The 144,179-nt window shown below is 41.9% G+C and overlaps 1 protein-coding gene across 1 annotated transcript; it reads left to right on the top strand.

The window, feature by feature from the left end:
• Positions 1–1,340: 1,340 nt before the first annotated feature.
• On the top strand, positions 1,341–108,799 carry LOC115465213 (orexin receptor type 2-like). Its single transcript, XM_030195611.1, has 7 exons — positions 1,341–1,948; positions 43,897–44,075; positions 46,283–46,526; positions 69,836–69,951; positions 82,578–82,801; positions 100,042–100,163; positions 108,573–108,799. The coding sequence occupies exons 1-7, from the start codon at positions 1,726–1,728 to the stop codon at positions 108,797–108,799; spliced, it is 1,335 nt and encodes a 444-aa protein (XP_030051471.1). The 5' UTR covers positions 1,341–1,725.
• The last annotated feature ends 35,380 nt before the right edge of the window (positions 108,800–144,179 follow it).

Here is a 144,179-nt window from a genome sequence, read left to right on the forward strand (position 1 = left end):
GACCAGATGACCACTGGAGTGAATAAAGCATAACCCCCCTTACTCTCCAGTAGTTACTGACCCCCTCCCACCCACCCACCCCCCCCCCCCCCCCCAAATGTGAAACAGTACATACCAGCATCTATGACTGCAACAGATGTTATGGCCAGTCCTATTAAAGAAACAAGCAGGTCCCTGGAGCAGTGTAGAGGTCAGTGCATTGTAGAGAAAGGAACCCAGGCCCATATCCTACTCTAACTGTTGCACTTGTGGTGGAAAGTGTGAGTCCTCCCAAACCCACCAAAAATCTACTTGTACCCACATATAGGTGACATCTTCAGGCATAAGGGCTATTAAAGTGGCGTATAGTTGGGTACAGTAGGTTTTTGGTGGGTTTTGGAGAGCTCCTCATACAATATAAGGGGGTACCAATGAGATGTGTATCTGGGACCTTTTTATGAAGTCCACTGCAGCTCTCATTAGGGTGCCCCATTGCTCTGCTGGGATGTCTGGCCAGTCTGCTAAGAATGCTACTCCCCCCCCCCCCCCACACCACACACACATACATGCCAATGGTTGTTTTTGTACGTTTTTCCCTTGGACTTTTTTTTTCTTCTTCTTCAAAAATGGTCACAAAAGAAAAATTGCACTGAGCACAAAATGTCCAGGAAATGACCACTTTTGAAACAAAAAGACATTTTTCTGTTTTATAAATGAACATGTTCGCCATTTGATTTTTGGACATTTTAACCTGATTTAGACGTCATATCAAAAATGCCCCTACTGGGTGAATAACCTGAAGAAAAAAATACATTTTCACAGAACACTATTAGCTTAAGTGAAGGCTTTCAGGAAGGAGTGATTTCTCTCTGTGTTTAATCTTACAATCACTATTAGTGAAGTTTCTTCCGATGTCAGTTAACATTAATGCAATTTTTTTTTGTAAACTGAGACTGCAGCTAAAGGGCAGATTATCCACATAGGTATGATTTAAGATTAATTATTCACAGAGCTTTAAAACCAAATCCTCCAGTGAGCTTCAAAGGGAATTCTTTATTCAGAATAGCTTTGTACTGTCAATAGATAGCTGTTGTGTAAACTGCACAGCCAGATTTCCAGTGTGAGCCACTGCCCAAGGAATCCACAGCGTAGAAAGACACTGAATTCGGAGTGATGCAATAGCAAAGTGATAGGGAAGGATTCTTATATTTTTATTTTTTTCATTTTCTGCAAGAACTATTTAGATCAAGGGTTGAGAAAAGAGTCCAGGAAACTCCCATGCACTGAAGAAGAATCACAGCACTGAGGTACGGGGAACAAGGAGGAGGGACCGGCAGGAACAAAGACAGCTGAAACAGACAGACTACAGCAAACTAAAACGAAAGAGTTAAGGCTGGGGGAAGCTTTTAAATAAGGCGATTCTCTCTACAAGCTCTGTTTGTTCGTGGATACAGCACACCTCTAGAGTTATCAGATCGGTCAATCAGCAGATCTCTTCTTCCGTGAAGGGAACTACAGAAGCAGTTCAGTCAGAAGTCTATCAGTATCACTCGTTGCTGAGTCTTCTGAGAAACCTACGCTGGGGCAGTTAAGTGGTTCTTCCTAAAACTCTCCAGGACTGGTGATCTGACATTTCATCTCAGTTTCTACTGATTGTTCCAAGAGCTGCTCCTTTCTGGTAAATGGATGTGGCTTGACAGACGTCAGAAGCCCTGAAGGATATCAGGACCTGGTCATCAAACAGGAATGCCCACGACCAGAGTTGACGGGTCCCCCCTTTTCAGGAACTGGTCATCAGTCCCAGAGTTAAATGTAACTCATGACCCTTTTCTGTACCCCTCTTCTGACTATGAGGACGAGTTTCTCCAGTATCTTTGGAGGGAATATTTACACCCTAAAGAATATGAATGGGTCTTAATTGCTGGCTATATTATTGTGTTTGTTGTGGCTCTGATTGGGAACATACTGGGTAAGTGTTGAAATGCCAGAGCTGGCTGACCCTTTATTTTTGCTATTCTTTTAAGGACGCTGAAAATGGATTACCTTTTTTTTTTTAACTATGTTGCATGTATAAAAGTGTATCCGAAACTTATTTTCTTGTATTTACTTTTATTCAGGACCATAAGATTTAGTCTTCATCTTGTTGTTGTTATTATATGTGCTTATTTGTGTTGATATAGACATTTGCTTGATTCATAAGGTAGTTAACAGAACATGTGTTCGTGATTTCTGCAGCTGCAGAGAGTAAGGCTGGGGCGGTAGTTTTCATATAATGACTTTCATACAGTATTAGACAAGTATGGCTTTGATGTGAAATAAAGCGGTTGCATTCTTTCCAGAAGTCCGGAACTAGATTCAGTTCTATACTTGTGGTATCTTGAAAGAAAAGAACCAAAAATCAGGGTTGCAAGAGAGGTAACCTCCTCGCACTCTGCATTTTAATTGATTCGGTCCGTTGAAATCATTGTAGCATCCACCTGTCTGCAGATCCGAATTCAAGCTTGGTCATCTGCGTCTTTTTGGAGGATACGTCATTAAAAAGTGGTGCTGAAAAGTTGCCATGCGGTGCTTTAAAAGATTAAAACGTGTAGTGTGGTCGGAATAACATCTCGACTGTTGTTTTGAACTCTCAGTTTGTGTAGAGTTTCGTAGACATGTACGTGTCCTGCATTCTGCATATTCAGTGCATTGGTGGTGAGGTTTCTGTCCTATAAAGATGGGCAATCCCTTCACAAACTGTGGATCGATGTTTATAACCAGTTGTGTGACTGGTACAGTGGAATTGAATCTTTCTCAGGGTCATTCACTGATATGAAACTTTTCTCTCGTTAGGGGCGTCTGACTGTTCCGAGATAAATTTACAAAAATCTATATCAAACCTGGATTATTTGTAACCCATTTCGACACAATGGCATAGAAGTGCCATTGTAGTTCTGTATTTCACAGAGGAAAACAATGCTTGTTGAAAAGCAGTTTTTCATGGTGTTCTAAAATTCTTATCAGCAAAATATTCTAACCAACACCAATCTGCACATAACCAAAGGACCCTTTTACAAAGTTGCACTAAAACACATGGGTTTCCTGCACGCTGAGGCCACCTTTTAATGCATGGATAAAATGGCCACTTTTTGTATATCAGTAATAATGGCCATGCACTCATTTTTCCATTAGTGTGTGAGCCCTTAAATGCACCAATTTTCAAGGTGGGAAGGGCTCATGCACTAAACACATGCTAATAGGTTAGTGCACGCTAATGCCCAAGGGCTAATGCATTAGTGCTGAACACGCACACTCTCCACCCTCCAAACATGCCTCCAGTGCTAAAAAATATTAGCACATGGGAAGCGCATGTACATGTCAAAACTATTGCAGGACTCATCAGCACAACCCGTGGTACTACTACTTATCATTTCTATAGCGCTACAAGGCATACGCAGCGCTGCACACCATACACAAAAAGACAGGCCCTCCTGAAAGAGCTTACAATCTAGACATTTAACTTCCAGTAAGCATGCATTAGTGCTTACAGAAGATTTGTAAAAGGGTCCCTAAGATAGGTGACAGGTAACCCTCCAGTACCCAAAGTCTCTGTTCTTGAGGTCTGTAGATGGAATCTGGAATTTGATCCTTTGAGTTTTTAGTGGTTTTCTGACATCGTTGCAATTCTTATATCTAAGACAAACATATGTATTTTATTTTAATTAATATAACAAAAGAGAGGGAACGAAGTACAAACTAAAGTCCAAACAAAAAGCCAGCACCACGGGCCTTTAAAAATAGAACACAGTTCTTTAATGAATCAGCCTTGACAAAAAGACCCAAGGCTCATTCATTAAAGAACTGTGTTCCATTTTTAAAGGCCCGTGGTGCTGTTTTATTTTAATTAATTCATTAATTAAGTTGGATTTATTTACCACCTTTGTGAAGAAACCCAGATATAGGCAATAAACAATCGCAACAGTACAGTATTGAAATAACGATACACACAATAGCATAATATACTACTTACAATGTCAGCACAATACACATACATTTATGTCCAGTTGGTATTTTGATGTTTCATACCTATGCAATTGTTTGTTTTGACCACAATGTTTAATGCAGTGGTTCCCAAACCTGGTCCTGGAGGCACCCCAGCCAATCAGGTTTCAGGATATCTACAAAGAATATTCATGAAGGGATTTACATGCAGCGGAGGCAGTACATGCACATGTCGTCTCAAACAATCCCCCCCCCCCTTCAATAATCTTTTCTCTGAATATCAATATATATAAATGGCGAGTGTCGTACTCACTCGCAAATGCGCAGTAGAGACCCTCCCTGCCCCGCCCCCGCGTCAATACGTGATGACGAGGGCGGAACAGAGAGGGTCTCTACTGCGCATTTGCGAGGGACACCGCCGTCGCTAACGCTCCCCCCACCCGGAGTCACCACCGCCACCCATCTTCCACCCGGTTGGGCCCTCGCTCTGCTATTGAAACAGCGAGGGCACGCAGCACACAGCTCTGCTGAGCTGCCGTCGGCCTTCCTTCTTCTCTGCCTGTGTCCCGCCCTCGACGACATTATGTCACACGAGGGCGGGACACAGAGAAGAAGGAAGGCCACGGCAGCTCAGCAAGAGCTGTGTGCTGCGTGCCCTCGCCATTTCAATAGCGGAGCGAGGGCCCGACCGGGTGGAAGGTGGGTCGGCGACGGCTCCGGGGGGGGGGACAAACTTGGAGGGGGAGCGGCAGCGGCGAACTCGGCGGCGGGGTGGGGGGGCCTTTCAACCCCCCCTCCTATACTAGCCCGTTTTTACGGGCTGAACGGCTAGTCCTTCTATAAACCACAAAGGTAAGACCCTGCTACCACGTCTTGCTGCAGAATCTTAACTTCTATAGATCAAAACGTGTGGATACTTCCTCTAGTCAACTGTTCAAATCCACTTCTGTTTGATTAGAACTTCCACTAAATCAAATTCTGACACACCTCCCAGTAGGAAGTGTCTGTATATCATTATACCTTCTCTCCACTTTGGAGAAAGGGTATAATTAGTAAGGGGAAAAGAATGCAAGAACCTTGCTACTGAAAGGAAAGCACTCTATTAATACACAAACTTCAACATTCAAGGGTTTTGTTTTGTTTTTTAACAATTTGACAATGTCATGGCAGAGAGTTCATTTAAGGTGTGTTTCCTCATTTTTAAAGCTTTGGAGAATGGTGGTCCTAGTTATCTGAAGGAGACATTGGTTATATAATCACTGTGGCCTGCACTGCACTCTATTGGGGAGGGTCTGTTAAGAGTGTCACCAGTGCAGGCTGCTAGATTGAGTTTAACTTCTTAGTCTGCCTTTTCTGTTCTGGCCCCTACAATTTAGAATGTTATACCAGGCATGTTAAGGGGAGCAATGCTATGTAATGTTTCATAAGTAGCTCAGAGGGGTAGTCAATGAACAGTGTTAGGGCTTAAAGTCATGTTAGTTGCTCCTAAATGTGTCTTAAATGGCTCTAATGCTGCCTGACCAAAATTACCATGGCAATATGTAAGCCACCGTGGGTTAAGCAGTAATGAGATATGGAAATAATACTACTTACAAGGTGACTTACAAGCAGCATAATATTGGTACTTGTATTGCATCCATTCCTGACACACACATGAACAAAGAATATTATGAAAACCTTATACATTGGTTAATAAAGCTGTGGCCAAAATTATTTTTCCAATCAAAAATTCATAACCTACACAAATAAAAATGTTATTATCAATATTTCAATGCAACCTTCACTTTTCTTATTACCTTTTATAAAGCTAGTCGGTGCTGACCTAGCTGCACATATTCATTCCATCAAATGTATTAATACTCCATGAACCACCTTGTAAAGCGAGACCTGCGGTGACGTGAAGGCCTCACTTCTGTTTCTGGCGGTTTTGCGCACAAGCACATTACACTATAAAATCCATATAGCCAGTAAATTCATTGTCCTTAAATTTATTTATTTATTAGGATTTATTTACCGCCTTTTTGAAGGAATTCACTCAAGGTGGTGTACAGTAAGAATAGATCAAACATGAGCAATAGGCAATTACAGCAGTAAAAATATTCAAGTAACAATACAAAATATGGCATGGTATACTACTTGCAATGACTACACAATACGTAATAGAACATTATAATTGGTAGTGAGTGGTAAAAGTTGTAACATATAGATGAGCCTTAAATGATGGCTGCTTGAAAATTATCATTTAAATTACTGCAGCTGTGACTTAAACTACCCTTTTTAACATCCTGAAACATCGCTATCCCAACTACAAAATTACCCAAGATCCCAATCCCAATTCTCACTCTTCTAAATTTTAGGAGGGATTGGGTGGGATGAAATTTCTTGCTTCAGTTCCCTCAACTAGCTTTCCTCCTTGCTGCCCATCAATTCTCCTCAGCCCGCCAATTTTCCTGACGTTCTCATGCTCTTTTGCTCCGCCCCAACCTTAAAAAAAACCCAAACAAACCAAAATTTACATACCTTTGAAGTCACCATTCTTTCTGTTCTAATTTGAATGCCTTACTAAACCTCATCATCTCTTCCAAGTAATCCCTTATTTTGCTTACCCCTTTTTGCTAATTTGTTAATTAGAATGCATCACTTTCAAAATCTGCACGACTGTTCACAAAATTATTTACGGCGAGGCACCAGGATACATGACAGACCTCATCGACCTGCCAACCAAAAACGCCACAAAATCTGCACGATCATATCTAAACCTCCACTACCCAAGCAGCAAAGGACTCAAATACAAATCCACCTATGCAACCAGCTTTTTCCTACCTAAGCGCACAACTATGGAACGCATTGCCAAAAACAGTAAAAACTACACTCGACCACCCTTCGGAAAGCACTAAAGACAGACCTGTTCAGAAGAGCATACCCCACTGACCCACCATAAAAATACTGGTCACTTGCGACACAACATAACCAAAGACTGCAACGAACATTACCTGACTCTTCTTCCCCCCTTCCCTCTCTAAGTTTCCCCCAACTGTTTCCTACCACACATATACCTCATTATACCACAATATCACTTTGTATTCATTCATACTATGTATTTGTTCAAACCGTAATCTGCTAACACCCTTAACGGTTATATGTAAGCCATATTGAGCCTGCAAAAGGTGGGAAAATGTGGGATACAAATTTAACAAATAATAATAATAATAATAATAAATAATAATAATTAATTACATCAAAATTTCATTAATTTTAATTCCTTAAGTCTTTATAAGACTTCCATTGAAACATAATTAAATTATCTTCTTATCGAGTGTATATCTCCCCTGCCACCACCCATTTTTCTTTTATCCCTTCACCATAACAAAATATATATAGGTACTACTGCAGCAATGCCAATATTATCCACCAATAATTGATCTTATGGGTTTTCTTTATTCTCTCAACCCAGTCCCACAGGATTCTGAATCTGACGGCACATCAAGGTGAAGTAAAAAGCAATCTTTTACCATATCTTGATGAATTCCTCCCTTATATCCTTGTTTACAAAGCCACGCGGCAATGCCAACACTGCCCATTCAGAGCGAATGGGCTGTGTCGGCATTAGTGCACTAGCAGCCGCTAGCATGGTTTGTAAACAGGGGAATTAAGACTTTTTATAGCCTGGTATTTGGATGGATTGGGTTGGAGGCGGGGTTGAGGAAAGATTATTTGTAAGTCTATTCTTTTCTTTGCTGATTTTTTTTTATTATGTTTGTTTTTATTTTTTAGTTCTCGGTGTTTTAATTTTGGACATACTGTTGTTCACTACATTGATTAGTTGACCAAAAATGGGGTTTATAAGCCCCATTATCTAAATATAAATATTTGTGGGGATTTAGAATGATAGCTAACAGTCTTCAAAGCAATTTCAAAAAAAAAAAAAAAAAAAAAAAAAATATATATATATATATATATATATATATATATATATATTGCATGCAGAGATAATACTCTGCCAATACTGTATGTAATGTAGCTGAAGATGAAGCATAAAACAGAATATCTTTACAAAAGGTCATATCACATTAATACACTGTATACATACTGTATATATATAATTTTATGCAATGACCAGAAAGTAAAATGGTCCAGATAAATGTTACACAATTTAGCATTCTGAAGATAGGATGCTTTTGGGGAGAGGGGCGGAGAGGAGGATAGAGGATCAAAGGTTTCTAGAATGATGAAATAAAGTGACAACTGAGGCCTCAAAGGGGGATAGGGTAAAGTGGATATGTAAAGCACATCTCATACTCTCCTTTCTTGTTCTCTTTAAGGATGTGCATTTGTTAGGGTGAGTTCAGTGCATTAATTTTATGCATGCAAAGAAAGTTATGCAAAATTGATTTAACCTACAAAATTAGCATAAGTAACAACATCTGTGGTTAAAAAGTTGTATGGATGTTAAAATATATTAAATTGAAAACAATTTGAAATGAACAAAAAAAAATGTTCAAATATCATCCTAAATACTTTAAAACCAAACCTTATTTCAACTGTGGATATCCCTTTTTATTCTTTATTGCTTGACTCCAACAGTGGTTGGTTTCAAAACTTGTTACCAAAACCAGAAATAAGAACATAAGATAGCCATAATGGGACAGACCGATGGTCCATCTAGTCCAGTATCCTGTTTCCAACAGTGGTCAATCCAGGTCACAAGTATCTAGCAGAATCCAAAACAGTAGCAAGATTCCATGCTACTAATCGAAGGGCAGCGGTGGCTTTCCCCATTTCTATCTCAATAGCAGACTATGGACTTTTCCTCCAGGAACTTGTTCAAACCTTTTTTAAACCCAGATACGTTAACCACTGTTACCACATCTTCTGGAAATGAGTTCTGGATCTTAACTATTAGTTATGTGGAAAAACATTTTCCTCCTATTCATTTTAAAAATATTACCATGTAACTTCATTGAGTGTCCCCTAATCTTAGTAATTTTTGAAAGAACAAACGATCAATTTACGTTTACTCATTCTATACCACTCAGAATTTTGTAGACCTTATCATATTCCCCCTTAGCTGTCACTTTTCCAAGTAGAAGAGCCTTAACCTCTTAAGCCCTTCCTCATATGAGAGGCGTTCCATCCCCTTTATCATTTTGGTTGTCCTTCATTGAACCTTTTCTAATTTTGCAATATCTTTTTTGAGATACGCCAACCAGAATTGCACACAATATTCAAGGTTAGGTCACACCATGGAGCGATACAGAGGCAGTACAGTATTCTTTGTCTTATTTTCTATCCCTTTCCTAATAATTCCTAGCATTCTGTTTGCTTTTTTTGGCTGCTGCAGCACACTGGGTAGAAGATTTTAGTGTATTGTCCACAATGACACCTAGATCATCACCTAGATCTGTTTCTTGGGTGCTGACCCCCAAAATAGAATCTAACATCAGGTAACTATGATTTGGATTATTTTCCCAATGTGCATCACTGCATTCAACTACAGTAAATTTCATCTGCCATTTGTATGCCCAGTCTTTCAATTTCCTATGGTCTTCCTGCAATTGTTCACAGTCTGCATGTGTTTTAACAACTTTGAGTAGTTTTGTGTGATCTGCAAATTTAATCACCTTGTCATTCCCATTTCTAGATTGTTTGTAAATATGTTAAATAGCACTGATCCCAGTACAGATCCCTGTGGCACTCCACTATCCACCCTCCATTAACAGAAATGGCCATTTAACCCTATCCTGTTTTCTATCCATTAACCAGTTCCTAATCTACAACAGAACATTGCCTCATATCCCATGACTTGAATTTTCTCAAGAATCTCTCATAAGGGGCTTTATCAAAAGCTTTCTGTAAATCTAGATATACTACATCAGCTGGTTCACATTTACACACGTTTATTCATGCCTTCAAAGAAATGAAGGAAATTGGTGATGCAGGACTTTGTCCCTTTAAACCATGTTTGCCTATGTGTTCAGTAATTTTATTCTTTATAATTTCCACTATTTTGCCCAGCACTGAAGTCAGGTTTACTGGTCTGTAATTACCCAGACTACCCCTGGAACTTTTGTAAAATTAGCAGTACATTGGCCACCTTTCAATCTTTAGGTACTATGGATGATTTTAATGACAGGTTACAGATCGCTAACAAAAAAAATCAGCAATTTCATGTTTGAGTTCTTTCAGTACTCTGGGGTGTATACAATTCAGTCCAGATGATTTACTACTCTTTCATTTGTTGATTTGGTTCAGTACATTTTTCAATGTTCACCGAGATGTCTTTCAGTTCCTCTGCATCGTCACCTTTCAAAACCATTTCTGGTAGAGGTAGATCTCTTACATCTTCTTTGGTAAAGACTGACACAAAGAATTCATTCAGTATTTTGTAAATGTGTTGCTGTTAGCTGTTAAAATGATATTTGTAGGCTTTTGAATAAGGAAGATTATCAATGTTTTATTCTTTTGTTTGCACCTGTGGGCAGATGTGCATTTTCAAAAAGCTCAGTTATTTTATTTCTCCTGGCCACTACCAGAAAACTCCTTATTTCTGCTCAGTTTAAAGATCACCTGGAATGTGGATAATAGCTTGCTTCATACATTTCTTATTTTATGTTTAAACGGTTTTTATTTCAACATGGTACACCATATCAGTACTGTCACTTAAGCAAATCATACTGTATACATCCAACTCCAAACGAGACAACTGTCAAACTTTCTTAACATTTTCTCCCCTATCCCTTAACCTCCCCCCTATCCCTTTTTCCCCTTTGATCCCCCCCCTTATTACATATCACATTTATTGATGTCAGTACAGGGCCTACCTTTTTGCAAATAATGCAGCTATAGAAACTTTCACTTTCAAACCCTTACTTCACAAAACCTTTACCGCTCTGTCATTAAGCTTTTGTCACCCCCTTCCCCCCTTCCCCTCCCTATTAGGTAACTATATCTGAAATCACAAGGTGTTGACAATAAGGCTTCTTCCCCTAGGACTTAGGCTGGACAGGTAGGGATTCCATATTGCCATAAAAACCTTTCTCCTCTTGGGGGATCCTTTAAATTTCCTATTTTTCCTGAGAAACAAATGGATTTTCCAGCTGTACAGGAAGGCTTGCAGCTAAAATTTTGTTACCATATAATCCCAACTTTTACCCTAAATCCAATGTTCTAGTGTGACTGATTCATGATTGGAACTGGGAACTTCAGGCACCATGCTGCTCGGTTAAGTAAAAGATTTCCTCAGGTTTTTTGCATAATTGATATACAATGTGCAGAGCTTAATTTCTGAGGGAATGGCCTGGAACATAGCTCTATCACATCTTTTCAGCCTCTACAGCAGAAGATGGAGGGCCCTTTTCTAGCCCCTCTGATCCAGATAGCCTACAGGAAAGAGGAGGGGAGGAGGAGAACTGGAGCAAAGCACAGAACGTTTTTCCCTAATCCAGCCCTTCTTCTCCTGTCACTCCTGTCCCTGGCCTGCCCACCCCTCCCCTCCCCTGTTCTACAGTTATACTTCCTTTTGTCAACAAATTAAGCCCTGGCAGTAAGGGAAGAATGTGGGTGATGATGCAGGCAGTGGCGTTCCGACCCTAGCTGACACCCGGGGCGGATTGCCGATGCGCCCCACCCCGGGTGCAGTGCGCCCCCCCCCCCAGCGAAATGACACCTCTTCCCCCCCCCGGCAAAATGACACCCCCCCAGGTGCATGCCGCTGGGGGGGGGTGCCGCGGCGCGCGCCTGTTGCCCTGTCTCCGAGAAAGTTCGCAATTCGCATGTGTTCACTGCTCCCTCTGAGTCTGCCCCGGAACAGGAAGTAAACCTGTTCTGGGGCAGACTCAGAGGGAGCAGTGAACACATGCGAATTGCGAACTTTCTCGGACTGAGACAGGGCAACAGGCGTACGCCGCGGCACCCCCCCCCCAGTGGCGTGCACCCAGGGCGGATCGGTCCGCCCCCCCCCCGGTACGCCACTGGATGCAGGTCATTAACTGTGTGTTTTACAGCATTATATAAGAACATAAGAATAGCCCTACTGGGTCAAACCAATGATCCATCTAGCCCAGTATCCTGCTCCCAACAGTGGCCAATCCAAGTCACAGCAGAAACCCAATTAGTAGCAACATTCCATGCTACCAATCCCAGGGAAAGCAGTGGTTTACCCCATATCCATCTCATTCAGCATTCAGACAAGCCTTGTGAAATCTTTAATAGTACCTCCATCTGTTTTCAACTGTCTGACTTAAAGAAGATTGTTACCAGATTTAGGTTTTAGTTGCAATTCATTAAAAGAACAAATTAAGGGTTTGTTCTATTTAGTATTACTGGTACAGAAGTTTCCACAAAGTTATTTCAGGCTCAGAAAGACCCGGGACTATGTATTACAGTCAATAGTTATGCCCTGTTCCTCTTCAAAAATTTAACCATGCATCTGTAAATGCAACATCCAAGACCATGTAAAGTAGAGATTACATGTTTATCCCATGCACGTTTGAATTCCATTACCGTTTTCATCTCCACACCTCCTGCGAGAGGGCATTCCACATATCCACCACCCTCTCCATGAAAAGATACTTCCTGACATTACTCCTGAGTCTGCCCCCCCCCCCTTCAACCTCAAGTCATGTCCCCTAGTTCTACCACCTTCCTGTCTCCAGAAAAGGTTTGTTTGTGGATTAAATAATCATTTCAATTCTTACTTTGACCTGTATTTAAACTAAGGAAGGGGGAGGCACAAACTGATGCACCTCACAAGCAAGAAGTACTGAGATACACCAAGTATTCCCTGAAGGGATAAAAGTCCAAAATAAATCAGGGAATAAAATCAATTAAATAAAGGAAACAGTCAGACGGGAAGAGAGAGCTGCTGAAACAGAAACAAACTGAGCACGAAGGAAGTGGCTCATCATCTTGGAGAGTCCTATGTACAAATACTTATGGACTTGTTGACAGAGAGGAATGTCCTAGTGGTTAGAGCACTGGCTGGGAACCAGGGAACTGATAACTGGAAATGTGATGATGGTATGATAATGACAATGATAAACTGGTCTTATACATTGTTAGTACCTCAGAGTACACAATCACAAGATACCCGAAATAATGAATAAAGGAAACACAGACTTATGTACTTAGGTACGAACTGCTGTGAAATAAACCTTTTTTCATGTAAAAATATATAGATATTTTTTACACAGAAAAAAAGAATATAAGAATAGCGATACTGGGTCAGAGCAATGGTCCATCTAGGGACAGAAAAAAGTATCTGCACATAATATGTACAACGCTACCTATGTCTAGTAGTGCTATAGAAATGATCAGTAGTAGTAGTAGTATCTAGCCCAGTACCCTGTTTCCAACAGTGGCCAATCCAGTTCATAAGTACCTGGCAGAAACCCAAATAGTTACCAATCCCATGACAAGCAATGACTTCCCTGTGTCTGTCTCAATAGCAGTTTATGGCGTTTTCCTCCAGGAACTTGTTCAATCCTTTTTTAAACCCAGATATGCTAACCACTGTTACCACATCCTACAGCAATGAGTTCCAGAGCTTAACTATTAGTTGAGTGAAAAAATATTTCTTCCTATTTGTTTTAAAGTATTTCTATGTAACTTCCTTGAGTGTCTCCTAGTCTTTGTACTTTTTGAAAGAGTGAAAAATCGATTCACTTCTACTAGTTCTACACCACTCAGGATTTTGAAGACCTCAATCATATCTCCCCTCAGCCGTCTCTTTTCCAAGCTAAACATCCCTAACCTCTTTAGCCTTTCCTCACATGAGAGGAGTTCCATACCCTTTATCATTTGGATCACTCTTTCTTGTACCTTTTCTAATTCCCCTATATCTTTTTTGAGATATGGTGGGCAGAACTGAAAGCAGTACTCTAGGTGAGGTCACACCATGGAGTGATACAGAGGCATTATAGTATTCTCAGTCTTATTTGCCATCCCTTTCTTAATAACTCCTAGCATCCTGTTTGCTTTTTTGGCCACTGCCACACACTGGGAAGAAGATCTCAGTGTATTGACTATAACAACATCTAGATCTTTTTCATGGGCGCTGACCCTCAAGGTGGAGCCTAGCATCAGGTAACTATGATTCGGATTATTCTTCCCAATGTGCATCACTTTGTATTTGTAAACGTTAAGGGCCCTGTTTACTAAGGTGTGCTAGCGATTTTAGCATGCGCTAAAATTAGTGCGCACTAAAGCTAAAGACACCCATATATTTTTATGTATGGGTGTCTCTAGCATGTCTTCTAGCATTAGGGCGTGTTAATTTTTAGTGTGTGCTAAAAATGCTAGCGCAACTATAGCGTGGCTTAATAAATAGGGCCCTACATTTCATCTGCCATTTGGATGCCCAGTCTTCAAATTTCCTAAGGACTTCCTGCAATTTTTCACAGTCCACATGTGTTTTAACAACCTTCAATAGTTTTGTGTCATCTACAAACTTAATCATCCTTCTTCCTCTGGCTTCAGGAGCTGAGCCCCCCCCTGTCTCAGAAGAAAGCAATGCAGTCTTATGTGGCCTACCTCTTATAGATTCAGGAACTGAGCTGAAGGAAATTTTTTAAAAATCTACTCTTGCTCATGCTGGCAGCAGCAGCAAGATGGAGGGTGCAAGATTGATGAAGGGGGAAACAAGACTAAAGGGAAGTGGGGAACGCAAGTTTGAGAGTTCACCTAAGATGCAAGATATCCTGGACTGGCCCTGAATAAAGGCAGAACAGGGAAAATATGAATTTCTCTGGGTTACCCTGGAAAATCCTATGATAATTTCTTTGTATATATGACAGTATTATATGGATCAGCAGAGGCGGTAGATTTAGACACTATGATGTAATGCCTAAGCGCTACCCCTAGAACTCACCTGGGGCTAACCCTGTGACTACCTAGAGGGTCTGTCCCAGCACTGCCCAGGTCTGCTCACATGCTCCTACACTGGCATACTCTCCACCCACCACACTAGGTCCCGCTTGCCTCTAGGCAAATCTCCCATCTGCAAGTTCTAAAGACTCTGCGGCCACAATCCCAAAAATACTATAATGCCTCTGTATTGCTTCATGGTGCTACCTCACCTTGAGTATTGCACTCAATTCTGGTCACCGAATTTCAAAAAATATATAGCAGAATTAGAAAAGGTTCAAAGAAGAATGACCAAAATGATAAAGGAGATGGAACTCCTCTCGTATGAGGAGAGGCTAATAAGGTTAGAGCTCTTCAGCTTGGAAAAGAGATGGCTGAAGGAGATATGATTGATGTCTATAAAATCCTGAGTGGTGTAGAATGGGTAGAAGTGAATTGATTTTTCACTAACAAAAAGTACAAAGACCAGGGGACACTCAATGAAATTACATGGAAATACTTTTAAAACAAATAGAAGGAAATATTTTTTCACTGAAAGAATAGTTAAGCTCTGGAACTTGCTGCCAGAGGATGTGGTAACAGTGGTTAGCATATCTGGGTTTAAAAAAGGTTTGGACAAGTTCCAGGAGGAAATGTTCATAGTCTATTATTCAGACAGATGTGGAGAAGTCACTGCTTGCCCTGGGATTGGTAGCATGTAAACGCAGGGGGTGAGCTCAAGCCATAACGCCCAATCTGTTTTCTCCCAAAGACTCAAACCTCATCTTCCTTATGGCTCAAACCATGACCCCCTGAAGAACACAAATGCTGCCCCCCAGATTCTAAACCCCAACTCCCCAAAAACAAATAACCCTTTTCCTAAACCTTGACCCTCTGAAGACAAAAAGATCACCCTCAAAGTCCAAACCCTACCCTGTAGAGTTGTATCTTCCCCCACCCTTGACCCCCAGGAGTTCCACTAGGGGGAGAGTGGTCATTTTGGATTCTGGCTGAGGGTCATGTAAGAGCATAGGAAGACCACTGTTACTTGATCTACCGAAGATGACCCCCAAGTAGGTCCTTGAGGGATGGGGTGAACTTTGTACTCTGGAGCGCAACCTTTCTTCCTTAAGGGGAGTTGGACTTTGGAATTTGGGTAGTAGGCTTTGGGTTTTTTTTTCAGGAGGAAGGGTTTGGACTCTGGGGGTGGCTTTTGTGTCTTTAGGGTTTGGACTCTGGGGGGACAGACTTTGTTTTGGGGTTGTTGTAATTTGAATCATCAAGGGCTTGGGGTCTCAGGGGGGGGTCAAAGTTGGTGTCTTCAGAGGATTGGGGTTGAGCTGAGAGGGTGTTGGAAGGGAGGATTGGAGATTGGGGGATCACCAGCATACCTCCACTGAGGAGCCGATGTGGAGAGGCTCACAGTACACCTGCACCTGGATGTCTGATCATATAGTTTCTACCACGAGCATAGCATCATGCCATGCAAAGAGATGATGGCATGCAAATTTTATGCACAGAAAGTTCATGGCTAATGGAGGTAAAGAATTCCGGACATATGCTCATGAAAGTTTTGCAATAAGTGCAGCTTCTTGTGTGCATGTACAAACAAAAATTGGAAGTTTGAGCACACTGGCACCTGTTCTTCCATGCCTAAATATAATTCTCACACATAAAATTTATGCAAGGCTCATATTTAGGTGCACAAGAACAGGTACCAATGTGTTCTTTCACTTTTGGTTTTGTTCAGACACATGCGCATGTCTGTTACCTTCCATCTGCATTTGAATCCTGCAAGGGCTTCCTTCTGGTTGCAAAAGGAGACAAAATGGGAAATTAAATCTCAAAACTTGGCATGAAATCCTCTCCATGAACCCTTGTACGTTGCCCTGACCTGGTGAAACATTTGTGCGGTAACCACGTGTCAAAAACCCCTGTATCTCTCTGCATTACTTCTCAATGGCCTCATTAGCATTGATTTTAATGCAATGTGCGGCCATGCATTCCGTGTGAGTTAACACCTGTACTCTATCCCTCTCTGCATTGCTTGGCGCATAGAACTCGTGTTCAACCCACGGTAACCGTGCAGTTAGGCCCACAACGTCTTTCTACATTGAGCCCTATCAGTAGCTTTGCTACCAGACTGCTAATAGTATGGCTGCATTTATTGCCCCCTCTTGAGGTGACAATAAGTGCAGACGTGCTATCAGCAGTCATGACAGCTAGCACACAATACCGACCCATGAGCTCGCATTTACAACCAGTCACTCCTCCAGCCCACTTCAGTAACATCAAATGCAGCAATAAAGCATTAGACATTAGCATGGATATTTGCTAATGTCTACCACATGGTACTACTTGTGCTAGCTGTTTAATGCAGCTTAGTAAAAGGGCCCTGTAAAATAGTGACCACTGCCACTATCTGGATAATGGTGTCCCCTATCCAGTTAGCCATCCAGATCTACATTTTAGTCTGAATCAGAGTAAGGTAGATATGGGATTGAGTACAGAGGATGGAAATGTGGATTAGGAAGTGCACTAAACACAAAGGAAGAATAGGCTGGCAAAGGAAAGCAAGAAAAATAGGAATAATGGGAGCAATGGGAAGAGTGAAAAATGTGGGAGATGGAAAGCTGATGAGTACATAGGCGCCGACTCCGTGGGTGCTGTGGGTGCTCGAGTACCCCCAATATTTGACCCGCCGGAACAGGAAGTTCCCAGCTAGGAGCCAGCCCGACCTGCGTTGCCCGCCCTTTCTCCCTCAGTCCTCCGCCTGCCCCTCGCCTTCCTGCGTGCCATCCAGAATTTAAAAGTCATCTTACCTCGGGGTCTCGGCGGCAGCAGTGAAAGGCAAGCAGACTTGGCGCTTCAGCCTGCCTTCCCTTCTCTCTCAGCTCTGCCTCTGGTCCCACCCTTGCAGAAACAGGAAATGAGGGCAGAACCAGAGGCAGAGCTGAGAGAGAAGGGGAGGCAGGCTGAAGTGCCAAGCCTGCTTGCCTTTCACTGCTGCCGCCGAGACCCTGAGGTAAGATGACTTTTAAATTCTGGACGGCACGCAGGAAGGCGAGGGGCAGGCGGAGGACTGTTGTTGGAGAAGAGGTTGGGCTGGGGTCGGACTGGCACTCGGAGGAGGGAGGGGGAGGGAGGGGGAGGGAAGGGGAATGCACCACCTGCAAAAAAAAAAAAAAAATTAGCACCCTCATTCATTTTGAAAAGTTGGCTCCTATGGGTGAGTAGGTGAGAGATGGACAGAGGGAGACTAAGGTCTGGAGGGTGAAATAAAGGGAAGAAACAGAAATGGAGAAAAAAGATGAAAGGGAAGATCGGTGTTAGATGTAGAGAAGAAAGAAAAGGAGACAGGGGAAGAGAAGAAAGAAAAGGAGACAGGGGAAGAGAAAATAAATGGAAAGGAGATGCTGAAAAAAATAATGTTAGTGAAGAATCAAACAAGAAAAGTGGAAGAGAGAAACTGGAACCAAACTGGTTAGAAAAATAAAATGCCAGGATAACAGAGACAGAAAAGAAAACATTATTTTTAATTTTTAGGAACTGGAATGTGTCATCTGTGGGGAAAGTTCATCTTTTCTATTTTTGTATTTTATAGTATACATAAGGAAATATATTTCTGTTTCTCATTTACTGGTACTGTACTGCTTACAAAGTCTAGCTTTCTTAGAGGGTTTTATTTCAGTTTATATCTAGCTGTTCATTTCTATTTTGTGGCCCCTTATTCTTTATTGGGTGAGGTGAAGGATTTTGCAAGTTCCTGCATAGGTATCAATCCTGCTTATTCTAGTTTCCCCAATTGTAACTGAATTAGTGATTTAGTACCTGATGTAATATTTACAGTGTTCTCCTATTTCCTAAGACAAGGAAAGTGACTGATAACAAAAGAAGATTTGTGAGAGGAGGTGACAGGAAGAGTAGTGGGAATGGTAATCTGCAGTTCTCATCCATCTCTGTTGTCAACAGTATGAATAAGGTATTTTTCTGGAATCACCATGGGATAGAGGTGGGACAGGGAGTGAAGCTAGGAGGAGTGAGTGGGACATGTACTAAAAATCTCTGTCAAAAATGTCTCCCCCTTTGGCATCTCTGTCCATATTAAAGATTAGTGGCTTTATGGGCTGAATTATATCTCTTCCCATCAGGTATCTGAATCTGAAGGAAAGATGTCATGTGTCAAAGAAGCCTGGGGTAGCCATTACACCTAGCAAGGAAAGCAGAAGAGTCCTAAGAAAGTCAGCCAAACAGAACAGGTAAGGATATACCAGAACTTATGTTTAACTAGGAGAAAGTCTTGTGCATGTTCCCTTCTGTACATAAAGCCATAGAGTGGCACAGTTATCAATGTGGGTTACTGTTAAGATGTGTTATTTTACCACAGGTCTCATTTTATGCAAAGAGACCTAGTTACTAATAACTCAGGTTAACAGTAAGGTAACAAGTCTTCATGGTAGCCCACATCGATAACTTCCTCCTTAGATGGTTATTTCTTAATATATGGCCATTGTTTCAGGGATCAGAAAAATAAATTACCATATTCATAGCCAGGACCAGCTTTTTATAAACCCAAAATTGTATCACTTCCCCCTGTGTTTTTTTTTTTTAAGTTTGTTCTAGTTTTCAAGGTGCGGGGTTGTGTGGAGCTGTGGTGCCAGTTCTCCACAGATTATGCTGGGGCCAGATGATCTGTCAGACAAGCAGGGACAGGGGAGGTCAGCAGGCCAGTGGTGTCTTTGGACAGAAGTATTTAGAGTGGCACTAGGGAGGCAAATCAAAGTGACATTTTCACCCTTTATACCCATCACTATATCACAGTCCCTCCCTGCCTTTAAAAGACACTGCAAGAAAAAGTCCCAAGGGATATTGACGCATACAGAGAGCCCTCTGTCAGAATTAGCCACTCGGGAACACTATCATTATAATCCAGAAACATCATTCACTTAACTTTATATGGGAGTTAATTCTGGATTGTATATAGAATCTCAATATAAAACTTGCACGTCCGGTTCTATAACATACACTACACATTCTTCAAGAATGGAACTAGGATGTTTCTCCTTATAATGCAAGAAGCAGAAGAAGAAGAAATTCACCTGAGGAGCTCTAACACTCTCCTTCTACTACTAGATACAAAACTCTGCAAAACGATACTCAGAGCAAACTTGGCATACCATAACAGCCCTAACTCCCAGGATTCAAGCTGCAATAATGCTGCCTATAAAATGGCCACCAACAGAAAACGAATCCACAATATCAGTATCTCTGGCAACATTCAATGACATATACACACAAACCAGAACTTGTAGCCACCAACTCAAAGAGAGTGCTTGAAACAGTTCACACCAGTATAATATAATAGAAATTTTTATGTATGTAGAGTACCCTCAGATATTTACCACTATTACTGCGGTTTCAGGGGAAGGCAATTGATGAATGTTTCAGCGAGGCAAGATAGTTCTGCCAGGGAGGCAAGAATTTGTCAAGATAAGTGCACAGTTTTCACCTAGTATATACATTTTTAAAAGTGATAAGCGATTTTATAGCACTGAGGTGATTGGGAAGCATGAAAAAATGAGCATATGTTGCTCCTCCCCAAAAATTTGTTAGAGTTACCCGATGAAAGAAGTGCTATGCCACCTTGTAGCAGCATTATTGACTGCAGTAATAGTGGTAAATATCTGAGGGTACTCTACATACATAAAAATTTATATTATATTATACTGGTGTGAACTGTTTCAAGCACTCTCTTTGAGTTGGTGGCTACAAGTCCTGGTTTGTGTGTATATGCCTATAAAATGGCAACACTGTAAATATTACATTGGGCCTTAGGACACTGGAGCTCATTTTTAAAAGAGAAAAACGTCCAAAAAGTGGCATACATTTGCATTTGGACATTTTTCTCACAAAAATTTGATAATTGGTATTTTCAAATCCAATTTTTAGATGTTTTTCTATTAAGTCTGTCTGAAGTGCATTCAGATCACAAGGGGATGTGTCAGGGTGTGTTAAAAGTGGAAACTGGGCATTCCTAACATTTGCACGTTTTTCAGCCATAATGGAACAAAACAAAACCGTCCAGGACTAAAACTAAGACGTTTTGAGCTAGACCTGTTTTTATAACGAATAAGTCACAAAAGGGTGCCCTAAATGATCAGACGACCACTAGAGGGAATCAGGGGTGACCCCCCAATACCCTCCCAGTGGCCACTGACCCCTTCCCACCCTCCACAAATGTGAATACAAATATGATTTAGCAACCTCTAAGACAGCCTCAGATGTCAGAGACAGGTCTATTAGAGCAGTATGCAGGTCCCTGGAGTAGTGTAGTGGGCAGTGTAGTGTACCATGGCATGGGGGACTCGGGTATCTCCCTCTGACACATTTGTGGTGGAAACTGTGAGCCCTCAAAAACTCACCAGAAACTCACTGTGCCCACATATAGGTGCCCCCTTCACCCATAAGGGCTATTGTTTACAGCAGTGAGCAGTGGGTTTTAGGGGGGGTTTGGAGGGCTCAGCAGACAAGGTAATTTATTTTATTTTATTTTATTTTTTTTTTGTTACATTTGTACCCCGCGCTTTCCCACTCATGGCATGCTCAATGCGGCTTGCATATTGTATACAGGTACTTATTTGTACCTGGGGCAATGGAGGAACGGTGAGATGTGTACCTAGGAGCATGTTTTTGAAGTTCACTAGGGTGACCCATTTATCTTCTGGGATGTCTGGGAGACCAGTCTACTAAAAATACGTGCCCCTCCTATATCAAATGGCTTGATTTTCTCTGTTTTTCACTTAAGTTTTATTTTTTTTTAAATGGACCAAAAAAACAAAACATCCAAAACACAAAACCTTGTTAGAAACAGTATTTTTGAAAAGAAAAAAGATAGATGTTTTTCTTTTTGGAAAATAAACTTCTTTCTTATTCAGATTTTGGATGTTTTTTTGCAAAACATCTAAAGTCGGACTTAGACGTCATATCGAAAATGCCCCTCTATGCCTACAACTGGAAAGATAGAAAAAGCACACACACACACACACACACACAAACACACAATATGAGACCTCAAATTAGAAACTAACATGTACATAAAAAAAAAAAAAACAGGATTACAAAACTCCCAAAAAGCTAGACCCTATGAGCAGTGCGATAGTGAAAACAAGAGAAAAAGAAATGCATTTCCTCCTATTGGTGGTAAATTTATAAAGGTTTTTACACATATAAAGCCTGTTTTACATGCAGAAAAGAGGTTTTAGGAAATTGTACAGTTATATACATGCATAGATTGTATGCAACTCCTTTTCCAAGAGCTGTTTGTAACTGTTTCTGAAGGTGTGTTTTAAGTGGAGCAGAGGTAGGGTTACCATATGTCCGGATTTACCCGGACATGTCCTCTTTTTGAGGACATGTCCGGACAACCGGGCAGGCTGATGGGCGGGCCGCCCACCAGCCTGCCCGTTTGTCCAAAAATCCGGACAAACGGGCAGATTCCCTGGCAGGGCACTGCCCTGGTGGTCTAGTGACCTCTTCCGCCTTTGGGGCAGGAAAGAGCCCCCTCTTTCCTGCCTGGAGCGCTGCCCTGCATGCATCCTTCCTGTTCCTCATCTCAGCGCCGATTCAAAATGGCCACCGAGAGTTGAAGTGACCTCGCGAGACTTCAACTCTCGGTGGCCATTTTGAATTGGCGCCGAGATGAGGAACAGGAAGGATGCATGCAGGGCAGCGCTCTGAGCAGGAAAGAGGGGGCTCTTTCCTGCCCCGAAGAGGTCACTAGACCACCAGGGCAGTAGTAAGGTAAGGGGAGGGGGTGACGGGGAGGTGGAGTGATGGGGTGTGTGACAGGGGCGGAGTGAGGGCGTGAAAGGGGACGGGGCGGGGCATGTGTCCTCCTTTTTGGGGGACAAAATATGGTAACCCTAAGCAGAGGTGAACTTGCAGATGTATGTGCATATTTTATAAAATACCAAAACCAACTAAGGCACCTTGACTTTAAATGCTGGATACGTACAACAGCAATATAGGATGTCTACTATACTTTATAGACCTCCTTATACTCCAGAAAAATACAACACCGTTGAAGGGTTGGCCAATGAACTTCAGCAATAACACACTGTGTTTGATCTCCTTGTACACAAAAACTACATAAGCAACAGGATGAAAAACCAGAGCCTCTATTCCAAATGGTGAAGGACAGGTACAAGCAGAGGGCCTGGACCCCACACAGGCCATATTTCAGCAGTTAGGCCTTCCTCAGGGGTGCAGGTTTTAACTTCTCATACCCATTGTTCTCTTTAACCAGACCCTGCCTTAATTAACTACTTCAAACCCTACCCACCACCACTTCCCAAAGCTGCTTCTTCAAATTTTCAACCCTCTGACTCTTCTCTGGCATCTAGCAGGGATCTCCATGGTGATAAGTAGGGGAGAGGGTGGGGGTGGGGTAGACACGATCCCTGGTCATTCTTGCCCATCAGTAGCTAGGTTCAAAATGGCATCCAAATCCCCCTAGCAGTAATCTCATGGTACCACTATTAGAGGTCAAGCTGACTATTAAGCGTGTGCTTCCCTCATTTGGCAACTTGATCCCTAGTGGAAAAACTATAAGTCTACCACTAGGGAGATTTGGGCACCATTTAAAACCCTGGCACTGTTGAAGTAGGACCAACCTGAAGTTTTACCTGCCTCCCTACTAGGCAACACAGAGTGCCAAGAGGGTTCAGTGGGATGAGGAGATAAAGAAGGGGCATTGGGGAGACTGAAGGTCTGATCAGGAGTATCGAGGTGTAGGAGGGTATGGGGTTTCATCTTGCAATGTTCTTTATTAAGATAGCGGATCTGATTCGGATTACTATGTTTACTTTGGTGCAGCTAGGAATGCAAAATGTTCTCAGCTACAGCAATGGAAAATGAAATTTACTATTATCCTGTAGTAAAGAGGTACCAAAGCTTTTGTGAATCGTGTGGTAAATTGGGCTGTGCTAAAAGTGCAAATTTTAACACAGTTCAGTAAATAGACTTGGCTTTTATTGATTTCTGCCAGTCTCCTAAATAGATAGTATTTTTGTTTATTTTATTTTTGTTACATTGGTACCCCACGCTTTCCCACTCATGGCAGGCTCAATGCGGCTTACACGGGGCAATGGAGGGTTAAGTGACTTGCCCAGAGTCACAAGGAGCTGCCTGTGCCTGAAGTGGAAATTAAACTCAGTTCCCCAGTTCCCCAGGACCAGAGTCCACCACCCTAACCACTAGGCCACTTATCATGGGTTAACAGTAAAAATCAATGTGCCTTAAGTGCAAAGGCCCTGTGGGTAGCACTGGGGGGCATGTCCAGAATTCTCTCTGCAGTTTCTGCACAGACATATACCCTAATGCACTTTGGGCCCCTTTTACTAAGCCCCTTAAGCATCTAAGTGCGCCCAACACACGCCAAAATGAACTGCCCAACTATCGTGTGCCTGTTACAGTAATTTCATTTTTGGCATGCGTCCGCTATGTGCGTCTGAAAAATTATTTTCGGACACGCGTAGTGGATGCACGCCAAGTGGCAGCTGACACTCGTAGGTCATTACTGTGCAGATTCTTTACAGATAGGTCTATGGCTGGCGGTAAGGTCAGACACCCAAAATGGAAATGCGGCACACAGCAATCCACAAGGTCGGATCATTATACTTTATTGTAATCCCTTTGTGTCAACTGTTCCTCCAAAGGTAGTTCCCACCACAGCATTTCTCAAGAAGTATCGCAGTTCAACAGCATAGTATTCAAAACAAAACAAACCCCAAAAAGGTTCCAAAATTTCAGCAGTTCATATAAAACAGTTATGCAAAGCAATTCTTCAAACAAAGCAGCTCAAAAAAGGTTCAAACTCCCAGCAGTTCATGTATAGCAGTTAAGCCCAAAACCATCACTCCTCCTCTCTCCCCCTTTCAAAAGAAATCAACCTAGGGAGAGTGGCAAGGTTCTCTCCCCAACCAGGCCAGCATTATACCCTGACCACCACCTGCATGACCCTTCCGTGGTAAACCTGTTCTCTCAGCTCCCCTCATGGGATAGCTACCTTTTCCCTTCTTCTACCAGGCTCTCTTCCTGAGCAGCCCTCTCCTGTTTCACCTCCTTTCCTTCCAGTTTAGTCAGAGCAGCAATCTCCATCGGCTCCTCTTGCTCTAGTTCCTCCCTCTTTTCTTCCCCTTGCCAGTCCATAGGTTCCTCCCCACACCCATTGCTCAGCTGCTCTCCATTTGCTTGATTGGGCAGGTTCAGAACTCCTTCCCTCATCCTGGCTCTCTGGGACAGGTTTTTCCAACTCCCTTCTTTTGCCCTTCTCCTGACTTCCTCTGGGGGCTGTTGGGGATTGAAGTCCCTGTTTCTACCATGGGACCTACTTAGGGGCTGCTGGGAATTGTAGTCTTTTCCTTTTCTCCAATCCCCCAGAGGAAAAGACTCCTTCCTTTCTCTACCCAGTCTCCCTCCCTCTCGAGCCTCCTCGTTCCTCCATGTGCCTTCACTCTCCCTCTCACCCTCATATTCCTCACAATGGAAACACTTTTAAAACAAATAGGAGGAAATATTTTTTCACTCAAAGAATAGTTAAACTGTGGAACTCATTGCCGGAGTATGTGGTAACAATGGTTAGTGTATCTGGGTTTAAAAAAAGGTTTAGACAAATTTCTGGAGAAAAGGTTCATAGTCTGCTATTTAGATAGACATGAGGGAAGCCACTGCTTGCCCTCGGATTGGTAGCATGGAATGTTGCTACTAATTGGGTTTCTGCCAGGTACTTGAGACCTGGTTAGCCACTGTTAGAAACAGTATACTGGGCTATAGATAGACCATTGGTCAGACCTAGTATGGCTATTCTTATGTTCTTAATATGTCATTAACTATCAATAATTGACTGTCAACAATCAATTATTCACATTAATAGGCTCTAGGTTGGATTTACATGGAGATCTGGCTGTGTATGACTCCATAAACATCCACACTCAAATCCATGCTTATTTCTAGGATAAGCAGTATAAAATTGCCAGGTACTTGTGTCCTGGATTGGTCACTGTTTGGAAACAGGATACTGGGCTTGATGGAACTTCAGTCTGCCTCAGTATGGCAACACTAATGTTCTTATCCTCTCAAGCGCAACCCAAAAGGGGATGTGACTATGGGAGGGATATGGATGGGTCAGGGGTGTTCCAGAGAATTGCATGCAGTGTTACATTATTTTGGGGGCTGCAAGCCCAAATTGCACAGCACAATTTATACCAAGTTTCAGATGGTGTAAGTCCTTGCACCCAAAGTTGGGCGCAGAAATATGGTCTAAGCACCATTCTATAAAGAGCACTCAGTCCAGAGCACCCTCTATAGAAGAATGCTGTGAATTTTCCCCAGCTCCTAACTTTAGGTGTCATTTACTGAATCTGGCCCTATAAGCATGGATGCAACTAAAGCCACCTATTGAAGTGGCATTGAATAAACCCACTTTACCTGCACATTTGATTGTGCACACTGCCTACCACACACAATGACTGTAATGTGCAGTCCCCGCTCAACCTCTGCCCATATCCTAGCAAGCCTCACTTCACCCTGCACTAAGTAGTTAATGCTCGACTTTTATTGCATAGGCTGTTTTAATGTGAATTATCATTAGTGCAAGCTAGTGGTTATAGTTAGCGTGTGCTAAAACCTGCACTAATTGCTAAGTGCCCATTAGTTTCCTAGGATTTTATTATTAGCTATTTTTGCTATGGTTATGACCTATTATGTGAATTGATATTGCCTTTATTTAGTAAATATGCTGTTAGGTCAGCAATGTCATTTTATATTTTTTTGAGAAGCTCTGAGAGAAGAGGATATTTCTCTGGATATGTGAACATTTTTTGTTCTCTGTGCTTTAGTGATTTAAAGGTTGGGGTTTAAAAGAGGTAAGATAGACAGTTAGAATTTTAAAAAAGCAAACTTTATTAACTAATCTACCTACCACGAATGATTTTAATGACAGGTTATGAATAACTATTATTACATCGGCCATTTTATTTTGACACAGGCTTTCTGTGAAGTTCATTCATAAGTGAACAGGTTGGCTCAATACTCTTATGACTGATGTCTTTGAGAAAAGGGATCACGGACACAGATGGAGGAGATGGGAGATATCAGTGGCATTTCCCATGTTGCTTTTTTAAAATATATGGTCGGCATGTTTGGTTTGGCGCTAAAACTTGGGAGTTGATCCTTGATACAGCCACTTGCTGGCGTAACATGATTAATGTCAGATCACATAAACCCTCCGTTGCTAAGTGTTAACTTTAATATGATATATAAGCCTTTCTAATTTGAACTGATTTGGAAAGAAGGAAGAATCTTTATTATGAAACTTGTGAATATATAAAGCAAAGTTGTTAAAAAAAAATCTTGGACCAGTGACGATATTGGCGATATTTATTCAGAACGGTAAAAAGAGTAGTTATGTCTGTCTAAATTCTCCACTGAGGTTCCCCCCCCCCCACCCCAAAAAAAATGATCACTATATGCATTTCACTTAAGAACTTTATATACAGGCTTTTTTTCATTTAATTAGATTTGACTATTACATTTGAGCTTGTTTATAGATTGGCTCAAAAAGTCAAGCATGAGCATTTCATTCTGAAATCTCCGTGCCTGGTTTCCACGGCTTTAGCCCTCATCCTTTGTACTTATAAAATAGGCCAGTTAAAGACTCTCTCTTGCACATGGGTATAAAGTGTCAGCATGAACTGCAGGAAATCTGACAATTTAATCTTCAGTCTGGAATCTTCCTAGCACTGTTTCTTAATCTGTAACTAAATTGTCTATAGTTTGTCACTAATGGGTTATACGTATGTTACATCTTTCTCTTTTTCTGAACAGTACTTACAAAACTGCTTAATTTGCATCATATAACATTTGTGCTGAGGATTCAGTCTTTTCATAATAACCAAAGAGCTGTATGTTGTTTCAGATTTCATGAATTCTCGAATGTAGATGTGGTGCAGTAAGCTTATGCTGAAGCACCATCTTCTGGCTTTCGCTGTGTATAGCATTTAACAAAATAATGAATCCTTTGGATGCATGAGCTTAGGCTTCTGTCATCACTGTGTATGGTATTAGTCCAGCTAAGTAGATGACACACATCATTGGCATTCTGAAGTTTGCATACTGGCAGAGGGATTCATAGTAACCACCATTGTACGAAATTGAATAAGATACATCAAAGAGAATTGATATAGGAATTTCTTCTTCAGGGATTATAATAGCATAGCAGGTGGCACCAATAACTAGTTGAAACTGGAAATTATACTGAAAAGTATCTGGTAGCACAGTTTACAGGGATAATGGTCAAGGGGCATGGTATGTAGCTGCATGGCCAGATGCATAGAAGTCAGGACAACTCATGCCATCAATTTCAAACCAGTTGTGATTGCATTGACCATCTGCAGCTTCAGGATAGGAAGGTAATGTTGTGATCAAAGCTATAAATAGATATTGGCCAGATGTGAGTAGGTGACAGAATTGGTTAAGAAATTCATGTTGCTTCACAATATTTTACTAAGACCATTAAGAGGGTGTATAATGTGGTAGATAAATTGGGGGGGGGGGGGGGTTATCAAGCTGTCTTAGAGCCTTAAGTCATGGTAATTGCCCCTTAACATACTAAAGGGCTCTAACGTAGCTTGTCATGTCCCAATATTTAGCACACTGCGGGTTACATAAGAATAGGATGCAAAACATGCAGATGCTCATTACTATGTAAAAAAAAAAAAAAAACACAACATGACTTGAAGTGTGCAATGGGAGCATACCCCAAGTCACAGAATGGTCAACATGGGTTTTATGGCTATAATGGAGTTATTTTACCATGCTGGGAGCATCAGACCTCAAAGCTGGAGCCTGAAGCTCCTGGGGTTGACCTTAAAGGGGGAACAAGGCCAAACTTCACCCCCCCCCCCCATCACACTTCTCCACCTCCAGTTCAACACCCCTCCAACCTCTGATCACACCCCCCCCCCCCACCCTAGGAAACATGAACCCAATGGTAGCAGCATGAGACTACTACTAAGGGTACCATTTTGGAGGTGGTTCAGCAGAGGAGTGACTGGGAATCACTTCTTTCCTTGGAACACCGAACACCAGGTGCAGAGCCCTTAATAATGGAGGGAAGCCAAAGGGGGGTGGGGGTATTGCTCTGCTGGTGGTGGGGTGGTAAGTGTGATTGGGAAGTGTGGAGGGGCTGTGATCAGGAGCTGGGTGAGGAGTTTTGATGAGGCCCACAGCTCCTTGAAGATCAGGTCCAGGAGCATGGCTTTGAGGCCTGATACTCTCAAGATGATGGAATAATGCTGCTTGCAAGGTGACTCACAAGCAGACTTACTCATTTACCATGGGAGTCAGCAACTTGCAGTACTGAGATACCTTGATAACGTTCCCACTCTATATCCATTCCAAATGTGCTCTTTTCAAGAAAAATAGTCCTTCAAACAGATACAGTAGGAGCTTTATGTCACCCGCCTGTCCTGCGAACAACACACAGTTCAATTATCCCTCTGATATGTAGTCGTGTGAGCCAAGGTTTACTGTGTGCAGCTCACAAAAAGGCAAAGTGAACATAAACAAACATCATCCTGAGAAAGATGTTACCGGATGAATGCATTAAAGATAAGTATTAATTTTTGTAAAAAGAATCATTTTGATTTACATCAATTTGAAACCACACACTTTAGTAAAGAATAAATATATTATTTATTTTAGTGCAAATTAAGGATTATATGGCACTTGTTAATTTATAACCATTAGTAAAAGTTAAATAGTATAAATGTTATCAATGTTTCAGTATCCTACTGGATCCAGTTATCACAATCTAAACTATTTTTCTTTTCAGTAAGAATAAACAGAATTATTTCTAATCACAAATAAGTATTACCCAACTACTGACACATTTTGCATGCATTTTCCTAATATACAGTGGTGGAAATAAGTATTTGATCCCTTGCTGATTTTGTAAGTTTGCCCACTGACAAAGACATGAGCAGCCCATAATTGAAGGGTAGGTTATTGGTAACAGTGAGAGATAGCACATCACAAATTAAATCCGGAAAATCACATTGTGGAAAGTATATGAATTTATTTGCATTCTGCAGAGGGAAATAAGTATTTAATCCCTCTGGCAAACAAGACCTAATACTTGGTGGCAAAACCCTTGTTGGCAAGCACAGCGGTCAGACGTCTTCTGTAGTTGATGATGAGGTTTGCACACATGTCAGGAGGAATTTTGGTCCACTCCTCTTTGCAGATCATCTCTAAATCATTAAGAGTTCTGGGCTGTCGCTTGGCAACTCGCAGCTTCAGCTCCCTCCATAAGTTTTCAATGGGATTAAGGTCTGGTGACTGGCTAGGCCACTCCATGACCCTCATGTGCTTCTTCCTGAGCCACTCCTTTGTTGCCTTGGCTGTATGTTTTGGGTCATTGTCGTGCTGGAAGACCCAGCCACGACCCATTTTAAGGCCCTGGCGGAGGGAAGGAGGTTGTCACTCAGAATTGTACGGTACATGGCCCCATCCATTCTCCCATTCATGCGGTGAAGTAGTCCTGTGCCCTTAGCAGAGAAACACCCCCAAAACATAACATTTCCACCTCCATGCTTGACAGTGGGGACGGTGTTCTTTGGGTCATAGGCAGTATTTCTCTTCCTCCAAACACGGCGAGTTGAGTTCATGCCAAAGAGCTCAATTTTTGTCTCATCTGACCACAGCACCTTCTCCCAATCACTCTCGGCATCATCCAGGTGTTCACTGGCAAACTTCAGACGGGCCGTCACATGTGCCTTCCGGAGCAGGGGGACCTTGCGGGCACTGCAGGATTGCAATCCGTTATGTCGTAATGTGTTACCAATGGTTTTCGTGGTGACAGTGGTCCCAGCTGCCTTGAGATCATTGACAAGTTCCCCCCTTGTAGTTGTAGGCTGATTTCTAACCTTCCTCATGATCAAGGATACCCCACGAGGTGAGATTTTGCGTGGAGCCCCAGATCTTTGTCGATTGACAGTCATTTTGTACTTCTTCCATTTTCTTACTATGGCACCAACAGTTGTCTCCTTCTCGCCCAGCGTCTTACTGATGGTTTTGTAGCCCATTCCAGCCTTGTGCAGGTGTATGATCTTGTCCCTGACATCCTTAGACAGCTCCTTGCTCTTGGCCATTTTGTAGAGGTTAGAGTCTGACTGATTCACTGAGTCTGTGGACAGGTGTCTTTCATACAGGTGACCATTGCCGACAGCTGTCTGTCATGCAGGTAACGAGTTGATTTGGAGCATCTACCTGGTCTGTAGGGGCCAGATCTCTTACTGGTTGGTGGGGGATCAAATACTTATTTCCCTCTGCAGAATGCAAATAAATTCATATACTTTCCACAATGTGATTTTCCGGATTTAATTTGTGATGTGCTATCTCTCACTGTTACCAATAACCTACCCTTCAATTATGGGCTGCTCATGTCTTTGTCAGTGGGCAAACTTACAAAATCAGCAAGGGATCAAATACTTATTTCCACCACTGTAACTATTTTAGATTTTTTCTTTCCTCAGATTCTCAGTCCCTTAAGATAAGTATGTAAATGCCGTGCCAATGCAAAGTGTCTGTCTCTGTCCAGAGTCCAGTTATCCTTATTTTTCCTGTAGTACTTAGCTGGATTACTGCTTTCTTGACCTTGGGATCAATTCTTTCTTGGTTGACTTTACTTTGGTCTTCTTCCTAAACCTAAACCTTAAGAAATAAAAGGAGAGATTCTGCCTCCCTGCAGTGTATGTACTCTAATATTAGCCTGCCTGCAACAGGAACCTAAACTGTATTCTAAAATAAGCAAAATAAATTAAAATAAAGTCTCTAAGTCTGATTTCCTAACTTGACATAATACACATTTATTTCTTTTCCCTGACTAGGAAAGAGCAGTTGCTGAAATTGCAGTTCATCACTGACCATGTCATTCACACACACACACACACACACACACACACACACACACACACACACACACGCACACAAACTCAAACTCAAACTCAAACTGAATTCACTCAGCTCTAAGAGGTTCTATTTCAGTTAAGCCTTTACTTTTACCCTTCTACATCCAATGTCTTTCTACTTGGCAGAATAAAATATCTTTAAATAGGATTCCAACTATCTTTCAACTTAAATAATGCCAATATCCCAATTAAAGCCTATGAAGCAGCAGCTTTCCTTTTTAAAGAACTAAATCAAAACTGCTTAACTCACAGTACAAACCTCTTATACCTTTAGTACTCCCAATCAGTATATTCCCAGTCAGTCTTTTATTATTACTCTCAATGTTTGTCAGCTATTCCTTCCTCACAGTCCTCTCACACACAGACACACTTAAGCAGGTCTTCTCTCATGGAAATTTTCTGTTGCTCTCTTTAACTGTCACCAAGCAAAAACCCTAACAAGAGCAGTGTAGCCATTCAGGAATTTCTATTTGAGACTAGATTACCATACAGAGGTTCTACTAGGCATTTTAGGATAAAAACAAAACATAAAACCTTCGTTTTGGATCCAAACTTCATAGTTTAGGTCATAGCCATGCCCTAATGTTTACCCTATAAAAATTTCCATGAAAATTAACCCTCACATACCCAAACTGGAACACTCCAAAAATGGACTCATTTGCATGAATTCCAAGCTTCAAAAACCTTACAGCTAATAAGTAAAAGTTTACAGCATCTGAACTCTAATCTTGAAATGCACACAATCCCCTTTTAAAATATATTTTCAGTATTTTTAAACTTGCCAGTGTCAGTGCAGATCTCCATTGACACTACTGCGCATGCATCCCAGAGCCTCCCTCAGCTCCCAGATGCCAGGTACTAAATAAATAAATAAAAAATTCTTCCACTGGTTACATTAAGTACTAGATCATTTCAGATATTTTGGAAATGCTACATTGAGTTGTGGTCCTAATAGCTTGGGCAGCATAAAACATGAATATCACAGAATGGAATTTTCTTTATACAATAAAAATGGGCTTTGTGGTTCCTAATATGGCTTAAGGGTCCCTGCTATCTTTAGAGGCACCCATGGGGGGACAGAGAGGTCATAGAGTGGGGGGGGGGGCTGTGAAGAGGACATTGTGCCCACACATTTTGGCAGTAGCAGGAATCTGGATATGCGTCCAATGCAACGTGCCCCCTAGAGCTCCTATCCCACCCATTAAGTCACAGCCAGGCAGCAAAGGCAATAGATAGGACACAATTTTGGAGCCCCCACCTTCCTTGCGCCCTGTGTGACCACACTTCCCACTCATGGCTTGCTACGGCCCCTCCCCCCCCCCCCCCCCCCCCCCACACACACACAAATTTGAGTACTGGCTACATCAATACTTTCAATACATGCTTAATTCAGCTGGCATTTACATCAGCTTTCCTTGGAGTTCTACATTAAAGTAGAGGTCAGTAATTGGAGCTAAGGGTAAGGAAAATGTATGTGGATTCCTAGATGACTGGGAGGGAAAAAGACTCCTTGTTAGTGTGAAATAACTCTGAAACTACCTGAGACTATAAATAGAGAATGCTGTGCCCTAATCCCCCACTCCCATACCCAAGTAAACATCAAGACCTCTATAGTCTGAAGTCACCCCCATTTCAGTGATGACGCACAGTACCTACCCACCTTTAAGTTAAGAATAAGGGTCTTAACCATCTTGATGTACCACCAAATGAAGAGTATGGGCCCCTTTTGTCCCAAAAGCTATTCTCAACCCAACAGATAAAAAATAAGGCTCTTCCATGGCTCAACTGACTACATCTAGCTCTCTTCCTTCCTAGTCAAGGCCTGACAAGACCTATCTCTATTAAAAAACATGCTGCCTCTAGTTCTACAAGCCATTATGCTCCAGAAACCATGCTTTCCTCTGTATTCAAAGTGTTTCCATTGCAATCCATTTTATTACAAAAAAAACATGTTATTCTTTGTTTCCAAAGTGCTTCCATTAATTTACTACCACAGAAGTCAGATTAATGTACCTGTAGTTCCCAACCTTCTTTTTACTTTCACTTTCATGAAAAAGGATCACATTTCATATTGTCTAGTCATCCAGGACCACTACTGATTCTAAAGATGCATTGAAAAGGTCAGAGAACAGAGCTGCCAGAATTCCCCCAAGTTCTTTGAATAACTTCAGTATCCCATCTGGTCCCATTGTTTTGTCTATCTTTAGTTTAGCTAGCTTTCAAGAATTTACTGTTCTGAAAATCATTTCAGGTCTACCTCACATCCTTTCCTACTTTGTGTTTGTTTTTGGAGGTTCTATTCCCAGCCCTTCATTTGAGAACTCAAAATAGAAATATTTGTTAAACAGTCTTGCTATTTTCCTCTTTAGCCTTTACCAATTTTTCCCTTTTCCCTTTTAAGTCTCGCAGTGTCGCTTTTGCACTTCTTCCAATCACTAACTTCTGGGTCCTGTAAATGGCAAAAACCAGATCAGGATCAAGGCTGGAGTGTGCTTTGATGACAGCTCTAGTAGTTGGGAAGTAGGACTAGTTCCTTGCAGACTTCTACAATTTGTGTCCCAAAATTAGCAGGTAGAGACAGATTGAGTATACAGGTATCCAAACATGAAGAAGTGGTGGATTCAATTCCGGCCACCTTGTTGGGCAGAGTGGATAGAATGTGCAGGTCTTTATCTGCCAACATTTGCTATGTTACTATGGAGCTCATTTTTGAAAGAGAAAGACATTTAAAAAGAGTCATAAAGCAGCATTTGAATGAAAATCTTTTCAAAACGTCCAAATCGGTATTTACAAAACCTGTTTTGTAAACATCTATCGATGCAATTTATCTGCAGTGCATCCAAATCACAAGGGGGAGTGTTGGGGGTGTTTCAAAGGTGGGATTAGGGTGGACTTAGGACATGCCTAACACTTGGATGTTTTACAGCCATAATGGAACAAAACAAAAATGTCCAGAGCGAAAATCTAAATTTTTTGATCTTCACCTGTTTTTAGAATGAATAAGGCACAAAAAGGTGCCCTAAATGACCAGATGTCCACTGGACGGAATCAGGAATGACTCCCCTTACTCCCCCAGTGGTCACTGACCCCCTTTCACCCCCCCCCCCCCCCAAAGTTGTGAAAGAAACAGTACATTCTAGCCTCTATGATAGTGTCAGTATTCATGGCCATTCCTATTAGATCAGCGAGCAGATCCCTGGAGTAGTCTAGTGGTTGGTGCAGTATACTGTAGACAGGTGAACCCAGGCCCATGCCTCCCCCTACCTGTTATACTTTTAATGGAAACTATGAGCCCTCCAAAGCTCACAAGAAACCCAGTATACCCACATATAGGTGCCCCCTTCACCCATAAGGTCTATAATAGTGCTATACAGTTGGGGGTAGAGGGTTTTGGGTGGGTTTTGGAGGACATAGCAGACAAGATAAGGGAGCAATGATGAGATGTATACCTTGCAGCATTTATATGAAGTCCATATCAGTGGCCCCTAGGATGCCCCATTGCTCTCTTGGGATGTCTGGGAGACCAGTCTACTAAAAATGTTAGCCCCTCCTATATTCCAATGTTTTATTTTTCTATGTTTTTCACTTGTATGTCCCCCCCCCCCCCCCCTCCAAAACAAAATGACCTGAACAGATAAATGCACAGAGCTTAGGCAAATGATTCCATGCTAGTGGGCCTGCAATAGAAAAAGCACAATCGTTTAGTTCCTCAAAATGTGTCTTTCTCAAATCAGATATATCTAAAAGTCGTGAGCTTTCTGATCTTAATATTCAAGGTGGCACATAAATTTTCAACACTGATTTGACCATCATTTCTAAATTGCCACTCAAAGGCTCTTATTCTGTGCAGTTCAGAGTACAGTGCTGCACAGGAATGGTACCCCAAGTCATTGTTTTAAACTGGTGTAATTGATTGAAAATGAGAACAGTCTGATAAAAGCCTAGCCACAGCATTTTGTATAATTTGAAACGCTTTTAATTTTGTAGTTGGCATCCCCATGTAAATGGCATTACAGCTATCTAGACCACTACTAATAGCAAGAGCTTGAGCAACTGATCTTAATTCTTCAGCTGGAATACTACCATTCAACTTACTCAACAATTGTAGTTTGAAAAAAAGAATGTTTTTAGTACATTATGAACTTGATGTTTAAATCCCAACATAGAGCCTCTTCTAAAATACAGGAGAAATCAACATTTATGCACCAGCTACATGTGGCATAAACATCCATTTTAGAAAAATAAACATTGAAAGTTTCAATGGGTTGAAAACCAGCACATAAATGTATACATGCCGGCACATACATGCTTTTCTTTACCCTTTTAGAAGTTCAAATCTGTTTTATCCTGACACTGTCAAAGACACCAGTATCCCTTGCCAGTTTGGATTTTTAGAGTGGAAGGACAAAATCCACTGGGGGATTAAGGGTGCAACCTCACCTAATCCCTCCAGTGCAGTGCTGCTTAATCAAAGCAGTTTACAAAAACCTAGACATGCTTGGTAGCAAGTAAGAATCCTAAGGTTAGGGCATCGGCCTTTATTCCCCTTTTGAAATGGGGGGATACAAGTATATCTTCTAGGCACTGCCTCATACCACCCAAAACACACCCAGATCACGTGCCCTTGCTATTTGCATGCACTTGGGTTTTTGACATGCATATACAGTGGTGGAAATAAGTATTTGATCCCTTGCTGATTTTGTAAGTTTGCCCACTGACAAAGACATGAGCAGCCCATAATTGAAGGGTAGGTTATTGGTAACAGTGAGAGATAGCACATCACAAATTAAATCCGGAAAATCACATTGTGGAAAGTATATGAATTTATTTGCATTCTGCAGAGGGAAATAAGTATTTGATCCCCCACCAACCAGTAAGAGATCTGGCCCCTACAGACCAGGTAGATGCTCCAAATCAACTCGTTACCTGCATGACAGACAGCTGTCGGCAATGGTCACCTGTATGAAAGACACCTGTCCACAGACTCAGTGAATCAGTCAGACTCTAACCTCTACAAAATGGCCAAGAGCAAGGAGCAAGGATGTCAGGGACAAGATCATACACCTGCACAAGGCTGGAATGGGCTACAAAACCATCAGTAAGATGCTGGGCGAGAAGGAGACAACTGTTGGTGCCATAGTAAGAAAATGGAAGAAGTACAAAATGACTGTCAATCGACAAAGATCTGGGGCTCCACGCAAAATCTCACCTCGTGGGGTATCCTTGATCATGAGGAAGGTTAGAAATCAGCCTACAACTACAAGGGGGGAACTTGTCAATGATCTCAAGGCAGCTGGGACCACTGTCACCACGAAAACCATTGGTAACACATTACGACATAACGGATTGCAATCCTGCAGTGCCCGCAAGGTCCCCCTGCTCCGGAAGGCACATGTGACGGCCCGTCTGAAGTTTGCCAGTGAACACCTGGATGATGCCGAGAGTGATTGGGAGAAGGTGCTGTGGTCAGATGAGACAAAAATTGAGCTCTTTGGCATGAACTCAACTCGCCGTGTTTGGAGGAAGAGAAATGCTGCCTATGACCCAAAGAACACCGTCCCCACTGTCAAGCATGGAGGTGGAAATGTTATGTTTTGGGGGTGTTTCTCTGCTAAGGGCACAGGACTACTTCACCGCATCAATGGGAGAATGGATGGGGCCATGTACCGTACAATTCTGAGTGACAACCTCCTTCCCTCCGCCAGGGCCTTAAAAATGGGTCGTGGCTGGGTCTTCCAGCACGACAATGACCCAAAACATACAGCCAAGGCAACAAAGGAGTGGCTCAGGAAGAAGCACATTAGGGTCATGGAGTGGCCTAGCCAGTCACCAGACCTTAATCCCATTGAAAACTTATGGAGGGAGCTGAAGCTGCGAGTTGCCAAGCGACAGCCCAGAACTCTTAATGATTTAGAGATGATCTGCAAAGAGGAGTGGACCAAAATTCCTCCTGACATGTGTGCAAACCTCATCATCAACTACAGAAGACGTCTGACCGCTGTGCTTGCCAACAAGGGTTTTGCCACCAAGTATTAGGTCTTGTTTGCCAGAGGGATTAAATACTTATTTCCCTCTGCAGAATGCAAATAAATTCATATACTTTCCACAATGTGATTTTCCGGATTTAATTTGTGATGTGCTATCTCTCACTGTTACCAATAACCTACCCTTCAATTATGGGCTGCTCATGTCTTTGTCAGTGGGCAAACTTACAAAATCAGCAAGGGATCAAATACTTATTTCCACCACTGTATCGGCTTTGTAGAATGGGAACTTACGTGCTAATGCAAGATAAACTTTTAAATACTGTTTTATGCACATCTCAAATATCAATAACCCTTCTAAAAGGACCATCATTGGAACCTAAAGAACCTAATTATCTTTATAAAATATGACCCTACTTGGCCTTCACACATAGGTGACCTGTTATAGGTGACTGTCCCTGAAAATGCACGCAAGTATGTGCAATCTTGTCATCCCCACATACCACGGATTACCTATTGAGTATTGTATACAATTCAAGGTTCATATTTAAACTCATAAAGCCCTGTCTACTGGAATATTGGATTACTTAGCCACTATAACAAGCCCTTACATTCTAGCTAGGTTATTGAGATCCATGAATGACCATCATATGTTACATCCTAGTCCTTTAATGGCATACTGGGAATCCACCAAGAAAAGTGTATATTTTTTTGCTCCTTCTTTATGGTATGTCCTTCCTTTGGCCCTTGGCTCAGAGTCTGTTTTCTGTGAATTAAAAATAGAATTGAAAGCTCTTTTTTTTAAACCTGGGACAAGAGGTGCAATGATGGGTGGTATCTGCACTAAGGAATGCCTACAGCCAATGTTGCTTTGATATTTGAATGTCTCTTTGGAATGTCTGGTATCTTTCTTTTTATTTAATAGAATTATTTTTATTTTACTGGGTTTTATTATAAATCGCTCTGATTTGCTTTGCAATTAAGGGCGATCTCATCAAGTTCCTAATAAACATAAACAATAACCTCTATGCACAGGATAAGTTTCTAAGAGTCATTATACGTATCTATACTGGTGTATATATAGAAGAAAACACCTTTATAAAATTTCTGTCTGACCTGTGTTATGTGCGAAGTGCAAAAGCTTTATAGGCAACTATCCTGCTTATTTTCGAAGGAGAAGGCCGGCCATCTTCCAACACAAATCTGGAGATGGCCGGCCTTCTCCTAAACCCGGCCAAATCGGTAAAATCGAAAGCCAATTTTGGCCGGCTTCAACTGCTTTCCGTCGCAGGGCCGGCCAAAGTTAAAGGAGGTGTGTCAGCAGGGTACCGAAGGAGGGATGAAGGCGTGGTTACGAGATGGCCGGCTTTGGCTGATAATGGAAAAAAGAAGGCCAGCTCTGATGAGCACCTGGCCAGCTTTACTTGGTCCATTTATTTTTACAACCAAGCCTCAAAAAAGTGCCCCGACTGACCAGATGACCACTGGAGGGAATCAGGGATGACCTCCCCTTACTCCCCCAGTAGTCACCAACCCCCTCCCACCCCAAAAAAATAAATAAATAAACATTTTTGTGCCAGCCTCAAATGTCATACCCAGCTCCATCACAGCACTATTCAGGTCCCTAGAGCAGTTTTTAGTTAGTACTGCAGTTCACTTCAGGCAGGCGGATCCACGCCCATCCCCCCCACACCTATTACACTTGTGGAGGTAAATGGGAGCCCTCCAAAACCCACCCGGAACCCACTGTACCCACGTGTAGATGCCCCCGTTACCCTTTAAGGGCTATGGTAGTGTTATACAGTTGTGGGTAGTGGGTTTGGGGGGCTCAGCACACAAGGTAAGGGAGCTATGCACCTGGGATCAATTTGTGAAGTCCACTGCAGTGCCCCCTAGGGTGCCCGGTTGGTGCCCTGGCATGTAAGGGGGACCACTGCACTAAAAATGCTGGCTCCTCCTTTGTTATACCTTGGATTTGGCCGGGTTTGAGATGGCCGCCATTAGTTTCCATTATCGGCAAAACCAATGGCGGCCATCTCTAACGCCGGTGATCTCTAAGGCTGGCCCAAATGTTGAGATTTGGCCGGCCCCGATTGTATTATCGAAACGAAAGATGGCCGGCCATCTTGTTTCGATAATACGGTCGGCTATGCCGCTTTACTGGGCCGGCCTTAGAGATGGCCGCCCATATAGATGGCTGGCCCCGTTCGATTATGCCCCATCCACGTGTCTTTATAAATTATGAGCACAAATCCTGTAGCTCAAGAGCCAGGATATGTGATCACAGATACAATGCACGCAACCATTAAGGATGCAAGAAAATTGTGATTCTTCTCAGAAAGTCATGTTCTAGTGCATGCACTCTTGCCATCACATGTACTTGTAAGTGCAGAATAATTTTATAAGAAGCATTTCCCCCCCCCCCCCCCCAATTCTATATATGGGGCTAGATTCCACATATGGCACCAAAAAAATTGGCGCCAAAAAAAACTGCTATTCTGTAAGCTGCACTTAAAGTTAGGTGCAGTTTATAGAATAGTGCTTATGCCCAGGAATTGCTCCTAACTTTAGGCCTGGCCATTTGTACCAACTGAAATGTGGTGCAAATGTATGCACCTACATTAGGCACGTATCCCAGTTATGCTATAACAATGCATGTTAATTTTAGGAACGCCCATGACTCTCCCATTTTGGCTCCCCCTTTTTCAGATCATGAATAAATGGCAATTAAATCTAATTAGTGCTAGTAATTGCTTGCTAAAAAGCCAATTATTGGTGCTAATTAGTTTGTTAAATTAAATAGCACTCACAAATTGGGCATGCACCCAAATTGGTGTGCACAATTTTTGGCAACTTTATGGAATTAGGGGGATGGTGCCCATAGTTAGGTATGGATTTCCACATGCTGTTTCCATTTCTGTGCATAATTTATTATTTATTTATTTAGAATATGTTTATTCTGCATGTTCTTCACAATTCTTAGCAGATTACAGATAAAATATACACAATAAAATAAACCAAACATAACAAGGTCAACTCAACTGCAAATTCTCACCTTCTCCTTAACCTCGTAGTACAGGACTCGATTCTCAGTATATTAAAATCAGACTCCAGCATATGCTTGGATAAACAAAACATGTTTTCAGTTCCTTTTTAGAGAAATCTAAACTCTGAATCTCTCTCAACTCAAGAAGCAAAGAATTCCAAAGTGCAGGTCAATTATTGTAAATATCACTGAATGATATTCCTCTAATCGTACAGATGAAAAAGATGTAATCTCCAAAAGAACCCTGTTCATTGATCTCAAATTTCTTACTGTTTGGTATAAATTTAACCCTGCTGCAATGATCTCAGAAACTTAATTTAAAACTTTAAATACCAAAGATATTATCTTATACCTTATCCTTTGTTCAATAGGAAGCCAGTGAAGCTGTTTCATCACAGGTGAAATTTGTGTATAACGAGAATACATTCTTAGATAATCCTGCCAAAAGACCATTACAATAGTCAAAACAAGGGATAATGACACTTTTATTAACCAAAAAATTACAATAATAGGTTAATTAGATCTAAGGATCAATCAATTGACCTTAACAATTGCTAATTAGAGCCAATTAGTAATTATGGATGGAAATGCTTTGCACCCTGTTCTATAACCCCCTACACCTAATTTCCATCATGCTCTATTCCAAAGTGAGCATGGAATACCTGGAATACCAAAGGGAAAGGAGATGGGATTTGATATACTACTTTCTGTGGATACAATCGAAGCGGTTTACATATTATATACAGGTACTCATTTTGTACCTGGGGCAATTGAGGGTTAAGTGACTTGCCCATGGTCACAAGGAGCTGCCGTGAGAATCAAACCTGGTTCCCAGGTTTGTAGGCAGCTATACTATTAGGCTACTCATCCATTTCCACACCTAACTGCCATTAGTTGGGTGCAAGCATCTACACTGCCTTTGGTGGGTGTAAACGCTCATGCCCAAAGTTAGCTAAAAATAAGCATATGCTAAACACTAGAGATGTGGAGAACAAACCAGCAGATCAGTGTAATATCCAAAATACTTTATTGAAGATATCGTATGTTAGACAATTGCCCGACACAGGCCATGTTTCGCCCAACAGACCTTTTACTGATCACTTGGCGACAGAACAGGAGACGCTGTTTTGTGCTGCATATGCTGGTTTTTTCAAAAAAATTCCTTTTATCCTTATCCTGATATGAAATTTATGAATGTTCTTATTTAAGAAAGATACAGACTAGCCCCTGACGCAGCCCTCTTGTTGGGCGAAACACAGCCTGTGTCGGGCAATTGTCTAACATACGATATCTTCAATAAAGTATTTTGGATATTACACTGATCTGCTGGTTTGTTCTCCACGTTGGATTTTGCAGATCGTTTGCCTTGTTGTTTTCTGAAACACTAGAGATGTCCATTTATTCCTGTGGGTGTCTCTAGTGTTTAGTGCTCTCTATCATTAATGTATGTTAAGAACGCTACCATGCCTTTGTAAAAGACCCCCTTAGTGCGCATCATTCTGGCAGCTGACTTTGGGTGACCTTTACCTTATTCCCCCCTTTTCCCCCAGATTCTATATAACATGCCTAGAGATCTGCACTGAAATCCAAGTGTATTCCATAACAACATGTGTAACTTAATTGGCTTAATAAACTAATTAGCATTGATAACAGTTCTTAAGCAATAATGAGCACTAATTATTAGAATTTATTCACACAACTCGCTAAGCATTGCACCTAACTTCTAATGTGCACAGGCAAAAGGGGGCATGGTTATAGGTGGGGAAATGGGCATTTTGTGGCTGTTCCAAAATTTGCATGTGATGTTGTAGAATATGGCCCTCTGTGCCTAAATCTATGCACCGGGATTTATGCCATGTTTCATTGGTATAAATGGAGCCAAATAGATTTAGGAGCTATGATTTCTGCCTAAGCGTATTTTATATACCGCACCTAAATCTTGGCACAGCTTATAGAACAAGCTTAGGCGGAAATGTTATCCATGTGGATTATTTAGGCACCAAATATAGAATCCCCCCCTCTTTATGTGCATATCCTGGCATATACATATGAAAATGCCTTTATAAAATTACCCTCCACATGTCAAGTTGCTGTGTTAACTGTGCGAATGTGCACTAATAGTGCTTAACAAACTTAGGGCACCTTTTACCAAGTTGCGGCAAAAAGGGGCCTATGCTGACATCGGCGCATGTTTTTCAAGGCCCCCTTTTCCTTTCTGCAGGAAATGGCCAAGCAGCAAGTAAAGCACTTGCCGCGTGGCCATTTCGGGGGATCCCTTATCTCCACCCATTGAGGTGGCGGTAAGGGCTCCTTTGCTAACCTGGCAGCAACCAGGCAGTGATTACCGCCGGGTGCACCCCAGTGCTACAAAAAGAAATATATTTTTGTAGCGCTGAATATGACGGCGCACTAGGGGTAAGAAGTACCGCCGGGCTGCTGTGGTAGCCCGGCAGTACTTCCTGTTTAGTAAGCAGTAAACCCGCGTTGGGCTCACTGCTGCTTAGTAAAAGGGGCCCTTAGTAAATTGGACTGTACATACACCTTAATTCTCCTGATCTTCTCCTGCCCCCTGACACTTTTACCTCCTGATCAATGTATGCATACAGCTTCACAGGAGGAGGACTTTTTATCTGAAGTTCGGCTGGGCAATTTTCAAAAGCTATTTATACTTGGGCATACAGGTGTTTCTCAGCATGAAAGCCTATGAAAATTGACTCTTGCTACAGAAACTGTTAATGAAAACTATTTATTTCATGCAACTAGATCGTTGGTTCTTAACCCAGTCCTTGTGACACACCCAGTCAGTCAGGTTTTCAGAATATGCACAATAAATATGCATGCAATAAGTTTGCATACAGTGGAAACAGTGAATGCAAAGTTATCTCATACATATTCATATTTTGAGTATCCAGAAAACCTGACTGGCTGGGTGTGTCTTGATGACTGGGTTGAGAACCTTGTATTAGATGGAAACTTTTGTTTTCGAAAAATATCTCATTCTTATAAAAGGCTTAACTCTTCCTTTTAATTTCAGTTTGTGTTGCTGTGTGGAAGAATCATCATATGAGGACGGTTACCAACTACTTTATAGTCAACCTCTCCTTTGCTGATATTCTTGTTACAATCACTTGTCTTCCAGCAACATTGGTAGTTGATATCACAGAAACCTGGTTCTTTGGGAAGACTCTCTGCAAAGTTATTCCCTACTTGCAGGTATAGTTTCTTTTTAATAATAAATTCTCTTTCAACATATAAAAGAATACAGTAGGTTCCACTGGGGGTAATATCTCTAAATGGATTAGTTTTGACCATACAATGACAGTAACCAACTTCAATTCTAAGCCAAGGCACGTGGAGTATGATCACAGACTCTCCAATTTACTGTGAATACTTGCCATATTATTTCTATCATGTCAAAAAGAGCTTCCTTCTGACTTCATAGGTTGTAATTTGTATAGTCAAGATATTAAGGTTTGTTTTGAAATTACTGGGGTTTTTTTTGCATGCTGATCACTGCTGATCTCCAGATATTCATTAACAGGCCATATCTGGACACCAGTACTGAATATCCAGGGCTCATTCAAAATCTGCTAGCGTCAGAGTCCTATGCAGATTCCAGCCAATATTCAGCCAGGGAATGCATAAGACACTTATGTGGGCCCTGATGAATATCGGCCGGGACCTGAATAAGGACAAGTAGGTGTTCCGATGCTGCGCTGCCCCAGTCATGACCCCCTGACCTCCCACTGAAGAAAACTGAAGCCCCAACCCAAGTCCCCGCCCCTCCCACATCCATAGGCTCCCCCTGGGCCTACCTGAAATCTTCCTGATGGTTTAGGGGAATTGTACTGGCAGGAGCAATGCCCACTCATTCTTGCCCGTTGCAGGTTCAGACTCATATTGGCCTCCACAAGTCCTAGTGGCAATCTTGCAGCTTTTTTGTTGTCCTTGCTTTAGCTGTTTACTTAACTAGTTAGAAGTCTGAATATCACCACTAACCAGTTAAATACCAGTTTCTCCCAGGCTCGACCCAAGCTCTGCCCATAGACCGCCCCTGTACTAACCAGACAGTGTGAGAGCAGTTTGTGGTGATATTCAGAGGCCCTGTCTGGCTAAATGCTTCCAAATTTCAGCAGTTAGGTGATTAAACTGGGCAGGAGGCTTTGAATATCAGGTGGATGATTTCTAATTTTTTCTAGGAACAGAAGATTTAGTGAACTAAACTGAATATATTTAATCCTTGCTATGATTACAACTCTATCACTGCATAACTGGAGTAGACAGCATAATCTTATCTATATTCTATCAAATACCACAGATTTTAAATTTGAAGATGACACAAAACTATTCGAGGTAGTCAAAACAAATGTAGACTGAAAAATTGCAGGAAGACCTTAGGAAATTGGAAGACAGGGCAACCAAATGGCAGATAAAATTTAATGTGGACAAATGCAAAATGATGAACATTGGGAAGAATAATCTGAATCACAGTTACCTGTTGCTAGGGTCCACCTTGGCGATCAGCACCCAAGAAAAAGATCTAGCTATCAACATAGACAATACACCAAAATCTTCTGCTCAGTGTGTGATGGTGGCCAGAAATCAAACTGGATGCTAGGAATTATTAGGAAAGGGATGGTAAATAAACCCGAGAAACTATAATGCCTCTGTATCATTCCATGGTGTGACCTCACCGTGAGCATTGCGTTCAGTTCTGGTCTCTGTATCTCAAAAAAGATATAGCAGAATTAGAAAAAGTTCAAAGAAGAGCAGCCAAAATGCTAAAGAGACTGGTTAGGGTCCACTTAGGTTAGAGTTCTTCAGCTTGGAAAAGAGACGGATGAGGGGAGATATGATTGAGGTCTACAAAATCCTGAGTGCTGTAGAACAAGTGGAATTGAATCAATTTTTTACTCTTTCAAAAGTACAAAGATTAGGGGGCACTCAATTAAGTTACATGGAAATACGTTTACAACAAATAGGCGGAAATACTTTTTCACTCAATCAATAGTTAATCTCTGGAACTCTTTCCCAGAGGATGTCATAACATCGGTTAGCTTATCTGGGTTTAAAAAATGTTTGGACAAGTTCCTGGAGGAAAAATCCATAGACTGCTATCAAGACAGATATGGGGAAGCCACTGCTTGCCCTGGGATTGGTAGAATGGTATGTTGATACTGTTTGGGTTTCTGCCAGAAACATGTGACCTGGATTGGCCACTGTTGGAAGCAGAATACTGGGCTAGATGGACCATTGGTCTGATCCAGTATGGCTATTCTTATGTTCTTCACGTAATACATGTTGATGACTATATTATTTACAAAACTATTTCATAATGTAAAGAGACTGTTTTATGTAATGTAGAAATTATTTCCAACAGTCTAAGAATGAAGTCCTTACAGAATTTTTTATTTTCTTAGACTGTGTCCGTCTCTGTGTCTGTACTGACACTTAGCTGCATTGCCCTGGATCGCTGGTATGCAATTTGTCATCCGCTGATGTTTAAAAGCACAGCCAAGCGAGCGAGGAACAGCATTATAATTATCTGGATTGTGTCCTGTGTCATAATGATTCCTCAAGCTATTGTTATGGAGTGCAGCAGTGTGTTCCCAGAGCTTGCCAACAGGACCATCTTATTTACAGTATGCGATGAGCACTGGGGAGGTAAGTGTGAACTGATCTCAAATATTATCCCCCAATATTTAAACAGCATGGTCAGCATTGGCTTTAAATGCTGGATGTGGCACTTAAATCTAGGACCAAATATTGAGCACTGACGGATAATGGTGTTGAATATTCAGGAATAGACTGATTGCCAGAGTTATCTGTGTACTAATGATATTCAGTGCCATTATCTGGGTGAGTTAGGACAGCTATTTTTTTTAATCCTATCTCTCTCACAGAAAGTGGTACTGGCATTGCTTGGATAAATTTCAGATCCATCCCCGGATGCCCCAGCGCTATCCAGACATTGCTGGAGCAGTCAGTGAAGATTTTCAGGGGCATTATTTGCATAATGACGCCGAAAACCTAGTTAAAGCCCCAGTGAGTGGTACTTATCCAAGTAAGTGCTGCTAAATATTAGGTCCTATGTTTTGACCAGAAATGCCAAATAGGGGTGAATTGTATAAATCACGTCTAAAAGGTTGGTGCAACCCCCCCCCCCCCCCCCCCCCCGCTTAAGTGCTATTCTATAAGCTGCGCCTAAAGATAGGCAAGGTTTATAGAATAGCACTTAAGCACAGGTGTCATGTTTATTTATTTATTTATTGAATTTTTATCCCACATTTTCCCACCTCTTTGCAGGCTCAATGTGGCTTACAATATATCATGAATAATGGAAATATATAATGAAATAGACATTTGTTATTATGGAAAGAACTTGGATAGCATGATAATGAAAAAGCATGATATTAGTAAAACAAGCAAGTATTATATGACAGTACTGGATATGTAAGGAGGAGTTCACATTTGTTGATCTTTGTGGTATGCCTTGTTAAAGAGATGGGTCTTCAGTAGTTTGCGGAAATTAGTTAGTTCATAGATCGTTTTTAAGTTGCGCGGCAGCGCATTCCAGAATTGTGTACTCAAGTAGGAAAAGGTTGACGCGTGCGTTAGTTTGTATTTTAGACCTTTACAGTTGGGGAAGTGAAGGTTGAGAAATGTACGGGATGATTTTTTAGCGTTCCTGGGTGGTAAGTCTATCAGGTCTGACATGTAGGCAGGGGCATCTCCATGAATAATTTTGTGAACTAGAGTACATATTTTGAACGTGATGTGTTCTTTAAGTGGGAGCCAGTGCAGCTTTTCTGGTAGAGGTTATCACTTTCATATTTTGTTTTACTGAATATGAATCTCCCTGCAGTGTTCTGGGCTGTCTGAAGTTTCTTGATTATCTGCTCTTTGCAGCCAGCGTAGAGTGTGTTGCAATAGTCTAGATGGCTGAGTACCATTGATTGTACTAGGTTACGGAAGACGGTCCTTGGGAAGAAAGGTTTTATTCTTTTTAATTGCCACATTGAGTGGAACATCTTCTTGGTTGTGTTTTTTGTGTGATTTTCAAGTGTTAGGTGTCTATCAATGGTAACTCCAAGAATTTTTAGGGTGTCCGATATTGGAAGATTCAGTTTTGGTGTGTTAATGGTGGTGAATTTGTTCATGTTATGTGGAGAGGTGAGTATTAGGCATTGGGTTTTTTCTGCATTAAGTTTCAGCTGAAATGCATCCGCCCATGAATGCATGATATGTAGACTTTGGTTGATGTCATTGGAAATTTCCCTTAAATCTTGTTTAAATGGGATGTAGATCGTTACGTCATCTGCGTATATGTATGGATTGAGGTTTTGGTTAGATAGTAGTTTGGCCAAGGGTATCATCATTAAGTTAGGTGCGTCCTTTTGAAAATATGGTGTAAATTTCTCCCACCTAAATTTATGCATGGAACCCCCTTATTCTATAATTATGCATATAGGTGGAATCCATGCCCATGCACTACCCCGAAACGCCCACGACCTTCCCATTTCTGCACCCCCTCCTTTCTGGGAAAATTTAGGCACATAAAATTTAGGTGCGGATCACATTCTAAATTTATGCCAGTTATTGGCATTTATTGTCTCGTTATTCAAATAAATTGCACACAAATTGGGGACACACCCAAATTTGTGTGCACAATTTTTTGTTGACTTTTATAGAATTAGGGGGATAGTGTTACTGTTTGCTCTATTGACCATACCAGAGGCGTATCTGAACTTCGGCAGTAGGGGGGCCAGAGCCAGAGTGAGGGGGCACATTATAGCCCCCCGCTCTGCCCCGCTGCCACAGCCATCATCATTGCCGACCCCCCTGCCGCTATCACCTACCTTTGCTGGCGGGGGACCCCAACCCCTGCCAGCCGAGGTCCGCTTCCTCCTGCCGCTGCCTTTAAAAATATTCCTTCAGCTGGCGGGGGACCCCAACCCCCGCCAGCTGAGCCGAGGTCTTTTAAGTTCTTCTTCGTCCTCCGTGCTGTTCAAAGCTGCTGAATCCAGTTTCGGAGTCTGACGTCACAGCACGTTGTACATGCAGGATGTCAGACTCACAGAAACAGAGTTTGAACAGCACGGAGGACGAAGAAGAACTTAAAAGACCTTGGCTCGGCTGGCAGGGGTTGGGGTCCCCCGCTAGCTGAAGGAATATTTTTAAAGGCAGCGGCAGGAGGAAGCGGACCTCGGCTGGCGGGGGTTGGGGTCCCCCACCAGCAAAGGTAGCCCACGGTGGGGGAGGGTTGATGGTGGGAGGGGGTCCAGGGTGAAATCTGCGGGGGCCCAGGCCACCGTGGCCCCACGCAGATCCGCCCCTGGACCATACAAAAATACATGGCTGGAACTGTTCTACTTCAGTCCAAAATACGAGAAAAAAAAAGCTCATGAGATTATGTATTATGACAAGAATTTGTGAGCAATTTTACAAATCACTGCTTAGTCAAGTCACAGAAATAATTATTATCTTTATACAGAGTAGATAAAATCTTTCATCAAATGCCTATCATTACAATTAAAAAATAATAATAATTTTGAATTACTGTATCCCACAGACTTCTATGTTTTGACCATCAAATGAAGGCATTTTGTCAAATAATTTTAGAGTCTCTTCTGCAGATGTGTTCAAGTTCATTGAGCCTGCAAATAGGTGGGAAAATGTGGGATACAAATGCAAGAAATAAATAAATAAATCTTTGATGGTTGCAAATTGGTTGGGTTTTCAGAATATACCCTTACTTAATAATATGCATGAGATAGATTTCCATGAAAATCTGACCTGTTTGTGGCTCTCAAGGATGGAACTTAGACAATCCTGTTCTTTTGTATAGATGGACATATTTCTTCGGATTCTATATTGCGCCTAGCGATCCATACCAAAATCCAAGCAGATTCTATAACAGCATGCATAACTTAATTGGCTTAACAAGCCAATCAGTGCTGTTAACAGCACTTAATAAACAATAGTGAGCTCTAATTGTACAATAATTAGAATTTATGCGCACAAATCTCTAAGCATATTCTGTAATGCAGAGCACCTAAATTTTAGTGTGCGCAGGCAAAAAGGGGCGTGGTTGTGAGTGGGGAAATAGGCATTTCTTGGGTGTTCCAAAATGTACACATGTAGTTATAGAATATGGCTCAGTGTGCCTAAATCTATGCAACAGAAATGCAAAGAAGCAGTATGTGCTAGGGGGTGAGAGGATGACATGCATGGACCAGGTGAAAGACCTTTTGGGGTGCTAGTGTCTGAGGATCTCAAGGAGGTAAAATGGAAAACAAGACAGTTGCAGTAACCAGAAGAATTCTAGGCTGCTTAGAGAGAGACATAACCAGCAATAGAAAGGTGGTGTTGATGCCCCTGTAAAAGTTGGTGAGGCCCTACTTAATGTGTTCAGTTTTGGAGGCCCTGTCTCTCCAAGGACATAAAAGTACTTGAGGCAGTTCAGAGGAATGTGACAAAAATAGTATGAGGTTTACACCAAAAGACACATGAGAAGGGACCTGAAGGCCTGTATATATATACTCTATAAGAAAGAAATAGGGAGAATATGACACAGATATTTAAGTACTTGAACAATGTTAATATGCAGACAAATCTCTTCCAGAGGTGGAGAAGTGGTAAATTAGAGGGCATGAATTAAGATTGCAGGATGGTAGACTTAGGAGTAAGGTCAGGAAATACCTTTTCATGGACAGGGTAATGGATACCTACAATGTCCTCCCGATAGAGGTACTGGAGAAAAAAGCAGTGACAGAATTCACAAACGTGTGGGATGAACACAGGGGATCCCTAAATAGAAAGAGGATGGAATCAAAATATAGTTAAATTGAATCTATTTCTGATTAAGACTGAGTATAATGTAGCATTGAAAGGTGATCTGATTGATGTTTTGAGGGTTTTTTATGATGTTGTACATGTGGAGGGGCATAATCAAACGTTGCCGGCCAAATAGATCGCCGGCGATCTATGTTGGCGGCAGCGCTACAGCTGGCCGGAACCGTATTATCGTGGAGTTCGCCGGGTTTGAGAAGGCCGGGTTTGTTTTTCAGCGATAATGGAAAGTTATGTCGGCCATCCCAAACTCCGGCCAAATTCAAAGCATTTGGCCGTGGGAGGAGCCAGCATTTTTAGTGCACTGGCCCCCCTGACATACCAGGACACCAACCAGCCACCTTAGGGGTCACTGCGGTGGACTTCAGAAAAGCTCCCACGTGCATAGCTCCCTTACTTTGGGAGCTGAGACCCCAAACCCACTACCCACAAATGTACTGCACCCACTAAATTTGCTCCAGGGACCTGCATACAGCCTCTAGGACTTATTGTTGCTGTATAACTTTGGCACACCAGTTCACACCTGAAGACTAACCTCTATGAAAAAGTCCTTTCTTGAAATAAGCACCTTTACTCACAGTTAACTGCAGATCAGAGGTTGTGCCCCACTGGCAAAGAGTCCCCTGGTACTAAGATTAGCAGTTGGTCAGAGCTGGCACAATGGTGTACAATGCCCTTTTTCAGCACCATTCAAGGTAAGAACTACGTTCTCTAACGTGGGTAACACAGGAAAGGGAACTAAAACTGGCTTACAAAAATGGCCACTACCGCATGGACTACAACAGGAAACAAAACAGGGCACACTCTGACCCAGTTAGCAGGGGAGAAAAGCACCATGGGAGTAGAGCCCAGTACCCTACACCCACCACAATGCATTGCTAATGTGACTCTCTGCAGGGCACCTAACAGAAAAGGTGTCACACTCACCCCAGAGCCACATCAGAACCAGGGAAAGGCTGTCGGAGGATACAACACATTCTGCTGTCATGGAGGTGGGTACGGCATTTGAGGGTGGCATACAGGCTGGAAAAAAGGTTTTTAGTTTTATTTTTTTAGTTTGGAAGGGGATTGGTGACCACTGAGGGAGTATGGGGAGGTCATCCCCCATTCCCTCCAGTGGTCATCTGGTCAGTTGGGGCACCTTTTTGAGGCTTGGTCGTGAAAATAAAAGGGCCAAGTAAAGCCGGCGAAATACTGCTTAACGCCGCTTTTATTTTCCATTATCGGCGAAAGCCGGCCATCTGGTAGCCACGCCCATGCCTGCCCATGTCCCGCCTTCGCTAATCTACCGACATGCCCCCTTGAACTTTCGCCGGCGAAGCAACGGGAAAGCGGTGATGCTGTCAAAAATGCTGCTTTCGATTATACCGATTTCACCGCTTTTAAGAAATCGCCGGCCATCTCCCGATTTATGTCGGAAGATGGCCGGCGATCACTTTCAATTATAAGCTGGATTATGTTATTGTTTTAGTGCTGTTTGTTTTTATTATGATTTTTATTATGTATGTAAATTGTTCTCCACTTAGAATGTTTAGATAGTGAGGAATACAAACAAACAAATAAATAAATAAATACAGTGTTATGATGGGCAAGAGTGGTGCTTATTCAGCAACTCCTGTAGCTGAGACTTAAGGCCAGTGTCAGATAGACTACTACATTCTGTGTCCTATACATGGCAAAAGATAGCTGAAGATCTGACAATTCTAGTTGTTGGGAATTAAAGCCAGTGCTGGACAGACCTCTATGGTCTGTATCCTATAAATAGCAAAACACAGATCAGGATGGACTGGAGTGGGCTTATAAACAATTACAGAGCATATTCAAAAGCATGGATTAATGAGACAAAGCCAACATGGATTTAATGAAGGGAAATCTTGCCTCACCAATCTATTACATTTCTTTGAAGGGTGAACAAACAAGTGGATAAAGGTGAGCCGGTTGATAATGTGTATTTGGATTTTCAAAAGGTGTTTGACAAAGTACCTCATGATAGACACCAGAGGAAATTTGAGAGTCATGGGATAGGAGGTAGTGTCCTATTGTGGATTAAAAATGGGTTAAAAGATAGAAAACAGAAAATAGGGTTAAATGGTCAGTATTCTCAAAGGAGAAGAGTAGATAATGGGGTTCCCCAGGGGTCTGGGCTGGGACCACTGTTTTTTAACATATTTATAAATGGTCTAGAGATGGGAGTAACTAGTGAGGTAATTAGATTTGCTGATGACACAAAGTTATTCAAAGTTGTTAAATCGCAAGAGGATTGTGAAAAATTACAAGAGGATCTTACGAGACTGGGAGACTGGGCATCTAAATGGCAGATAACATTTAATGTGAGTAAGTGGAAAGTGATGAATCTGGGAAAGGGGAACCCAAATTATAACTACATAATGCAAGGTTCCACATTAGGAGTCACCGACCAAGAAAAGGATCTAGGCGTTGTCATCGATGATACGTTGAAACCCTCTGCTCAGTGTGTGTTGGCGGCTAAGAAAGCAAATAGAATGTTAGGTATTTTTAGAAAAGGAATGGAAAACAGAAATGAGGACGTTATAATGCCTTTGTATCACTCCATGCTGTGACCGCACCGCAAATATTGTGTTCAATTCTGGTCACCACATCTCGAAAAAGATATAGTGGAATTAGAAAAGGTACAGAGAAGAGCAACGGAAATGATAAAGGGGATTGCACGACTGCCCTATGAGAAAAGATTAAAGCGACTAGGGCTGATCAGCTTGGAGAAAAGATGGGTAAGGGGTGATATGATAGAGGTCTATAAAATGAGTGGAGTGGAATGGGTAGACGTGAATCGCATGTTTACACTTTCCAAAAAGACTAGGACTAGGGGACACACAATGAAGCCACAAAGTAGTACATTTAAAACAAATTGGAGAAAATATTTCTTCACTCAACGTGCAATTAAACTCTGGAATTCGTTGCTGGATAATGTAGTAAAAGCAGTTAGCTTAGCAGGGTTTAAAAAAGGTTTGGGTGGCTTCCTAAAGTAAAAGTCCATAGACCATTATTAAAATGGACTTGGGGAAAATCCACTGCTTATTTCTAGGATAAGCAGCATAAAATGTAGTTTTGGGATCTTGCCAGGTACTTGTGACCTGGATTGGCCACTGTTGGAAACAGGACGCTGGGCTTGATGAACCTTTGGTCTGTCCCAGTATGGCAATACTTATGTACCTATATACTAATTTGTTCTAAATCACTCGTTGTTCAGGAACTCTCTTCAATTAGTTTCTCTTATTCAGATATTCTTTTAGTTCGTATTGCGGGGTACCCAACCAGCAATGCATATTTTATTGTGTAACTGTCCTCTCCCTCTTTCAACCAGCGATTGGAAGAGTGTTTACCAGACTGTAGTTAATGCAACTATAAAATTCCCGAATCTCCTTATTTTATGGGATTTTAATATTCATAAATATAGACCTCTTTTTCCGCAAACAGCCTCTTTTCTCGCGTTCTTATCTGATGTAGGTCTTTCTCAACATATTCACATTCCTACACCCATGGCAGGTCATATTTTAGACCTGTTCTAGATTGTCATACACTGATTTGATTTCTGTCCCCTTACCATGGACTGATCATTACATACATACAGTGGTGGAAATAAGTATTTGATCCCTTGCTGATTTTGTAAGTTTGCCCACTGACAAAGACATGAGCAGCCCATAATTGAAGGGTAGGTTATTGGTAACAGTGAGAGATAGCACATCACAAATTAAATCCGGAAAATCACATTGTGGAAAGTATATGAATTTATTTGCATTCTGCAGAGGGAAATAAGTATTTGATCCCCCACCAACCAGTAAGAGATCTGGCCCCTACAGACCAGGTAGATGCTCCAAATCAACTCGTTACCTGCATGACAGACAGCTGTCGGCAATGGTCACCTGTATGAAAGACACCTGTCCACAGACTCAGTGAATCAGTCAGACTCTAACCTCTACAAAATGGCCAAGAGCAAGGAGCTGTCTAAGGATGTCAGGGACAAGATCATACACCTGCACAAGGCTGGAATGGGCTACAAAACCATCAGTAAGACGCTGGGCGAGAAGGAGACAACTGTTGGTGCCATAGTAAGAAAATGGAAGAAGTACAAAATGACTGTCAATCGACAAAGATCTGGGGCTCCATGCAAAATCTCACCTCGTGGGGTATCCTTGATCATGAGGAAGGTTAGAAATCAGCCTACAACTACAAGGGGGGAACTTGTCAATGATCTCAAGGCAGCTGGGACCACTGTCACCACGAAAACCATTGGTAACACATTACGACATAACGGATTGCAATCCTGCAGTGCCCGCAAGGTCCCCCTGCTCCGGAAGGCACATGTGACGGCCCATCTGAAGTTTGCCAGTGAACACCTGGATGATGCCGAGAGTGATTGGGAGAAGGTGCTGTGGTCAGATGAGACAAAAATTGAGCTCTTTGGCATGAACTCAACTCGCCGTGTTTGGAGGAAGAGAAATGCTGCCTATGACCCAAAGAACACCGTCCCCACTGTCAAGCATGGAGGTGGAAATGTTATGTTTTGGGGGTGTTTCTCTGCTAAGGGCACAGGACTACTTCACCGCATCAATGGGAGAATGGATGGGGCCATGTACCGTACAATTCTGAGTGACAACCTCCTTCCCTCCGCCAGGGCCTTAAAAATGGGTCGTGGCTGGGTCTTCCAGCACGACAATGACCCAAAACATACAGCCAAGGCAACAAAGGAGTGGCTCAGGAAGAAGCACATTAGGGTCATGGAGTGGCCTAGCCAGTCACCAGACCTTAATCCCATTGAAAACTTATGGAGGGAGCTGAAGCTGCGAGTTGCCAAGCGACAGCCCAGAACTCTTAATGATTTAGAGATGATCTGCAAAGAGGAGTGGACCAAAATTCCTCCTGACATGTGTGCAAACCTCATCATCAACTACAGAAGACGTCTGACCGCTGTGCTTGCCAACAAGGGTTTTGCCACCAAGTATTAGGTCTTGTTTGCCAGAGGGATTAAATACTTATTTCCCTCTGCAGAATGCAAATAAATTCATATACTTTCCACAATGTGATTTTCCGCATTTAATTTGTGATGTGCTATCTCTCACTGTTACCAATAACCTACCCTTCAATTATGGGCTGCTCATGTCTTTGTCAGTGGGCAAACTTACAAAATCAGCAAGGGATCAAATACTTATTTCCACCATTGTACATAGTAGATGATGGCAGAAAAAGACCTGCATGGTCCATCCAGTCTGCCCAACAAGGTATTTTTTTTTTGTTACATTTGTACCCCGCGCTTCCCCACTCATGGCAGGCTCAATGCAGCTTACATGGGGCAATGGAGGGTTAAGTGACTTGCCCAGAGTCACAAGGAGCTGCCTGTGCTTGAAGTGGGAATCAAACTCAGCTCCTCAGGACCAAAGTCCACCACCCTAACCACTAGGCCACTCCTCCATATACTCTTATGTGCTACCTTTTGTGTATAGTTTCTTTTTCATTATTGACAGTGACTACACTGGACCAACCAGATTCATCTGAGAGGATTATTAGGAATGTTCATTAAGTGGATCTTAATGCGTTGTCACCGTTTTCAGATCTTTTTCCTGATAATTTTGATTCACTTGTTCTGGACAATCAAGTTGATTTTTGGAACAACACTCTTAAATGTAAGCTTGATAAAGTTGTTCCCTCTCATCCTGTTAAGACTTTCCATTGTCAAAAGCAAGCCCTGGTTTCATCCAGGCTTGTTTCTTCATCGACAGCAACTGAGAAGGAGAAAATGGTTATGGCATAACAGGATGTCTTCTGATAATCTTCAGGTCTTTAAAAGTGCACAACAGTATTAATCATATCAGTTGAAACTTGTGAAACAAAATGAAGGAAAATGCACAGGGGGTGGGGAGAATATACAGACGTCTGCGAGCAGCAGTAGCTCTGGACATTTTACAGTTTATTCAGATTTGCTAGATTGCCTTTGCTTACTAGCATATCAAAGTGGTTTACATTTCAAAAACAAAATAGAACAGACAAGAACTGTAAAATATTAAAGGATAGTGTCAGAATCATCCACACAAACTACAGAGACAGGCAAAGAGTAGTTTAGAGAGAGGATATGGATGGGGTGAAGGAAGTAAATGAGAGGGGCGGACAGAGATAAGTATTTACTGGCATGGGATCGCAAATCAACTTAAGAGGTGTGGGGAGGGGGACGGGACGGGACGTTGAAAGAGCCAAGTTTTGAACTCAGGTTTACATTTTTTGAAAGAAGATTCTTCTCAAATAGCAAGGGACATAGAATTCCACAGAAATGGAGTTGCAAAGTAGAAGGCCCGATGTCTGGTGGATTCAAGATAAGCCTGCTTTGGACCTGGTAGTACAAGTCAATGGGCACTGAGGGACCGGAAGGTATGGGCAGGAGATTATGGTATAGTAAGAGAAGATAAATATAACAGAAGACCTATCCTGAATGATTTAAATGTAAGTAAATCTGATAACGCCCCTTCTAAACAATTTGGTCCCAGGAATTTGCCTAGTTTGCCTATGATCATAAGAACTAAGTGTTGCCATACTGAGACAGACCACAGGTCCATCATGCCCAGTATCCTGTTTCACAAATACCTGGTAATATACCAAAATAGTGTGATCTTTAGCTGCAAGAAATATGAACATGTGACACCTTTGCTTAGAGATCTTCATTGGCTGTCTGTCTCTACAAGGGTTGAATTTAAGATGGTTTGTTTCAATTATAAGATCTATGTTTCCAGTCTATCTGACCACATTACTCTGATCCACTATCCTTCTGTAAATTGACCTACTCATAGTCATTATACTTTAAATCTAACTCTTCCTTCAGTGAACAAAATTCAATATAAACATTTTTTTTAATAGTTCCTTTAGCTATTCCACAGTCAAACTGGAACTCAATTCCTTTTCAATTCTGGGGGATTTTAGACAACTTTCAGTTTAGGAAATCTGTCAAATCTTTTGTATTCAAGAAATATTTTGAAGTGTGAATGATATTGTAGTAAAATGATTATATGTTGTAATCTGCTTTGATTCTTTGAGTGAAATTAGTAGGATAGAAAAAAGCAGAATAGAATATAATAGAATAGAATGTTATGCTGCTTATTTAAGCAGTGGATTTTAACAAGTCCATCCTAATAGTGACTTATGGACTTTTAAGAAATAATCCAAACCTTTTCTAAACTCTGCTAAGCTAACTGCTTTTACCACATTCTCTGGCAGTGAATTCCAGAGTTTAATTATATGTTGAATGAATAAATACTTTCTCCACTTTGTTCTAAATGTACTACTTACTACAGTGATTTTCAACTGTTTTCATCTCGTGGAAGGTGCAAAAATTGTCAAGGCACAGCATCAGTTTTTTAAGGGTTATATAGTTTATCATTTAACAAACGAATATTAAGATTGTATTTAAGTTCAATAATTAAGGGGTCCTTTAACTAAGGTGCACTAATGATTAGCATGGGTGTCTTATCATTTATATTCCAATGGGTATCTTATCATTTAGCGAATGCTAATGATTAGTGTGTGCTAAGTGCACCTTAATAGAAGGATGCCTAAAATTTGAAACATTGTTTCATCTGTACAGTCACAAATAACATGAATTCAAAAACTATTTTAAAGCAGATTCCTCCACTCTCTTATCTTTAAAAAAGTAAATCAGCAGGAACTAAATTCAGACCCTCACCAAATACAGGTTGCAAATCAGAAGTAGAAATATGAACTGGTAACCCCAAGAAGTCACAAATCAGAATGGTCAAAACTGTGGAGCAGAGCAAGGGTCCTGGCTCCCATCCAGGCAAAAAGTACAAGATATCTACCATTGACGGTGTACTAGAGTTGTCTAAGGAGGAAAAGCCTCAAATAAACGTTGGGACACTCTGTTGTTAATATAATAATCAACTTAAGGGAGGCCAACACTTTCATCACCGGCTGAAAAACCTCCTGCTTTTATTGCTACTAACTCTTCAACAAAGCTGTTAGATTAGGTATGAAAAAAGACTTATCTTTTCAGTCACCCAGTAGTCTGCTGAGACTCTAACCACTGCCATGGCCCAACTTTGGCCAAGGTTTCATCTCCTGCTTCAGGGTCCATGGTGCTCAAAAACTGGAATTTTCAGTGCTGGATATCCTTCTTTTCACGAATAAAAGGGTATCCGGCACTGAAAATCCCACTCTTGCCCCAAACTTCTGGAATGCTCTCTGTGCTCCAGACTTTCTATTATTGGCCAGGTCATTTGTCCCAGATGGATTATGATATCGGTATTAGAATCTTTACTCTCTTCTCTGACCACATTCAGTATCTGGTTGGTATTTCTGGTAGCAGAGGATCCTGGAAGGCATTTCACTAGACTGAGATCCTTGAGCTGTGTTCCTAAGTTAATGGAGTCTTCTAGCAGTAAGAATTTTCTGCTTTGAGCTAATCTGTCATTGTTTTTGGGATGTCCTTTGGACTGCATAGTCAGTGGTCAAATAAGAGCAAAGTAAATTACCGAAAACAAAAATTAGAATTTGTTTTTTAAATTTTTATCAAGTAAACTACAATTTTCATTACTAAATATGCAAATATGCCCCAGTATTATTCTTAATATGTGTGCTTAAAAATCAGAAAGATTCATGTCTGCAGAGGGAGTCCAAAAATGGCACCCTTCCACCCATACTCTCTCCTGCCCTTCCTTCACCAGCCCAGTTTCTCCAGCCATCATTTCTCTCCAATGCTCTTTCTTGCCCTTCCATCACCAGTCCGATGTTCTATAGCCCTCCCTCCCTACCTGCTGATGCTCTCGCCTGCCTTCCTTCACGGCCTGATGTACAATATCCTTCCTCTCCCCCCCCCCCCCCCAATGTTCTCTCCTGCTCTCCCTTCTATGCTCTCTCCAGCCTTCCTTCACGGCCTGATGTACAATATCCTTCCTTCCCCCCCCCCCCCCAATGTTCTCTCCTGCTCTCCCTTCTATGCTCTCTCCAGCCTTCCTTCAAGGGTACAGCGCTCTCCAGCCCCCCGTTCCCCTCTTCATTAGCTCCATATTATCCAGCCATCTCCCCCCCACATTCTCTACTGCCTTCCTTCACCAGCCTAATGTTTTCCAGCCCTCCCCTAAATGCTCTCTTCTGCCTTCCTTCAATGGTCCAATGCTCTTGACTTCAGCCCTCCCTCCTGATGCTCTCTCCCACCTTCTTTCAATGGCCTGATGTGCTCTAGCTGCCCTCCCCCCCCCCCTCCACTCCCATGCACTCTTCTTCCTTCCATCACCGGCCAGATGCTCTCTAGTCCTCCTCCCCCTGGATGCCCTCTCCTGCCTTTCTTTCGCTGACTTGATGCTTTCCAGCATCCCACCCCCTCCCTATGCTATATAAATTAAAAATACCTTTCCACACAAAATCCTCACCTTCTGGAAAACCACAATTAACTGACTCTGTGCAGCAAGTTCTCCGAGTCCTCCCTTTAATAATCCACCGGGGATAGAATGACTTCCCTATGAGGAATGACTAAAGTGGCTAGAGCTCTTCAGCTTAGAGAAGAAATGGCTGAGGGGAGATATGATAAAAGTCTGAGTAGAAAGCAAACATTCTTCTAACTGTTTGGGATCAAAGAATTGAAATTGCTTAGTCTGAAATAATATTCGGCAAATACAAGGAAATTTTAGTATAAAATTTGCACCTAAGGCTAAAGTTCTAGGACGAAGAGCCAAAAAGGCCCTGCGTCTTTTCTGTGTTTCTCTTGACAAGTCAGGATAATGTTATAGTCTAGTCACAGATAGTACACTCTATGACAGCTTTGAGAAAGCAGCCTGGGTAGCATTAATTAAGGATTAATTTCTGACTGTTTTTTTTTTTTCTTTATTGGATCCAAACTTTCCTAAATTAGTTATGGGCAAAAGTGGTGAAATGATTTCTGTTACTTGATAACATTGAAGATTTCTTTTATGTCAAGATTTCCAATTTCCTGTACTATCTGTTTTTTAGTTGTATAATATATAAACTGAATACAAATAAAATAAAAAAAATACTGAGTAGAATACTAGATGTGAATTGCTTGTTTACTCTTTCCAAAAATACAAGAACTAGGGGCATGCAATGAAGCTACTAAGTCAGTGTTTTTCAAACAGTGTGTTATGGCTGCTCCCCAGATGTGCCACAGTTAAAAGCTGCACAGGAATCTTGTAGAGTCCCCTTCAGGTCCGTGGGAAGTAGCTCCTTCAGGGTTTATGTTTGAGTGTGCAAGCCTCTCAGTGACCACCTATCTACCCAAGGTCCTCCAAGACTTTCAAGTATCACTGCCTCTTCCCTTCAATAATTCAGCACAGCTGCACTTGCTCTCTCTGCCTGGGCTAATACAACAAGTCTCACACTGACACATGCCCCTAGTTCTTGTAAACAAGCAATTCACGTCTAGTATTTCCACTCAGTATTTTATAGACTTCTATCATATCTCCCCTCAGCCATTTCTTGTCCAAGCTGAAGAGCTCTAGCCACTTTAATCGTTCCTCATAGGGAAATTGTTCCTTCCATCTCCTCTATCATTTTCATCACCTTAATCCTGCCCTGGCTGGCAAACTGCTATGTATTGGCTTTGAAACTGTGTGCTGTGTCCTTGTACTGGAGATTCAGGTACACCCTTAGACACAGAAACAGAGAAAAACAAAGGCATATACTGGCCACATGGCCTATCCAGTCGGCCTATCCAATTTGTTATCCCTTCCTCTCCCTTAGGGAACCTTTTACTAAGTGGCGGTAAGCCCACCACGGGTTTACCGTGCACCAATCTGGAGCTATTGTCAGCCCAAAACTGACGCCATTGGTAGTTCCATCCCCAGCAGCGGCATTTCCAGCACTAGTAGAAATATTCAAGAAATATTTCCACATGGGGTTACCCAGCGGTAATCAGGCAGTGCCGTGCGCTATCCGGTTCATGCCAGGTTAGTGCAGGAGCCCCTACCGCCACCTCAATGGGTGGTAGTAAGTGATTCCCCCCCGCCCCCCCCCCCCCCACATGGCCAAGTGGTAAGAGCAATCTTGCCGCATGTACATGTCTTTTTTCGGTCTATTTACCCACTGAGGTAAAAAGGGCCTCAGCAATCAGAAAAATTGGCCCCCACTGCTAGTGCAGGGCCATTTTACCGCATCTTATTAAAAAGGCCTCTTGGAGATACTATGTACTTGCCCCAAGCTTGCTTGAATTCAGACACAGTCTTCTTCTCTATAACCTCCACTGGGAGACTGTTCCACAAATTCACCACCCGTTCTCTGAAGAAGTATTTCTTTAGGTTACTCCTAAATCTACCCTCTTTCACCTTGACATGCCTTGAGTTACAGTGGTCTATTTTTGGTAACTTTCCCTATAAGTAAATTGCAGAGGAGTCAGAGCCAGTAATTGGATTTTTCTGATACGTATTTAATGTTATACAAAACTATCCATGTTTTGGAGTGTGAGAAAAAAACAAAACGGAGGCCATCTAGTTTACCCATTTTCACTTTTTAAATACCGCAGACACTGCTTAATTTGACCCTTAGATGTACTGTCTTGTTTCAAGATAATTATTTTCTTATGCCTGTATTGTTTATCTTACTAACAATGATCTTAGTTCATGAAATATTAAAATGACCATTTTCAAAGCCATTTACCGTATTAAATAATGATTTGCTCAGGTAAATTGACTGTCTGAAAATGGACTTCACTCACTCTGGCTAAAAGGATGCACAGGGTTAAGAACATAAAAAATAGCCATGCATCAAACCCTGCATCCTGCCTCTGACAGTGGCCGTCTGGATCACAAATACTGACAGATTCCAAAAAGTAGGTTTATATTTTATAGCTCATTTGCAAGGATGAGTGATGGCTTTCCCAAGTTTACCTAGCTAATCATTTTTATATACTTTTTCTTCAGGAAGTTGTCCAAACTTCTTTTGAACTCCTCCGTGTTAGTTGCTTTGACAATCCTCTGGCATCAAACTTCACAGGTTAATTAATAAAAAAAATACTTTCTCCAGTTTGTCATCAATCTGTTGCTCATTAGCTTTATGGAGGTCTTTTTGTGCTGTTTGCAAAGTTAAATGACTGTTCACTATTTCACCATTTCACCCCATTCATGATTTCATCATATCCGCTATCAGTCTTTTCTCCAAGCCCTAACCCATCTAGTCTTTCTTCATAAGGGATGTGTCCCATCCCTTAAATATTTCTGTCTCCCTTCTCTACTTGGATCTGTATCATTTTTGAGAAGGGTTGATCAGAATGGCACTCTTGTTCCGTATGTACACACCTACTTTATGCATGTAAAATGGCTTTTATAAAATGGAGTACATTCATAAAAGTACATGCAGTCCCTAGGATGTACATATAGTTATGCAACCTGTATGAGGGCATATTTTGGGCACTGTTTGTTGGAACATGGACAGACTTATTATTTACACACACGGAGCAATTTTATAACTTGACAGTAAGATGTAGACACCAAAACAGGGCATGCTTAGTGGTGAATTCTATAAATCACACCTAAAAAATTGGTGCTGAAAAATCCCACTTAAGCGCTATTCTATAAGCTGCACCTAAAGTTAGGTGCAGTTTATAAAACAGTGCTTAAGTCTCAGGGGTCACATGTAAATTTAGGCACGTCCATTTGCACAAAGAAAAAGTGGTGCAAATGCCCCACCTAAATTTACACACAGAACCCCCTTATTCTATAATTGTGCGCATAACTCAAAACCATGCCCTTGATCTGCCCTGAACCGCCCATGACCCTCCCATTTCTGTGTCTTTTTTGGGGGGGATGCAAGTAAAAGTTAGGCATCGACCATGCACCTAAATTTACACACATACATTTTTATTAATTCCAATCAATTCCAATAATTCCTTGTCAAAAAGCCAATAATTGTCATGAATTGGTTTATTATTCAATTAAATTACACATGCAAATTGGGAGAGTGTTCAGATTTGTGTGCACAATTCTTGGCAACTTACATAGAATTAGGGAGGTTAGTGCCAATACTATCATGCCACTTAGGCATAACCACATTGGCATGTCCACTTATGACATCAATTGCTGATGTAAGTTGGTGCATTCAAGTGTACCATGCAAGATGTGCAACTGAAAGCATTCTATAAGTTGTGGATGTTTCTTGGTGACACGCTTATGGCCACCCATTCACTGCCCTCATGTAAGTCCCCCTTGCACTTATGCACTAAGGCCTAGATTCAAGAAAAAGCACCAAAATGTAAGTGCCAAGATGATGCATACTAAGGCTGCATGCTGCTTCTTCGGCACTTCATCGCGCCTTGTTGGGAGCTGTTCCAGCCACTTTGATACATCTCAACGCCTGGCTTTCCACAGTCCATTTTAGACTCTTTTCCCTTCCCTTGTTCCTCTGTTCCTCTACTGCCTCTCCTGTCATTGTAATTATTTTCTCAGTTCATTGTAAACTGCTTTGGGGCTGCTTTCAGTGGCAAAAAGTGGGGTATAAATGTTCTAAATTGTCTAATTATTTGTCTAAATAAATTTTTTAAATGGCAATTCCATGTAAAATTGTCATTATATGTTGCGTTCTCGAGGGCCTTGGCATGCTGTCAGGTCCTCGAGGCAGGACTGGAGTTCGTGAGCCCTTGGGCCACTGCCGAGGAGCGGCAGCGGCAGGCAAGACCACCTCGGGACTGGAAACACAGAAGAGCAGTACTGGAACTCTGGACTGGAGTAGTACAAGGCAGGCAACTAGAACAGACGAAACAGGAACAGCTTCACCTGCACTTAGCCGCCGTTCCTCTGGAGTTGAGCTCCGAAGTGCAGGTGGCTGGCAGGACTTGCAGGATAAGGCAGGAACTGAAGATCCAGAGGACCCACCCTGGGTCTGGGATACACGAGGGAGACCAGACTAGGAACTAAACACAGACAGTGTGCTGCTGCACAGCCACTAGCAAGACCCAGAAGACAGACCAAGGAACGCAAGGCGTACAGAAGCCTAGCAGGTGCAAGGACTAGGGCAGTATACATGGCAGAACGGGGATCCGGGAATTCCCACAGAGTAAACCCTCTAGCTAGGTGGAGACAGGATACAGGAATAACCACCCAGGAAATACACACTAGCTAGACAGATACAAGATATACACTCAGGATATACAAGCAGGGTAGGCACACAGGCTAGGCAAGGCAGGACTTAGGGTAAAGAGAGCAACCAGGAAGAACAGGCCAAGGGTCTTGGGCAGGCAGCACAGCAAACAGAGTAACCAGGAAGAACAGACCAAGGGTCTGAAGCCACAGCCGTTCCACACACTGACTGGGGAACCCACAAAGCAGGGGCGTATCTGAACTGCGGCGGTAGGGGGGGCCAGGGCCAGAGTGAGGGGGCACATTATAGCCCCCCCCCCGCCGCTGCCATTGCCGATCCCCCTCCCCCCAGCCGCTGCCATTGCCAATCTCCCCCCGCCGTTGCTGTCGCTTACCTTCGCTGGCGGGGGACCCCAAACCCCGCCAGCCAAGGTCCGCGTCCTCCTGCCGCTGCCGGCTGCCTGTAAAAGAATTCAGTCAGCTGGCGGGGGACCCCCAACCCCCGCCAGCCAAGCCGAGGTCCTTTCATTTCTTCCACTAAAGCTGGCGCCGAAAGTTTCTTCTGAGTCTGATGTTGCTGCACGTTGTACGTGCAGGACGTCAGACTCAGAAACAGAATGAAGTGGCAAGAGGACGCGGACCTCGGCTGGCGGGGGTTGGGGTCCCCCGCCAGCGAAGGTAGGCAACAGCAACGGAGGGGGAGGGTTGGCAGCGGTAGGGGGGTCCAGGGCGAAATCTGCGGGGGCCCAGGCCCCTGAGGCCCCACGCAGATACGCCCCTGCCACAAAGGCTGAGGCTTCGCATACAGACAGAGAACAAACCTGGACAAAGGCTTCACCCCAACCCAGGGTAAGCCAGGAACAGAGGCTTCACCCCAACACAGGGTAAGCCTGGAGCAGAGGCTTCACCCCAAACACTGGGTAAGCCAGGAACAGAGGCTTCACCCCAAACACAGGGTAAGCCAGGAAGGACCCGCAGTCCACAGACAGACAGTGGCAGGGAAGAACCCCCACGGAAGGACAACAGAGACACAGACACAGAAAGAAACTGGGCTGGAACCCAGAGAGAGGCTAAGCAGTAGTGCAGCAGACACTTACTAATCTGACCTGGCCTAAGAGCATAACACTTATGCAAAAGGCCCTGACTGCAAGCACAGCACTTCCTTATGAAGGCTCTCACTGATGAGTCACCAGCAGCAGGACAGAAGCAGGAAGTACAGTGACCCCAAAGAGAGGCTTGACACACATAGGAAGTGAGCCCACAGGAAAGACAAGCAGGAGCCATCTTGGAAGCTGGCACAGAGCCGGTGGCAGCCATCTTAGATGCTGGCTCCCTAGAGAGACATAGCCCACACAGGTGAGGTCTACTGAAGCAATCAGGTTCATGCTGGAAGCAGCCAGCATACCAGGACAGAGACAAGACTAACACAGACAGAAGCCAGCAGAGCTGCTGACCCCCAGAAAGAAGGTAAGGCTGAGGGTGGTCACGGCCACAGACGTGACATTATAGGATGCTAGTGTAAGTCCACAGTTTTGTGCCTAATTTAGGCATAAACACCTTATGCCATATCAAAAGCTCACACCTATCTGTTGTCTGTTAGGCGCAATACTCCTTGTATTCTGTAACTTGTGTGCCTAACTCCTAGGCACAACCCTGACATGACTATGCCCCTCCTAATCCATGCCCCCTAGAAGTTACGCATGAGAGGATCGGTGCGTGCTCCTTCGAGAATAGCGACTAAAAGCAGTTGTATGTACAAATGCTAATTGGTGCCAATACCAATTAAAGCCAATAATTGGCTGTTAACTCCAATTAGCCTATTACTAAATTAAGTAGCACATACGACTACCATCATTTTATAACTTACATATGCACATTCACATGCTGGGCAAAACTTTGGGCACGCGAATTTATAGAATCTGGGGATAAGCTGCTTTGGTGTGTATTTTATAGAGAAGTGTCTAATAGTAGGTGCCAAGTTACAGAATGAGTGGGATAGTGTATATAAGATATGCTTGTGCCAGGGGCATAGCTACTATGGGGCCATGGGGGCCTGGGCCCCCATAGATTTGGCCCTGGACCCCCCTGCCATGACCCTCTCGATCCCCCTTTCCACTGCCAACCCTCCCCCATCGCCGTCGCCGCGTACCTTTGCTGGCGGGGGACCCCAACCCCCGCCAGTCGAAGTTCTCTCCTGGGCCACGCGGCGTTGCTTGCTGAATGATCTGATCAAGTTTCTGTGGGTGCGTCTGATGTCCTGCATGTTGTACGTGCAGGACGTCAGACGCACGCACAGAAATAGATTCAAACTTGATCAGATCATTCAGCAACGCTGCGCAGCCGAGAAGAGGACTTCGGCTGGCGGGGGTTGGGGTCCCCCGCCAGCAAAGGTACGTGGCGGGAGAGGGTTGGCGGCGGGAAGGGGGGGTTGAGAGGGCTGTGGCGCCGGGGGGGTGTGAAAGTTGGCAGCGGGGGGAGGGGTGAAAGTTGGCGGCGCCGGGGGGGGTCGGTAGAGCCGGGGGGGGTCGGTAGAGCCGGGGGGGCTAAAATGTGCTCCCTCACCTCATGCTCTGGACCCCCCTCCCGTCGAAGTCTGGCTACTCCCCTGGCTTGTGCATGCATGCTTTATGTGCTGACATTTAGACCTGCTCCTGAGCATAGGTATATCTATCCATGAATTGTAAGAGGAAGGAAGATGAAAACGAATGTCTTTTAGCTGATTTATATGATTTGATTATGTATGTTGATTGTAATCCACATAGGGGTCCTTTTACTGAGGTGTGCTGAAAAATGGCCTGCGGTAGTGTAGACGCATGTTTTGGGTGCGTGCAGAATTATTTTTTAGCACACCTACAAAAAATGCCTTTTTTGCCGAAAATGGACGTGCGGCAAAATGAAAATTGCTCCGTGTCCATTTTGGGTCTGAGACCTTACCGCAAGCCATTGACCTAGCAATAAGGTCTCACATGGTAACCGGGCAGTAATGGTTTACGTGCATCAAATTCCACTTGACATGCATAGCTGCCAAGGGTCAGAAAATAAAAAAGATTTTTCAGATCGTGCGCCAAAATTGAAATTACCACAAGGGCCACACTCATTCCAAATAGTGACTATGCATGCTCCATGCTGGAATACCACTGAAGGAAGTAGACACATAAATATCTAATTTTATGCCTAAGAAGTTGATTTAAGTATGCTATCCACACCAAAACTAACAAAAGCATATGCCCTTACATCATTATCCAAAGAACTGCTGGACTAACCTAGTGGTCCCAAGCTGATTATGGGAGAAACTGGAGTTCAAACTCCACTGACGCTCTTTGTCGCCTCTGGCAAGTCAATTCATCCTTCAATGCCTTAAGTATAAACTTAGATTGCAAGCAATGTGGGGACAGTGACATACCTCCTGTACCTGGATGCAACTCGCATTGAGTTAGAAAAGGTGGTGGAGATGAGGACAGAGCATTTATGAGACAGATAGAGCTATTAGAGAGCTTAGTAGTTGCTATGGTTGCTGTCATTTTGAGTGTTTCTATGAAACGGCATGAGGTAAATATAAATAAAATCAAGATTAAAAATCCAGACAGACATTGATAGCCAAAATCCACAAATTGATCAAATACAGACATTGATGGCCAAAATCCACAAATTGATCAAATATAAATACTTATCGACATAGATAGCATTTATCAGATCTCTTTTAGGGAATTTGTTATAACCTCAAGCAGGACACAGAAAATGAGCCCCTAAAATTAGCCATGTTCTTCCAGTCAGGCTGTCTCAAGATGGTATGGCCAAAATGGACAGCAGTCCAATTATAATTGAACTGAAATACTCTCTGATCACAACAATTCTAAATACCTAGAGGTCAGTATTCAGGAGAAGCAGGAGAGAATCCTGCCTGGTGAAATTGTGCTGGACGGGCTAAGAGCACATAGTCATTGGCAATTGAATGGGTAGTGCTGCTGAATATCCACTCTGACCACCGTGGCATTCTTCATTTAGGGGTCCTTTTACTAAGGTGCCCAAGAAAGTATCTGGAGCTCCAGTAAGCATGTGGGTTTGCTGCTTTTTAGCACAGCTAAAAAATATCCGCAGTTGGCTTTTTTTTTTTTTATGGCCATGCACTAATTTCTCCATTAGCTTGCGGCCATTACCACCAGGAGCCCCTACTGCCACCTATTTAGGAGGCAGTAAGGTCTCTCGTGCTACTCCTGTGCTAATTGGGTAGCACACTGTAATTGTGCCCAGGCTACCTGATTAGCGCACGCATGCCTCCTCCCCTCCCCCAGGATATGCCTCTCATGGCAAAAAATAAAAAATATTTTTTACCACAGGAGTAGTGCATGCTACCAAAACTACCACAGGATACCTCAGCATGTCCCATGGTATTGCCCTTTTACCACGTGGTAAGTCTACCGCAGCTTAGTAAAAGGGCCCCTTAGTGCTGGGGCCTTCTGGGGTGGACTCAGGGTGGAGGTGGGAGATGTGGGCACCATCGATTTTCAATGCTGCTGCCTGCATAGCTAACAATGCATGTACATAAAAAGCAGTTCTATCTATGCCCAGTTAGCTATGCATATACTATATATTGCTGAATATTGGCTGTACCCACATAATTCTGGGTGCTTCCAAAGACCTGGATATTTAGTGCCTGTGCCCAAAGAGGGCCCTAGTCCAGTCTAAGTTAGCTGGTGGCAATCAGCGTTTATAGAAACGCTGACTGCCACTGGCTGAATATTGATCAGTTAATACTTAACACAGAGGGTCTAAAATATAGATGAAACAGAGTATAGCAAAAAGCTGGCTGCATACCACAGTAAGCATTCTCCTAGGTGTGGCCTAAAACAAATACACTGTATATAAAATGCTATGAATAGCAATCAAGGGCGGGGGAGGGAGTTGGGAATACACTACTCATAACTAGTTGACGTCTGGAAGTACAAGCATATAATAGAATCGTGGGTTAGATTGAGTTGGAAAATGAAAGAAGCAAGAGAGAGACCCCACACCAAAAATAACCTTGTAGATATGTAAATACATTTCATTTACTTTGATTTCTTGCAGATCAAATGTACCCTAAAGTATACCACACCTGCTTTTTCTTGATAACATATATGGCACCTCTGTGTCTCATGATGCTGGCATACTTACAAATATTTCAAAAACTGTGGTGCCGCCAGGTAAGATCTTTTTAAGTAACTTATATATATGTTTGCTTTCAATTTGACTAATAGTCTGCTTTAAAGAATATGAACTGTATCTAACATATAAATGCTGCCAGTTTAAAAAAAAAAATCACATAAAATTTTAATATAAGTTAAGCTGTAGCAGTAATGGCTTTACAACGGATTTGATACAAAACAAAGAAACTCAGTTTTACTGAGTTAAACCTGCTCTAAGTGGGAAATATTATACCCGAACGTTCTCTTGCTATAGCTCTATTGCCCTTTCAGTATCCATTGTTCTTCTATTGTTCAAATGTTCTTTTCCACTGTTTTATTCCCCTTAACGATACTTGGACTTTGTCTTTACCTAATTTCTCACATTGTAACCATAATCATGTTGTAACAAATTGTACTTCCATCTTCACAATGTATTGTAAGCCACACTGAGCCCGTAAATAGGTGGGAAATTGTGGGATACAAATGCAATAAAATAAATAAATAAAAACTGTGTGGATATGTGGAGGGGGATTTTCTAGAACACAACTGGCATTTTCTTGAGGCTGCTGCAAGGGGCAGGCATGAGTGGACCTCCCTCCTGCCCTCATCACCCCCACTGAATCACCATGGAGCTAAGGTAGACCAAGGGGACCTAACAAGAACATGGTGGGTCCATTTTTAGGGGGGGGGGCGGTCTTCCAGTCGCAGGCTGGAGGAGGCGAAACAATGGAAAAAAGGAAGGAAGGCTATTTAGGGGGGGGGGGGGGTCAGGGAAACAGCAATACTTTTTTATGCAGGTCCCAGGATGGGGGCCCAAATAGCTAAGCGGGTGAATTGAGGACAGCTTTTGAGTTGTCCTAAATTCTACCACTTAACTATGCGGGTGCCAGCACTGAATAATGCTGGCACCCACATACCTGCCGGCTCCTCCTCAATGCCTCCTATAGTACTGCCCCTGACCTGCCCAATTATGTGGAGGATGGTCAGAGCCAATATCCAGTGGTTTATTGCTGAATTTCGGCAGTTGGGCAGCTGTGAGATATTAAAGCAGGCAGGCACTTAAATCACTTTGAATATCAGCCGGTTCATTCTTTTATTGATAGATGAACACTGTCTCTGCTCAGTAGCCCTTGGAAAACCATCCCATGGTCCAGGAAGTCAAAGTGCTCTAGATGACACCATCCACACAACTATGCATTAGTCTCCCAAATACAAACTTCTCTGTTTTGGCATTTATCCTCAATTAAAAGTTGACTGGCCAGTAGTGGGAGGATCTGCATTAGTGGCAGGTCATGAGTGGATGATGACAAGCTGTGTGAAGGGATTTGCAGGTCATCTGCACTTATTTATTAGCAGCAGACCAAACTAGTTCCGTGGAGGGGCATTTTTTAACGGGGACACCCATCTCTAAGGGCGCCCATCTCTGAGGTTGTCACCGTGAAGGGGCGGGGCATCCCATATTATCGAAACAAGATGGGTGTCCATCTTTCATTTTGATAATACAGTCGGAGATGCCCAAATCTCAACATTTAGGTTGACCTAAGAGATGGTCGACCTAAATGTTGAGATGGTCAACCTTAAAGATGGACGACCTCAGTTTTTGCCAATAATGGAAACTGAGGACGCCCAAAACAACCAAATGCAAGCCCTTTGGTCGTGGGAGGAGCCAGCATTCGTAGTGCACTGGTCCCCCTCACATGCCAGGACACCAACCGGGCACCCTAGGGGGCACTGCAGTGGACTTCACAAATTGCTCCCAGGTGCATAGCTCCCTTACCTTTGGTGCTGAGCCCCCAACCCCCCCCCCCCCCAAAAAAAAAACCACTCCCCACAACTGTACACCACTACCATAGCCCTAAGGGGTGAAGGGGGACACCTATATATGGGTACAGTGGGTTTCGGGTGGGTTTTGGAGGGCTCACATTTACCACCACAAGTGTAACAGGCAGGGCTTTTTTTGAGGGGGTACTTGGGGGTACTGAGTACCGGCACCTTTTCCATTGTCTGCTAAAATTGACCCATACTCCCCAAGTTTTAATGAAAGAGCTCAGGTTCTACACACCAATTCTGCCATGTCATAGATTCTGTGACTGGTTGCAGGGATCATGGCCATCGTGGGGTGGGTCCCTCAGTGATCACCCCACCCCTGAAGGTTGGCCTGGCATTTGAGTACCGGCAAACACCCACAGAAGGTGATCTCTCCACAGGAGAAACAAAGACAGGATCCAATAAAAGTCATCTCACAGTGAGTGTCTTCCTGAACACGGTCTTTATTCAAATCTGCACAAATGACCCGACACGTGATGTGTTTCGGCCGTAAAGGCCTGCGTCAGGGGTTTAGAAGTATCTGATGCAAAAAATGCCTTGTTGGTCAGATGAATAACAGCTCAAAAACTGCTAACAGAGATATCGAATGCGGTGCAAAGCTATGTCACTCAGTCATGCGTGGATGGGTAACGGAAAGGCACCTTTTCGCTAGAGAAAATGCACTGGTAACAGGTAGGGGGGGATGGACCTGGTTCCGCCTGCTTGAAGTGCACTGCACCCACTAATAACTGCTCCAGGGACCTGCATACTGCTATGATGGAGCTCCATATGACATTTGAGGCTGGCATAGAGGCTGTAAAAAATGTTTTTTAATTTTTTGGGGGGTGGGAGGGGGTTGGTGACCACTGGGAGAGTAAGGGGAGGTCATCCCCCATTCCCTCCGGTGGTCACCTGGTCAGTTCGGGCACATTTCGAGGCTTGGCCGTGAAACAAATTGGACCAAGTAAAGTCGGCCAAATGCTCAACAGGGATGCCCTACTTTTTTCCATTATCGGCTGAGGACGCCCATCTCTAAACCATGCCCCTGTCCCGCCTTCGGTACACTGCCGACACGCCCCCATGAACTTTGGTCATCCCTGCGACGGAAAGCAGTTGAGGACGCCCAAAATTGGCTTTCAATTATGCCGATTTGGGCGACCCTGAGAGAAGGACGCCCATTTCCCAATTTGTGTCAGAAGATGGGCATCCTCTTTCGATTATGCCGCTGATAGTAACCTATGGAACTTTGCAAAATGAGCCCCGTGGTGTATCTAGCTTTTCAGCAGCTTATGACAAAGTTTCTCATGAGAGACTCCTGAGGAAATTAAAAGACCACGGGATAGGCAGCAATGTTCTGCTGTGGACTGAGAATTGGTTAAAATATAGAAAGATTTAAATGTCCAGTTCTCTAAATGAAGGAAGGTGAATGAGTGCCACAAAGATCTGTACTGGGATCAGTGTATTTTTAAACATATTTACAAATGATCTGGAAATGGGAATGACGAGTGAGGTGATTAAATTTGCAGATGACACAAAACAAGTCAAAGTTATTAAATCACATGTGGTCTACAAGAAATTGCAAGAGGACCTTGAGAGGCAAAAAGACTGGTCATTGAAATGGCAGATTAAATGTAATACAGGCAACTGAAAAATTATGCACATTGAGAATAATAACATTAATTATAGCTACATCATGCTAGGTTCCACGTTAAGGGCCTTGTTTACTAAGCCGCGATATAGGCGCATTAGCGTCTTTAATGCACATTAACCATGTACACACATTAACCGTGCATGTGCCTACAATATCCCTATAGGTGCCTACATGGTTAGCACACACACTAATTGTAGGTGCATTAAAAATGCAAACGCACCTTAGTAAACAGGGCCCTAGGAGTCAACACAGGAAAAAGATCTCTGTGTCATCACAGATAATATGTTGAAATAGTCTGTTCACTGTGCAGCAATGGCCAAAAAGGCAAACAGAATGTTAAGAGTTCTTAGGAAATGAATAAAAAATAAAATAGAGAATATCTTAATGCCATATTATCGCTCGCTCCACAGTGTGACATACCTGGAGTATTGTGTGCAATTTGAGACACCACATCTCAAAAAAGATGTATCAGAATTAGAAAATGTACAGAGAAGGTCATCCAAAATGTTCAAGTTGATGAAACAACTTTTATATGAAGAAAGGCTAAAGAGGTTAGGGTTCTTTAGCTTGGACAAGAGATGACTAAGAGGAGACAGGATAGCAGTCTATAAAATCCTGAATGGAGTGGAAAGGGTAAACACAAATTGATTGTTTACCCCTTCAAAAAGTAGAAAGACTAGGGGACACTTCATGAAGTTACATAGCAGCACATTTAAAACAAACAGGAATAAATATTTTTCATTCAGGTGTGAATTCTATAAATCGCACATAAAAAATCAGCGGAACCCCCCCCCCCCCCCCCCCCCCCCCCCCCGCTTAAGCACTATTCTATAAGCTGAAGGCATGGTTTATAGAATAGCACTTAAGTCCTGGAAGTCGCACATAAATTTAGACACTTCCATTTGTACCAAGAAAAATGTGGTGCCAATGCTCCTGCCTAAATTTATGTGTAGAAACCCCTTATTCTACAATTGCGTGCATAACCCAAAACCATGCCTATGATCTCCCCAAACTGCCCATGACCCTCCCATTTCTGCACCCCCTTTTTCAGGACATGTGTAAAAATGTACACATGTATATCTTAATTGATTCCAATTAGCACCATCAATTGCTTGTTAAAACCTCACTAATTCACCTCACCAACCCACTCAGTTATGAAAATCCACCTCTATAACTACCCTAATCACTCCCTTCCTTCTTCTCTCTTCCTTACTTAATCTCTGCACAATACTAACTGTATCTGATATCTTGGAAAGACATTATTAAAAAAATTATGTAAGCCACATTGAGCCTGCAAATAGGTGGCATAATGTGGGATACAAATGCAATAAATAATAAATAATAATAAATAATAATTATTTGCACTAATTGGCATGTTATTCAATTAAATTTCATGTGCAAATTTGGTACATGCCCAAATTTATGCATGGAAATTTTGGCAATGTTTATAGAATTAAAGGGATCAATGTAAAGTTAAGCTCTGAAATTCATTGCCAAAGCAAGTGGTAAAAAGCAGTTAATGTGGATGGGTATAAAAAATAGTTCCCAGAGTAAAAATCTAATAACTGTTATTAAGGGAGGTGCAGGGAAAGCCACTGCTAATGCTTGGGGATAGGTATCAGGAAATCTTGCTATTTAGGGGGATTCTTTCAGTTTCCTGTAACCTGACTTGACCACTGTTAGAAGCAGGATATTGGGCTAGAAAGATTTTGGGTCCGATCCAGTAGCAATTTTTAGGTCTTATGAGGTACATTTTGAAATTGTCCTCATTTTATCAGCAGACATTCCAGCAGCTTTCACTTTGAAACCTGTCATAGGTACAAAGAACTTTGCCTTTACCTGAACTGTGCACACAAAAATTTCAAAATAACTCTACAGTTTTTGGAGAGGGTGTGGTTAAGTGGCAGCTAAATTATACCTTAGAGGAGAAGAAAGACAAGGGAGTTTTAATGAAACATTCATATTTTTGAAAGGCATTAATAATGCAGAAGAATAAAACCCATTTCAAGAAAGTTCTAGAACAAGAGGGCATGATATGATACTCTTTGGTGAAAGACTATATATCTATGTCAAGAAATAATGTTTGTTTTTTTACAGAAAATGTAGTGGATGCATGAAGAGCCCACCTACAGTGTATGATGAAGGCAAAAACGGGAACAGAGTTTAGGAGGAAGAAAATCAGCAAGAACTATAATAAATAACATAAGGATAAACATGATATTTATTAGCAATAACTGACCATATCTATAAAAATATATAAATAATATAAAAAATAAAATGAACTCAATTACTCTAAAAAATATTATCAAAAGGATATATATGTGAAAAACAATTTTGTGATAGTATGGACGGTGGCAAAGAATGGAACCTTCACAAACATGGTCAGGTTATAGTGTAAATCAAAGCAAAATCTGTATCAATTAATATATGTTACAATCTGTTCTTATCACAGACTCAGTTCTCAAACATGGGCAGCTAGCATATTGAAACTAAATTCCACATGTCATCAAGGACTGCTTTCTGCCAGGCTTCTACAACACAATTGCAATAAACTCAGACACACAACCATGGAAACTGATTTCTAGCAGGCTCAATTCTTAGCTTCCACAAACATAAAGTTATGTGTTTGTGCTCATTTGCTTGGCTGTGGTGCAGTGGGTTGGACAGGGGCTCCTGGGGATCTGTTGTATAGGGCACAATTCCAGCTTGGTATAGTTCTGCTGAGGTATTGTCTGGGAGCAGAGACTGGGCAGACTGAAGTTATCCAGATACTACTTAAATTCAGCATGCTCTGCCCCCATATTCATGGAGGCAGTGTGCTTGTTTTTATATGTGTCCTGTGCTCTTTAAGTAGAATAGGACTACAAAGTGAAGTAATTGTAGTTCTCTTGTGATAGGCTGTTCCTGAACACCTGTCCCTGCTCCCTAGGCCTTGTGGGATTTTTCCTATTGGCTGACCTCTTGTCCCTGAGGTCTCTGACACAGAGACCTCAGGTTTAGAACCTATCTTGGAAAACCCCTGCTCTGGGCCTCCCTGTCCTTTTCTTCTCTCGAGTTTTAAACCTGACAGCTGGACGCTGTCCTCCTGGGTCAGCAGTCTAGCTAGTTTTCTTTTAATGTGACCCTGAGAGGCAGCTTACTTAAAGGGAACAAAATGTACTGTATTCTTCTAGGCAAAGTACAGAGTAGTTTCAATAGCCAGCTTAAACCATCCCAAAGTAGAAGCTTTCCAAGTAGACTCTCAATTCTTAAGCAAATCTTCTTTATTGTAGCACCTTTTCGATGCTGCTTTTAACTCCTAACCCTTATCCACTTGTTCAGAACCCACTCAATAAACAAAGAAAATCCAGCTTACAGTTCAGTTGCTTAGAAGTGAATTGTTGCCTTCTGCACATAGTCTATATCTAACTACTCCAGAGGCAAGGAGATAGCCTGAACCTCACCCAGCTGAGAGGAAAAGTTGCAACACTCAAAAGAGAATAAGGGGGAGAAACTCAGGGAAAATAAATGGGGAATCACTTGGGGAAATGATGAATGTTCTTGATGTAATTACAATAGATTAATGAAGGATCAGCCTTAGAACAGTTGCTGATCATAAAGCAGGCTAGCAAGACTTGGCTCTCTCACATAGCCTGAGGGGCAGAGGGGGAGGGCTGACCCTAGCTCAGAGCTAACAGCCAATAGGGAAAGCTCACAAGGAGTCAATCACGGGCTACTGCAAACTATAGGAAAAGCAGCCCTAAAACACAGTGCTATCTGTACAAAGCAATGCAACTGAATACAGATAATACTCATATTAAAAATACATCAGAATATACCCTGCCTCCATGAATATGAGGGCAAAACATTTACCCTACTCACTCCATTACAAACTTATATAAAAAAATATATATTTAAAATATGAAAATCAAATATATTGTCATAAAAAATCTAATTTGTTGATGTTTAGGCAGAAGCCTGCATCTGTGATATCTGATAAAATAAAAATGGTCCTTGTCTATAATCCATAAAGTAGTGTGAGGATCTGCATGGCAATAAACACCATTTATTCACGTGACTGTGAGCAGTGCTTTTCATCCTTAGAGATATCCTGATGTAGACTTGAACTGGTGATATATTCACCTTTTAGGGCAGAAGCACTTCTCTATGTACATTTTATGAAATATTCCACATTCAGCAAAGACCACAAGTTCCAAGGACATAAAAAAAAAATGTTCCAAAGTGTTTATTCAAGAATACTAGATAGAGGTAGAACCCAACATTATTTTAGTATGTTCTTGGAACTTGTGGTCTTTGAATTTGTGATTTTGGTGACTTCCACTCTATTTGCTTTTGCTTGTTGCTTCCCTGTGGAAGATTTGGTGGTGGTCTTTTTTTTTTTTTTTTTTGCCACACTCAGCAAAGCTTTTGTAAAATACCACCAGGACTGAGAATGTCGTAAGTTGGATGTCTCAATTCCAATCTTAACTTTCTATGAAAACTGAGCCTTTACTTATGAAGTTATAATAAAACCACCACATTGGTGCCAAAACTGTGGGCGGTTTGTTACCTACAGGGATTTTATATCAATAATTGAAGCAATACTACATGTGCTATTTTGCTTTGATTATTGCTGTGGGGAAAAAGCACTCACAGAGATTTGTACTTATGTTTTTAGCAGGTACTTTTACCAGGCAAAAGAATATGGAGAAGAATGATCTACCATCCCTAAACTGTCACGGGGAAAACAAAGGTCAAGATATAGGGGATGAGATGGGTGGAATCAATTTTTTTTGCAATCCTCTGCATCAGCAAATGGATTTGCTATTCACCTTTGTGGCTGGAAATATAGAATAAAACTTTGCACATACAAAGAACATGCCAGCTAATATTTAAAACTCTGTGGTTAGCAATATTTCAAAATGCCATCTGCAGCAGCACCAGTACCAGTGCTGAATATCAGCATGTAGAGCAGACTGCTGCCACTCTCTGGGTACTATCGATATTTAGCTCCAGTACCAGTTAATATAGGACACTCTCTTTTTGCTCTCTTAGGTTTCCCAGATATCTTTTCTGGTTCTGGTGCATTGTTCTGTCCTCTCTCCTGATAGGCTCTCTTTACTCAGGAGATTAGCATGCCGTTAACCAGAGTAAAGAACATTACTGTGAAGACTCAGAACTCTAGAACCAAATCTTCTTTAATGCAAATTCAAACAAAGGAAAATAACTTACAGTTCTATAGTGGTGCACAAGAGTCTCTGCCCTGCAGATTGAAAATCTGTTCTCAACTAGCCTCTAGCATGCATGGAGAGACTAGGATAAATCCAGCTCTGTGCTGGGAGTGAATGCTGTCAATACTTTTAAACTGATAAAAACCTGGTTATTTAAAGTAGCTTGAAGGAGGAGTATGCAACAGGTACATCAGAGTTAGCTTACAGTCCTTAGAAAACCATGCTGCAGACACACTTTAAATCCCAAAATGGAAAGAAAAAGGGCAGGCTACAGCCCACATACACAGGGACAAGAGGTCAGCCAATAGGAAAAGTCCCACAAGGCCTAGGGAGCAGGGACAGGTGTTCAGGAACAGCCTATCACAAGAGAACTACAATTACTTCACTTTGTAGTCCTATTCTACTTAAAGAGCACAGGACACATATAAAAACAAGCACACTGCCTCCATGAATATGGGGGCAGAACATGCTGAATATAAGTAGTATCTGGATAACTTCAGTCTGCCCAGTCTCTGCTCCCAGACACTACCTCAGCAGAACTATACCAAGCTGGAATTGTGCCCTATACAACAGATCCCCAGGAGCCCCTGTCCCACCCACTGCACCACAGCCAAGCAAAGGAGACAATAGACAGGAAGCCAAGACAGGATTAACCTTTGATGGGTCCTAGGCAAATAAGTGCATTGGACACCCCATTGGAATGCAAAATACATTTTAAAAATGTCCAAAAAATGGGGTCCCATCTTGTTCAGAATGTAGAGGACAAACAGCAGAGGAGGAAGCACTGCTCACCAACTCCTCCTCCCAACTAAAGGACAGTGCATAACAAGATGGGAAAAAAAGTTTCTGCACTGCAGTCAGCAATGACTGTCCTGACCTGCCCCTCCTTCTTTCTAACAGTAGCTAACTTGCCAAGAATCTACCCTGGAAGCCTCTGAATTACATAGAAACACAGAAAAATGTAGGCAGATAAAGACTATATGGTCTATCTAGTCTGCCCATCCATGCCATCTACTCTCCCTATCACTCCCTTAGAGATCCTAGGTACTTGTCCCAAGCTCTCTTGAATTACTATTTTTGGCTCCCCCACTTCCACATGAAGGCCATTCCATGAAGTCACCACTTTCTGTGAATAAATATTTCCTCAGGTTACTTCTGAGTCTTTCCCCTTTCACCTTCATCCTCTACCCCCTCATTCCAGAGCTTCCTTTCACTTGAAAGAGACTTGCCTCCTATGCATTTATGCCACATAGGTATTTAAATGTCTCTGTCATATCTCCCTATCTCACCTTTCTTCCAAAGTATACATATTGTGATCTTTAAGTCTGTCCCTATATGTTTTATGATGAAGACCACTGACCATTTTAGCAGCCACCCTCTGGACCAACTCCATCCTGTTTAAATCTTTTTGAAGGTGCAGTCTCTAGAATTGTACATAATATTCTAAATGAGATCACACCAAAGTAGTATTCAGGGGCATCATCACCTCCTTTTTCCTACTAACCATTCCTCTCCCTACTCACTTAAGCATCCTTCTAATTTTTGTCATCACCTTTTCTACATGTTTGGGCACCTTAAGATCATCACATACAATTACACACTCCTCTCTTATGCACAAAAGTTTTTCACCTCCTAAACTACCATTCCCTTGGGTTTTTGCAGCCCACATGCATGACCCTGCATTTTTTAGCATAAAAACCTTAGGTGCCAAATTCCAGACCATACCTCTAGCTCCACTAAGCCCTTTCTCGTGTTATCCATAGCATCAGGGTGTCTACCCTATTTCAGATTTTGGTATCGTCCACAAAGTGGCAAACCTTACCAGACAGCCCACTAGCAATATCACTTCAAAAATGTTAAAAAGAACCAGCCCAAGAACCAAACTTTGTGGCACACCACTGATAACATCCTTTTCCTCAGAATGAGCTCCATTTACCACTACCCTCTGTCACCTTCCACTCAACCAGTTCCTAACACAGTCAGTCACTTTAGGGTCATCTATACAGAACTATGTCAAAGGCTTTGCTAAAATCTAAATGACCCACATCTAGTGCTCTCCCTCAATCGAACTCTCTGGTTGCCCAGTCAAAGAAATTAATCAGATTTGTCTGACAGGACCTGCCTTTAGTGAAACCATGTTGCCATTTCCTATAATCCAAAAACTTTACTATTCCCTGTTTTAAAAGTGTTTCCATTAATTTACTTACCACAGAAGTCAGACTTACTGGCCTGTAGTTCCCAACCTCTTCCTTACTTCTGCTTTTGTGGAGAGGGACCATATCTGCTCTTCTTCAGTCCTCCAGAGCTGCTAGAACGTCCATAGGTTCCTTCAGTACCTTTGGATGTATGCCATCCAGTTCCATCACTTTGTCTATCTTTTGTTTAAGCCAGCTCCTCACGAACACAGTCCTCTGAAAATCATTCAGTGACTACCACCCCTCCATTCCTGCATTTGTTTCTGGTCTGCGTTCCTGATCCTAGCTCTTCCGCTGTGAACACAGAACAGAAATATTTATAAAGTAATTTATCAGCTTCTACATATTCCTTTCCTTCACCTTTGAATCTCACATGCCACTTTTTCACTTCCTTCTATCACTAACATGTCTAAAAAATGTCTTGTTCCCCATTTTACCATATTGGCTGTTTTTTCTTCCATTTGCATCTTTGCTTTCCTAACTACTCTATTAGCTTCTCTTAGTTTTTCCAGATATTGTGCCTGTTTCCCTTTTTCTGAAATCTCTTGTAGTTTATAAAGGTTAACCTCTTTTTCCTGACTTTTTCAGCTACTACTTGTAAGAACCAAAATGGTCACTTTTTTATATTGCCCTTACAATAGCTCCTTTCAGTTTTATCCACTGCTTTCCTACTTTTTCCAGATGTTCCCATCCAGACAACAATTTCTTGAGGTAATCTTCCATCTGAACAAAGTTAGTTTTTTTTTTTTAAGTCTAGAACCATCACTTTTGAATGAACCCTCTCCACACCTATATTATTATTAAACTACACCATCTGTTGATCACTGGATGCCAGATGATCACTTACTATAACATCAAAAACACTCTCCCCATTAGTAAACACTAATCCTGTGTGGGTTCCATTACCAACTGCTGGAATAGTTCTTCCTGTAGAGAATCCAGGCTCTCCCTGCTTGAAAGAGACCCCGCAGTAGGATGCCCCAATCAACATCTAGCATATTAAAATCACCTATTAGTAGTACTTCCTCTTTCACAGCTATATTTTGAATGTCTTCAATTAAATCTTTGTCCATTTCTTCTGTCTGTGAAGGAGGCCTTTAGATCACACCAATGTAAATACATTTGCCATTCCCTCTTTCCAAATTGACCCACAGTACCTCTTCCTTACCCTGTAGGTCCCGTAATTGTGTGACTTTAATATTATCTTTATTATATAATGTCACTTCCTCTCCATTTCTTCCTACCCTTTTTTTTCTGAACAAATTATAGCCTGGTATAATGATATCCCAGTCATGATTCTCTATGAACCATTTCTCTGTGATTGCCACTAAATCCAAGTCAGCCTCTTCCATCACAGCCTCAAGATCTAAAATCTTATTTCCTATACTTCTGGGTTTAGTATATACCATCTGAGAGAGCCCCTCCTAGACATTTGGGCCCTAGGCATGTGTCTAGATTGCCAATACCTTAATCCTGCTCTGCAAGGAGCAATTTTGACCGCCCCCCCCCCCCCCCCCCACCTTGTTCCCTGTGCAGCCACATTGCTCACATAGCCCTTGCTATGGTTGGTCATGATTTTCAGCAGCATTATTTGGGTAGTACCACTAAAAATCTGAGTATGGCCCAATGAGTGGCACTTATCTCTACCTGGATAAGAGCCGCTGAATATTGGCCCATTTCTTAAAGAAGTAATGTCTGTTATCACTGTATGTCTGTCAGCTATTCCGAAAATTACTATATAATAATAAATAGCAGTAATTTCAATTCTGAATGTTGTTGCAGATTCCAGGAACCTCATCAGTAGTTCAAAGAAAATGGAAGCCATTGCAGTGTTCAACCCAGCATCGAGGGCCCAGTCAACAAAGCTCTAAGCCAAAAATAAACGCTGTGGCTGCTGAAATAAAACAGATTAGAGGCAGGAGAAAAACGGCTCGTATGCTCATGGTGGTTCTCTTTGTCTTTGCTCTTTGCTATTTACCAATTAGCATCCTAAATATCCTAAAAAGGTAAAGTTTCTTTTATATACTGTATATATAAACTTAATCTGAGATGTGAGGCTTTCTTTTGAGAGGCACAGGGATGCATTTTGTTTTATTTTGATTTTTTGTTGTTGTCATTTTTGCTTTGTGTTAGTATGCGCTCTTTTTATTGTGTACCGACACAAAATAGTATGCGCTAACATGGTACATGTTAAGATGAAAATGACCAAAATGATTTGGTTAGAACTAAAATAAAGCAAGAATAACAGTGTAAATAGAGAGCACAGTTTTATTTATTCACATTTCTTTTACAGATCTGAGACTTTACTAGTGAAAGTATGTTTTAAAAAATCCTGTATAATAAAAAGCACATCCAACGTTCTGAAGCCGAGAAAGTGAAACCTTGAAGCATTCGTGCGCTCTGTAAGGCTCCATCTCCTGAACTGACGACACGTAGTTCCGGTGGCACTGACCAACCGCAGGACAGCAGCATGAGGCCCCGCCCCTGCCACCCTTGCCGAAATGCCATGCCCCCCAGGTCACCGCCGCCGCCGCTCACCCCTCCACCTCCCCCCCCGAGGTCACCACCGCTCCCCTCTCCCAAACTTTCAAACACACACACAAACCCTCCACACTCTCCCCACTACAGTCCTGAGTCTGACCACCGCCGCTGTGCCGCACCCCCCCTCAAGGTCGCCGCTCGCCTTCCACCGTGCCTCCCACCCAGAATTTAAAAGTCATCCCTCCGTGTTCCAGACCCCCTCCCTCCCTCAATCCCTTCCTCCGTGTTCCAGACCCCCCTTCCTCCGACTCAGTTCCAGCCAGATCTGTTCTCCCACAACAGTCCTTTGTGTGCCCCTCGGAAATGAACAACAGTTGCTTGCTGTAGCTCTTCACATCTCTCTCTATAAGAACCCAGCAACACTTACCACATTCAGTGCCCCTCACCACTCCCTCCCATTTCATAAGCTCGGAAACCCACCAAACACCCCCCCCCCCCCATTTACAAAAAAAGGGACAGCTGTTACAGATGAAGAGGGAGGAAGGAGTACCCTGGAAGGGGGAGGCAACCCTGGAACTTCGAGGGAGGGAGGGGGTACCCTGGAACTGAGAGGGGAACCCTGGAACTGGGAAGGAGAGAGGGAATGAACCTGGAACTCGCAGGGATAGAGGGAAGGGGGACCCTGGAGCTGGTAGGGCACTGGAACTGGGAGGGAGAGAGGGAGGGGGGCACCCTGGCACACACTCTCATTCTCACACACAATCTCTCTCACAGACACACTCGCACACAGTCTCACTCTCTCTCTGTCACACACACACACACACTCGCACAGTCTCACTCTCTGTCACACACACACACTCGCACATTCACTCTCTCTCTCTCTCTCTCACACACAGTCACTCTCACACACACACTCTCAAACATACACACTCCGAAGAAAACCTTGCTAGCAACCGTTTCATTTGTGTCAGAAATGGGCCTTTTATACTAGTATGTATATATTATCAAATATTTTTCAGTGCTTCCAAATATTTTTGTTAACAGGATGTGGTTTATTGGTGAAAATAGGGAGTGTATTTTCATTTATTCATATCTCCTTTATAGATCTGAGATCTTATGAGTGATATACAGTAGGCAGTGGTGTGCTGGTAAATGTTTAACAACAGGTTCTCTCTCCAAAAAAAAAAAAAAAAACCCAGACCCGTAGATACTGGGAAACTGGAACAAGCTGGACTGTTACAGGTTCCTACACAGACACTACATGCCAGCAGAATCCTTCACTTCAGTCGCACATGTAGAACATGGACATACCCTCAACTGATACAAAATAGGGGGCCACAAAAACATACAGACAAAAACTGGAGAACCCCACCCCCCAAGAAAGCCAGATTTTATACGCAGTGAAAATACTGGTAAAAGTAACAGAAATGCATTTCTACCATACTCCGCTAAATCCAAAATTAGAAAAGATATATATTTCCAAAAAAGCAAACAGAAGTCCACAGGAGTGGAAGAACATGAAACCTACAGATGCAGCAGCAGCAGCAGAAAGAAGAAAAAGGGATCCTTTTACAATGCGACGCTACCGATTGGCGGCAGGCTGAATGCGAAGAAGCCCATTCAATTCCTATGGTCTTCTACCCATTCAGCTCAAGCTAGTCTGTAGCACTGCTTTGTAAAAGGACCCATAATCAAATAGACTTATATGTCTGCAACTATTTTGTTAACAGAATGTGGTTTGGGGGTGTAAATAGGGAATGCACTTTATTCACAGCTTTACAGCTCTTTTACAGATTTGAGACTTTGCTAGTACAAGTGTTTTCTTTTTTAATAGGCCTATGTGTTTGCAACTATGTTTTTTTAACAAAATGTGGTTTTAGTACTCTATTTAATAAGGAATTATTCTATATAAGTTTAATAAAAGCTTCAGAATTCTGTAAGGTGTCACTTCGTCCATTTTGAAGCCAGAAAGGGTGCAGAGGCAAATTGCCTGAACAGCTATTTGGCAAATACATTGGTTGAGAATAGAAGGGCCCTTTTACTAAGCTGCGTAGGTACCCATGCGTGCCCAATGCATGTCAATTCAGAGTTACTGCCCGGCTACCACGTGGCCCAGGCAGTAATTTCATTTCCTATGTGCATCCAGTACGCGCATTGGAAAATTATTTTTATTTTCTGGCATGCGGTGCAAACCAGGCGGCAATCGGCATTGTAGGTGCGTGGACGATTACCTCCTGGTTAATGCGTAAGACCTTACTGCTGAGTGAATGGGTGGCAGTAAGGTCTCAGGGATCTTTTTACTAAGGTGTGCTGAAAAATGGCCTGCAGTAGTGTAGGCGTGTGTTTTGGGCATGTGCAGATCCATTTTTCAGCGCACCTGTAAAAAAGGCCTTTTTTTTATTTTGCCGAAAATGGACATGTGGCAAAATAAAAATTGGTGTGTGTCCATTTTGGGTTGACACCTTTACTGCCACCCATTCACTTAGAGATAAGGTTTCACGCTTTAACTAGGCAGTAATGGTCAGCGTGTGTACAATGCCAATTACCGCCCAGTTTTTGCCACACGCTGGAAAATGAAAAATATTTTCCAATGCGCATAGCGGATGCACGTAAAAAATGAAATTACCACCAGGGCCAAGCGGTAGCTGGGCAGTAACTCCAAATTGATGTGCGTTAAACACACGTAGGTGCCTAAGCGGCTTAGTAAAAGGGCTCCTCAGACCCAAAAAGGATGTGCGCAAATTTTGATTTTACCGCACATCCATTTTTGGCAAAATAAAAAAGGCCTTTTTTACAAGCGTGCTGAAAAATGGATCTGCACACGCCCAAAACACACGCCTGCGCTAGTGCAGCCCATTTTTCAGCACACCTTAGTAAAAGGACCCCAGAATCATGTTCATTTCAAAATTGCTTGCTTGACTTATAAATGTTTTTATGGATTAAATTCAGGTATGATTGGAGATTTACTCCTGTTCTTAAAAAATAGATCTGGCTTGAGAAGTTTGAAGTCACAAAACAGAGGGAAAACAGCATACAAAAGCAACCGAACAAACAGAAAAAATAAACACTGGGCCTTCAGGAATGAGAAAAATGCAATCCTTTATTAATGATGAATACCCGATACGGGCCGTGTTTCGGCGTACAAACGCCTGCATCAGGGGTCAAAAAACTCTTCTAGGTCAGCTTTTGGCGGTTTATGCGGCTGAAGGCGTTTTATCTATGAGCTGTTCAAACACCGGGGAACATAACCTGTCTGTTAATCATCTTTATCTACTAGCTAACTAGCTGACCTAGAAGAGTTTTTTGACCCCTGATGCAGGCGTTTGTACACCGAAACACGGCCCGTGTCGGGTATTCATCATTAATAAAGGATTGCATTTTTCTCATTCCTGAAGGCCCAGTGTTTATTTTTTCTGTTTGTTTGAGAAGTTTGAAAACATTATTGCTTGATTTTTCCTCAGTTACAGGGATGACTCAAAAATCATTATAGGAGTATTCTTTTTTATTTGAGGGTTCAAGAATATGGAATGCTTTACCAGTCGCGATTCGCTTAAATACACCTTATTTTTTTTTCTTTAGAAAAGTACTTAAACCTACTTATTTTTGTTTTATAAATAAGTTTATATATTTTAATGAATTTGAATGCTATTTGGTTTTGTACTTTGCTGTAATTCCTTCTTGTAATCCACTTTGAATTGCTGAAATAAAAGCAGAATATAAGCCTTAGAATAGAATAGATACAAAAAATGTACTGTTCCAAGCTAGAGCAGAGGTTGTGCAGAAGCATTGTGAATTGTCTTGCTCCACACTGTAGAATGTATCAGGGAAGGGCAGCTGGAAAATATTTATTTCCCACGTCATTTATAGGAAGTTTCATTTTATTTGGGAGGTTTTGGCCACTCTGGGGCCCTTTTACAAAGCTGCTGTAAGCACTAACACATGCTTACTGCAAATTAAAATCCACTATGGCGAGGCGCGCTCAGGCACCCTGCTGTAGTTTTGTATCCAGCACATGCTACCCATGCACCAAAAAATAAAATATATTTCTTTAGTGCTGGGGGTGTGTTAGCGCAGTTGCATTAGTACACACTAACCAATTACCGAATGATTAGCATGGGAGCCCTTATTGCCTGGTAAGGAGGTATTGGTAAGGACTCCTGCACTAATGGCCGTGCACTAATTGGGAAATTAGCACGTAGCCATTAATTGAAGACATGGAAAATATGGCCATTTTACAGTTGCACTAAAAGTGACCTTAGCACGCAGGAAAGCCCCACACTACTGATACCGCAGACCATTTAGTAAAAGGGCCCCTTTGTCAGAGGAGCAATGATTTAAGAATGCATCCTCTTTGCAAATAGTGCACAGTATTTGCACACATCATGCTTTTTGTCTGCTGGTTTTTATTTAACAGCATGCAGTGACACAGGATATGTCATTGACATTTCTCATGTCATTGCAAATGACAGCCTATTCCTAGAATGCATTAGCTCTATTTCCCCTCTCCCTGAGCTTCAGACATGCAAAGTCATTCAGATGGACAGGCCTTTACCCCTCATCTCAGCGGATAAAGAGAAAATGAGGTTGCTGAAGGTGGGCGCTTTGGTCAGAACAGTCTCTAAAACAACTATTCTGTTAGAAAGTGATACGCTGCTGAAGAACTTGCAGGATTGCAGCTGAAGCAAAGTTTTCAGGTATCAGCATTAAGCCTTCAGGTGACCCATCTGTAGTCCTTAGATGTCTACAGCCTAATGGTTAATGCAGCAGGCTTTGATCCTGGCAGCCTTGGTTCAATTCCCACTGCAGCTCCCTGTGACCTTGGGCAAGTCACTTCACTGTCATTTGCACCAGCTACAAAAAGTTGTAGGTGTTTACTTTCCTTTATGGAATTCTAACATGAGGTAAAATATGCATGTATAATTTAGGCCTGACCACTTACACCAGCCATAGAGCCATACCTAGACTGGTGTATAAAGCAGGTAAATTATAATAGTCTATAGTTTTCATATGTAAATGTGCATCCCATGCATACTCTATCCATGTGTGCATCCACATTCAAATTATGTGCCACTGCATTTAGACTTTCCATAGCACATAGTTAGAATATTGGCGTGAACAGTATTCTGGTCTTTTACATACATTTTTGGTGCCTAAGTCTTGAATATTGGAGTCTTGTTTATAGAAATACCCCATATGTGTCTAATTTGAAACTTCTCAACTACACAATTTTTATTCTTTTTTCCATGTGCAGCTGTCTTTTTCATAAACGAAAAAAAAAATTCTAACACAAAAAGCCGCACACCTTTTCTTCTATATCTCATCCAGTCTCCAACCCTTGTGTTGCTTTCTTGGTCTCACAGTTTTCCAGTCATCTTAAACATAGGCCAGGAAATATAAAGGCACTGGATACTTGAATCAGATCTGGCAGACATGAGACCCTCACAGCAAAGGAGAGGGAATCCAAAGCACAGAAGACAATGCCAAACAAAAAAACAACACAAAATGGGCCTCCAAGAGTGTGTTTGCAGCCAACCTTTAATAAGAGACCCGACACAGGCCATGTTTCGGCAGAACACCTGCGTCAGGGGTCATCAGTGTCAGTAACACAATCTGAGCGCCATCAGAGTGCCTAACATGCACTCAATTATAGAGATGCTTCTTTAGATTATACGTACTCAAGGGACAGGAAGATGCCTACTGTACCTGAATTTATATATATATATATATATATATATATATATATATATATATATATATATATATATATATATAAAGGAAAACCTCTGGAGGCCAAAAATGAACTGCTACCCCTTCCTCTTCTTTAGTCTGCTTTTAGGAATCAACAGCACAAAAAATGCTTTTCAGCTGTGTGTAGGCAGCACAAATTGATGTGGTTATTTAAAAGCTGGTAATGTGCTGCATTAACAATTGTAATGTATATAGTAGAAGAATTCTGGCACCGTATGCTCGTGCTCATTTCTTGAACAAAAAGAATAGATGGCAGCCAGCGCTTCTCCAAGTTCCAATAAGTCTGCCATCTGTCTTTCTGTGTAAGAAAAATATGGTCTAGAATATTCTTGATGTATTATGTGCATGCATTTTTTAGACTCAGTCCACTAATGATATATGCACAGACAGAGAGAGGGACCTTGGGGTGATTGTATCAGAGGATCTGAAGGTGAGAAAACAGTGTGACGAGTTGGTGGCTGTAGCCAGAGGGATGTTAGGTTGCATAAACAGAGACATAACCAGCAGAAGAAAGGAACTGCTGATACCCCTGTGCAAGTCGTTGATGAGGCCCCACTTGGAGTATTGTGTTCAGTTTTGGAGGCCATATCTTGCTAATGATGAGAAAAGACATGAAGTGGTCCAGAGAAACGTGACAAAAAAAGAATGGGGCTTGCAGTGAAAGATGTATGAGAAGAGACTGGAAGACCTGAATATGTATACCCTAGAGGAAAGATGGGAAAGACGGGAAAGAGGGGAGATATCATACAGATGTTTAAATACTTGAAAGGTATTAATATAGAAACAAATATTTTCCAGAGAAGGGGGGATGGTAAAATTAGAGGACATGAATTGAGTTGTAGGGTGTTGGTCTTAGGAGTAATATCAGGAATTTATTTTCACAGAGAGGGTGGTCAATGCCTAAATACCTTCCTGAGGGAGATGGTAGAGACAAAAACAGTGACTGAATTCAAAAAGACATGGAATGAACACAGAGGATCTCTATTCCATTTGTTCAATTAATGGTCATGTGCTAATTTCCCAATTAGCACATAGCCATTAGTGCAGGAGACCTTACCAACATCATTTACTAGGCAGGAGGCGCTCCCATGCTAATCACATGCGGATCCCAAAACTACCAGGGAACACCTAAGCTCATCCTGCAGTAATGCCTTTTAACATTCTTTAGAAGAAGAAGTAGGGATAGAGCAAAACCTGCTCATGAAAACTATGGGCAAGCTTGATCTCCTGCTACTCTAAATGCCTTCATTTAGGCCCTGACAAGTGATGTTACAAAACACAGCAAACAGAAGACAAATACATAAGTACATAAGTATTGCCATACTGGGACAGACTGAAGGTCCATCAAGCCCAGCATCCTGTTTCTAACAGTGGCCAATCCAGGTCACAAGTACTTGGCAAGATCCCAAAAAAGTACAATACATTTTATCCTCCTTATCCTAGAAATAAGCAGTGGATTTTCCCCAACTCCATGTTAATAATGGTCTATGGACTTTTCATTTAGTAAGCCAGCCAAACCTTTTTAAAACCCCGTTAAGCTAACTGTTTTTACTACATTCTCTGGCAACAAATTCCAGAGTTTAATTACACGTTGAGTGAAGAAAACTTTTTTCCCATTCGTTTTAAAGTTACTACTTTGTAGCTTCATCACGTGCTCCCTCCAGTCAAAGTCACCTCTTTTCCCCTCTAGTCAAAGCCACCAAGTCCAAGACTTGTGTGCATTTAAAAAAATGTATTTTATATTATGATGGAGGATCCAGTATGACTGCCTAGAAGGGGTTAATCCTGTCCTTTTTTTTATACTAGCTTTTGGAGTTGAGACACATAAGGTTTGCTGCTTGCCCTTCCCCTCCTTATTTTGTTTTATTGTCAATACTATCTTCCTGCTACAACCTGTATCCCACTGCTATTTTGTTCTTCTAGTCTGTTGTGTGAATGCTTTATTCTTTCCTATCGAAAAATGGAGTTCTTTTCCTTCCTCCTGTGCTTTGTAGATTGTACACCCAGAAGCGTAGCAAGGGCAGCTGACACCCGGGGCGGTTCGCCGCTGCGCCCCCCCCCCCCGGGTGCAGCACGGCGCACCCCCCCCCTCAGAACACGAACGCACCCTCCCCCCGGAGCGCAGTCTTACCAAGGGGGACGGGCGGGAGGACCACTCCGCCCCAAGTGAAGTTGCTGGGAGCTGCGTCGGCTCCGTTGGTTCCCCTGTTCTCTCTGCTCCGGAACAGAAAGTAACCTGTTCCGGGGCAGAGAGAGCAGTGAACAAGCGGAGCCGACACCCCCCCAGCAACGTGCACCCGGGGCCATTGTCCCCCCTTCCTTCACCACTGTGTACACCGCTTTGTCCTGCCCAGTCAGTTAAAGCGGTTTAGCAAGTTTCAATAAACTATAAGCATAAACTACTCCCAGGAGTAGTCTAATGGCTAGAGTAGAGGGTGGAGAACCAAAATCCAAGGAGGTTAGATCGAGACAGCTGAAGCCTGTTAGAAGAATAGATAATGAGAAAAATCTAACACTCAAATTTGTTTGCTTCTTGAAGATGAAAACATCCAGGAATAAATCAGTCTCGTAGTGTTTTTTCTTGTTTTCTCAGTAATCAGTTACAGAATGAGATCAGTTTATATAAAGAATCTCGAATTTAGTGGTATGTAGGATCAGACCAAGCATGTCTTTCCCAAAGGGAAATTATATTAGAGAAATAAAATCAATTTCATAAGAGCATAAGATAAGCCATGCTTTTCACTTAAAGAACTGGCTACGTTCCAGTTATGAAACTCATTGAACTATTTTTTTGTGTGTATCATCTAGGTGTATTTATTTATTTATTTATTTATTCATTCATTCCAAACTTGCTATACCATGTTAACTGGCAATAAGAAAACAGAAAAGGAACTACAATTTATAAGAGGAACGAGGCCCATGCAACACCAGACAATGATCGTTTAATGATCTCAAAACTTGCGCAGGAGAATAAGGAATAGTTAGAGTAGAGAGTGATGTGATGGAATTTCCTGTGCAGCAATTCAGCATTACCACCAAGCTATGACAGGAGCCCATCAGTAGTGCCTGCCCCCACCGTGCACCATTTCCAGAATGAAAGAATTTTTAGAAGGGTTACGCTGGGTTAGTGTGGCAGCCCTTACTGCCTCCTAAATAGGTGGTGGGATGGGTTTCCCTGGGAAATGACTGCGCAGCAAGTGCTTAACTTACCTCATGGCCATTTCCTTTTTTAAAAAAAGCCTTTTACCAGCTGCGATAAACAGGGGCCTCGGCATGTGGTAAACTCATGTGCAGGCTACACTGCAGGGGTCCTTTTACCGCAGCTTAGTAAAAGGACCCCTAAGTGAGGCTTAAGGATATAAATACAGTATATATTTTCTAAAGGAGCGCATAAACAGGAAGGAATATGATAGACATTCAAAGTTATCTATAATGCACAAGAAACAAACCGCCCGATATTCAAAGCTTTTTAAGTGGGCAGGAGCCTTTCCTGCCCGGTTAAATCACTTACCACTGCCTAAATGGTGATATTGATTTGATATATTTGTTTAATATTGTATTTATTTATTAAGATTTATTTACTGCCTTTTTGAAGGAATTCACTCAAGGCGGTGTACAGTAAGAATAGATCCAACATGAGCAATAGGCAATTACAGTAGTAAAAATATTAAAATACAAAGTATGGCATGGAGGGGCATTTTTGAAAGGTCATCCAAGTATGAATTAGGATGCCCTCGCGAAGTCGCAAAATCAGGAAGGTATCATCGAAAAATAGTATGGGCGTCCTTAGACATTCCATTATCGCAGTGCAAAACGCCCAAATCAGGGACGCCGAAAGTATAATAAAAAGGACGTCCATCTTCCAGAACTGCCAAAGGACGTCCCTAAAACATTCACTGTACTTGCCAATTTGTTTTAATCTAACAGAATTATTGGGAAGTTTTGGAGAAGCTGTCATTGAAGCTACTTTAATTGCCACTTTTGCATTGGAACCAGACCATGTCTGGATCCTTTGTTTGTATTTCCATTCTAAAGATCAGATATTTGGGGGTCAAAAAACCTATGTATTTCCTGACATAAACAAATGAGGAGACAAGCTGCCAATATTCAGTGGTACTTAACCAGGTAGTGTAGCTGAATATCGGCTCTAACTCACCATGTGCAAAGTGGCTAGGTCACAGGTGGTACAGGAGTAGAATTTGGGAGGAGCCACTACTTAGCCAGTTAGGGCTAGATTCTATTATATGGTGCCTGAAAATTCTGCACAGAAAAAAAACCACACCTAGACGTATACTACATTTTATAAATTACGCCTAAAGTTCTATGCGGTTTGTAGTATACATCCAGCATCCATTCATACAACTAAATTTAGTCGCGGCCAGTTATGCCTAAATTATGCGTGGTTCGGGTGTATTCTAAAACAATGTGCATTGATTTTATAAATGCCTATGACACATCCATGGCCATGCCTCCTTTTCAATTATATGGCTTAGGGCCCTGTTTACTAAGACGCGCTAGCATTTTTAGATTGTACCTAAAATTAGCACGTGCTAAACACTAGAGACACCTATATGGGTGTCTTTAGCATTTAGCATGCGCTAATGTTTAGCATGCACTAAAAACGCTAGCATGCCCTTTGCACTGCTTAGTAAACAGCGCCCTTAGAATGTAGGTTCATCACATTATAGAATATACTTAGGGCTCCTTTTACTAAGCAGCGGTAAGCCCAATGCAGGCATACTGCTCGCTATAAAGAAATTACCACCGATCTACCGCGGCAGCCCGGCAGTACTTCCCACCCCTAGTGTACCATCATTTCTGGTGCTCCAAAAATGTATTTATTTTTGTAGCGCCGGAGTGCACCCGGCGGTAATTGGGCAGTGCCGTGTGCTGCACGGTTACAGCTGGGTTAACGTGGGAGCCCTTACCACCACCTCAATGGATGGTGGTAAAGGCTCCCCCCAAAATGGCCACGTGGCAAGTGCTTTACTTGCCCAACAGCCATTTCCTACAGGAAGGCAAGACTTCCCTTTTACCAGCTGAGGTAAAAGGGGGGCACACATGTAAAACATGCATCGATGCCAGCGCAGGCCCCCTTTTGCCACAGCTTGGTAAAAGGGGCCCTTTGACAGCTGTACATGTAATTATTGACAATTAGTGTCAATAATTGCTTTTTAATTGGCAATTATAAGCGCTGATTGGCTTGTTAACTAATTAAGTTGTACATGCAAATAGAGAATATGACTGTATTCGCATGCGCAACTTTAATCACACTATATAGAATCTGGGGGTTAGTGATAATATTCAATCTGCTGGCTGCCTAAGTATGCAGATAAAGTTAAACTTTATCCACTGAGTAATTTGGGCACTGATCTCAACAGCAATTGGTGCCTGGTTAACTTCTGGGTTGCTGCACCAAACCAGAGATTCAATGGTGCATTTTGGTTGTCCTTAAAATGCAAGTTAAAATCTCCAATTAAAATAATTGAAACTGCTCAGAGACAGTAGCAAAATAGAATACCAGCTGTTCCATTTCTACCAGAGTATCTTTGGAAAGGTGATAAATTAAATTGAAAACCCATCACAGCTGTTGAATCAATAGTAAAGAGAAAGGCTTTTGTAACAAAAAAATAAAAGGAGACAGAGTGTGTATGGTATGGAACCCTTGCGTGCATGAGCCAGATAGAATGTGTGATGTCATCAGGAGTTGTGCTGTTGTGAGAGGCAGTTAAAAAAAACTGAAAGGGGAAAAAAGGCAAGTGTGGCTGCTGACTGGGTTTCACACTAACTTTAGAGTTAAAATAAGTTATAGATCTCTAGTTTTCAGGATTTTAGTAGTTTGAGAGATTAAGAAAACTGTGTAAGTGAGGATGAAGAAGGAACGTTTGTGTTTACAGGGATGGGAAAAAAACCGTTGGGAAAGTAGTTTCTTTTGTTCTGTTGAGGTTAGAGCTCTTTACAGGGGGGGAAGAGCTGATACAAAGAATAAAACTTCCTTAAGGATATAGTTGAGTGCAGTGCCGTAGCGAGGGTGCCTGACACCCGGGGCGGGTCGCAGCTGCGCGCCCCCCGGGTGCAGGGCACGGTGCCCCCCCCTCTGGAGCGCACCCCCCCCCGAAACGCACCCTACCTTGCAGCGGGGGGCAGGAGGGAGGGACGATCCGCCCCCAGTGCACATCACTGGGAGCTGCGTCAGCTCTGCTGCTTCCCTGCTTTCTCTGCCCTGGAACAGGAAGTAACCTGTTTCGGGGCAGAAAGAGCAGAGAACCAGTGAGCCGACACCCCCCCCCCCAGCGCGTGCACCCGGGGCGGACCGCCCCACCGCCCCCCCCTTCCTACGCCACTGGTTGAGTGTTATTAGGAAAAGCTATTGAACTAAAGATTTCTATGTTAAAATCAGCTGGTGTGAGAAGTTGGGGAAAAGTTTTCTTAAGAAAAAGAAAAAAAGAAAGAAACAGAAAATTGACCCAGAGAGGAATAACCTTAGGAAGAACTGCTTCTTTTAATTTCTGGTAATTTTCCTGGGTATGAGGGGAGAAAAAAAAATAAAAATAAAACAGTAATCAGTTTAGACTATTCAGCGCTGTAGATTGCTGAGGAGGAGCTGCAGTGACTTCAGGCTGCAGGCAGCTCTAGAATGTTGGAGTCAGCTTAATGAGCAGAGTTGGAAACAGCACAGTAGATTCAGGGCTGCACCACAAATAAGAGACGCTTGAGCGAAGTGCTGAGAATTGTGTGATGACTTAACATGTTGTTTAGGTTAGGAATGCTTAAGTTGAGGTGTAAGAGATTTTGTGTGTTGCAGTATTGAATTGAGCGTGGCAGAGAGTGAATTGTTTACAATACATAAAAAGTACAGGGATGCATAATTTTATTTTATTTTCCTAAATAGTTAGTTTACACGGCTTTTCTGCCTAAGAAGTCACTGCATCAGCTGCATACGCAGGGAGACAGGGTATTTCCTCTTTGATTTCTTTGAGAAAGGTTAGTAGGTTCCGAAAGCACCATTGAGGAAGGAGGATCCGGAGACTAAATTGCCCAGCTGCTGAAAATCAAAAGGTACCCATCGCAAGAAAGCACCTGAGCAGGTGAAGTTTTTTTTTTTTGTTGTTGTGTGCACACTTAATGATTTTTAAGAAAATTATCTTTTTCTTTTTACTGTGTTAGAAATGAACATTGAGCTTAATGATACTTATGTGAAGTACCACGTACCTGTCAGAGAACAGGAAAAATGAATTAGCATTGAGTGTGTTAGAATAAAACATTTTGTTGTTAGAAAGAATAAAATGGACTATTAGAATAATTTCTACTAGTTGTTTAATTTCAATAAACGTTAATTTGCAATATTTTCCTTGCTTTGTTGAAGGTTCAGATAGCGGGTAGGGGCACTGTGACATTCCTAGAATTGGTCCCTACAAGTATTCACTCTATGACTTCATAGAGGCTACACTTTCATAATTGGAGGGGAGGGAAGAAGCAGCAATCACCACAGAATAAACATTATTATAAATGATAGTTTATTGACTCAAAAGACAAACTCAATGAAATATCCCTAAGGACAGAGGGTCACTAAAGAAGGACATGCTACTTCAATCAACCATGTCTCTGTAACAAAATCCACATTTAGAAGGTTTTCTGAAATTAAATAAAATACTAAACGGGTCTAATTCATTTTAATGATCAATCATTGATATATGTACAAAACAATGAAGCACTAACTGCATATTTTAGGCAATAAAGACCATGATTAGGAGGAGGGATGACAAAGAACTAGGTATTATGAACCCTGTGCTGCCTTTAGCCTCGTTTTATAATTTGTCCCACTATATTTGCCTTGGTCCCACACTCTGGAAATAGGGAACACCCCCTGCTGCTTTTCAGCAAGTTGGAGAAATAGCAACCATTTTCCACTGCCTAAAATCATATAGCCCAATATAGATCTATGGTGGCCACCAGCTATATTATTAAGCATGTTTTTCAGTGCCACTATAGTTAAACAGACTGAATATACTTAAACAGTGCTGACAGGCAGCAGCTATTTATTGATTTATTGATTAGGATTTATTTACCACCAGTTTGAATGAATTCACTCAAGGTGGTAAATTTACAGCATGAATAAGTCAAACATAAGCAATAGACAAATACAGCAGTAGACATATTCAAACAACAATAAAAAGTATGACATGGTATGCAACATTACAATGTCAACACAATATACAATAAAACATTTTAATAAACAGCACAGAGTGTAACCCAGTGGTTATCATCCTTCCACCAGGTCTCAGAGATGCCTATTATATCTAATTTTTAATTTAGTGTAATATATTCTAACCCTCCCTTCTTATTACTTAGGCTTCTGGCATTCACATATAAACATTTCAGACTATGTTTGTTGTTCCTATTTACATCAGCATGCTCAGTACTTGACAGTATTAATTTGCAATCTTTTGGCTGATTTTTTATTTTTATTTAAGGACACCTGATCTACTATGGTCTCTTTTGCAACCTCACTATCGGGATACCCTATCTTCCCTGTTTTGGTGATATCTTTGAAAGATACTTTATTCCAAACTATGCACTTTTGAGCGGCTGTCGGCCTTCCCTTAGTTTGTAGTTTAAAGGCTGCTCTATCTCCTTTTTAAATGCCAATGCCAGCAGCTTGGTCCCACCCTGGTTAAGATGGAGCCCATCCTTTCGGAATAGGACAGAAAAAGAAATTTGAAAACCATCTGTAAAACCCTCCAGAAGCAATCTTGCCTCATCCTGTAGAGGATAAGAACTCAACTATTCCTTCATTTCCAACGAATTAACTGGAGACGGGGCCTTGCAAAATATTTCCAGTGAGTACTACTCTGGGTCCAGAGACTCTGGGAGCTGTACCACCTTTTCCACTACAATGGAAGGGTGGATGACTTCCTCCACAGATCGAATATCTGTGTCTAAACTTACAGAATTGTCGAGCGCATTGCCCTGAGTTGAAGTGAAAATAGGCACTACCACCCAAACTTCATGGGCGCCAAATCTACCCGATGTACTGCCTGCTCTGGTAGATTTGACTGAAAGTTTCCCCATACACTAATTTCTGCCTGATTTCCCAACTCTCCAACACTCCCCGAAAGGACCAGGGATGAAATGGAGTCATTTCAGTTAACCATATATTAATGTCCCTAAATCCCCATGCATTATATTTATCCTTCGTTACCTGCTTACTGAAGTGAGTGTCATAGTTTAACCATGACCATCCTCCAAATATTCTATAAGCCCTCAACATCATATCCAAATACATGGAAACATGGATACAATTCAGGCTTAGCCTCTCCTAACACAGCTGCATAAATGTTAAACCTAATAACCAATTATGAATAGACTTCGGCACCTTAACCCTGTTCTTTTTCTACCTCCTCCTTTCTATCATCATTCTTTTCCAACTCATAATCTTGTTCTTTTACCAATAAAGCAAATAAAAATCCACAAATTTGCATTTTAAAATTCTTCTAACTTTTAAAGATATATTCATTCCAAACAGAGCTATTGCACTAAATGTATGACCACTTTTACCTGTGACTCTGATGATTCCCATACCTTTATTGGGCTTTTTTTAGGATCTCTTCTTTGATGTTTTTCATAATCTAAATGCTTTACTACATGTCTCAAATTATGCATAATTATTTTGTCTTTTAAACGCTTGCACAATCCTTTACCCACAACCTCACCCTTCCTCCCCTCTGTCCTTTTTTCTCTCACAACACCATTAAATTGAGTCTCACCATTAGATGTCTCTTCATCTTCCTTCTGAGATTTACTCATAGTGCTCCTTCTGTCTTTTTGCTTGGCTTCTAACCTTTAAAGACCCTTTGTCAGACTTTTGAGCCTTTCTAGCCATCTTTAATTCATATGTAAATTTTTGCCTCTCCACACCTCATTCCAGCTGTTCTTTCTTATTTGCAGATGTCCCACCACTTCACAATTGTTCAGCTTCTGAAGCATTTCTTTCCTACATGTAAAGTGTAAGCATCCTCCATCTCCAACCTTATCTTTTTTGGAGCCATTTCACTTAGGATTGCTCTCATATATAATAGCCCCACACAAATTAAAACAACCTCCAAAACACTCCCACAATTCATAAAGATAGCCCACCCCTCCAACTGTTTAATTTAATATTAAGAAAATCAATTACCCAAATTACCTTACCTCCCCTCACCAAAGTATACACGTGAACGATATCCGAAGCGTCTCTTCCAAGCATTACTGTCCCTTTAAATTTCACAGGAAAACGAAGTGCTATGAAACTGAAACAAGTACTGCCCAGCCCTACAACACTGCTTGCCATTACCATGTCTCCACCTTGCCACAAACAACAAAAATTATACTAAAATAAATAATATAATACACTTTAAACAGCTCATGTCACAGCAAAATTATTCCCCACAGCCAGAAAAAAAAAAACAGTATTAATGGTGCCAGAATTACTACAAAGTTGACTGGCTACTGAACAAACCAACCACATGCCACTGACTCAACAAAGATAAAACTACAAAATGAGTGTGTGTGTGTGTGGGGGGGGGGGGGGGGGTCCTGCACACGTTATTCAGCCCAAATTAATTCTTGGGTTTTATTCTTAAAACTCTTCTTATATTATCGGCTGCTTTGTGGCCTCTTATGTTAACATAGTTTAACACAAATTGCCATTTACAAGTGGTTGTTATTTTTAGGTGTAAATAATGGAATTTCCATCTGAAATTGTGAATAAAGCTAAAACCCCCTGCTATATATATCGGGGACATAGTTCATTTTTATTGATGGTGTTAATACATTACAGAAGAAGAATTTGACAGTGAACCTCTCCTACAATGCAAATATTATTTCATTGAAACATTCAGCAAAAAGCAATCATACATCACATATGATTCTTAAAATGAATAACCCTTTTACTTGGAAAATGAATTTGAAAGAAAAGCTGCACAGTTGCTTTCCAAATACAATACACTGTTTCTCTCTAATGTTTTGTATCTTGCAGAGTTTTTGGCATGTTTAACCATACAAATGACAGAGAGATGGTCTATGCCTGGTTTACATTCTCACATTGGCTTGTGTATGCTAACAGTGCTGCAAATCCAATCATTTATAATTTTTTAAGTGGTAAGTATTTTATAATTGACCTCTAATTATGTTTTTTAAGGCTACAGCCTTTTTTTGTTCTAGCGTTACTATTTTTTTAAATGTTGAGCTTTTACTGCACCTTAATTTTTCACTGGAATAACTAACCTGCAGCGACCTCTAGTGGTAGTACCATGAGATTACTCTTAGGGGGTCGCTAATGTCATTAGAACCCTGTGCAAGCAAGGGGCAGGAGCAACAGGGGATTGTTTGTTGATCCTGCCCTGACTCCACTAGACACCAGGGATTAAAGTTAAGGGGGTGCTTTGGGAACCGTGTGAGAAGGGATTTGGGTCATGGGGACATCTAGAGGGGACTTCTATTCAGGGGGCATTGGGAAGGGATCTATTCAGAGGCATCAGGAGAATAATTTTGGGGGCAGGGGGATAGGATTGGGAGCATGGGGTGAAAGAGAGTGCATCTCCTTCTGTAAAGCATCAGACCCTTTAAGAAGCTCCTGAGAGCATCAGGCCATTTCACTGTGTCCTAATGCTCCCAGGAAAGAAAAATACCAACAGCTTTTTCCGGACATACTGTGTTGTTGTAGTGTTATACATGCATTAATGGGCAATAACATATATTAAGGCTGTAACACACTTTAATAGCTACTCCCCCCTCCCCACCCACCATACGTAGCACTTTACAATATCACATCCTTACTGCAATAAATAATACACAGACCGATATTGCAGCAGTTAGCGTTTTTTTAATGCTAACTGCCATAGTCAAAATTAGTCCCAGCTGAAAATCGGCCAAGACGCGTATAAAATTATCTGCCTATGTCTCAACCCTTCCCCTTCCCAATCCATCCTCTCACCCCCAGAGCATCATGCCCCCCCTTAACATCCCTTCCCACCCTGAACTTTGGCTACCCCTGTTCAGATCCTCCCTCTACCCCACCTGAAGAAAATACTAGGAGGCCCAAGCCCAGCCACCCCCATAGAGGTATATAACTTATACAACTAATTCTGATATTTGGGGTCTTATATATGTAGAAGGCCCAATATCCAGATATTCTACATACCTATATAAGATGCACAAAAGAATGGGCTTAGCATGTTCTAACACAGAACTTTCCTGAGTGCTAAGCCCATTTCTAGCATGTCTATAAAATAGCCCCTTTTTCAATTCTTTTGGTTTTTTTCAGGCCATGCGCTAGTGTTAGTTTTAGCATGCAGCAGCTGAAAAAAATTTAATGCAGGAGCACTTATCACCTTCAATTTAGGAGGTGCAAAGGGATCCCATGTCATAGGTGCACATTAATCAATTAAGGGCCCTTTTACAAAGCAGTGGTAGCTCTTTTGAGCAGGGACTGTCTCTTTGTGTCAGGTGTTCAGCGCTGCGTGCGTCTGGTAGCGCTATACAAATGCTAATAATAATAATAATTCTGTGCCATTTTTTACCATTATTCCTGGGAAAAAGGGGATTTTTTTCATGGGCCAGGAAATGGGCCTGCACTAATATTAAAACTAGTGCGTGCCTATTTACGGCCTGAGCCCTTACCGCCACCCATTGACTTAGTGGTAAGGGCACACGCACTACCCACGTGGTAACCATGCAGCATGCCCCAACATAGGCGCTGCTGGTTACCACCAGGAATGCCCTCCATAGTAGAAAATAGAAAATTATTTTCTACCACGGGATTCGGAACATGCCAAAATTGAAATTACTGCCAGGTGCACGCACTAGTGGAAATTGGGCGTGCGCTACCTGTGCATGAGCCCTTCTGTGCCTTTGTAAATGGGTCCCTTAGTTAATGCATCCATGCCCATTCTCTGCCCATGACATGCCCCTTCAAACAATAAATCCCCCTCCAAAAAGTAACATATGATTAGCACACACAAACAGGAAAATTACCACAAGATGCTTTTCAGCATATCCTGCGATAAGCTTTTTTACATGCTCTGAGCCCACGTTAGGTCTTACCATGCCTTAGTAAAATACTAATCTATATTCAGTGGCAGTAGCTAAACGTGATTGTGCCACTGAATATAGAAATAATGTGAAATGTCTAGATTAGATGTTTCCAATTATTCCCAAGACATTTTACTGAAAATTGCTGGATCGCTCCCATTTCTTCATTTATTTTGCTTCATTTTAAGAAGTGTTCTATTTTATTTGTTCTCTTCATTGTAAGTGTGCACTGTTCTAAAAGTGCTAAGTAAGAAGAAAGCATGTTGTTTTCTTCTCTTCCAACTATAATAATGGGGCTCATTTTCGAAAGAGAAAAATGTCCAAAAAGTGGCATAAACCAGCAGATGGATGTTTTTCTTGCAAAAACGTCCACATTATTAATTTCAAAATCCATTTTCAGACACCTTTCTATGCTGTTTGACTGCAGTGTGCCAAAATCACAAGGGGGGCATGAGGGGCGTGTCAATGGCGGGATTTGGGCATCCCTAACACTCAGACATTTTTCTGTTATAATGGAACAAAACAAAAATGTCCAGAGCTAAAAGTTGGACGGTTTGGTCTAGCCCTATTTTATTAACAACCAAGCCACAAAAAAGTGCCCTAAATGACTATATGACCATTGGAGGAATAAAGGAATGCCACATTACTCCCCCAGTGGTCACTGATCCCCCTCCCACTCCCCCAAAGATGTGAATGTACATACCAGCCTCTATGAACACTTCAGATGTTATGGCCAGTCCTATTAGAGTAGCAAGCAAGTCCCTGGAGTAGCCTAGTGGTTGATGCAGTGCACTGTGGAGAAGGGGACCCAGCCCCATAATCCACTCTGTTACACTTGTGGTGGAAAGTGTCAGCCCCCCCCCCCCCAACAAATACCTACATATAGGTGATACCTGCAGCCATAAGGGTTATTGTAGTAGTGTATTGATGGGTACAGTAAGTTTTCGGTGGGTTTTGGAGGGCTCACCATACAATATAACGGGGTAATGGTGAGATGTGTACCTGGGAGCTTTTATATGAAGTCTACTGCAGAGTCCCCTAGGGTGCCCCACTGCTCTGCTGGGATGTCTGTATGGCTAGTCTACTAAGACGTTCAGGAACGTTCATGTATTACCATAATTTATTCTTCCTTAACATATATATATATGCACATGATATATGTCTATACCATGATCTGTTCACATATGTTATGTTACATGTATGTTACCATGTATGTATGCAACTTAACACATTACCATTTGTAATTCTGTTACCCGGAAATGGCAACCCCCATTACGGCAAATGTAAGCCACATTGAGCCTGCAAATTGTTGGGAAAATGTGGAATACAAATGCTACAAATAAATAAATAAATAAAATAAGAATGCTGGATCCTCCTACATCCCAATGACTTGATTTTGGCATTTTTCAGTTGGGCTTTTTTTTTTTTTTTCAAAAATGGTCCAAAAAGATAGATGCACTAATCGTAAAAAGTCTAGAAAAATGTTTAGGAAACGGGCATTTTCAAAACAAATGGGGTATGTTTACTAAGGTGCATTAGCTATTTTAACGCGCCTTTAAAGTTAAGGCACGTTAAACGCTAATGCGCCAATACATTACTATAGGCTATCATGTTTCCTTTTTCTCCATTTATGGTTTTTGGACTCCAAAGTGGACTTGTGTTGGCACGTTATGTAAATTGAATTTTTACAGGTTAAGAATATTTTATTTTCACTTGTATTCTCAACATTGTCAAGTTTTCCGTTCAACTTTTATGATTTGGGGGTATGTTTACTAAGGTGCGTTAACATTTCTAATGTGCCCTTAAATTTAAGGCATGTTAAACGCTAATGCATCTATACACTTCTATGGGCATGTTAGCATTTAACATGCGTAAACCATTTAGACACGTTAAAAACACTAACATGCCCATAGCACCTTAGTTAACGTGGAGGGGCATAATCGAACATCGCCGGCCAAATAGGTCACCGGCGATCTATTGTGGAGGCGGCACTACAGCTGGCCAGAACCGTATTATTGAAAAAGATGGCCGGCCATTTTTTTTCGATAATACGGTTTAGCCCGGCCAAATGGCTTGGATTTCGCCGGGTTTGAGATGGCCAAGTTTGTTTTTCAGCGATAATGGAAAAATATACCGGCGATCTCCAATCCAGCGAAATCCAAGCCATTTGGTCGTGGGAGGAGCCAGCATTTGTAGCGCACTGGTCCCCCTGACATGCCAGGACACCAACTGGGCACCCTAGACATGTGTGGGTACATTGGGTTTTGGAGGGCTCCCATTACCAGCACAAGTGTTACAGGTAGGGGGGGGGATGGGTCTGGGTCCGCCTGCCTTAAGTGTACTGTGGTACCCACTAAAAGTGCTCCAGGGACAGGACTTGTTGCTGCTGTATAAGCTTAGCACACCAGTTGACACCTGAAGATTAATGTAGCTGAAAACGTCCTTTATTTAAATAAGCACGTTTACTCACAGTTAACTGCAGATCAGAGGTTGTGCCCCACTGGCAAAGAGTCTTCCTAGTACTGAGATTAGCAGTAGGTCAGAGCTGGCAGAATGCTGTACAATGCCCTCTTTCAGCCACATTCAAGGTAAGAACTAAGTTCTCTAACATGGCTAACACATGAAAGGGATCTAAAAGTGGCTTACAAACATTGCCACTACCTCATGGACTAACGGAAGTAAAATAGGGCACACTCTGACCCAGTTAGCAGGGGGAAAAGCACCATGGGAGTACAGCCCAGTACCCTACACCCACCACAATGCATTGCTGATGTGACTCTGCAGTGCACCTAACAGAAAAGGTGTCACACTCACCCGAGAGCCACATCACAACCAGGGAAAGGCTGTCGGAGGATAGAGCACATTCTGCTGTCATGGAGGTGGGTACACATAGGCGTAGTTTGACTGTTTCATTTGGGGGGGCAAAGGATAGGGCGGAGCATATTAGCATATTCATTTGCATATATACATATGCAAATGAATATGCTAATATGGAGGAAGGAATTGAAATTTAAAGACAAAATATCACAGATGCACATTTCAAAAAGCTGACATATTTCAGTTAATAAATTCTGAATAAAATACTTTTTTCTACCTTTGTTGTCTGATCATTTAGTTTCTCTATTCGCAAATGATATGTATGCTTAATTTGCAGTTCCCTCTCTTTCAAGCATCCTCTCCTCTGCAGTTTGGCAGCTGGCCTCTCTCTCAACTGTCCTCCAATTGTCCAGCAGCTCATCCTTCTCCCTCTCACCTCCTGATTCTGCAGGCCTTCTCTCTCTCAACCCACCCCCCCAACCTTGTGGTTCAGCTCATTCAACCTCCCTAGTCCAACAGCTTCTCCCCTTTCACCCCCCCCCCCCCCCCACTGATCTGGCAGCTTCCCTCTCTCTGACCCCCTCCAATTCGACAGTTCTCTCTCTCAACCCCCCAGGTGCCTGTAATCCAGCAGCTCCCCCTATCTCAATCACTCCCAGCCTGTGTGATCCAGCAGTTCCCCCTTTCTTAACCCCTCCTGCCCCTGTGATTCAGTGGCTCCCTCTCTCAAACAACCCCCCCCCCCCATTCCAATAACTCTCCTCTCTCTCAAGCCTCCCCACCAGCACTTGCAATCCAGCAGCTCCCTCTCTCTCAAATACTCCATCCATCGACCAGCTTCCTTCTCTCTCACCCGCACCAATACGGCAGCTCTCCTCTCCACCCTCCAACCCATCTACTTTTAAATAAATGCTTCTCTTCTCTAGCAGCGGCGAACAGGCAAGTGTAAAAACAGCAAGCAAGCGCAGCCAGGCTCAAGTACTCCGTCCTTCACTTTCTGAATCCTGACCTCTCAGCGTCCCGCCCGAAAGGAAATGACATCAGAGGAAGGCGGGATGCTGAGAGGTCAGGATTCAGAAAGCGAAGGACGGAGTACTTGAGCCTGGCTACGCTTGCTTGCTGTTTTTACACTTGCCTGTTCGCCACTGCGGGAAAGAAGATTAAGTTGTTTTCGTCGTCTTCGTCATTTGGGGGGGCATTGCCCCCCCTCGCCCCCCCCCCCAGTCTACGCCCATGTGGGTACATCATTTGAGGCTGGCAAAAAAGGTTTTAAATTTTATTTTTTTAGTGTGGGAGGGGGTTGGTGACCACTGGGGGAGTATGGGGAGGTCATCCCCCATTCCCTCCGGTGGTCATCTGGTCAGTTGGGGCACCTTTTTGAGGCTTGGTCGTGAAAATAAAAGGACCAAGTAAACCCGGTGAAATACTGCTTATCGCCGGGGTTTTTTTCCATTATCGGTGAAAGCCGGCCATCTGGTAGCCACGCCCATGCCCGCCCATGTCCCGCCTTCACTTAGCCGGCAACACTCCCCTTTGAACTTTCGCTGGCGAGGCGACGGGAAAGCAGCGATGCTGTTAAAAACACAGCTTTCGATTATACCAATTTTGCCGCTTTTCCGAGATCGCCGGCCATCTCCCGATTTATGTTGGGAAATGGCTGGCGATTACTTTTGATTATAAGCTGGATAGGCATTGATGTATTGTTAAAATGTTATAAAAATAAAATTAAAAGAATAGACTAATGCATGCTATGCTGGAATAGTGCACAGTAAGTAAGAATAGTGATCATTACTGATGACACAATTTAAGAGTTTTTCTATAGTTCCTTTCAGAAATCACATGAAATGATATTGCATATGCTGCTAACATATCATTTTTGTCCATGTGTTTTTAAGTTATTTTATTTTGAATGAGACCAAATCAATAATTTTTAGCATCACAAATCAACAGCATAGCCCCCCTCAATTTGGGCTCAAGCCTCCCCAAAATTGATGGGCTGTCTGCTGGTGTGGCTGGTGAGGGTCTCCAAGCCCCACCAGCAGAAGCCCTCCTCCAGCCGATGCTTGTTTTTCTGAGCCGCCACGCTGCCTAAATTGAGCATACATGAAGGCTCGCCTCCCCCATATATGCATGAAAGCCAAGCTTGCATTCAGTGGGGGTGGGAGGGAAGCAGGGTAAGCAGTGTGACAGCTGAGAAAAAGAAACATTGTTTGGTTGAGGGATCTGGTGGCAGGGTTTGGGAATCCCCTCCAGCCAAGGTATGTGGAATTGTGGCAGAAGCATGGCAAAGTTTTGTACCCCACCCCTCACTTTGGGCTCAGGCCCCCCAAAAAACCTGAGGGCTGGCTACATGCCTGCTATAAATCCAAAAGGTATTAAAACACACATTATCTGTTTTTGACTATGACTTGCTTGAATTTTAATGTGCATGTGTATATTTATACCTTTAAAAATAGCAGTGTAAAATGTGTGCATTAGCCTCCCCTCTTACAGTTTTGAAACTTCAATGTATGCAGAGGTTTTTTTTTGTCCCCTAACCAGAGATTATATCTCTTACATTTGAATCAATATACTAGAATTACAAAAGAAGATGCATTCTTTTAGCCAGCTGAAAAAAAATCCATTTGGGTGGTTCAACCATTGTACTCTCACAACACTTGATTTTACACATGTATTTATTTTATTTATTGCATTTGTATCCCACATTATCCCTCTTTGCAGGCTCAATGTGGCTTACAATTTGTCGTGGATACTGGAAATAGAAGAGAATATACATTTGGTTTTTCAGAGGGTTTTGGGTTACATGGTGGTGAAATACATGGTTGTATTAAAGCTTGTACAAAAAGACATTATAAGACATTCCTATATATATGAAAGAGTTACAAATGTTGATCTTTGTGATATATCTTGTCAAAGAGATAAGTTTTCAGTAGTTTACGGAAGTTGGTCAGTTCATGGACCGTTTTCAGGTTATGTGGTAGTGCGTTCCATAGCTGCGTGCTCATATAGGAAAAGGTAGATGTGTGCATTAATTTGTATTTCAGACCTTTACAGTTGGGAGGATGAAGGTTGAGGAATGTGCGAGAAGATTTTATTGCATTCCTGGGTGGTAGTTCAATTAGGTCTGACATGTAGGCTGGGGCGTCTCCGTGGATGATTTTATGGACTAGGGTACAAAGTTTGAACGTGATGCGTTCTTTAAGTGGGAGCCAGTGTAGCTTTTCTCGTAGGGGTGTCGCGCTTTCATATTTTGGTTTGCCGAATATTAATCTGGCTGCCGTGTTCTGGGCTGTTTGGAGTTTTTTAAGTATTTGCTCTTTGCAGCCAGTGTATAGTGAGTTACAATAGTCCAGATGACTGAGTACTAGTGATTGTACCAGATTGCGGAAGACAGACCTTGGGAAAAATGGTTTAAATTTTTTTAGTTTCCACATTGAGTGAAACATCGTTACCCTATCACAAGAAGAGGCGCTTTGAGGGCAAATGTTCTAAAACACTGACAGCTCAACCTTGTTTCAGCATATGCTGTGACTGACACACTTATAAAGGTGATTTTTCAAGCATTGTTTTATCTACCCTTTCTAGTTTTATTGCGCATTCTCTCCAATTCAACTTTTGTCCTAGCAGACATAATAGAATGTCTTCTCTTTTGATTGGCAGGGAAATTCAGAGAAGAATTTAAAGCTGCTTTTACATGTTGTTGCCTTGGAGTTCAGCATCATGATGAGCAACGACTCAGCAGAGGACGCGCGAGCACAGGAAGTCGGAAGTCCTTAACCACACAGATCAGCAATTATGACAACCTGTCCAGACTTTCAGAACATGTTGTACTAACCAGTATAAACACAATCCCAACAAATAATAATGGAGCAATTCACAACTGGTAGTGTTTCTGATCTCATGTACAACATATTTCAACCGTTTCCACAGTATTTTTCGTTTCATTCTAGGACTATATATAAAATTTACATTTCAACAACAGTAAAAGTAAACATGATGATTTAAATGGATCAATTGTAAATTCGCGAAAATGCTATTCAATATTTTTTAAATGTAAAGAAAAAATAAAATGCCTTGTACCCATAAGACTGTTTTTTTATTTGTGAAATGTAGCCACAATGTAAATTTAATTTTACTACTATTACTACTATTTATCATTCCTCCTTACTAGAGGTATGCAGTGGCCTAGTGGTTAGGGTGGTGGACTTTGGTCCTAAGAAACTGAGTTCAATTCCCACTTCAGGCACAGGCAGCTCCTTGTGACTCTGGGCAAGTCACTTAAACCTCCATTGCCCCATGTAAGCTGCATTGAGCCTGCCGTGAGTGGAAAAGCACAGGGTACAAATGTAAGAAAAAAAAATTAATTTTACTACTACTTATCATTTCTAGCTACTAGAGGTATGCAGCACTGCACACTGAATATGTAAGAAACTGCTTGACAGAACTTACAATCTAATCAAGACAGACAAATAAGGGATAAGGGAATTACTTATGGTGGGAATGGTAAAACAGACAAGGGTACTGAACAAGTGAATATGAGTTAGGAGTTAAAACAAGCATCAAAAAGGTGGGCTTTTAGCCTAGATTTGAACATGGCCAGAGCTGGAGCTTGACATACTGATTCAGGAAGTCTATTCCAGGCATATGGTGCAGCAAGATAAAAGGAACGGAGTCTGGAGTTCACAGTGAAGGAGAAGGGTACAGATAAGAGACATTTACTGATGAAAGGCGTTCCCAGGGAAGAGTGTAGGGTGAGATAAGAGTGGAGAGCTACTGAGGAGCTGCAGAGTGAATGCACTTGTAAGTCAATAAAAGGAGTTTGAACTGGATGGATAGGGAGCCAATGAAGTGACTTGAGGAGAGGGCTAATATGAGCATAGCAACACTGGCAGAATATAAGCCATGCAGCAGAGTTTGGAAGGGGAGAAAGATGGTTTAGCGGGAGACCTTTGAGACATTCAGGCAGCAATGTCAGACAGGCAGGCTAAGACTTGGGCCTGGACTCCTGCTGAAATTTCTGGTGTGGAGAGGTACATGTGAGAGTTATCAGCATAAAGGTGATACTGAAAACCATGGGAAGAGATCACAGCACCAAGCAAAGAAGTATAGATCGAGAAAAAAAGAGGTCCCAAGACAGAGCCCTGAGGTGCACCAACTGATAGTGGGATAGAAGCGGAGAAGAATCCACCAGAGCATACTCTAAAAGTGTGATGGGAGAGATAAGAAGAAAACCAAGAAAGACCTGAAATCCAAGTGAGGACAGTGTATCAAGGAGTAGATGGTGATCAACAGTGTCTAAAGCATACAGCTATTATACAGGTAGTTATTTTATAAAGGTTTTTCAGATGTAAAATATCTTTAGCATACAGAAAAAGGCTTTTTAAAAATATTATGGCTATATTTGCACTGAGAATAATATGTGTATTTATACAAATGCTGTCCAGCATGCAGAGTTTGGGCAGAGCAGGAGCAGAACTGCAAGTAAATATGTGTTTTGTTTTGTTTTTTAACATACATATTCTATGACTATATATATGTGCATATCATTGCATCTGCCTTTGAGCAGGTAAATTTGTATATGTGAAATTACATGTCATTGAGGTCCAGGGCCGCCTGGGGCAAATAATGTTAAGGAGCCAGCCACCGTCCCTGCACCCTCTGCTGCTGTACCCTCCCCCCAGTCTTCTACTTGCCTGAAGTCATTGAAAGGCAGGCAGCATCAAAGTAACTTCCTGTTTCCGCATAGGCAGGATGCAGCAGGAAGAAGGACCCATGGCTAGCAGAACAGTCTCTCTCAATTCAATATCATTATATGACTCCAGGTAAGTAGGGGGAGGGAGGCTGAAGGGAAGGGAAAGCGCTGCATCTCACCTGGGCTGCTGGTGCTGGGCCCCCCTTGGATGCCGGCCGGCCCAAGGGAATCTTGCTCACCCCCATCTCAATGGCACTGTTGGGGTTGTTTCTCAGTGATTAGTATATAAATGCAGATCGAGGGATCTTATTCACATTTTCTTGGCAGGGTGCACTATTTCAAAATTACCTTATGTATGTAATTTACTGTAGGTTAGATACTTCATCAATCAGCCTAGTATTCAAAGACATTTATCTGGAGGTCAGGAGCCATTATCCAAATAAGTGCACTATCCTGGCCATATCCGTGAATTATCAGTGACACTTTCCAGACAGTTCTTTGGTGGAGTGAGGGTAGAACATAAAAGAATAAAATTGTATAATAATAAGAAGTATAGTAAGATTACTTTTATGACCTTCATTTTTTAATATACTCGTATCATGACATTCTGTATATATATATATATATATATATATATATATATTGTCTCTTATATATTTAATTATGTTTTTGGAAGTATATACTTCCTTTATTCATGTACACAAATAATGCCATGAGAGATATCTATGTATATATATTTTTTGTCATTCCTAATATACATATACTTTTTTATACATATTTTTATATGTATTTTTTCAGATATTTATCTTTCTTATTTTGTGTTAAAACACATTTGTTAATGTTTTAATATCCCTGTTCAGTTTTATCCTCTTTGTCATTGTTTTTCACATTATATATATATATATATATATATATATATATATATATATATATATATATATATATATATATGTTTTTTTTGTAGACTCCTGATGCAGGCCTAGCGGCCGAAACACAGCGTTTGTGTCGAGTCTTTTTATCAAATAAACGTTTGCTTTTGAAGAATTCATCTCTCCAGTCTTTGGTTTCCATGGTCAAACATCCCACTCTTTCTCATATCTTGTGTTCTTTCGTGGGACGTTGGAGTTCTCCTCCTCAGGCGGATTTTCCTGGGCACTTTTACTAAGCCACGGTAGGTTCTACACGTGTGCAGCATGCGCCCAAATGAGACTACCGCCAGGCTAGCGCATCCCCCCAGGAGATAATTTCAGATTTGGTGCATGCCCATAACGCCTGGACAAATTATTTATTTATTTCCTCCCACATGACCGTTTCCAGCAGTAATCGGCAGTTGGCGCTCGCCAACCGGTCACTGCACATGTAGCACGTGAACCCTTACCGCTAGGTCAATGGGTGGTGTTAAGAGCTCAGGCCGGTTTTAGATGTGTGTTGGTTTCAGTTTTCCTGCATGCCCTTTTCACGTCACATTAAAAAAAAACCTTTTTTGCAGACGCGATAAAAACTGCCCTGGCATGCACCTAATTCACACACCTACACTGCCGCAGGCCACTTTTTACCACAGCTTAGAAAAAGGGCCCCTATGTGAATAAAGTTAGGACAACAAAAAAGGTTGACCTACTTAAACATAATAACAAAATATGAAGAACCCTTTACCTAAAAGTCTCAATATCTTCTTTTCTTGTTACTTCTTTTTTTTTTATCCAGATTTCTATCATAATGTTTTATGTGGTGGGGAAAAGACTTCAGATACGCAGCAGTGTGGGCCTGAGACCTTACCGCCACCCGTTGACTTAGTGGTAAGGTCTCACGTGTGTCTACACTGCCGATTACCACCACGTGGTAGAAAATTTAAAAAATATTTGCGGACGCATGTAAAAAATGGAATTACTGCCCAGGGCTCGCGGTAGCCAGGCAGTAGTTCCAAATTGATGTGTGCTGGATACGCGTAGGCGCCTACACACCTTAGTAAACGGGCCCCTAAGTGATTTGCATAAGGCCATAGAGTACTGCTATGAGATTTGAACCTAGGCCGCCTGGTTCCTAGCCCACTGTTCTAGCCATTAGCCTACTCTTCCACTCTGTGATCCAGAAAGGGGGGGGGGAGGCTGAATATCACCACTATCTATATAGCTTGCACCAGTCACAACTGTATATGTATGTTGGGTGCTGCTGCTTCTGCAGATAGTGGTACAGAATATATGTGGACAATGTAAATGCTACAGACAGCACTTAAAACAAACACTGACTGCAGCATTCAAATATTGACTCAAATGTTTTTAAAGAAGTAAATACATTAAGGGGTCCTTTTACTAACGTGCATTAAGCACTCACAACTAGATGCAAGAAAGTGCCAAAAGCTAGGTGCAATAAATCAGAATGCTAAGCAAGTATTTTATAACAGTGTTAGGTTGAAATTACTAAGAGAGTAAGTCCCTATTGAGAGTCACTGGGGGGGGGAGTGACTGGGAGGTCACCAGCTGGGAGGAAGGCCCAGCCCAAGGGGAGCGTTTCTGAAATAACATGCAGAGAGAAAGTGCACTGAGAGGAAAAGTGACAAGGGGGAGGAGATTATGAGGAGATAAAGGTGATAGTTTGGCCTGGAGAGGGGTTATTTCTTTTTTTTTTTCTTTTGGCTTTCTGTTTGTAGCTGTGGGTCTTTGGTTGCCTGCAAGCCCCTGCCAAGAGACCCGAAGAAGGAGAAGGGGGATCCCATGTAAAATAAGTTAATCCATTGGCTAAGAAGAAATAGTAACTGTGAAGGAGAGCTCTGGGTGGGCAGTGGAGAGATCCAGCCCAGGAGTGCAGGATCAGAGCCAGGAAGTGCCAATCCTATAGTCAAGGTGGGCCAATGCAAAGGTCACCCTGGTTAGAGGTCAGATTAGGAGGATTTTAACCTGAAACAGAGAAAGAAGCACAGCCTTTTGAACACTATCTTTGGAGTACCTTTTATACAGTTGGAAAGTTCCTATGGTTGAAGAATAAACTGTTTGAGTTTTAAATTGCTGCCTGCAGAGTGGTTATTTGTACTAAAAGGTGAACAGCTGTCTCCCCACAGCCAGCCTATCTTAACTGCCAGTCTTGTTTCTCTGAGATTTGGACCTTGACATTTGATTTTCCTGGGGGAGAAAAGGTCATCCCACCTGCTAACCCTTGTTTCCTCGGGTGGAGGCACCGCTGCCTCAAGTGAGAAAGTGAGTGAGGAAAAAAATAATAAATAAATAAGAGACTGAGTGAGGGTCTGATGGAGTCTGCCCTTTGAGGGGGCTCCAGCCCATTCTGACCCTGGACCTAAAAATGCCCATGCAAAGGGGCAAAATAGTAATGGTGGACGCTAAAGCTGTTATAGAATACTGGCATGGGGGGGGGGGGGGGGTGCAAGTTTAATGGCTAGCAAGCTGTTATAATTCAACAACAACTGCATGCTAACAACCAATTATTGTTGTTAATTGGCACCAAATAGGATTTGTGCACACATCTGGCTGCAAGCTATTCTAGAATGCTGGGTGTCTAAATTCCATAGTGTGCAACCCAAAAGGGGTGTGGCCATAGAATAGGCATGGGTGGATCAGGAGTGTTTCAAATCATTGTGCACAGTGTTAGAGAATAATGGGTCATAAGAACATAAAACTAGCCATACTGGGTCAGATCAATGGTCCATGTAGCCCGGTATCATTTTTCCAACAGTGGCCAAGCCAGGTCACAAGCACCTGGCAGAAGTCCAAATTGTGGCAACATTCCATGCTACCAATCCCAGGGCAAGCAGTTGTTTCCCTTTTCCTCCAGGAATTTGTCCAAACCTTTTAAAACCCAGATATGCTAACCGCAGTTACCACATCCTCTAGCAAAGAGTTCCAGAGCTTAACTATTCGTTGAGTGAAAAAATATTTCCTCCTATTTGTTTTAAAGTATTTCCATGTAACTTACTCGTGTCCCCAGTCTTTGTACTTTTGGAATGAGTAAAAAATCGATTTACTTCTACTCGTTCCACACCATTCAGGATTTTGTAGACGTCAATCATATCTCCCCTCATCCATCTCTTTTCCAAGCTGAAGAGCCCTAACCTCTTTAGTGTTTCCTCATAAAAGAGGAGTTCCAGCCCCTTTATCATTTCGGTTGCTCTTCTTTGAACCTTTTCTAATTCCTCTGTATGTTTTTTGGGTCAGTGCACCCAACTTGGGTGCCAGGATTTATATCAGGTTTCAGCAGGCATAAGACTGGTGCCCAGAGTATGGGCACTAAGCACATGCCTTTATAAAATAGTGCTTAGTGCTGGTTTTTTTCCAGCACCCATTTTTGAGAACCAGTAATAGAATTCTCCCCTAAGTGCTTTCATGTTAACCTGAAGTAGGTACCGGACATTAATCCGAATGTTAATGCATGAACTGCAATAAAATATACTAGGAACATCCCTTTTTACTGCAGCATTAGTTTGGAGCTTCTTGTGCATTAAAATCCTGTGTTAATATAGAGGGGCATAATCGAACGCAAACGACCATGTGTAAGAACGTCCATCTCCGAGAACGGGTCTGTGAAGGGGTGGGCCGAATCGTATTTTCGAAAAAAGATGGACGTTTATCTTTAGTTTCGAAAATACGGTTTGTGCCGGGCAAATGCATTGGATGTGGGCGTTTTTGAGATGTGGGCATTTGTTTGAGCAGGGCGTTTTTGTTTTTCAGCGATAATCAAAATCGAAGCGTCCCAGCTCAAAAACGACCAAATCCAAGGCTTTGGGTTGTGGGAGGGGCCAGGATTCGTAGTGCACTGGTCCCCCTCACATGTCAGGACACCAACCGGGCACCCTAGGGGGCACTCTTAAAAAATAGGAAAAAACATTAAATTACCTCCCAGGTGCATAGCTCCTTTACCTTGGGTGCTGAGACCCCCAAATCCCCCCCCAAAACCCACTCCCCACAACTCAACACCATTACCATAGCACTTAATGGTGAAGGGGGGCACCTACATGTGGGTACAGTGGGTTTGGGGGGGTTAGAGGGCTCCCATTTACCACCACAAGTGATACAGGTAGGGGGGATGGGCCTGGGTCCGCCTGCCTGAAGTGCACTGCATTACTCACTAAAACTGCTCCAGGGACAGGACTTGTTGCTGCTGTATAACCTTGGCACAGCAGTTCACACCGTAAGACTAATCTCGCTGAAAACGTCCTTTATTTCAATAATCGCGTTTACTCACAGTTAACTGCAGATCAGAGGTTGTGCCCCACTGACAACGAGTCTCCCTGGTACTAAGATTAGCAGTAGGTCAGAGCTGGCAGAATGGTGTACAATGCCCTCTTTCAGCAACATTCAAGTAAGAACTAAGTTCTATAACGTGGCTAACACACGAAAGGGATCTAAAACGGACTTACAAAAATGGCCACTACCTCGTGGACTACTGGAAACAAAACAGGGCACACTGTGACCCAGTAGGCAGGGGGAAAAGCACCATGGGAGAAGAGCCTACCAACTCCCAACATCGTGAGACTGTAACACAAGCTAGTGAAATCACGGAGCCCAATACCCTACACCCACCACAATGCAATGCTGATGTGACCCTGCAGTGCACCCGACAGCCACATCTGACCCAGGGAAAGGCTGTGAGAGGATCAAACACATTCTGCTGTCATGGAAGTGGGTACAGAATTTGAGGGTGGCATAGAGGCTGGGAAATAAGGTTTTTGCAAGTGGGGTTTTTTTGGTGGGAGGGGGTTAGTGATCACTGGGGGAGTCAGGGGAGGTGATTCCCGATTCCCTCCGGTGGTCATCTGGTCATTTAGGGCACTTTTTTGGGACCTGTTCATGAGAAAAAAGGGTCCAAAAAAAGGGTCCTAAATTCTCGCTAAAAACGCCTTTCTTTTTTCCATTATCGGCCAAGCGCGCCCACCTCTGCTCGGCCGATAACCATGCCCCAGTCCCGCCTTCACCACGCCTCCGACACTCCCCCGTCAACTGTATTCATTCCCGCGACGGAGTGCAGTTGAAGACGACCAAAATCGGCTTTCGATTATACCGATTTGGCCGCCCACGGGAAACGGACGCCCGTCTCCCGAACATGGACGTTTTTCTCCTTTCGAAAATAACCAGGATAGTCATTTTAGCCCGAAACTTAGTGCATTTTGGTAAAAGGGCCCCTACAATTTTAATTTAACTATTTTAGTTTGATTTGGTTTGAAGTTTATTTATCAGGACTATAGAAACGAGTATGTCATCCAGTCCTTATTATTTTTAAGTATTCCAATCTAATAGTTTTCTACTTTATTGTTCACAATCAGTTTTAACTATGTCCCTACAGTAGATCATTTTCAGGTTTAGTTGCATATCTAATTGCACTAAACTGTCTCAATATTTCAACCAATTATCATGTACTTGTTAGTATCCATCTTAATAGATTATCTGTTCAAACTTATTCTTAGTTCATGTTATATTATATTGTGTTCTCTTGGGTGGTACAGCTTACCAATCACTCAAGTAGAGTTACAAAATTATTTGTAAGTAAACTTATAACAATATCTTAATACAAATGTGTCCATTATGTAAAATAGCATACATTGATACAAACATAACACTAAAAAATAAAATAAGACTAACATAAAAATATTAACCACTCGAAAATAAAAATAAGACTAACATAAAAATATAACATGTAAAATTCCAGAAAAGAAAATTAATCTCCAATCTCCATTCAGATTCTCTGATCTCCTCCCTGCAACTTTTAATACATTGTTAAATACTTTAATTAAAAATAGGCCTTTATTGCATTGTGAACGTTGAAAGTTCAGGAGCTCTCTCAATGATTTAATGGTAACACATTTATATTCTTGATGGAAAGGCAATGCTTGAAAAGCAAAGGCTTGATTCTGAGTTCTTTGCAATCCAACTCCATCAGTTATTTATTTATTTATTTATTTATTTATTTGTTACATTTGTACTCCACATTTTCCCACCTATTTGCAGGCTCATTATGGCTTACATAATACCGCAAAGGCGTTCACCAGTCGGTAGATAACAAATATATTTGTATAGTGGTCAAATGAGGTAGGTGTGTATCAGGCACCTTGAAGATTGAAAGGTGATGAAGATTATATATTGTCCATTATGATCATTGATTGTGCTGTGTTGCTGGGTGTTGGGAGTTATGTTGGATCGGTAGGGTAGGCCTTTTTGAAGAGATTGTTTTTTATTGATTTTCTGAAGTTTAGATGGTCGTGGATTGTTTTTACAGCTTTTGGGAGTCCATTCCATAGTTGTGCACTTACGAAGGAGAAGCTGGATGCGTAAGTTGTTTTGTATTTAAGTCCTTTACAATTTGGATAATGTAAGTTTAGGTATGAACATGATGATCCGCTTCTATTTCTGTTTGGTAGATCTATGAGATCTGTCATGTATCCTGGAACTACGCTGTACATAATTTTGTGGACAAAGGTGCAGATTTTGAAGATGATACGTTCTTTGATTGGGAGCCAGTGCAGCTTTTCTCGGAGGGGTTTAGCACTTTTGAAACGTGATTTACCAAATAACAGCCTGGCAGCTATGCTTTGGGCGGTCTGGAGATTTTTTGTGAGTTGGTCTTTACATCCCGCATAGATAGCATTGCAGTAGTCTGCATGGCTTAGGACCATTGATTGTATTAGGTTTCGAAAGGTTTCCCTCGGGAAGAAAGGTTTTATTCGTTTAAGTTTCCACATTGAGTAGAACATTTTCTTTATTATGGAGTTTACTTCGCTCTCAAGAATAAGGTTGCGGTCGATTGTGACGCCGAGTAATTTTAGGCTGTCTGAGGTAGGGAGGGTGTGTTCTAGGGTGTTTATGGTGGTGGGTTTGTACTTGTTATGTTGAGATGAGAGGATGAGGCAGTGTGTTTTTTCAGTGTTCAGTTTTAGTTGGAATGAATTTGCCCATGAATTCATGATGTTCAGACAGTCATTGATTTCATTGGTTATTTCTGTCAAGTCCTGACTGAAGGGAATATAGATTGTGACATCATCTGCATAGATGAATGGGTTGAGGCCTCGGTTGGATAGGGACTTTGCCAGTGGGATCATCATCATGTTAAAGAGTATTGTTGATAATGGTGATCCTTGAGGTACTCCACAGATGGCTTTCCACGGTGGTGATATGTTTGAGTTTGATTTTACTTGAGAAGTTCTGGTGGTTAGAAAATCGTTTATCCAGTTAAGTACATTTCCATCAATCCCAAAATGGACAAGGAGTCTTAGTAGTATATTGTGTTTTACCATGTCGAATGCGCTCGACATGTCAAATTGGAGGAGAAGTATACTTTTACCTGTGGCTATTTCTTGCTTGAATTCAATTCAATAAAGCCTCTGATGTCTTGCTACTCTATGTACAGTACTAATCGTTTTCACATGCTTAATTATTTGAGGAAACATATTGCCATGTGGTATTTTGCATTAGCTCTGACATACCCATCTTAACTTTGTAAATTACAAAAAAAACTGCTCTACATTTCTATTTCCTCATATTATATATTTAACATTTATATTCTGTAGATCTGTTAACTTTTAATATCTTATTATACTTTCTTACAATGAGAATAAATTTTAAACACTACAGGACTGATATTCAGAGGTAATCATGCATTTGTCAGCAGCTGGTTGGCTGCTGGTGAAAATATAGTTGCCCTATCTATGCATTTTCAAAACATATACAGGTAGCATTGATCTGTTTAAATTATTAAATGTCCAGATACTATCTATATTTTTATGAGCCAGGTTAGGGGAGTATTGAGATCTGGCCAAGAAATTATCCTGGCAGCGGCCTAAACTAAATGGATATTGCAAGCACAGTCATACCACTATCCATAAATTCAGCTCTGCTACCTATATGGATAGGAGCACTTAATTTATAGGTTAAGTTAAATGACAGTCCTGGTATTTAACTTAAACTGGTTACTGCACCAGCTGGATATCTGCCCCTGGAATTAAAACAGACAAAACACTACCTAGACCCATCTTTCTCCAAAATTGCCATTTTAATTTGACCCTAAATCCTAAAACAAATGTTTAAGCTTTTTCTAAAAACTAAAAAAACAACCTATTTCTTCCACAAAGATATTGGTACTGTATTCCACAATGGGGACCTCCTATTGAAAAGGCCACAATCCTTATTACAGATAAATGGGCAACCTTCAGAGATGGTATGCATGATTGTGATAAGATAGCTGATTGCAACAAATGCAATGATACATATGATGCACGAGTTCTGTTAGACAGAATGCAGCTTTCTTTCTTTCTTTCTTTCTTACGTTTGTACCCCACATTTTCCCACCTATTTGCAGGCTCAATGTGGCTTACATAGTACCGTACAGGCGTTCGCCAGTCGGTTGATAACAAATACAGGTTATATTGCGGTCAAAGTGAGGTAGGTGTGTGTCAGGCACCATGAGGATGGAAGGGATGAAGATTGTATATTGTCCAGTGTGGGGATTTACGTTGGGTCAGTCAGTGGGGTAAGTCTTTTTGAAGAGGGTAGTTTTTAGTGATTTCCTGAAGTTTAGATGGTCATGGACTATTTTCACAGCTTTTGGGAGTCCATTCCATAGTTGTGTGCTTAAGTAGGAGAAGCTGGATGCATAAATTGTTTTGTATTTCAGTCCTTTGCAGTTTGGGTAATATAGGTTTAGGTATGAACATTGTGAGGAAGAAAGAAACTACAAAGCCCAGAAGGCAGTGCAGCAACTGCAGAGGGATCAAGTGAAGAGACAAGAAAGGGAGGAGTGGGGGGTTGATTGGGAAATGAAATCAGATGTGGGAGGGAAGGAGCCCCTAAATCGAGAGGGAGGAGAGAATAGAACTGGAGGAGGTAGAAGAAAGAGAGAATGAGGAGGAAATGGAGGTATTGGGGAAGGGCTCTTAAAGTGAGTTATGAACTGATCATGAGAGAGTGAATGAAGACTTGGTGGAGTGACCCGGTGGGTGGATGTCAGGAGGATTTGTGCTGACAAATGAGGGAGGTGGGTCATTAAGTCTAAGAGTGAGAAAGTGACTTAGACCATATTGCTGTTGAATTGGACTGTTTAATTGCATTTCTAAACAAGACTGTGTTGAAAGCAGTGCTAAACTGAATTGATGAGGAAAACATTGCTAATTGAACTGAGATTGTGGAAGCAGTGTTCCTAACCTATGCTACAGGTGAAAACCTAATTGAACCAAGCTGGGTGGAGAGCTTGGATGAATGTGAGTTATACTGAGCAGCTTAATTGGAGCGGGGCTGAAAGAGCTGCTGTTGGAATCCCGTTTTCACTGAACTGTGCAGGGAGATTTGGAAAAAGGAACTGCAGTGAAAAGGTGACTACTCTGAATGGGGTAAGAGAGTCTTATCAAAATTGAACTATGTTTAAGAGTTGGACTATACAGGGTAGAGGGGAAGGTCTGGGAAGATTTGAAGAAGAATAGAGGTATTAAGGGGGTAATAAAGCACTTTTTGTGAATCTCCTATTTTCCTGAGACACTGATCGCAGACCTTTGACCCTGAGAGTGGATGGTGTGGGGTGCTGAGAAGGAAGAGACTGTGAAGGAGTGGTGAGGATACAGCAAGTGATCATGACATTATAATTAGTTTTTGCTTCTTTGTGTAATATTACAAGTTCTTTTTACTCTTTTATCTCCGTTGCAGTATTAGAAGTCCGTTCTGCTTTTTAATATATATTTTATATATATTTTTTTGAAGAGAGGAGGTAAGTCACCCTAAGCCTCTACATGTTTGATTAAAATATAACATTAGTAAGTTTACACACAGAATTTTCTGTTTATACACAGAGATTCCATCATATTTAGTTTTTATTACAGATCACATTATCGTCACTTATTTAATATCTCTCAACTTAGAGCTCAGTTCTTCCAGTTCAATGTTTTGTTATATATCGGTGCTGTTTCACATTTTCGCCTTTTTAGGCATATGTTACTATAATATATACTTCTTCTATTGTTTCATTCAACATCTTCTTACATTTTCCTGAATTTTATCTATTCTTCTTATACACACAGACCAGAGAGGATTGTGTCTCGTTATTTCCCTTGGAGTACACATTCCATGTTACATCTTCCGAGGTACTTCATAATTCATTCATTCATTTTAAAATCTGCGCATAATTAACTTATTATATTCAAGTTAGATTTTGACATGAAAATTAATATATGTTTATCATAAACGGATAATCTCTGTAAATACATATATCCATATGTTATTCTATACAATTCTAATTTCATTATCTGCATAAATACATTGTTTACTTATATAATTTGACGCATTCATTCATGTGTTTAATGTTTATAACATATTATTCCATACAATTTTATTTAAAAAGTTTTTTATTATTTGTATATAAATACAATGTTCATATTTTTCAATCTGATGTATTAAGAATATTACTCACGTGTCTAAATATTTATAATATATTATTCCATACAATTTCAATTATAAATTTTAGCATAAATACAATCATGTATTGTTCAAAGTATTAACCATGCACTCTCATAATAATTTTTTATAGTATATTTTTTATAATTCATAATAAAAATAATTTTTAATAAAAAAAAAACCCTTTTAAACTTCACATATATGTTTTATTTTTATTATTTGAATGAGTCACAGATAATTTTATGTTTGTTCATCCATGCTATACTTTCAGACAATGTCTGTTGTTTCACTTATCATATTGATGTTCATGATATATTTGTAATAATATTCTTGATTTGTTTCATTGTTCAACCTAGGTTACAAAGACCCCTGAGGCAGGCCATTGGGCCGAAACACGGCCGTGTCGGGTCATTTTTATGTACACTGTTATTTTTTAACTTTTTATTTTTTAAGTGAATAAATATATAATTGTTGGTATCCTCATCCACTCTCCTCACTTTTTGTTTCATTTCCCACGGTTTCGTGAGGGTTTTTACCTCCTTTTTTGTTTTTGCCTAAAAAACCTGCACAGAAAACATTTCCACCTAAGCATTTTCTATAAGCAGTGCCTAGATTTAGGCACAGTATATAGAATATGATTAGTTGACACCCTAGTGCCTAAATCTATGCGCCTCCATTTACCCCAATGAAAACATGGTATAAATCCCGGCGCGTAGATTTAGGCCAGAGAGCCTTATTCTATAACAGTGTGTGTAAATTTTAGAATGCATCAATCAACAATATCCTCCTTCTTCTCTAAGTCCCTCAATGTGATCTTGCTACTGCTTGTGATTTCCTGGAGGAAAAGCCTCAACAGACTCTTATGTGGCTCAATTGCCTTCAACTGTCTGGAGCACTTGCTGTCATGATCGGTGTAAAAACCTCCATAAAGACTATCTAATGTCTATAATGTTCTAGACAATCTTTAGCATTTTTAATTACTCATATGTAGAATATAATGACTTATCTTGCAGTAGCACAGTCTCCTTTTCCCACGTCCAACAGTGGCCAGAGTTTCAATTCCTTCCTCAGGGTCCATGGTACTCATGACTGTCTATAAGAGAAAAGCATATACTTCAAAAAATAATTCACTCAGGCAAGTCACAGAATAAGTAGAACTTCACTACTGCAGCCCGGTGTTCTGTTCGGTTGTGCCTGTCCCCATTCTATCCTATTATATAGGACGACGTCAGACTCCGTCTACTTGGTCCGGCCAATGAACTACTTAGAAAAATTAAAGCACCCTTCATTAGAAAAAGTGAATCCACTCAATTCCAGTATTTAATCCTCTAGAGTGCACCATTTGCAACCGATGTATCCACTTCTGTTCCTGCAGCAGGAGCACAAGTTTCCTGTCACCACCTCGAATATTAAAATTCACTTGCTGTAGGACCACACATTGTAGAGATTCAAACACATGCCCTTCTTTGACAAAATGTGCTTTGATATGTATGTTACTCTTGAGTCCGATTAATCGCGTCACCAGCTTTCTCACAGTTTGTCCATAGTACACCTTATTGCAAGGGCATTGTATGCGATACACCACAAACTCGGATGTGCATGAGGTTTTGGACCTGAGAGTGTATATTCTGCCTGACTGTGGATCCAGAAACTCTGACGTGACCATCATTATATCACACATGCGGCTAGATTAGCACTTAGTGTGCCCTGTCTCTGTCTGCTGGATGGATCAATGGTCTCAAAGCTGGGGGGGGGGGGGATAGAATCTCTTTTAAATTTCTACCCTTGCTAAATGCTAATCTTACTCTCACATCCCTAAACATTGGTAGTGTCTGTACAATGTGCCAATGTTTCCTGATCGCAGCCGAAACGTGTACTGCCAAGGTGGTATACCTCCAGACACATGTTAATATCAACTGAGTCTAAAATTTTCTGCTGCAACTTTTCTATATCAGCAAAGCATCGTCTGTAAAATAAATATATCTGCAAAATAAAGAATAAATTCATCCCTATCCAGAGACACTGAATCTAATGTACTCATAAAAAACATTGAAGAGAATGAGGGATAAAATCAAGCCCTGAGGCACACCACATTCAGGACGACAAAATTTCAAAAACTGCCCATCTCTTTTAACTGTATAGGTATGGTTTACCAAAAACTTCCTAATCTATTCCAAGACCACTCCTCCTATTCCAAATTCACTTAGGGCCCCTTTTACTAGGCCGCAGTACTGGCAAAAGTGATAAAGTCCATTCAATTCCTATGGGCTTTGTCACTTTTGCAGCATAGAAATCACTACCACAGCTTAGTAAAAGGAGCCGACTATGTTAAATGCAGTCGTTGACGTAGAACTGCATGACCACTATTACTAATAATTTCCCTGGCCTTAGTCACTGAGGGATCCTTTTACTAAACCATGGTAAAAAGTGGCCTGCAGTAGTGTGAGCATGTGTTTTTGGCGCATGCTGGGTCATTTTCTACTGTGGCTGTGAAACAAGGCTTTCTTAAAATGGGGGCGGTAAAGGGCAGGGCGATAAAATTTAAAAGTAGCCCTTACCAACACCCATTGACCTAGCAGTAAGGGCTCATGTGCTACATGCCCAGTACTCATGCAGTGTGCGCCAATGTGGCTGCACTGCCGATTACCACTGGGAACTCCCTCATGGTAGAAAACAGAAAATTATTTTCTACTGCAGTAAACAGCACATGCCAACTTTGAAATTACCTCCAGGTGAGTGTGCTAACTGGGCAGCAGTGGCAATTTGGTGCACGCTACATGCACAGTAGCCCTACTGCCGCTTTGAATAAGGACCCCCCAGGGTAAGTAAAAGCATTTCGGTGCTATATAGGCTCCTAAAACCATGTTGAAACATGCTCAATAAAGAAAATGTATCCATAAATTCCATTAACTGTTTAGCTACCAGAAATTCAGCAAATTTAGTAAACAGATGGATGTTGGCAATTATTCTATAACTATACTGCCTTATCTGTTGAGCAGACCAATGCAGTATACAGACTAAGCAGAGGAAGGAAAGATTTAAAAACAGGCCGGCTTCCTAAAGAAAAAGTCCATAGACCATTATTAAATGGACTTGGGGAAAATCCACTATTTTGGGGATAAACAGTATAGAATGTTTTGTACTTTTTTGGGATATTGCCAGGTGTTTGTGACCTGGATTGGCTACTGTTGGAAACAGGATGCTGGGCTTGATGGACCTTTGGTCTTTCCCAGTATGGCAATATTTATGTACTTATGTAGGATAGCGTAATCATACAAGTTTACTCTCACAAACCAAGGAAGTACAGCACATGCAGTCACAACTGCATATTTGCTGTAGTGGCACTCTGTCAGACATACTGAGTAATATTCTTGCAAATCCATCATGCCAGTCAATCAAAGGAAAACAAAGACAGCATTATTAACCAGCTGACTCTTCAAATGCCTGCTAAGAGTGATCCCTGCTGATATTTCTAGGCATGCATTTTGCCCTATCTTTAAAGAATTACATCATTACTGTGTATTCTGTACTTTTTTCAACAAGTTAGTGCCTCCCTGGAGATCATGTAGGATGGGGAAAATGAGACAATGGAGAACAAAGTCATTCCTATGTTCCTTCAAGTCTTGAAACACTCTACAATCACTTTTGATACAAGATGTAGGTATGGCATAAAGTACAACTTCTATTTTGACAGTACAATGATTGTTTTTGTATCATTTGCTGTATGTTCTGAATACATTTGTATATATTTCTCATTTTATAAATGTATGTCAGAATATTCTGAAACTCATTTATTACTACTACTACTACTACTACTGAATATAGAACTATACAGACATGTATAAGAGACAGCCTTTGCTCTGGAGAGCTTACAAGCTAGTCAAATATACATAACAAATGCAAGATTCTAGGTTAACATATTACAGAGAAGTGGTCAAGATGTAAATGCAACCTCAAAAAGGTGAGTTTTTAGTCTGGATTTTAATATGGCCGGAAAATGAGCATTAGCTCAGGAAGTCTGTTCTGGACAAAAGGCGCAGCAAGGATGAAAGAGTGGAGCTGGGAGTTAGCAAAGGAAGGAAACAGCACAAATAAAAGTGACTTGCCAGATCACCAGAATTCATGAGGAAGAGTGTAGGAAGATAGAAGATAAATAATGAGGAGATGCAGACTGAATGCATTTGTAGTTGAGCAATAGAAGTTTGAAGTGACCTATAAGAAGTAAGTTGCTGTAGTCTAAAAGAGCAGATGAGTATTTAGATAGGAATAGATTTAAGCAATGTTGAGAGAGAAGAAACAAGTCTTATCAGTGTTTTGGATGTATATAGAGAAGGAGAGTGGTCAGAAAAGATCACCCTGAAGTTACATGCTAATTGATCTCCATAACAAGCCATACTAGCTCAGAAAATATACAATGTGCTACCATGGGTGCAGACAAAGCGTCCATGTTGATTTTACCACAATGTTCATTGAGTCTCAGCTTGATAGACCTTGCAGTGCATCCCATATAAAAGGGGTCTTTTACTAAAGGTTGGCTCAAGTTATCTGCAGCAGGTCCCATTTTATTCCTTTAGTAAAAGACCCCCCTAATTTATTGCATGGATATATAATAACATATCATAAACTGAGATGTAGATATGAAATGCTATTCTGGGTCAGACCAAGGGATGCATCAAGCCTAGCATACTGACCTTGACAGTGGCCAATTCAGCCCACAAGTGCCTGACATCTTTCTTGCTCATAACCAGAGATAAGCAGTGGCTTTCCCCAAGTCTACATGACTAATGATGGTTCATGAATTTCCTTCAGGAAGTTGTCCAAACCCCTTTCAAATCTAGAAACATTCAACTATTTTTGCAATGAAAAACAATGAAAATTCATGCATAAAAAAAGTACTTTTTAATTGCATCTGCAGTTTAAAAAATAATCCCCTCAGCTGAACAATATTTTTTAGCTAATTATTCAACAGCATATCTACCATTTTTTTTGTTACATTTGTACCCTGTGCTTTCCCACTCATGGCAGGCTCAATGTGGCTTACATGGGGCAATGGAGGGTTAAGTGACTTGCCCAGAGTCACAAGGAGCTGCCTGTGCCTGAAGTGTGAACTGAACTCAGTTCTTCAGGACCAAAGTCCACCACTCTAACCACTAGGCCACTCCTCCACAGGGGTAATTTTATACAAGAATAACTCTGTGAGAATTCCTTCAAGGCACCAATGCTCACATACAAATTTATACTTCCTTTGAACAAGTTGTAAAGATGTGTACTCTCTACATGTGTATCCATATATTCTATAACATACATGCATACATCACCACTCCACCTGTACTGTCCCTTGATTGCCAACTCATGTAAAAGCAAGTGCAAACTTTGCAGGTGCCTGCTTTTATTGCAGCTAGGTAGTCAAGCAGTTTTTTTAAAGTCCTTTTCTATGTATACAATGGGCTTTGAAGGCAGAAAAAGTTTTATAAAACAATTTTCCTCATGTACTGTTTATATGCTTAATTAGTGTCCAATGTTCCCGTAATAAGCCATATGGGAACAGATTGATGGGCGCATTGGACACTAAAGGGTTAAAGTTACACTTATTTCTAGCAGTGCTATCTGTAGAAGCACCAAGGGGCTGGTGCTGAGACTTCAGTATGTAGCCTACTGAATGATGATGACATCTAGGAGAGATCCAGTAATGTCTTTACTACTAAAATGGTTAATGGGCTTCATCATTAAGTCCATAGGGACAGACTTACATATTTCAATATGTATACTATGGAAGAAAGGCGGGAGAGGGGAGATATGATAGAGACATTTAAATACCTCCATGATGATATAAATACACAGAAGACAAGTCTCTTTCAGTTGAAAAGAAGCTCTGGAATGAGGGGGCATAAAATGAAGGTGAACGGGGACAGACTAAGAAGTAACCTAAGGAAATATTTCTTCAAAGATGGAGTGGTGAATTTTGGAATGCCCTGCCAGTGGAGGTGGTAGAGACAAATATTGTATCTAAATTCAAGAAAGCGTGGGTCAAGTAAATAGGATTTCCAAGGGAGAGAAAGAGATAGGATTGATGGGCAGACTGGAGAAGCCATATGGTCTTTATCTGCCTTCATTTTTCTATGTTTCTATGACAGTTGCAAGATTCAATTTAAACTACTGACTCTGGTTTTTAGAACTGTAAAAGAAAGGTGACCAAACTATCAGCAGAAGACTCTGGAGAGTTATATAATAGACCAAATTCTTAGGTCTAGTTAGGATGAACAGTTCAGTCAAAACTTGAGTAAGAGTTTTTTCTATAGCTGGCCTGACGCTGAGGAATAAGCTACCGTAGAAAATAAGGTTGGAACAAAATTACCTTTTTCCAGTGGAAGGGGGTGACTAACCACAGGTATGAAGAGAGTATTGACATCCACTGGAGTACAAAGGTGACTGGTTGCTGATAATGTGCTATGGTTTATGAATTTTGGAGGCAGTTCTATAAATGGGTGCATCTTTTTAGGTGTCCAGATGCCATTATAGAATACTAGTATATTCTGGTATTGGGAGTGCCTAAAATCTAGCCATAGACTGGATCTAACTGTAAGTACCTAAATGCAGCAAGGGTGTGTATTATGTAAGTGGCACATGCAAGTGAGAGCACTGCCCATGCCCCTCCCATTTGAATACCTCCTTTGCATTTATGTGTTATGCCACTTGTATTTATATTTATTCTGAACTTGATATACCATTTTTGTGGCAATAAAGCTGTTCATAGAAATAAAACCACAAAACAGGATCTATAATCCAGGATAGGAAAGAAGAGCTACAGATAGAAAATTTAAGTGATATTTCATGTATCTTGATTGTACCACTCCTTTGTATTATTCCGTTAATGGTGATCACCATAGCGGCATAATGTAAGCCACATTGAGCCTGCAAATAGGTGGAAAAATGTGGGATACAAATGCAGCAAATAAATAAATAAAAGGGGGAGGAATGAGAAAAAGACTGTTTCAGCAGAGTGCACATCTAGTGCCCAAGTGAGTCGAGAGAGGTCTACAAGAAGGGGAAGTTCTTAAGACCAGATCAAAACTTCTTATAACTAAGTTCAGATCAAAAGGATAGAGGGAGTGAGTTCCAGAGGAAGGATGCAAGAAAAAATAATGCACAATATCAGGCAGAACCAGAAAGTGATAGATGATATTCCTGGGAGGAATGAAGAACCCAGGCTGGGGTATAAGGAAAAGATAACATGAAGTTCCTGCAGAAAGAGCCTTATGAATCATAGTGATAAATTTATGCTGAATCCGATAGAAGACTGGAAGCCAGTGGTAGCAAATCAGAAGTGGGGTAATGTGCAATCAGCACAGGTTAGGGTACCAAAGGATGCATTCTGAACAGTCTGGAGCCTTTTTAGAAAGGCAGACAAGAGACCCGCATAGGTGACATTGCAGTAATCAAGACAGGCAGCAACTGTTGCATAAAGAGTAAGACATGCAGAAGAGTCAAAGTAGTTATGAACAGAAAAAAAATGACACAAGGCAAGAAAGCAGGATCTATCAATAGATGCAACCTCGACCTCAAAAGAAAAGCGGGAATCCAAAATAATACCCAAAGAAACTGGCATGCCTAATATAGTAGGTGTGAGGGACTGATTGACAGTAATCCATGAGTCATCAATCTTAGTAGGATTGAAGATAAAACTATGCTAGAAAAGCCAGTCCTGTATAAAGTCAAGATAGAGTTGAAGGGATGAAAGGTTGGGATTGGTGGGATCATAGTAAAATACCAGGAGGATGTCATCCACATGAAGATAAGCAGATGCACCAGGGAACTCAGACAGCTATTGAACAGAAGGGGACAGGGAAGGGGGCATGGGGTAGTGCTCATTGCCAGGAGGGCCACAGAGAGAGTACAGGAAAGAGGTTAACCACCAAAGAACAATACATAAGACATCAGCAGAGAAAAGTGTGGATAGCAGGATACAATGGTCCACGAGGTCAAAGGCAGCAGTAAGGTTGAGGGAGACCATCAAGGACATCCTCCCAGTATCAGGAGGAGAAAAAAACAGAATAGAAGCAATGAGAGTTTCCATGCTGTGGCCAGGTCAAAAGCCTGACTGATGAGGATGTATCAGTATATGCCTTGTATGTTAGATCAGCCGGCCAAAAAACACTCTCACAATCAGCTTAGAGCTGTAGGATAAATTTGAGATGGGTCCATAGTTAGAGGTCAGAAATGGGTCAGTGGTGGGATCCTTTAAAATAGGATGTACAATATCTGATTTCTAGACATGGGGGTAATGTCAGAGGAGATCCTATAGGTCTTTATCTACTATCCTCTAGGTGTGACTGCTTACTCCAGGTTGATGACAGGCATATGTTGGTGTGCCTAAGTGCACCTTGCAATGTGCACATCTGATGCTATTCTACAGAGTTGCACGCATTGCTAGGCAGAACACCCATGACATGCCCATGATCTACCCATGACACATGTATGCTCCACCTACTGGTATGGCCTATCATGTGATTAGCACACCAGTTTTATAGAACAGTGCCTAGCATATGCACATAAATGCCAAATTGTGAAAGCATTCTCACATGTAAGTGTGCCTAGTCTATAAATTAGGATGCACAATTGGCACCTATATTTAGGTGCCCTCACACTTTTTAAGAACCGTGCATTCTATTGAAATGTGGAGAGGCATAATCGAATGGGGACAACCATCTCTAAGGGCGTCCATCTTTAAGGATGTTCCGGCGAACGGGCGTGGAAACCCGTATTATCGAAACCAGATGGACGTCCATCTTTCGTTTCAATAATACGGTCAGGGATGCCTAAATCTCAACATTTAGGTCGACCTTAGAGATGGTTGTCCCTGGTTTTTGGCCACAATGGAAACCGAGGACGCCCATCTCAGAAATGAACAAATCCAAACCATTTGGTCGTGGGAGGAGCCAGCATTTGTAGTGCACTGGTCCTCCTCACATGCCAGGACAACAACCGGGCACCCTAGGGGGCACTGCAGTGGACTTCACAAATTACTCCCAGGTGCATAGCTCCCTTACCTTCAGTGCTGAGCCCCCCAACCCCCCTCCCAAACCCACTCTCCACAACTGTACACCACTACCATAGCCCTTAGGGATGAAGGGGGCACCTACATGTGGGTACAGTGGGTTTCAGGTAGGTTTTGGAGGGCTTACATTTGCCACCACAAGTGTAACAGGTGGGGGGGGGGGGATGGGCCTGGGTCTGCCTGCCTGAAGTGCACTGCACCCACTAAAAACTGCTCCAGGGACCTGTATACTGCTGTGATGGAGCTGGGTATGACATTTGAGGCTGGCATAGAGGCTGGAAAAAATGTTTTTTTAATTTTTTTTTTTTATGGTGAGAGGGGGTTGGTGACCACTGGGGGAGTAAGGGGAGTTCATCCCCGATTCCCTCCGGTGGTCATCTGGTCAGTTCGGGCACCTTTTCGAGGCTTGGTTGTGAAAAAAAAGGGACCAAGTAAAGTCGACCAAATGCTCGTGAGGGAAGCCCTTCTTTTTTCCATTATTGGCCGAGGACGCCCATCTGTTAACCACACCCCTGTCCCGCCTTCGGTACACTGCCGACACACCCCTGTGAACTTTGGTTGTCCCCGCGACGGAAAGCAGTTGAGGACGCAAAAAATCGGCTTTCGATTATGCCGATTTGGGCGACCTCGGGAGAAGTACGCCCATCTCCCGATTTGTGTCAGAAGATGGGCGTCCTTCCCTTTTGAAAATAAACTAGATAGTGTGCACTACTGGCAGCATGGGAAAAATCCATAGCTTAGGTTTTTTTTTTTCTGTCATTTGTGAGTGGAAATGCCTTTCAAAACAGCTCTCATAATTTACATTTTACATTGTACAAATGCACATACATACTTTCAATTGCATAACAATCTGATAATTATGCACAATGTATATGGGTATCTTATGTCTGAATATTAACTGTATTTATATAGGCTAAAAAGTAGGTGCTGTATAATATATAATCATGTAGATATCCTACTTAGGAACCTATTTTCTAAGGTGCAATAAGTTCAGGTTTTAGTGTGCACTAACCATTAGAATGGGCCCACACCAACAGCTATGGTGTACTAAGTAGTTAGCGTGGGTTTTAGCATGCACCGACTCTTTATGTGAGCCCATACTAATGGCAACTGTGTGCTACAAATAGCCAGCACCCAAAAAATGCCTTGCTGACTATATAACATTGCATGGTTTTAGAACTGGGTGGGTTATGGGCAGAGACAGGGTATAGGCAGCACTTGCAGTTAGTCCATGATAAGTTACAGTGTGCTGTCACTGCTGTAGATAGTGTGGGTGCACTTAATACCTTCTTAAGAGGAGGTGTTGTGCACCCATGCTACTGGCAAGCAGTTGGTGCAGTTGCTACAAAAAAAAGTCATACATTAGGGCAATAAGCATCCTAACTCCACCCCTCTTGATTTCCATCAGCATGACTGCACCCCATCCCAATTCCAATCCTGATGAGTATGATCCCCTTCTGAGTGAGCATGACTCTTCCATGTTCCCTGCTTCCCAATATCATCAGTGACCATCCTCTTGACTCACATAATGCTTCCTGCTAATGATCCTTCCAACTCTTATATTTCCAAGTTACTCGCTTTAACGTCGTCCTTTAATCTCCAACTATGCTCCACCTCCCCCACTCATCAAAATGGTCACTGTCTTGATCTCATCTTCTCCTCCAACTGTTCACCCTCTAGTTTCCTTGCCTCCGATCTTCCCCTCTCTGATCACCATCTTATAACTTTCACACTTAAATCTCCTCCCTCCCAGTCCCGTCCTATCCTATCTAATTTATCTAGGAATCTTCACGACATTGACCCTTCATCTCTATCCTCCCATGTTTCAAACCTCCTCTCTACTGTGGCACCATCCACGTCTGTCAACGAGGCTGTTTCTTCTTACAACAATACTCTATCCTCTGCCTTAGACACTCTTGCACCTTTGATGACCCGCCCTGTAAGGCGTACAAAACCCCAACCTTGGCTGACTTCTAATATCCGCTACCTACGTTCCTGTACCCGCTCCGCCGAACGCCTCTGGCGGAAATCTCGGGCCCTTGCTGATTTCTTACACTTTAAGTTCATGCTGACCTCCTTCCAATCTGCTCTTTTACGTGCCAAACAGGATTATTATATCCAACTGACCAACTCTCTTGGCTCTAATCCTCGACTTCTCTTCACCACATTGAACTCTCTCCTCAAGGTGCCCCCTCCCCCAACTCCCCCTTCATTATCTCCTCAGACCCTTGCTGAATTCTTTCACAACAAGGTTCAAAAGATAAACCTTGCTTTCTCTACCTCACCAGCTCTCCCTCCACTAGTCCGTTCCCCTCTCTCTCCTTCCCCTCATTCCCTTTCCTCCTTTCCTGAAGTTACTATTGAGGAAACTACACTTCTCCTTTCTTCCTCAAAATGTACCACCTGTTCCTCTGATCCCATTCCCACCCACCTTCTTAATGCCATCTCTCCTACTCTTATTCCTTTTATCTGTCACATTCTCAACCTCTCACTTTCCACTGCGACTGTCCCTGCTTCCTTTAAACATGCTGTGGTCACACCTCTCCTTAAGAAGCCTTCACTTGACCTTACTTGTCCCTCTAATTACCGACCCATCTCCCTCCTTCCTTTTCTCTCCAAATTACTTGAGCGTGCTGTTCACCGCCGCTGCCTTGATTTTCTCTCCTCACATGCTATTCTTGACCCATTACAATCTGGTTTTCGCCCTCTCCACTCAACTGAAACTGCGCTTACTAAAGTCTCCAATGACCTATTACTGGCTAAATCCAGAGGTCAATATTCCATCCTCATTCTTCTTGATCTTTCCGCTGCTTTTGACACTGTCGATCACAGCATACTTCTCGATACCCTGTCCTCACTTGGATTCCAGGGCTCTGTCCTTTCCTGGTTCTCTTCCTACCTCTCCCTCCGCACCTTTAGTGTTCACTCTGGTGGATCCTCTTCTACTTCTATCCCTCTGCCTGTCGGTGTACCTCAGGGTTCTGTTCTTGGTCCCCTCCTCTTTTCTATCTACACTTCTTCCCTTGGTTCATTAATCTCATCCCATGGCTTTTCCTACCACCTCTATGCTGATGACTCCCAAATCTACCTTTCTACCCCTGATATCTCACCTTGCATCCAAACCAAAGTTTCAGCGTGCTTGTCTGACATTGCTGCCTGGATGTCTCAACGCCACCTGAAATTAAATATGACCAAAACCGAGCTTCTCATTTTCCCCCCCAAACCCCCCTCCCCCCTCCCCCCGTTTTCTATTTCTGTTGATGGCTCTCTCATTCTCCCTGTCTCCTCAGCTCGAAACCTTGGGGTCATCTTTGACTCTTCTCTCTCCTTCTCTGCTCATATCCAGCAGACCGCCAAGACCTGTCGTTTCTTTCTTTACAACATCTGTAAAATCCGCCCCTTTCTTTCCGAGCACTCTACCAAAACCCTCATCCACACCCTTGTCACCTCTCGTTTAGACTACTGCAATCTGCTTCTTGCTGGCCTCCCACTTAGTCACCTCTCCCCTCTCCAGTCGGTTCAAAACTCTGCTGCCCGTCTCATCTTCCGCCAGGGTCGCTTTACTCATACTACCCCTCTCCTCAAGACCCTTCACTGGCTCCCTATCCGTTTTCGCATCCTGTTCAAACTTCTTCTACTAACCTATAAATGTATTCACTCTGCTGCTCCCCAGTATCTCTCCACACTCGTCCTTCCCTACACCCCTTCCCGTGCACTCCGCTCCATGGATAAATCCTTCTTATCTGTTCCCTTCTCCACTACTGCCAACTCCAGACTTCGCGCCTTCTATCTCGCTGCACCCTACGCCTGGAATAAACTTCCTGAGCCCCTACGTCTTGCCCCATCCTTGGCCACCTTTAAATCTAGACTGAAAACCCACCTCTTTAACATTGCTTTTGACTCGTAACCACTTGTAACCACTCGCCTCCACCTACCCTCCTCTCTTCCTTCCCGTTCACATTAATTGATTTGATTTGCTTACTTTATTTATTTTTTGTCTATTAGATTGTAAGCTCTTTGAGCAGGGACTGTCTTTCTTCTATGTTTGTACAGCGCTGCGTATGCCTTGTAGCGCTATAGAAATGCTAAATAGTAGTAGTAGTAGAGTTCTATGGTGGGATACTGACAGACAGGAGCTCTTGATCCTTTGCTGGCCAGAGTAAAAAAATGGCAGCTCTGACCCCTAATGGTAGTCTTAGGTTTTGGTGTGGGGCAGCAGCAAACTCTGAGCATGGGGACTATACAAACACGTTTCCACTGAAGTGATCTAGCGATTAGAGCAAGGTCAAAAGAACCTGAAAAACTGGGTAAGTCATTTTTACCATCCATTAATTTTAGTACAAATCAGAGGCACCAAAGATGGACTGCCCCAAAGAGTTAGATTTATTGATGATGTGACTGAAATATAAATTTAGCATGTGTTATGTAAAAAAGGCTTCATAAATGAAATAAGAAAAAGAACATATTTAGCTTTCTTTGTATTTCTGAAAGGATACCGACAAAGGGAGGCAGAATTAGGACATTTTTCAAAGGAATTTGACCAGATAACTAGTATGGACACAGATATTTTTGTATTAATGAACTGCTCCACTCCAGCCCAAATTTTCAAAGGCAAACTCTACCCAAATTTCAAGGGGGTGTGTTTTGGGCAGGATATGGGTGGCACCAAAAGGAAGACATTTTCTGCAATAATGGAACAAAATGAAAACATCTAGGGTAAAAATTAAGACACATTTGACTAGACATGTTTCAATCATGACTAAGTCACCAAAAGGTATCCTAAATGACTGACAGGCTTATTTTCGAAAGTGATTGCCGGGCATCTTCTGACATAAATCGGGAGATGACCGGCGATCTCTCAAAAGCAGCGAAATCGGTATAATCGAAAGCTGCTTTTTTGACACCATTGCTGCTTTCCCGTTGCCGAGCCAGTGAAAGTTCAAGGGGGCGTGTCGGCGGCATAGTGAAGGCAGGACATGGGCGGGCATGGGCGTGGCTACCAGATGGCCGGCTTTTGCGGATAATGGAAAAAAAAGCGCCATTAATCAGTATTTCGCCGTGTTTACTTGGTCCTTTTATTTTCACGACCAAGCCTCAAAAATTTGCCCCAACTCCCCAGATGACTACCGGAAGAAATGGGGGATGACCTCCCCATACTACCCCAGTGGTCACCAACCCCCTCCCACACTAAAAAAATAAAAACTTTTTTTGCCAGCCTGTATACCAGCCTCAAATGTCATACCCAGCTCATTGACAGCAGTATGCAAGTCCCTGGAGCAGTTTTTAATGGGTGCAGTGTACTTCAGGCAGGCAGACCCAGGTCCATCCCCCCCCTACCTGTTAACACTTGTGGTGCTAAGTGTTGAGCCCCCCTTCACCCATAAGGGCTATGGTAATGGTGTAGAGTTGTGGGGAGTGGGTTTGGGGGGGATTTGGGGGCTCAGCACCCAAGGTAAGGGAGCTATGCACCAGGGAGGTATTTGTATATATATATATTTTAATTTTTAGAAGTGCCCCCTAGGGTGCTCGGTTGGTGTCCTGGCATGTCAGGGGGGACCAGTGCACTACAAATGCTGGCTCCTCCCACGAGCAAATGCCTTGGATTTAGCCGGGGTTGAGATGGCAGCTTTTAGTTTCCATTATCGCTGAAAAACAAAACCAGCCATCTCAAACCCGGTGAACTCTGGCATTTAGCCGGGCCAACCCGTATTATTGAAAAAAGATGGCCGGCTATCTTTTTCAATAATACGGTTCGGCCAGCTGTTTGCGGCACCGCCAAAATAGATCACCAGCAACCTATTTCGCCGGCGCCGTTCAATTATTCCCCTCCACATGAACACTGGAGGGATTAAAGCATAACCTTCCTTACTCCCCCAGTGGTCATTAACCACCTCCCACCCCCAAAGATATTATAGTGACAGTATATACCAGGCTTTATGACAGGTTCAGATATGATGAGCATTCCTATTAGAGCATCAAGCAGGTCCCTGGAGTAGCCTAGTGTTCAATGCAGTGGACTGTAGAGAAGGGGACCCAGGACCATATCTCTCTCTGGTATACTTGTGGTGGACAGTGTAAGTCCTCCAAAACCCACCAAAATCTTACTGTACCTACATATGGGTGACACCTGCAGGCATAAGGGATATTGTAGTGGTGTACAATTGGGTACTATGGAGTTTGGTGGGTTTTAGAGGGCTCTCCATATAATAGGGTAACAGTGAGATGTATACCTGGGAACTTTTATGTTAAGCCCACTGCAGTGCTCTATAGGTTGCACCACTGCTCTGCTGGGATGTCTTGTGGCCAGTCTGCTAAGAATGCCCCCTGTACATACAAATGGATTGTTTATGTGCATTTTCCTTTTGGCCCTTTTTTCCCCCAAAATTGTCCTAGAAGATAGATACGCTGAGCACAAAAACATCTACCAAATGGCCATTTTTGAAACAAAAAGTTGGATGTTTTTTTTGGCCCGAAAATGGCCATGTTCACTACTGGATTTTTGGACATTTTTTGCACAGCATCCAAAATCAGATTTAGACATCATATCGAAATTGCCCCTCAAAATATGCACGCTGCTATTTATGTCTGAGCACTTATGCCAGCCATAGATCTGGCTTAAGTGTTCATGCATCAATGCTGGAGATATGTATGTAACTTATAGAATCCTATAAATTATGCATATAAGTGAGCCCTGTCCATGTTTTACCTGTTTGTATGTCTACCTGTAGCATACATGCTATGTAAGATGTGCACATATGTACAGAATAGCACTTTGGCAGAATTTTGGCATTTATGTGTGTGTGTGAACACATATGCATGTATATGTGTAATTGTCATGTAAAGATTGGTGCCTACTTTATAAAATTACCCTTGCATGTGTGCTATTTTGCCCTCTAGCTCAGCCACCTGCACATATTAGAAGTGCAAATGAGGCAGCCACTTTGAGCACACACAGAGGCATATTTTCAAAGCACTTAGACTTACACAAAGTTCCATAGTAACCTATAACTGACATGGTCTATTCAAACTCTATAATTACTTGTATATTCCACATTAAATTGATTGTTAACACATGTGTAGTGAATTTGCTTTAGTGGTTAGTTTTTGGGACAAAATTATATTGTCATGTGTGTAATATTTACCATTGGACTACAATATATTGTTATGAGTTCTTGTCATCTTGGACCTTGAACTATATTCCAGTATTATTTCTATGTTACAATATTAACTTTTGGTTCTCAGTAGTAAATGTCACTTTTTTTTAACTTTTCAATGTTCAATAAAACACTGGCACATATGTACTGGTCTCTAACACCCTCATATAATCACTAATCATAAATGTGAATTATTAACAAAGCAAAAGTTTAGAACAGAAACAACGTGCTATGTGACAGTCATTCGTGGAAGATAATGCTCTAATCTCCTTTTCGTGCAAGTACTACAAGATTCAAATAAGCAGAAACATGTATTTCTTCATAGACCTATGCCAAACCTGTGTCAGTGCCCCTTTAAATCATTTTCCCACTGGGCTGTCTTTGTGTAGGAGGGAGAGTTCGCTGTGACGTCACCAAGTCATTGACTAATAGCTGAGAGCTTTCTGAGCTGGGCACTGTCCAACCTTAGTGGTGCTAAACTAGTTGTAATACCTTGAATTGAAAGAGCGGAGTTCTACGTCCCTCTATCCCATTACAACAGTTCGGCCGTCGTGATAGTGACTCATCGCAGCCTTCAAAACAAGCAGCATATCCACCTGCCCAGGTGCACACCACTTGTTCTGCAATGATGATCTTCAACCTTCTTATAGGTACTGTGCTTTAACAGCAGCTTTGCTAAAGCTCATGAAGACGATGTTTATGGATTCAGCATGTTTATCTTCCACTTTGAATTACTTGGAAGAGATTAAGATTTATTTTCAGTTTATCTGTTTTGCTTCTATTCTTAAATGTGCCTAGTTTATTAAATGTTTAGGAGGGAATTCATATATATAATATAAGTTAGGAATTACTAAGGTCTGGCTTTTAGTTTTGTTTTCTGACAGCAAAAGCTCCTGTGTAAGAGGAGTGAGCTGATGTGAATTGAAGCGTGGATTGTAAATAGAATCTTTTCTGCTCCATGTGTTGAGTGAATGTCTAGTTTCTAGAGTTCATGCACGACTTGATCCCTATTTATTGTAGTGCTGTGAGGTATCTATGAACAGGTGCACACTTCACACTAAAGTGTAATTTCAAGTGCCATTCTTTGCTAAATGCGGCATTGAGCATGCTTATTCAAACTATCACTTGGTAATATGTGCAAATCTGTAAATACCATATGGGAGAAGGATGAATTTTTTTTCAATCAAATGTGAACATCGATAAGAAACTCAGTCATCAAGAAGAAATGTAAAAGGGATCTTTGTCTAAGCAAATAGTCAAATGTTTGCCGAGTAAAAGCATAAGTGCATGTAAAGCTAGAAGAAGAGCTATTGACATTTCCATTTGGTTTCATGCACAGAAAAAAAAAAAAAAAGGGAGGACAGAACAGAGAGAGGACAGGAGAGTGATAATATTGAAAAAGTTAATGGGATTATATTAGGCTCAATTCATCCAAAATGCATTTGGCCTCTGGAGAGTGAATTTCATGGGAAATAAAAGCTAAATAGCAGTTTTATAAAAGAAGATGTTCATGAGAGATTTGGCAAAAAACAAAGGTATTTGAAATGGCCAGCAAAAAGATATGCTTAGCAGATAAGAAACGGGAACCATTAGAGATGGTCCATTAATGCCCTTCCACAGATCAATGTGCAAAGATTGAGTCATTGCAACAGATATGGACCTTTTATTTACATCCTGGTGCCTTCAGAGCTCAGTGTTTTTACTGTTGCTTGAGCTAGATGCAAATTTGTGTCAAAATACTGCCGCTCCCATATAGTACCCATTAATTTCAAAGGAAATCAAATACTAGATTTAAATTTAGGGGTCATCAGTGTTATTTAACTGATCAGGACAGGCTCCTAGCCAGTTACATAGTGCTGGCAGATCAGGAGCAGATATTCAGTGGCACTTTGCAGGAGAGTGCCACTAAATATCAGCTCTAAGCACCATAGCAGGCTATGGTTTCTACCTGGACAGTTCAGGAACAGACCCAGAAATTATGTGCACACCACAGATATATATTCAGTGACAGTGCCCAAATAACTAACTGGACCAGTAGGACTGCAAAACAAATGCAGTCCTAACTGTGCCCAGTTCATTTTCTGGGTTCTGGCACTGAATATCAGCTGGATCTGGATAACTTCTGGTGGCCATGAAAGTCCTAGATATTAAGGCCAAGATGCACAAAGCTTAATGAGCCAGTAGTAAACCCTGGCATGCACTAAAGGCTTCTTTCTGACCACGGTAGCAGCTAACGAAAACGGAGTGTAAAATATTATAATGAGCCGCACTACCATTGCAAGGCTATTATAATAAGATGCACTAACGTTTAACAATTCCCCTCACCGTGGAAAACCTAACGTGAGGTCGGCACCTCTCGTTGGGGCTGCTGTGAGGGATTCGGAATTAAAAGGAGCTAGGGTTTTTTTTTTTCTGGACACTGTAACTGATCTGCCCTGTGTTTTAAGAGTTATGGCCATGCATAGAGAGTTAAAGTATACTGTGCTCTGTCGAATCGGGGGTGGGGGAGGCCACTGGCATTTTCCTTACTTCTAAGAAGCTCTCTTCCCATCGGGGCTGAAGCCAACATTTGAAAAACCCTAGTGCAGAGAGGACAGCAAATCAGTGCCGTGGTTTTTAAACGATGGAAATGTTGGAAAATGTTAAGAAAACAGAAGGGGCTGCTGAGCATTCCCATACGCACCTGCACAGTTTCTTCCCATCACGTTCAGAGCACATCTTTGCCCACCCCCCGAAGAGCCACTCCAGTCCAGCCCCCAAAGGGAAAAACTACCGAGCAAAAGAACGCCTCAGCCAATCAGACATACCACTGCACACACCCCCATCATAATTGGCAGCAGCTTGGCCCAATTGGCAGCAGCTTGGCTGCTCGATGGTTTCTGTTTTCGAGTTTATATGTGGGGCGTGCCATGCCACACATTGCAAGCCAATCCCATTCCTCAAAGAGTGACGGGAGGAGGAGGAGCCGTGCATACGCCTCATAAGTTACCAATAAGGTGTTCAGAATGAAACATTTTCTTCTTGCATCAGTGAATACTGTGAGCCAATCATCGATCAGAGTGGATGTGTTGCAGATTGTGATTGGAAGATTCCAAGGTGAGGGAAAATTTCTGTGTCAGTCAATTTGTCTATGAAGACCCGTGTGGAACGTGGTAAGGGTGAGTCGTACTGTACAGTTTGATTGGAGGTAGGTACAGGAATGTGGCAATATTTTTTAAAAACAATTTGCTTCTGTGTGGGGGGGGGGGGTGTCTGGGTGTGGCCCCTAATGTGATCTTTACAGGAAACGCTACAGAATAACTTCTGTTGATGCTAATTTCTACTTTGTTTGTTTTCCCCACTCATGCTTGCAGGCTGTAAGTTTTTAACGGAGCTGTAGGACATCCATAAAGGACATCCTTGGCATGCGCAGAGCAGCCAGCATAATGCTTTGCTGCTCTGCGCATGCTCGACCGGCTGATTGGCCGACTGTTTTATGATGGAATAGAGAATGCAAGTGAGCTACAACGAGTAGCTCATTTGCATTCCCTTTCCTTGATTCATAGCCGTTCCCTACCGATTCGCTATGGAATTTGGTAGGGAACGGCTCTAACGACGACTTTTGTGCATCTTGGCCTCTGTGCCAGTCAGATCCTGTATTATCTCTATAATTAGCACACTGTCTGGCAAGCTAATGAGCAGTGTTTCTACTACACAATAGACTTTTTAAAGAAACTGGTTATATAAACATCAATATAGCCCACACATTATCATGATTTTGGCATATGCCTGCATCAGGGTAATGTTAACAAATTGTCAAAGGCTGAGCTCCTAAATTTATGCTCCTAAAATTGTGCCCTACTTCAGCCAAATGCAGGAGCTTAATTTTGCAGTTGAAAAGTCATATTAATTTAGGAGCTTAAAAGCTATAGGGTAGAAATTTAGAACAATTTAACTGGGAAGGGAGAGCATCCTACTCAGTTAAATTACTACTACTACTTATCATTTCTAAAGCGCTACTAGACGTACGCAGCGCTGTACACTTGAACATGAAGAGACAGTCCCTGCTCAACAGAGCTTACAATATAATTATCAAAGTGAATGGGCTATCCTCAGGTTTTCAGTGGCATAACAACATAGTTCCACTGAAAATCCGGTGTAACTGCCATGGCACTAACCGGTTAGCGACAGGGCTGTCTGAGCGTACACTTAAGGCAATGCTGGGATCTACCTAAAGGGGGCTTTTACTAAGGTGCACTAGCATTTTTAGCTCATGCTAAAAATCATCTGGCACTCAGGGGGTCCTTTTACCAAGCTGCAAGAAAAAGGATCCTGCACTGGCGGCAGGGGCCGTTTTTCCCACTTGCCAAGGCCCTTTTTACTGCAGTGTGTAAAAAGGCCCCAGGCACACATGTGATGGGGAACCCTTACTGCCACCCATTGAGGAAGCGATAAGTGCTCTTGTGCTAACCTGGCAATAACCGGGCAGCATGTGGCGATGCCCAATTATCACCGTACAAGCTATTTCCAGGGGTTTTCTTTTTATTTATTTATTAAATTTGTACCCCGTGCTTTCCCACACAATGCAGGCTCAATGCGGCTTACATAGTAATTCAAAATACAAAGTCTTATAATAGAAATTTCAAAACGGTAGTGAAACATTATGAAGTTGAGCTTGAATAATGTATGATAAGTTGAGTTTGATAATGTATGATTAGGATAAAATAGGGTAGATAGAATAGTATAAGTTGGGGGGAAAGGGGTAAGGAAGGATATAATAAAGGGGAGATGGAGAAGAGAAGGATGGGATGCGTAGAGGGGGAATGGGGAGGGAGGGGTAAGTAAACCCAATGATGAGGTCGGTATCTAAGTCAGAACAGAATTGGGAATGGAGGTTGGTAAGATTAGGTTGGGACATTAGAGTAGGCTTGCTTAAAGAGGTGAGCTTTCAACATTTTTCTAAAGGGCAAGTAGTCGTTAATTAATCATATAGGTCTTGGTAGAGCATTCCAAAGCTGGCTGCCCAAAAAGGAGAAACTGGATGCATAGTAGGTCTTGTATTTAATTCCTCTGCAATTGAGAAGGTGTAGGTTCAGATAAGTTCGTGAAGAAATAGATCTATTTCTGGCAGGGAGGTCGATCAAATCACTCATGTAGCCGGGGGATTCACCGTGTATGATCTTGTGGGTAATTGTGTTGATCTTGAAATTTATTCTTTCTTTGATGGGGAGCCAGTGAAGCTTCGCTCGAAGAGGTGATGCACTTTCGAATTTTGATTTGCCAAAAATAAGCCTGGCTGCTGTGTTTTAGGCAGTTTGGAGTCTTTTCAGTATTTGGGTTTTGCATCCTAAAAAAACACTATTGCAGTAGTCAGCGTGAGTAATTACGGTGGACTGTATCAGGTTCCAGAAAGTGTTGAATGGGAGATATGGCTTCACTCGTTTCAATATCCACATCATATTAAGCATTTTCTTCGTGGTGAAATTTCCCCCAAAAATGGCGCATGCTCAAGGTGGGACTACCGCCAGTGGCAGCGAGTGATAAGCCTACATTGGGCTTACCGCCGCTCTGTAAAAGGGCCCCTAAAAGCTGAAATAGCCATTATATTCCTATCTTTCAACAAAGATTTAAACCAACATAGCACAAAACCGGATAATCCGAATGATTGTAATCGATTCAACAAAATATTATGATCAATGGTATTGAAAGCTGTTGAAATATCAAAGGTAACCAGCAGAAACTTAGTACCCTTATCAAAATCCATCCTGACATTGTCTAACAAAGATATTAGTAATGTTTCAGTATCATGATCTTTTCAAAACCCAAATTGATGTTGATCGAAAATTTCATGTTGCTGTAAAAAAAAAATCAAGTTGTCCCATCCCCGCTATAATTTTAGTTGCCCTTCACTGCACCTTTTCCAATCCTACTATATCTTTCTTGAGATGCGGCGATCAGAATTGAACATAATATTCAAGGTGCGGTCGCACCATGGAGCAATACAACGGCATT

Source organism: Microcaecilia unicolor, chromosome 3, assembly GCF_901765095.1.
Source record: "Microcaecilia unicolor chromosome 3, aMicUni1.1, whole genome shotgun sequence".
NCBI classification, from domain to species: domain Eukaryota; kingdom Metazoa; phylum Chordata; class Amphibia; order Gymnophiona; family Siphonopidae; genus Microcaecilia; species Microcaecilia unicolor.

Coding starts and splice junctions, on each gene's coding strand:
- LOC115465213 (XM_030195611.1), top strand. CDS start 1,726: ATGCCCACGACCAGAGTTGACGGGTCCCCCCTTTTCAGGAACTGGTCA. Junction 44,076..46,282: donor AAGTTATTCCCTACTTGCAG/GTATAGTTTCTT, acceptor TTATTTTCTTAG/ACTGTGTCCGTCTCTGTGTC. Junction 69,952..82,577: donor AAAAACTGTGGTGCCGCCAG/GTAAGATCTTTT, acceptor ATGTTGTTGCAG/ATTCCAGGAACCTCATCAGT.